This window comes from Bufo bufo, chromosome 4 (assembly GCF_905171765.1).
Source record: "Bufo bufo chromosome 4, aBufBuf1.1, whole genome shotgun sequence".
Classification (NCBI taxonomy): Eukaryota; Metazoa; Chordata; class Amphibia; order Anura; family Bufonidae; genus Bufo; species Bufo bufo.
In genome coordinates this window covers 423,376,772-423,520,950 of record NC_053392.1, presented here as the reverse complement: position 1 = coordinate 423,520,950, position 144,179 = coordinate 423,376,772, and the positions used below count along the sequence as shown (strand labels likewise).

General features: G+C 43.4%; 1 protein-coding gene across 2 annotated transcripts; it reads left to right on the top strand.

Annotated features, from left to right (window-relative positions):
* Positions 1 to 80,719: 80,719 nt before the first annotated feature.
* Positions 80,720 to 139,800, top strand: LOC120997216 (protein unc-93 homolog A-like). Of its 2 annotated transcripts, none has more exons than XM_040427216.1 (9): positions 80,720 to 80,809; positions 85,458 to 85,598; positions 90,194 to 90,375; positions 91,510 to 91,739; positions 110,624 to 110,752; positions 112,401 to 112,600; positions 127,272 to 127,407; positions 132,536 to 132,667; positions 139,439 to 139,800. In XM_040427216.1, the coding sequence occupies exons 2-9, from the start codon at positions 85,509 to 85,511 to the stop codon at positions 139,669 to 139,671; spliced, it is 1,332 nt and encodes a 443-aa protein (XP_040283150.1). In that variant the 5' UTR covers positions 80,720 to 80,809; positions 85,458 to 85,508; the 3' UTR covers positions 139,672 to 139,800. The 2 variants fall into 2 exon arrangements, with proteins under 2 accessions (XP_040283150.1, XP_040283149.1); XM_040427215.1 differs by having other exon boundaries at positions 80,727 to 80,813.
* The last annotated feature ends 4,379 nt before the right edge of the window (positions 139,801 to 144,179 follow it).

The following is a 144,179-nucleotide window of genomic DNA, read 5'->3' as shown; positions in this document are numbered from 1 at the left end:
TGCTATACCTAGTAAGCCGGTTAAAATAAATAAATAAATTGTCATTAACATTTTCTGGTGAAATTAACCAATTTTTGGGTATATAGTACTACTGCTATACCTAGTAGGCCGGTTAACAAAAAAATAATAATTGTCAGTTACATTTTCAGTTGAAATTCAACAATTTTTGGGTGTGAAGTACCACTGCTATACCTAGTAGACAGGTTAAACAATAAAACAATTTGTCTGTTACATTTTATGGTGAAATTTTCCAATTTTTGGGTGTGATGTACCACTGCTATACTTAGTAGGCCGTTTAAAAAAATATTAAAAATTGTCCAGTTACAATTTCTGGTGAAATTAACCAGTTTTTGGGTGTATTGTACTACTGCTATACCTAGTAGGCCGGTTAACAAAAATAAATAAATTTGTCAGTTACATTTCCTGGTGAAATTCAGCAACTTTTTGGTGTGATGTACCACTGCTAAACCTATTAGACCAGTAAAAAAAATAAAAAAATTGGCAGTTACATTTTCTGGTGAAATTCAGCAATTTTTTGGTGTGATGTACCACTGCTATACCTATTAGACCAGTAAAAAAAAAATAACATTTGTCAGTTACATTTTATGGTCAAATTCACCAATTTTTGGGTGTAATATACCTCTCCTCTACCTAGTTGACAGCTTAATAAATTTCAATAATTTTTATTTTACATTTTCAGGTGACAATAAACAATTGTTTTCTGTCATAGACCTCTGCTCTACCAAGTAGACAGGTTAATTAATTTCTGTAATTTTTCTGTTACATTCTTGGGTTGACATTATACAATTTTAGACGTGAATAAACCCCTGCTCTGCATAGGTGACAGGGAATAAAATTTCTGAAATGCTTCTTTAATTGATGCACGCCACCTCCTTTGATTTAATGCTTAAACTTAAACAAGTTGTACCACATTTAAGCTTCAATACTTTGTCCCACATTTCCGCTATACTCTTTTGGCCAACATTTGCACCTCAATAGCTCTTCCCACATTTCTTCTCGATCCCAATTTTTAAAAATAAATTTATCTCCCTTAAATTTGGTCTCTTTTTCTCATGCTCCCTCTCCGGCCAGGAACCCTGATTCCCCGCCATCCGTAACCACCATGGTAGGCGCATAAAAAAACATTGAAAGTTGATAGAGCAGATATCAAATTGGACCGTGATCATCACGGGGACATGCAACATGGTGGGGCAGTAAGTATGCACACGCCTACACGAACTAACTGACAGGGGTCAGACCCTGCAACTTCTGGGTCTCCAAATTGGGCACATGGCCTGAGCTTTCCCTTTACGCCTTGGAGGTGCTGGCCTGCCCTGCAGCCAGTGTATTGTCTGAACGTGTGTTTAGCACGACTGGAGGGTTATATTTCCCATCTTCTGGGGTTTCAAACAAAAAGCAGTGTAGGCTGCCTCCTCCTCCTCCACCGCCACTTCCACCTACACCGCCACATCCATTTTATGTTATTTAAAGTCATTTCCCTATCCACATTTGTTTGCAGAGCACTTGCCATGCTCTTAACCAAATTTTTACAACATTTGCAGCCCTCTAGCCCTTTCCATGGCATTTTTACAGCCATTTTAGTGCTCAAAAGTTCGGGGTCAAGTTCGGGTCCCGAACTCTAACTTTTTTCCGAAGTTCGGCCGAACCCGTCGAACTCGAACATCCAGGTGTCCGCTCAACTCTAGTCTTAAGGACCGTTTGTAAATAAATCAATCTCCTCACCTCACAATTTACCTTTCAGGAAGTTCTCCTAGTCTATTTGTCCTGTGTTTGCTAAAGTCTTGATTCCTGCCCTGCGGTGTAGGGTGGGTTGCCAGCAACAGGGGAAAGCCAAGTATTGAACCACCCCCAACCTGTGGACATGCACCTTTTTACAGATAATGTAGTACGTGTCACTTGCAGTCATATGTAACACCATAGATTACACAGTGATAACTCTCTGAGTACAGATAGTGTAGTATATGTCACCTGCAGTCCTATGTGACAACACAGATAACACAGTGATACAGATAGTGTAGTAGATTGGTGGTAAGCCCTAGAATTCAGAACACACAAAATGACCTGAGATCTGGGGCCGAGCTGCAGCAGTGTGGGCCAAAATCCCAATCCACCCCCCAACCCTACTGTGAAACAGATATTTGGATGGACATTACATACATCACTACAAAGTGCACTAGTGAGACCTCATTTGGAGTATTGGAGTATTTGGAGTATTGTGCGCAGTACTGGAGACCATATCTCCAGAAGGATATTGATACTTTGGAGAGAGTACAGAGAAGAGCTACTAAACTAGTACATGGATTGCAGGATAAAACTTACCAGGAAAGATTAAAGGACCTTAACATGTATAGCTTGGAAGAAAGACGAGACAGAGGGGATATGATAGAAACTTTTAAATACATAAAGGGAATCAACAAGGTAAAAGAGGAGAGAATATTTAAAAGAAGAAAACTGCTACAAGAGGACATAGTTTTAAATTAGAGGGGCAAAGGTTTAAAAGTAATATCAGGAAGTATTACTTTACTGAGAGAGTAGTGGATGCATGGAATAGCCTTCCTGCAGAAGTGGTAGCTGCAAATACAGTGAAGGAGTTTAAGCATGCATGGGATAGGCATAAGGCCATCCTTCATATAAGATAGGGCCAAGGGCTATTCATAGTATTCAGTATATTGGGCAGACTAGATGGGCCAAATGGTTCTTATCTGCCAACACATTCTATGTTTCTATGTTTCTAAAATAAACAGGAGAATACAGCAGCACATACCTGTCACTGTTACTGCCTGCCTTGCTCCTGTATCGATCTCTACCCTACCTGCAATTTCTTTTAGTGTCCAGTTCAATGTTACAAATATCTGTAGTTCCAGTACTAGAGACTGTTCTGACTGTCAGAAAAATAAAGGAATATTCTCCAGCATCCGTCAGTATTGGTCGTCTTTATTGTAGATCTGCATAACAGTACATGCTTCAATCTTCACCACCATCCACCACAGGTTAACATGTTTCAAACTTGGAAGTTCTGACTGTCTCTGCAAATGTGGTGAGGATTTTCTGCATATCAGCATTCCAGCCAAGATTCCTATAGTCAAGTTCTGCCAAAACCTACATAATCAGTATAATTGACTGTTCAGAATGTATCTGTGTTTTTAGTGTGTTTCTGTGCCAGGGTCTCTGATGCTTGCACCCTATTCCTGACCACAGTTGGTAGTGGTAGGGGTAGTGGTCTGGTTGTTCTCCTTCAGTGAATTCCAGATCTCTGTACAAGGGTTAAAGGGTGAATAACATGGGAGCACCAGAATAATGCTCTTAGGGTTTAATTCAAAGCCAAACCAGTGAGTTGGCACAGTGGGTCCACACTCACTGATCTGTGACAAAAATATTTTAGATGTGCAGTGTTAATATACAGTACTGTATGCCACTTACTGTATGTCTATGTGTGATATCTTCACATATTCACTAGAACTAATTAAATAAAAAATGTCTATGATTTAGGCCCTGTACCCACAGTGAGGTCACTGGAGGTTGTATAGGGGAAAGATGGCAGTACATTTTATCTTTTGTTCCTGATGTCATCCTCCCACTCCTCCCTTACACATACAGGATGTACCCAAAGCTGAGGGGGCTCCCCCCACCTTTTGATTGACAGGTCTGCACAGCTTGACAACCTCATGCCTGTGCCACTGCTCCAAGCAGCAGCACGAGTACTACCAGTTATTCGACTCTTTGATATAGCATCAAGTTTCAGCCTTTGTACTGTGTGGCAAGCGTTAACAGTCATGACATATTACGTATGTAAATACTAGCAAAGGATTCAAGGCCAAATGTATAGGATGTATAAATGTGCTGAAAGTGTCGGGTGAGCTGTCGGAAGCACCGAGTAATGTTGAGAAATTAACTTTACCAACTTCCCTGGGAGTGACATGTAAATGACTTGCATACTATTTTAATCTCAAAGTGATATCTGCATCTCATTAAGCCAGTCATCAAATGGTATACATTTAGTAATATCCACCTTCTAGTTCAAACCGTTTGTAGCCATTCCATGCAGTAGTTGTGTGTTCTAGCTACAAATCTGGCTAAACTGGATTACACACATACTCATGATGCCTGAAGAGTAAAACACAGTGACTTACACATGAAGTCATATTTTTTAGAGTGGTTTCTTTTTTTTTAAATCAGATAAATTTTTATTATTTAGTAAAAATAAACAATATCATTTTACAAAAATCTTGTGTCATATATTATGTTCAACACAGTGCATAAATACTCATTGTACAAAACAGGATAGTCAATAAACAGGAACCTTAACATAAAGATCCAACAACCAAACTCCCCTCCCCCCCCCCCCCACTGTGAGACCTTGTTGTAGATAAGCATAAACATGTGTAAGACCTATTTGTTTTAGTAACAGACCATGACATCACCTATGCACTATAAAGCTTCAGCACACTAGGCTTAAACAAACACAATCAGCCCAGTCTCTCCCCTCCCGGGCTAGCCCGAGAAGATCCTCAGACTAGATAGCCATGTACTACATACTCCAGATCTGTCAAACCAGGGGCCCCAAACGGTATCAAATTTTTACATGCTATTACGCTTCATGTATACTCCTCTTTCCAATCTTATGACTATATTCATTCTGGTAATGGATATGCTTGGTGGAAGCGGCTGTATCCATTTAGCAGCTAGGGTTTTGCGGGCCTGATATAAGATTCTGTTGATTCCGATTGTAACATTTGGTGGCAAGTTATCTGAATCTAACATACCAAGCAAGCAAAACCTAGGATCCAGTTTATTAGCGCTATAAATTTTGTTTAACCACCTCCCGACCGCCTAACGCACGGATGCGTCCAGAAGGTGGTTGATTCATTCCTCCTGGACGCATCCATGCGTCATCTCGCGAGACACGAGATTTCGGTCAGAGCCGGCCCGCGCATGCGCATCGCGGGCCGGCAAAAGTTAAAGAAAAATTTCATCACCAGCCTGCCAGCAACGATCATTGGCTGGCAGGCTGGCGATTTTCAAAAAAAACAATCACAAGCCATATAACAGATCATATTAGTAAATATGATCTGTTATATGGCTTGTCTGCTCCTCTGCTGGTCCTTTTCGTCGGTTGGATCCAGCAGAGGAGCAGACTGAACTGTGAGTAGCACCAACACTACACCTTAGCCCCAGATCACCCCCCTGCACCCCAATTAACCCTTTGATCACCCCTTTGATCGCCCCTGTCAATCACTAGTGAAAGGAAAAAAAGTGGTCAGTGTAAACTGTCACTTTTTTTTTTTCACTGGTATTGACTGTTAGGTTTTAGGGATAGTTTAGGCCCCTTGGTTAGGTAGTTTAGCGTGAGTTAGCGCCCAGCCCACCGCATCGCAGTCACTTATTCGCTGTTTAGCGTATCGCTAATCAGCATTTGTACTTTTATAGTATCTGTAAGTGATCAAAACTGATCACGGTCAGATCTATAATTGTATTAGTGTCACCTTAGCTCACCCTCCACCCAAAACGCAGTGTTTGCCCGATCAGGCCTGATCGGACGCCCACACGTGCGTTCACCCACGCCCGCCCCGCTGCAGTGACAAAAAATATATATTTTTTGATCACTGCACATTCACTTTACACGCGCTGCAGCGATAAAAAAATCAGTTTTGATATTTTTTATCAACCGCAGCGGCCTCCGGTACTTCGCTAGCCTCCCTTTTGTAAGACAGGCTTGCTTTTTTTCTTGGGTAGTCTCAGGGAATACCCCTAAATTTAGTAGTCCAAAATGTCAAACAGGGGGTATTCTTCTGAAGAGGCCTACAGGATTCTGACCCAGTCGGATGAGGAGTGGGAACCCTCATCTGACGAATCTAGCGGGTCAGAATATGAACCTGTAGAAAGCAGTGGCTCTCTGACCCAAAGTTCGGACGAGGAGGCTGAGGTCCCTGATAGCAGCAGGCGTACCCGGCCCCGTGTCGCTAGACCACAGGTTACGCAGGATCCGCTTCAAGAGCAGCAGAGTGGGTCTGTCGCTGCCGGATCACGTGGTGAGGCATACACTAGCAGCGCAGCCCTTCCTGGACCTAGTACCAGCACTGCCGTACAACATGGTGAAGTAGCGAGCACCAGAAGGGCAGTTGAAGCTGGTACGGTGGCACGTGCAGTAGTTACCCCGTCGCAGCCACCGCACAGACAGGCCCGTAGAGCCCCTAGAGTCCCTGAGGTGCTGGCAAACCCTGATTGGCAGTCACCAACTTCAGCCGCACCATTAGTTCCCCCTTTCACCGCCCAGTCTGGAGTTCGGGTTGAGACGGCTCATATCGGTTCGGCCCTGGGATTTTTTGAGCTGTTCTTGTCTGCGGAGCTCTTAGACTTAGTTGTGGCAGAAACAAATCGGTATGCCACACAATTTATAACCGCAAACCCGGGAAGCTTTTATGCCCAGCCTTTCCAGTGTAAACCAGTCCAAGTTTCCAAAATTACAATTTTTCTGGGCCTTCTCCTCAACATGGGTCTAACTAAAAAGCATGAATTGCGGTCATATTGGTCCACGAACCCAATTCATCACATGCCCATGTTCTCTGCTGCTATGTCCAGGACACGATTTGAGACCATCCTGCGTTTTCTGCATTTTAGCGACAACACCACCTCCCATCCCAGAGGCCACCCAGCTTTTGACCGGCTCCACAAAATTCAGCCCCTCATAGACCATTTCAACCAGAAATTTGCAGATTTGTATACCCCCGAGCAAAACATCTGCATAGACGAGTCCCTAATACATTTTACCGGGCACCTTGGCTTCAAACAATACATCCCAAGCAAGCGTGCCCGGTATGGGGTCAAATTGTATAAGCTCTGTGAAAGGGCCACAGGCTATACCCACAAATTTCGTGTCTATGAGGGAAAAGATCAGACCCTGGAGCCAGTCGGTTGCCCTGACTACCTGGGGAGCAGTGGGAAGACAGTCTGGGATTTGGTGTCACCCTTATTCGGCAAGGGGTACCATCTTTATGTGGACAATTTCTACACAAGTGTGGCCCTCTTTAGGCATTTGTTTCTAGAACGGATTTGCGCCTGTGGCACCGTGCGACCTAGTCGCCGGGGCTTCCCCCAACGGCTCGTTACCACCCGTCTTGCAAGGGGGGAGAGGGCTGCCTTGTGTAACGAAGAACTGCTCGCGGTGAAATGGAGAGACAAGCGTGACGTTTACATGCTCTCCTCCATTCACGCAGACACGACAATCCAAATTGAGCGAGCAACCCGTGTCATTGAAAAGCCCCTCTCAGTCCACGACTATAATGCGCTCATGGGAGGGGTGGATTTCAATGACCAGATGTTGTCTCCGTATTTAGTTTCCCGCAGAACCAGACGCTGGTATAAGAAGGTGTCTGTATATTTGATTCAATTGGCTCTGTATAATAGTTTTGTTCTCTACAGTAAGGCTGGGAGAACACGATCCTTCCTCAAATTCCAGGAAGAGATCATCGAGAACCTCCTGTATCCAGAAGGTTCCGTGGCCCCATCCACCAGTGTAGTTAGCCGTCTACACGATCGAAATTTCCCCAATGTCGTTGCTGGTACCTCAACCCAACCGTCACCCCGAAAAAGATGTCGTGTCTGTAGCAGGAGTGGAATAAGGCGTGACACCCGCTATTTCTGTCCTGACTGTCCTGACCACCCTGCCCTATGCTTAGGACAGTGTTTCCGGAAGTACCACACACAGGTACACCTAGCATAGGGATCACATCTCACCAGGACAGGCACACAGGGCTATTAGGGCCCATTCACTCACAGCTGCTGCAAACGTCTCCTTTCACATGGGACAAAGTGCATAACGTACTTCTCCACATCTTTGGGCGATTTGCGCTTTGCACATTGACCCATGGGGAAGGAGAGGTTTGTTCTATAAAGGTAAAAAAAAAAAAAACACCAGTAAGCAAAAAGGTTAATGTTCAGTTCAAAAAGTTAAAGTTTATATGTTCTCTTCCAAAGTTAATAAAATTATTGTGTTGCGGCCTGGTTTTTTCTTTTTTTTTTTTTTTTTACCTTCCAGGTGGACCAACCGATCGACTAGCTGCAGCACTGATGTGCATTCTGACAGAAGCATTGCGCTGCTGTCAGATTACACGCAAGTCGGTGTATGCGGCGCTGCAAGACGAGATTTCTCCTCTGCAGTAAAAGATACGTTTGCCGAGGCATATGAGCTGAGGAGGTGGCGGTGTTCCTATGCTTTGGCAAACACTTTGCATATAAAAAAAAATAAAAATCCCGGCAATGATTTATTCATCCACATCGATTGATGTGAATGGAGAAATCTGGTTTGCCAGGGCATACGAGCTAAGTGGGTATGGATGTTGGGTGGAGCTCCTATGTCCTGGCAGACGCCATTCCCCTCCTTTTTTTTTTTGGCAGAGATTTTTTCATCCACATTGATCGATGCGAATGAAGAAATCTGTGCCGTTCATTTTTTTCTTTCAGCCCAGAGGCTGAACGGAAAAAAAAAATCTCATTACCCGTATGCTCAATATAAGGAGAATAGCAGAAACTCCTAATGCTGGCCATACATGTAATGATTGCGGAGACCCTCAAATGCCAGGGCAGTACAAACACCCCACAAATAACACCATTTTGGAAAGAAGACACCCCAAGGTATTCGCTGAGTCAATACGGAGATACCACATGTGTGACACTTTTTTGCAGCCTAGGTGGGCAAAGGGGCCCACATTCCAAAAAGCACCTTTCGGATTTCACTGGCCATTTTTTACAGAATTTGATTTCAAACTCCTTACCACACATTTGGGCCCCTAGAATGCCAGGGCAGTATAACTACCCCACAAGTGACCCCATTTTGGAAAGAAGACACCCCAAGGTATTCCGTGAGGGGCATGGCGAGTTCCTAGAATTTTTTATTTTTTGTCACAAGTTAGTGGAAAATGATGATTATTTTTTTTTTCATACAAAGTCTTATATTCCACTAACTTGTGACAAAAAATAAAAACTTCCATGAACTCACTATGCCCATCAGCGAATACATTGGGGTGTCTTCTTTCCAAAATGGGGTCACTTGTGGGGTAGTTATACTGCCCTGGCATTCTAGGGGCCCAAATGTGTGGTAAGGAGTTTGAAATCAAATTCTGTAAAAAATGACCAGTGAAATCCGAAAGGTGCTCTTTGGAATATGGGTTCCTTTGCCCACCTAGGCTGCAAAAAAGTGTCACACATGTGGTATCTCCGTATTCAGGAGAAGTTGGGGAATGTGTTTTGGGGTGTCATTTTACATATACTCATGCTGGGTGAGAGAAATATCTTGGCAAAAGACAACTTTTCCCATTTTTTTATACAAAGTTGGCATTTGACCAAGATATTTATCTCACCCAGCATGGGTATATGTAAAATGACACCCCAAAACACATTCCCCAACTTCTCCTGAATACGGAGATACCACATGTGTGACACTTTTTTGCAGCCTAGGTGGGCAAATGGGCCCACATTCCAAAAAGCACCTTTCGGATTTCACCGGCCATTTATTACAGAATTTGATTTCAAACTCCTTACCACACATTTGGGCCCCTAGAATTCCAGGGCAGTATAACTAACCCACAAGTGACCCCATTTTGGAAAGAAGACACCCCAAGGTATTCCGTGAGGGGCATGACGAGTTCCTAGAAATTTATATTTTTTGTCACAAGTTAGTGGAAAATTATGATTTATTTTTTTTTTTTCTTACAAAGTCTCATATTCCACTAACTTGTGACAAAAAATAAAAACTTCCATGAACTCACTATGCCCATCAGCGAATACCTTGGGGTGTCTTCTTTCCAAAATGGGGTCACTTGTGGGGTAGTTATACTGCCCTGGCATTCTAGGGGCCCAAATGTGTGGTAAGGAGTTTGAAATCAAATTCTGTAAAAAATGACCAGTGGAATCCGAAAGGTGCTCTTTGGAATATGGGCCCATTTGCCCACCTAGGCTGCAAAAAAGTGTCACACATGTGGTATCTCCGTATTCAGGAGAAGTTGGGGAATGTGTTTTGGGGTGTCATTTTACATATACTCATGCTGGGTGAGAGAAATATCTTGTCAAAAGACAACTTTTCCCATTTTTTTTATACAAAGTTGGCATTTGACCAAGATATTTATCTCACCCAGCATGGGTATATGTAAAATGACACCCCAAAACACATTCCCCAACTTCTCCTGAATACGGAGATACCACATGTGTGACACTTTTTTGCAGCCTAGGTGGGCAAAGGGGCCCACATTCCAACGAGCACCTTTCGGATTTCACTGGCCATTTTTTACAGAATTTGATTTCAAACTCCTTACCACACATTTGGGCACCTAGAATGCCAGGGCAGTATAACTACCCCACAAGTAACCCCATTTTGGAAAGAAGACACCCCAATGTATTCGCTGATGGGCATAGTGAGTTCATGGAAGTTTTTATTTTTTGTCACAAGTTAGTGGAAAATGATGTTTTTTTTTTTCTTACAAAGTCTCATATTCCACTAACTTGTGACAAAAAATAAAAACTTCCATGAACTCACTATGCCCATCAGCGAATACCTTGGGGTGTCTTCTTTCCAAAATGGGGTCACTTGTGGGGTAGTTATACTGCCCTGGCATTCTAGGGGCCCAAATGTGTGGTAAGGAGTTTGAAATCAAATTCTGTAAAAAATGACCAGTGAAATCCGAAAGGTGCTCTTTGGAATATGGGCCCATTTGCCCACCTAGGCTGCAAAAAAGTGTCACACATGTGGCATCTCCGTATTTAGGAGAAGTTGGGGAATGTGTTTTGGGGTGTCATTTTACATATACTCATGCTGGGTGAGAGAAATATCTTGGCAAAAGACAACTTTTCCCATTTTTTTTATACAAAGTTGGCATTTGACCAAGATATTTATCTCACCCAGCATGGGTATATGTAAAATGACACCCCAAAACACATTCCCCAACTTCTCCTGAATACGGAGATACCACATGTGTGACACTTTTTTGCAGCCTAGGTGGGCAACGGGGCCCACATTCCAACGAGCACCTTTCGGATTTCACTGGCCATTTTTTACAGAATTTGATTTCAAACTCCTTACCACACATTTGGGCCCCTAGAATGCCAGGGCAGTATAACTACCCCACAAGTAACCCCATTTTGGAAAGAAGACACCCCAATGTATTCGCTGATGGGCATAGTGAGTTCATAGAACTTTTTATTTTTTGTCACAAGTTAGTGGAAAATGATGGGTTTTTTTTTCTTACAAAGTCTCATATTCCACTAACTTGTGACAAAAAATAAAAACTTCCATGAACTCACTATGCCCATCAGCGAATACCTTGGGGTGTCTTCTTTCCAAAATGGGGTCACTTGTGGGGTAGTTATACTGCCCTGGCATTCTAGGGGCCCAAATGTGTGGTAAGGAGTTTGAAATCAAATTCTGTAAAAAATGACCAGTGGAATCCGAAAGGTGCTCTTTGGAATATGGGCCCATTTGCCCACCTAGGCTGCAAAAAAGTGTCACACATGTGGCATCTCCGTATTTAGGAGAAGTTGGGGAATGTGTTTTGGGGTGTCATTTTACATATACTCATGCTGGGTGAGAGAAATATCTTGGCAAAAGACAACTTTTCCCATTTTTTTTATACAAAGTTGGCATTTGACCAAGATATTTATCTCACCCAGCATGGGTATATGTAAAATGACACCCCAAAACACATTCCCCAACTTCTCCTGAATACGGAGATACCACATGTGTGACACTTTTTTGCAGCCTAGGTGGGCAACGGGGCCCACATTCCAACGAGCACCTTTCGGATTTCACTGGCCATTTTTTACAGAATTTGATTTCAAACTCCTTACCACACATTTGGGCCCCTAGAATGCCAGGGCAGTATAACTACCCCACAAGTAACCCCATTTTGGAAAGAAGACACCCCAATGTATTCGCTGATGGGCATAGTGAGTTCATAGAACTTTTTATTTTTTGTCACAAGTTAGTGGAATATGAGACTTTGTAAGAAAAAAAAAAATCATCATTTTCCGCTAACTTGTGACAAAAAATAAAAAGTTCTATGAACTCACTATGCCCATCAGCGAATACCTTAGGGTGTCTCTTTCCGAAATGGGGTCATTTGTGGGGTGTTTGTACTGTCTGGCCATTGTAGAACCTCAGGAAACATGACAGGTGCTCAGAAAGTCCGAGCTGCTTCAAAAAGCGGAAATTCACATTTTTGTACCATAGTTTGTAAACGCTATAACTTTTACCCAAACCATATTTTTTTTTTACCCAAACATTTTTTTTTTATCAAAGACATGTATAACAATAAATTTAGAGCAAAATTTATATATGGATGTCGTTTTTTTTGTAAAATTTTACAACTGAAAGTGAAAAATGTCATTTTTTTGCAAAAAAATCGTTAAATTTCGATTAATAACAAAAAAAGTAAAAATGTCAGCAGCAATAAAACACCACCAAATGAAAGTTCTATTAGTGAGAAGAAAAGGAGGTAAAATTCATTTGGGTGGTAAGTTGCATGACCGAGCAATAAACGGTGAAAGTAGTGTAGGTCAGAAGTGTAAAAAGTGGCCTGGTCTTTGAGGGTGTTTAAGCTATAGGGGCTGAGGTGGTTAAGGAACCCCCTGATTAGGGGGTCTTGAGAAATTGGCCTACCAATACATGCCGACAAGGCAGAGACGTGAGCTCTGAGTGTAGATGGGCTTAGACCCTTGTCTAGACCATCTTGAAGAAACTGGATCGCAGAGAGAGGAAGATCTGAGGGAACTACCTCTCTCTCAGTACACCATAGAATGAAAATTTTGTATATCCTGGAGTATTTCTTGTTTGTGGACTCCGCCCGGGAGTGCGAGATTGTTCTCAAGACCTCCGCAGATAACCCTCTAGCATCTAGAAGGGACCTGTCAATCTCCAGGCTGTCAGACTGAGCCTCCTCAGATCTAGACAGGGACCTGTGTCCTGATACACTAGGTCCTGTATTAGGGGAAGTCTCTAATATGTGCCCTGACTCATCCGCATGAGCTGGGTGAACCAAGACCTCTTTGGCCAGAATGGTATGATGGCTATCACTGAGGTCTGGTCTTGCTTGATCTTCATCAATACCCTTGGTATCATGGAAATTGGAGGGAACACATAAGCCAGCCTGAACCTCCAAGTTATGGACAGAGCGTCTATCGCTACAGGGTTGTCCTCTTTGTAAAGGGAGCAGAACCTGTTCACTTTGGCGTTCAAACGAGTTGCCATCAGATCGATCTCTGGAGTACCCCAACGCTGGACAATCCTGGAAAAGATGTTCTCGTTCAATGACCATTCCCCTGGAACGGGAAGCCCCCAACTTATGCGATCTGCCACTACATTGAGGTCTCCTCTGATATGAACCATCATTAGGTGGGATAGGTTTGTCTCTACCCAAGCGAGAATTAGTCCCAACTCCCTCAGGATAGTCTGGGATCTCGTTCCTCCCTGTCTGTTTAGATAAGCCACTACTGTTGTGTTGTCTGTCCGGATTCTCACCGCCTGACTGCGAATGAGAGGAGCAAAATGATTGAGGGCTAGTCTGACTGCTCTCAACTCCCTCAAATTGGAAGAGAGAAGTCTCTCCTGAGGACTCCAGGTACCTTGTACTGGATAGTCCTCCAGATGGGCTCCCCAACCTAGAAGGGAGGCGTCTGTGGTCAACCTAATCCAACACGGTTGGATCAAGGACCTCCCATCTGTTAGGTTCCTCCACCACCTGAGTGAAGAACGGGCTTTTACAGACAGGGAGTGCATCCGATCCAAGTCCTTTGGCTTGCGACTCCATATGGTTAACACTTCCTCCTGAAGTGGGCGTAGATGCCATAGGGCCCATGGAACTGCCTCTGCAGATGCTGACATGTGGCCTAACATCCTCATGAGAACCCTGATAGACACCTGTCTGGGTGGAAGTAGAAACTCTGCTGCTTTTATTACTCTGTCTTTCCTCTGTGGTGAGAGGGACAGGATCATCTGTTGTGAGTCGATCACAAACCCTAGGAATGTTCTCCTGGTGGAAGGGATCAACTGTGACTTGTCCCAGTTTATAAGCCAACCTAGAGTCTGCAGAGTGTGGAGAGCTTTCTGGAGGTGAGTCTGCAAGACGACTGCGGAGGCAGCTTTTAGCAGCCAGTCGTCTAAATAGGGGATGACTTCTAACCCTAGAAGCCTTAAATGCGCTACAAAAGGAGCCGCCACCTTTGTAAAGGTGTGCGGGGCAGAGGAGATGCCGAAGAGCAACACAGCAAATTGTTAGTGCTTCACTACACCGCCTATGGTCACCGCAACTCTGAGGTATTTTTTGTGCGCTGGATGGATGGGAACATGAAGGTAAGCATCCTTCAGATCTATCGTCACCATCATATCTCCTGGGTGACGAAACGCTTCTTTCTGATTTAATAGCGTAGGTCGATGATCATACGCCAATCCCCTGATGGCTTTTGGACCAGAAATATGGGAGAATAGACTCCCCGACCTTGCTCGCGCGGAGGAAGTTCCTCCAGTGCCCCCTTTTGTACGTACTGTCGTACTGATTCCTCCAGGATTAACTGCCTGGTGGGAGTCAAAACCCTCGTCAGGATAAACCTCTCCTGAGGTAGGGAAATAAAGTCGATCTTGTACCCTGATGTTATGACTTCTAACACCCATGGGTCTGGAATTTTTTGATTCCAAAAAACTCGAAATAAACTTAAACGACCTCCAACTGGAGGAATTAACTGAGGGTTTGGGGCTGGAACAGCGGGTGGGGACGGAGGGCCGTCAGGCTGCTGAGAGTCATGGTTCAGCCCTGCGGTTTCCACGACCGCGGCCTCTACCTCTTTTATTTCCTTCAGGACGCCTCTGGGTCCTGTCTCCCCTCTGGAACCTTGCTGGTCTACCTCTTCCTCGACCCCGAAAGGACTGTTGAGGAAGGGACTTCCCTTTTTTATCAGCGAGGTCCTCCATTAAGCGATCCAGCTCAGAACCGAATAGTCTACCCGGCTCATAGGGAAGGGAGCAGAGGTTAAATTTCGACGTGTTGTCTGCTGCCCATGGCTTCAGCCACAAGGGGTGTCTACTGGCCGAGGAAAGTGCCATAGATTTAGCAGCTAACTTTAGCTGCTGCTGGGATGCATCAGCCAAAAAATCTATCCCTAACAAAAGGGTCTTGAACTGGTCCAGTATATCATCTCTGGCAACCCCAGAATCCAGCTCAGACTGAATTCTAAGAGTGCGGGCGTTGATGAAATTCGAGACATCACTGCTGGCGATAGCCGCAGAGGCAGCAGCCGCAGTGTAGTTGCGTCTAAGTGAACATTCAGCTCGTCTGTCTAGGGGGTCTTTTAAATTACTTCCATCATCAGAGGGAACAAGAGTTCTCCTAGAAAGCTTAGATATTGTCATATCTACTTTAGGAGGTGGAAACCAACTCTGGGAGTCTTCTTCCTGTAGGGGAAACATTAACTTAAATCTTTTGGTCAGGACCGGACCTTTTTCCGGGTGTTTCCATTCCAAGGCCATCATTTTTTTCAAAGAATCGTCCACTTTGAAGGCCCTTGGCCCCCTAGAGGTGGATTGTGGAGCTTCCCCATGCTCAACATCCTGGTCCCTTGACCTGATGGAGCGAAGTAACCTCTGAGTTTTTTCGGCCGGGAAGAAAAATGGCGCGTCCTCATCATCAGAGGAAGAATTCTCTTCTAAGGAGATGACTTCTTCTAACATGGGGACTGGCCCCGGAGAGGCCTCTCTAGGTCTCTTATTCGAAACCGCGCCTTTTATCTGCGCGACGGAGGTGTCCATGAATTCTTTCCTCCAGGAGAACATCTCCACCATAGTAGGTTCTGGATTCGCAGGTCTGGGTCGGCAACCTGGACAGCAGTGGAACTCATATCCATCAGGCAAGGGGGTGCTACAATTAGAACAAGCCAGATGTCTCTGCTTGTGCGTAGACTTCCCTAGAAATAGTAATAATAATACAGTTAATACAGGTGTATTTTACCTCATCTTAGGAAAAATTGACCTCCACCTTACCATGAGAGTGCATAGAGGGATCTGGATTTGTCGACATGCTGGAGACGACACAGAAGACACCACTCAAAGCACAGGTGAGTTGCATACAAAACTGAGGTTTAAATAGGGTGGTAGGCCATGCCCCCCCCCACCTGTTCCGCCCCCCCCCCCCGCCCCAGCCCTTGGAGGTACTGATAACCTAAGGGAACCTGCATGCACTACCCTGTACCGCTGAGGGAAAGAGCCCCAGTGGAGTCAGCCTTCTTGTTTTATTATTTTTTGGAGCGCACGATCGGCGTCCGAAACCGGAAGTGATCCATGACGCACTTCCGGTTATACGAGAATGGCAGAGAGAGGCAGTGAACGCACGCAGCACTAGCCTGCGGCGCTGACGAAAGCGCAGGGTAAGGCTATGAGCATCGGAGGGGGAAGGAAAAAAAGGGGGGGGGGAAGGGGAGAGAAAGGATCTCTAAAACGGACGCTCCTCATATCCCGGCCAGATCCATGGTCTGCAGCAGCAGGCAGCGGACCTGTAAAAACAAACACAAATGTAAAATACATTAACATACTCAACCCTGCCAGGGGAGAAAAACTCCTAAGGCCTATTGCACACGACCGTATGGCTTTTTCAGTGTTTTGTGATCCGTTTTTCACGGATCCGTTGTCCCGTTTTTTGTTTCCGTTGTGTTTCCGTTTCTGTTCCGTTTTTCCGTTCCGTTTTTCCGTATGGCATATACAGTATACAGTAATTACATAGATAAAATTGGGCTGGGCATAACATTTTCAATAGATGGTTCAGCAAAAAACGGAACGGAAACGGAAGACATACGGATGCATTTCCGTATGTGTTCCGTTTTTTTGCGGACCCATTGACTTGAATGGAGCCACGGACTGTGATTTGCGGGCAATAATAGGACATGTTCTATGTTAAAACGGAACGGAAAAACGGAAATACGGAAACGGAATGCATACGGAGTACATTCCTGTTTTTTTGCGGACCCATTGAAATGAATGGTTCCGTATACGGACCGTATACGGAACGCAAAAAACGTCCAGTAAACGGGAAAAAAAAACGTCCGTGTGCAATAGGCCTAAAGGAGTTTAGCCTGTCCATTTCCAGTCCACAGGACAGAAAAAAAGCAACCCCGTCCATGCAGGGGGCGGGTTATATAGGGGGGGGGGGCATCAATTAATTAATTAATGATACTTGGCAGAGATTTTTGTTCAATAAAAATTCTGCCTGTCCTGACCAGCTTCACAGGGGCAAATCCCCACTTGTGCTGCTGTTAGGACGAAAGGGAACCCTGTGTGCTCGTTCCACAGCAAACAGAGGAGACAGCTTTTCCTTTCCTATTTTTTCTGTTAGCCACTTTTCCACAAATGTAACAGCATCTGTTCCTTCGGTACGTTCTGGCACACCAATCATGCGCACATTATTTCACCGCAACCTGTTTTCCAGGTCGTCAGTTTTGGAGATAAGCATGGTGACATTGTGAATCACCCGCTGCATGTCCCTTTTAACTGGCGGCATTTGGTCTTCCAAATCACATACGCTCTTTGACTTGCCTCATGTCTTGCCTTAGTAGCCCTATATCCTCTTTCAGGCCACCCACATTGGTAGTAAGCATAGTGATTGCATTATTGCATTGTAACACCGCTGAAAAGACATCCTTGATAGTAGGCTCAAGCACAGAGGCGGCCATCCTGCCATTAAGATCACTGACCTCAGAGTCCTCTGAAATGTTGTCATCTTGCGATGGAGGCATTGGAGTATTCCTCTTAACAGCGGCAGCGTATGCGTTCAGGGCCGGCGCAGGATGAACAGATTCAGTCGTGTGAGCAAACTTTTCCAGTCGCGCTGCCACATCCAGCAGCTTCACTGACTGTCTGGCGCCATCTTGCCTTGCTGGGGTGGCTCTTTCACCGTCCTTTCCCTCCTTCTCTTTGGCCTTTTGACAGCGCATGGCGGAGCGGTACGGTAGCAGGACCCCTGGGGAAGCATCCGTGATGCGGGGAGCATACGGCAGGTGCCCGCATATTGCGGACTCGCTGTTTGCGGGCCGCAATACGGCCGGTCAACGGCCATGTGCATGAGGCCTAACACGTGCATTATATAAAATGCGGCGCTAAGCAGAAACAAGTATTACAAGTCCTCCGTTGTACATTTCCTTGTAAAAGCAACTAATTATTGATTAGTTAAAGGGTTTTTCTGGGTTCAGAGCTGAACCCGGACATACGTCCATTTTCACCCCGGTAGCCCGTCTGACTTGAGCATCTGAGCAGTTCATGCTCCGATGTTTTCCTTTGCCCTGCGCTAAATCCTGCAGGGCAAAGGCATTTTTTGGAGATCTGTTGACGTACCGGGCTCTCCATGGGGCTGCCAGGCAGCCCGGTGACGTCACGGGCACTGATGGGCGGGCTTTAGCGCTGCCCTCGCCAGCTAAACGGTATGTTCAGCTCTGAACCTGGACAACCCCTTTGAATGATTTCATACAGAGTTGCATAATTTTATAGATCCTCTCTTTGCTCAGCAAAATCTACAAAATGTGTTTTAATTATTTTAATGCATTTCATTTCCCTCATCCATTAAAGGGGTTGTCTCACTTCAGCAAATGGCCTTTATCAAGTAGAGAATGTTCCTACAAGGCACTTAGTAATGTATAGTGATTGTGCATATTGCAACCTTTGCTGGCTTGATTCATATCTGGTAGAGGAAGATGCCTTATAGCATTATAGCTTATTTCATAATAGTGGGGATTCTGGGAGTTGGACTCCTGTCGATCTGATATTGATGACCTATCTTGAGGGTAGGCCATCAATATACCAGCTCTGCACAACACCTTTAAAGGGAACCTGTCACTGGTATTTTGTGTATAGAGCTAAAGACATGGGTAGCTAGATGGCCGCTAGCACATTCGCAATACCCAGTCCCCATAGCTCTGTGTGCTTTTATTGTGTAAAAACACTATTTGATAGATATGCAAATTAACCTGAGATGAGTCCTGTCCCTGACTCAATCAGGGACAGAACTCTGTGTGCTTTTATTGTGTAAAAAAACTATTTGATAGATATGCAAATTAACCTGAGATGAGACCTGTCCCTGACTCATCTCAGGGACAGAACTCATCTCAGGTTAATTTGCATATGTATGGGCAGAACTGGGCCACTGGGCAGAACACATTCCCCTCAGTGCACCTGTTCTTAGGATTCTTAAGTATATGTAAAATGGAAAAATCAACAGACCTAATAGGTGGTCCAGGGTATATTAAAGAAAACAAACAGCTGAAAGCTATAAAAACCCTGTTTATGACCTATTTATATAAAACATAGCCTTTATTGATACTGATAAAACATATGAGAGAATTAGATGCCCCAAATAGTGTAAATTTAAATCACATATCCTCCACTTCAAATGACTGCGGCGCCTGAATATTATGTCTATAATATTCAGCTTGATAGCAGAAATTAGAAAATTAATTTGTAAGAATAATTTGGTCTCTTGAAGGAGCTTTCTTCACCTGTGACGGGATGCCTCCAAATCTGAGGAGGTTCCTCCCACCTCTTGATTGACAGGGCTGGACATCTTGACAATCTCACGCCATCGGTGCCGCACTGAGTAGTGGCGTGAGAGAGCAGAGGCTCTACTTGCATTTCTGGGGCAGCGACTGTTCACTCATGCACAATAGTTCCTCCAATAACAGAAGCAGAGCCTCTACATATGTGTGTTTGTCTGGCCCTGTCAATCAAATAGTGGGGGGAGCATCCTCAGCAGGTGCAGACACCTGCTTGACTGTGGTGATAGCGGTATCTAGATATCAAAATTATTTTTAGGAGTAGGCAACCACTCCCTTTATATTTCAGGATTGGGTTATAACTTTGTCCATGTTTCCCTTCCAAAGCCAGGTCAGGAGATTGTAGCCATAAAACCATTAAGATGGAACCACTTCAGAGAGACCAGAGGCCCCTATCATAAAGTGTGAAGATGTCATATACCAGTTTTATACAGACCAGAACCATTAGAGGGGTCGGGAAAGGAAGGGCCCTTTCCAGCCGAGGTCACACATGAAACCTCTATCTTGCAATTTACATCAAAGAAATACATGGCCTATTCCATATTTGGTCCACGTGCTTTCTCCTGAGAACTTATGCCATGTATATGCTCAATCCCAGCTCGGTAACAGGGAGTAATTAGATAACTCCAGCCATCCTGCCATTACCTCCTCCATGTTTGGTACACAAGTGTCTGGGACATTAGGACGGAGTGGATGGAGGTAATATGAAATTGCTAGGATGAAGACCTGAAAAGATATTTCAATATTTCAAGATTTTGAGGCAGACTTGGTTTACATCAAGTGGATGTAAAAACTGTAATGAAAGGTCATTATCATACTCACTGGCCTCCTCTTACATCACAGGTGGTGGTGGGGGGGTCATCTACAGACCCTTTTTAACACAGATATGGAGAAAAGCAAACTTTCATTTTTTTGGGAATCACTAGCTTGATGGACTGACCGATATTTCTGCTTCCCCAGGCAACCGGACTTAACCATCGCGTAACGTATTAAGTTCTGTTTTTATCCCTTTTATTTTACAAACTGTTATTTTGCACTGTATGTGAATGTCTGTATACACTGCGTGCAGAATTATTAGGCAAATGAGTATTTTGACCACATCATCCTCTTTATGCATGTTGTCTTACTCCAAGCTGTATAGGCTCGAAAGCCTACTACCAATTAAGCATATTAGGTGATGTGCATCTCTGTAATGAGAAGGGGTGTGGTCTAATGACATCAACACCCTATATCAGGTGTGCATAATTATTAGGTAACTTCCTTTCCTTTGGCAAAATGGGTCAAAAGAAGGACTTGACAGGCTCAGAAAAGTCAAAAATAGTAAGATATCTTGCAGAGGGATGCAGCACTCTTAAAATTGCAAAGCTTCTGAAGCGTGATCATCGAACAATCAAGCGTTTCATTCCAAATAGTCAACAGGGTCGCAAGAAGCATGTGGAAAAACAAAGGCGCAAAATAACTGCCCATGAACTGAGAAAAGTCAAGCGTGCAGCTGCCAAGATGCCACTTGCCACCAGTTTGGCCATATTTCAGAGCTGCAACATCACTGGAGTGCCCAAAAGCACAAGGTGTGCAATACTCAGAGACATGGCCAAGGTAAGAAAGGCTGAAAGACGACCACCACTGAACAAGACACACAAGCTGAAACGTCAAGACTGGGCCAAGAAATATCTCAAGACAGATTTTTCTAAGGTTTTATGGACTGATGAAATGAGAGTGAGTCTTGATGGGCCAGATGGATGGGCCCGTGGCTGGATTGGTAAAGGGCAGAGAGCTCCAGTCCGACTCAGACGCCAGCAAGGTGGAGGTGGAGTACTGGTTTGGGCTGGTATCATCAAAGATGAGCTTGTGGGGCCTTTTCGGGTTGAGGATGGAGTCAAGCTCAACTCCCAGTCCTACTGCCAGTTTCTGGAAGACACCTTCTTCAAGCAGTGGTACAGGAAGAAGTCTGCATCCTTCAAGAAAAACATGATTTTCATGCAGGACAATGCTCCATCACACGCGTCCAAGTACTCCACAGCGTGGCTGGCAAGAAAGGGTATAAAAGAAGAAAATCTAATGACATGGCCTCCTTGTTCACCTGATCTGAACCCCATTGAGAACCTGTGGTCCATCATCAAATGTGAGATTTACAAGGAGGGAAAACAGTACACCTCTCTGAACAGTGTCTGGGAGGCTGTGGTTGCTGCTGCACGCAATATTGATGGTGAACAGATCAAAACACTGACAGAATCCATGGATGGCAGGCTTTTGAGTGTCCTTGCAAAGAAAGGTGGCTATATTGGTCACTGATTTGTTTTTGTTTTGTTTTTGAATGTCAGAAATGTATATTTGTGAATGTTGAGATGTTATATTGGTTTCACTTGTAAAAATAAATAATTGAAATGGGTATATATTTGTTTTTTGTTAAGTTGCCTAATAATTATGCACAGTAATAGTCACCTGCACACACAGATATCCCCCTAAAATAGCTAAAACTAAAAACAAACCAAAAATATTCAGCTTTGATATTAATGAGTTTTTTGGGTTCATTGAGAACATGGTTGTTGTTCAATAATAAAATTAATCCTCAAAAATACAACTTGCCTAATAATTCTGCATTCCCTGTATATGTTGAGATTTTTATGACAACCCCATTGTCTGCCTTTTTTTATATTGAAACTTCACTTTAATACGAGCCTTCTTGTGTTCTAACAATTCCATGACCTTAGAAGAAGTGTTACCAATATTGATGTATTCACTTTAATGGGTCCGCAATCCGGCCGTTCCGCAAAAAGATAGGACATGTTCTATCTTTTTGCGGAACGGAAGTACGGGACAAAACCCCACGGAAGCACTCCGTAGTGCTTCCGTAGGGTTCCGTTCCGTGCTTCCGTTCCGCACCATTCCTCATCTCCGGATTTGCGGACCCATTCAAGTGAATGGGTCCGCATCCGGGATGCGGAATGCCCACGGAGCGGCACCCGTGTATTGCGGATCCGCAAATACGGTCCGCAATACGGCAACAGGAAGCACACGTTCGTGTGCAGGGGGCCTAAGTCTGTGATCCTGACAGAGACAAATTGATTTTTATGAATCGATTCACTCATCTCCGCCAGTTAGTATTCCACTCTGGGCTTTTATATAGCATCAAGCTCCAGCCTTTGTACTCTGTGGCAAGCGTTAGGCTACGTCTACAGATAGGGCACAACTACACTGCAACATTTGTAGCGCAACATTTTGTTGCACCAATGTCGCACAACAATTTTTATAATGGCAGTCTATGGTGTCGCACTGCAACATGCAACATGCTGCGACTGTGACACAACAGTCGCAGAAAAATCCATCTTGAATGGATTTTCTGCGACTGTTGCGTCGCAGTCACAGCATGTTGCATGTTGCAGTGCGACACCATAGACTGCCATTATAAAAATCGTTGCGTGACATTAGTGCAACAAAATGTTGCGCGACAAATGTCGTCGTGTAGACGTAGCCTTAACAGGCATGGCATGTTACGTATGTCATTAGCAATAAAAGGATTCAAGTCCAAATGTATAGGATGTACAGTATAAATGTGCTGAAAGTGTCGGGTGAGCTGTAGGAAGCACTGAGTAACCATGAGAAATTAACTTTACCAACTTCCCTGGGAGTGGCATTTAAATGACTTGCATAATATTTATATCTCAAAGTGATATCTGCATCTCATTAAGCCAGTCTTAATATGCTTTAGGCGTATCCACCCTTGCTATGCTTGAATCGTTACCAAACGGTTGCCAAATAAATGTAAAATCATAAGACTGCTAGTTCAAACCATATGGAGCAATTCCCTGTAGTAGTTGTCTGCTCTAGCTACAGTTCTGGCTAAACTGGATCACACACATGCTCATGATGCCTAAAACAAAGTGACTTACATATGAAGTAATATTTTTATAGTCATTTCTAACACATGCATTATATATTATGTGGTGCTAAGCAGAAACAAGTATTACAAGTCCTCTGATGTACATTTCCTTGTAAAAACAACTAATTATTGATTAGTTCATTGATTTCATAATAAGTTGTATAATTTTATACATCCTCTCTTCCGTCAGTAAAATCTACAAAATGAATTTTAATTATTTTAATGCATTTCATTTCCCTCATCTATTAAAGGAGTTGTCTCACTTCAGCAAATGGCATTTATCAAGTAGAGAACTTTGATACAAGGCACTTACTAATGTATTGTGATTGCCCATATTGCCTCCTTTGCTGGCTGGATTCATTTTACATCATATTATATTCTGCTCGTTTCCATGGTTATGACCACCCTGCAATCCAGTAGTGGTGGCCATGCTTACACTATAGGGAAAAAATCTGTCCTCTCTGCACTCACAAGTTCCCGGCCACTAGAGAGGCCAGTGCTTTTTTCTAGAGTGTGCAAGCACGGCCACAGCTGCTGGATTACATAAAATCTGCTGGATTATTAAAAAAATCTAAGATGTAAAAAAAATCCTAAAACTCTCTGATTGTAAATTGTAATATGATACAATAGTAGATAACTACTTTCGTGGGTTATTACTTAGGTAACAGTTATTTTATACTTAACATATAGAACTGATGTATATAATCAGGTGCCTATACACAGGGTCTAGCTGGCAAATTTTAGCCCGGGGGGCAAGCACACAGCACTGGCCCATGTGCAGCGGCCCATTCTTAACCTGTTTAACTCTGCCTACCTTATAATACTGGTATAGGTAAATGGGCTTAAAATCGTTAAAAGGCGGCAGCTGGCTGACTGGCTTGGGATCACACACAAATATGCAATCCCAGATATAGCACATAACTGAGTTCGTAGGAACAGCTTGATCATGAGAGGGAACTAATTTCCCAACTCCTGAGCTCAAGAGACTCCATTGACTACAATGTGGTCTTCTCAGGAAGCTGCTTCCTTTATTGAATAAAAAAGTCTTGCATTCAGGGTTTTTTGGTCAGGTCTTTTTGACAGAATCTGTGACTGTGGCCCCAAACACAGATGTGAATGGATAGTATTCGATCAAAGTATAGCATCAGATGCACATTTAACACACAAATACAGTGCGAGAACCAAGATCACTACATACATACGGCACCAGAACTAAGCCTATTAGTCAAACACATTACCAGAACCACGTTCACTACATAAAAACAGCAGCAGAACCAAGCCTATGAGACCGGTGTTGGTTTAACAAATCCACAGTACTTTACTAAAGCTGGTCAAAAGGTGACCCACTCAGGCACTATTCACATGAAATGCAGGCTTTATAGTTGATTCAAATAGTTCCCAAAAGTTGTTTATGGAGGCTGGCTTCTCTATCACAATCAAAAGTTGCTTGCTTGGGTTGTAGGGAATGGAATCTCCATGCAGAAGCTTCTCCTTGCTGCTCTGAGGTGTTAAATCTATAGCAATTAGCCATTAACTCCAGAATCTTCCTCCTATAGAGGAAGGGTAAAGCCAGCCCTGACTTGCCTCATGGGACCTCCAACTCCCTATCCAACCTTATGAGATTCGAAATACATGAAATACAATGATATTAACACTTTTAACACTTTACAGTGTATTTCAGGACACTGCACCTACATAAATACAGCACTAGAACCAAACCCATAATAAAAGTAAAATCATCAGACTGCTAGTTTGGAGCACCGTATGGAGCAATTCCCTGTAGTAGTTGTCTGCTCTAACTACAGTTCTGGCTAAACTGGATCACACACATGCTCATGATACCTAAAACAAAATGACTTACATATGAAGTAATATTTTTATAGTGATTTCTAACACATGCATTATATACACTGCTCAAAAAAATAAAGGGAACACTTAAACAACACAATGTAACTCCAAGTAAATCATACTTCTGTGAAATCAAACTGTCCACTTAGGAAGCAACACTGAGTGGCAATCAATTTCACATGCTGTTGTGCAAATGGGATAGACAACAGGTGGAAATTATAGGCAATTAGCAAGACACCCCCAATAAAGGAGTGGTTCTGCAGGTGGTCACCACAGACCACTTCTCAGTTCCTATGCTTCCTGGCTGATGTTTTGGTCACTTTTGAATGCTGGCGGTGCTTTCACTCTAGTGGTAGCATGAGACGGAGTCTACAACCCACACAAGTGGCTCAGGTAGTGCAGCTTATCCAGGATGGCACATCAATGCGAGCTGTGGCAAGAAGGTTTGCTGTGTCTGTCAGCGTAGTGTCCAGAGCATGGAGGCGCTACCAGGAGACAGGCCAGTACATCAGGAGACGTGGAGGAGGCCGTAGGAGGGCAACAACCCAGCAGCAGGACCGCTACCTCCGCCTTTGTGCAAGGAGGAACAGGAGGAGCACTGCCAGAGCCCTGCAAAATTACCTCCAGCAGGCCACAAATGTGAATTTGTCTGCTCAAACGGTCAGAAACAGACTCCATGAGGGTGATATGAGGGCCCGACGTCCACAGGTGGGGGTTGTGCTTACAGCCCAACACCGTGCAGGACGTTTGGCATTTGCCAGAGAACACCAAGATTGGCAAATTCGCCACTTGCGCCCTGTGCTCTTCACAGATGAAAGCAGGTTCACACTGAGCACATGTGACAGACGTGACAGAGTCTGGAGACGCCGTGGAGAATGTTCTGCTGCCTGCAACATCCTCCAGCATGACAGGCGGCAGCTGGCTGACTGGCTGACTGGCTTGGGATCACACACAAATATGCAATCCCAGATATAGCACATAACTGAGTTCGTAGGAACAGCTTGATCATGAGAGGGAACCAATTTCCCAACTCCTGAGCTCAAGAGACTCCATTGACTACAATGTGGTCTTCTCAGGAAGCTGCTTACTTATTGAATAAAAAAGTCTTGCATGCAGGGTTTCTTGGTCAGGTCTTTTTGACAGAATCTGTGACTGTGGCCCCAAACACAAATGTGAATGGATAGTACTCGATTAAAGTATAGCATCAGATGCACATTTAACACACAAATACAGTACGAAAAACCAAGATCACTACATACATACAGCACCAGAACTAAGTTTATTAGTCAAACACATTACCAGAACCACGTTCACTACATAAAAACAGCAGCAGAACAAATCCTATAAGCCAAATACAGCACCAGAACGAAGGGGGTCATTTATTAAGACCGACGTTTTAGACGCCGGTCTTAACCCCTTAAGGACATATTTCACCTTAAGGACCAGGCCATTTTTTGCAAATCTGACCAGTGTCACTTTATGTGTGAATAACTTTAAAACGCTTTTAATTATCCAGGCCATTCTGAGATAGTTTTTTCGTCACATATTGTACTTCATGTCAGTGGTAAAATGAAGTAAAAAAAAATATTTTTTTAAATAAAAAATACCTAAATTTACCAAAAATTTTTAAAAATTAGCAAATTTCCAAATTTCTATTTCTATATTTTTATAATAGATAGTAATACCTCCAAAAATAGTTATTATTTTACATTCCCCATATGTCTACTTCATGTTTGGATAATTTTGGGAATGACATTTTTTTTTTTTTGGGACGTTACAAGGCTTAGAAGTTTAGAAGCAAATCTTAAAATTTTTCAGAAAATTTCTAAAACCCACTTTTTCAGGACCAGTTCAGGTCTGAAGTCACTTTGTGAGGCTTACATAATAGAAACCACCCAAAAATGACCCCATTTTACAAACTACACCACTCAAGGTATTCAAAACAGATTTTACAAACTTTGTTTACCCTTTAGGTGTTCCACAAGAATTAATGGAAAATACAGATAACATTTAAAAAATGTCATTTAAATCCATTTTTTCCAGTTACAAAGCAAGGGTTAACAGCCAAACAAAACTCAATATTTATGGCCCTGATTCTGTAGTTTACAGAAACACCCCATATGTGGTAGTAAACTGCTGTACCGTCACACGTCATGGCGCAGAAGGAAAGGAATGCCATACGGTTTTTGGAAGGCAGATTTTGCTGGACTGGTTTTTTGACACCATGTACCATTTGAAGCCCCCCTGATGCACCCCTAGAGTAGAAACTCCAAAAAAGTGACCCCATTTTGGAAACTACGGGATAGGGTGACAGTTTTGTTGGTACTATTTTAGGGTACATATGATTTTTGGTTGCTCTATATTACACTTTTTATGAGGCAAGGTTACAAGAAATAGCTGTTTTGGATATTTGTATAGAGCAGGTTGTCACGGACGCAACAATGCCAAATATGACTACTTTTTTGATTATTTGTTTCAGTTTTACATAACAAAGCATTTAAAAAGAATAAGATTTTTTAGTGTCTCCACATTCTGAAAGCCATAGTTTTATTTATTTTTTGGGTGACTGTCTTGTGAGGGGGCTCATTTTTTTCAGGATGAGATGACTGGCTTTTTTTACACCTTTTTTTTTTACGGTGTTCACCTGAAGGGTTAGTTCATGTGATATTTTTATAGAGCAGGTTCTTACGGACGAGGCGATACCTAATATGTCAACTTTTTTATTTATGTAAGTTTTACACAATGATTTCATTTTTGAAACAAAAAAAATCATGTTTTAGTGTCTCCATAGTCTGAGAGCCATAGTTTTTTTCAGTTTTTGGGTGATTATCTTGGGTAGGGTATGATTTTTGCGGGATGAGATGACGGTTTGATTGGCACTATTTTGGGGTACGTATGACTTTATGATCGCTTGCTATTACATTTTTTGTGATGTAAGGTGACAAAAAATAGCTTTTTTTTTACACTTTATAATTATTTTTTTTACGGTGTTCACCTGAGAGGTTTGGTCATGCAATATTTTTATAGAGCAGGTTCTTACGGACGCGGCGATACCTAATATGTATACTTTTTTAAATTTACTTAAGTTTTACACAATTCCAGCATTTTTGAAACAAAAATAATTATGTTTTAGTGTCTCCATATTCTGAGCCATATTTTTCTTATTTTTTGGGCGTTTGGCTTAGGTAGGGGCTCTTTTTTTGCGGAATGAGGTGACGGTTAGATTGGTACTATTTTGGGGGGCATACGCCTCTTTGATCACTTGTTTTTTTTTACACCGTTTTTATTTTATTTATTTTATGGTATTTATCGGACAGGGTGGATCATGTGATATATTTATAGAGCCGGTCATTACTGACATGGCGATACCTAATATGTGTGTTTGTTTTTTTTGTTTTTTTTATTATAAAATAAGGGGAAAGAGGCGTTTTTTTTCTTTTTTACATTCATTTTATCACTTTATTAAAAACATTTTTTTAAACTTTTTTTTTTTAACTTTATTTCTGATGTTCACTTTTGGCGGTCTGATCCCCTCTGCCATGCATTACAATACATTTGTATTGTAATGCATTGCCTGTTCGTGTACTACAGTGAGTAGTACACAAACAGGTTGCCTAGGAGACCCAGCCTGAGGCTGGATCTCCTCGGCTCCCGTAGAAGGCAGGTCCCGATGCCGTGCAAGGCATTGGGCAGCCTCTGTGCGGCATCGGTCTGCCTTCTGAGACATCGAGTCCCCGCCACAGCAGCGGGTTAATCCGCTGCGATCGCCGACACGGGGGGGTCACATTACCCCCCTCGGCATTGACCCAAGGTGCCTGCTCAAAAATTTGAGCAGGCATCTTGTTCCGATCGCCGCCCCTTAAGTACCAGGACATCAGGGCGTACCTGTACGCCCTGTGTCCTGAAGAGGTTATAAACCCCTATAGCTGGCGGTGGATCTGTAGTGTCTTGGAGCAGGGGTACTTTGAAGTTTGGATATTTGTGGACATTTGCCTATTTCCCCTATGCAAATTCATCTACTCCTTACTTTATTTCACTAGAAAGGGTTAACTTGAATTGACTTATGCTGTTTAATACTGTGTAATTCAGGGGTGTACTGGGAACTTAAAGTGGCCCTTGAAAAAATACTAAAAAAGTGGCCCCATTTTGTAGTTGGGTCCAAATTGATGGAGGGCAGGGCCAGCAATACTGTATTGTTGCAGATTATACCACCCAACAGAACTAAATACCATGCTTCCTCACAAAATACTGCCAGCAGTTCAAAATACATCCCCAAAAACTTTCACTGGCCAGTTGTGAGGAGGGTCCAGGTGGCCACCTGGGCATTGGCCCACTGGGAAATATCCCTGTAAGGTCAAGGGCCAATCCGCCCCTGGTTTAACTGTATTTTGTGATATATATCCTGTTCATTTGCATTGTATTTGCAAGGCTCTGTGAAAATGGTTAATGAATACTGAGAGACTTTTGGGACTTTGAATAAGAAGCTGGTAATTTTCAATGGCAGCCATAGGGTTTAAAGAAAAACATTTTTGGAGGGAAAAAGCCAGACTTGTCTACCACCAAAACCAGACAGCCTGACCTTTTTAATGTCTGGTTTTAGCTATCTTGTTATGTATGGAAACTTGTTTTGTCTGGAAAAACTGCTGTGTCATTGCCACTAATTATGATTGAAGCTCCTATGTAAATATATGCCAGATGGGAGTGGTAACTTTGTAATTGTGCTAAGTTTCTCAACTCCACCCCGCCCACAAGAAGGTTCTAGCTAGAAATAGTATATAAGGATAGCTGTCAGAGCCCCTAGTGTTCTGCGGTTAGGGAACAGTGCTTGGAAGAGGAGACTCTGCTAAGGTACTGAGTGACCAGAAGAAAACGCTGAGACAGGGATACACTTCCACAGACCCTGGATCACTAGCCTTTGACCAGGGTACCAGCCTTCTGAATGGAGAGAGAGGGACAGCTAGCTCAGGCCTTTCCTCAGCATCAAACCCTCCCTCTGCCAAGGAAGAGACTGGAGAAGCCAGCCACCTGAATTCCTCCAGTACAGACACACACAGGTTAACTTCAGATCCTGACTCTCTGGACTTATTTCCCATTGAGGTGCACCACGCCTTACTACTCCTTCCAGAGGGCAGCAACATGGGGTGACACCTCAACGGTGTTCAGGGGACTCCAAGTAGCGTTGGGGCTACCCCAAACTCGACTACTGCAGATCTGCCGAAGTTATGATAAGGCATCTGCATATCTTTGGCGTATCCTGATCCAGTGTAAATGTAAGCCAGCTTCCTTGCTGACTTACATTTAGACCATTTTCTATGCCTAAAACAGGCATAGAAGATGATGAATGAGACGGGCCTGCTGGCCTGTTCCCTGCCCCGCCCACCCTAAGGGTCCATTCACACGTCCGTTGTTTCTTTCCTGATCTGTTCCATTTTTTGCGGAACAGATCTGGACCAGATCTGGACCCATTCATTTTCAATGGGTCCTGAAAAAAAATCAGACATTGAGCTGTCCGATTTTTTTCAGGACCCATTGAAAATGAATAGGTCCAGATCTGGTCCAGATCTGTTCCGCAAAAAACGGAACAGATCAGGAAAGAAACAACGGACGTGTGAATGGACCCTAATACCCACTTTTTTAGACCTGGTCTGAGTCGGGAAAAGTCGCAGATTGCGGCGCTAATGACCTTTGTGCCACAATCTGTGCCAGAAATACGCCTAATATATGTGTATTTCTGGATAGTAAATGACCACCCAAGTTCATTGCATGAATACAGCATAAGAACCTTTCTCAGAACATAAAAAAATCACCAGAACCATGTTCCCTATGCAGCCACCAGGCAGCAGAGGTGCATGTGAGTGTAAATGGCCAGATTGGTGCAGTAGTCGTGCTCACGGTTTCCTGAAGCTCCTTGGGCCGTTGTGCAGTGACAGGAGGGGCACACCAATTCTTCCCTTTGGGGCACACTCTGGTTCTACAGTTCTCCTGCTTGAGGTTGAGGTGCCCATGATGTTGCTGTTTTACGGTGCGAGGCAGCGTCCTGGTTGCCATGACGACAGGATCTTGTGGAGCAAATGTACTGTGGTATAATGATGAGACCGGTGTAACAAATCCACAGTACTTTACTGAAGCTGGTCAAAAGGTGACCCACTCAGGCACTATTCAATGAAATGCAGGCTTTACAGTTGATTCAAGTAGTTCCCAAAGGTTGTATATGGAGGCTAACTTCTCTATCACAATCAGACTGGTCAATCTCTTCCTGGCCTAAAGGGATGCACTTTCTTTATCATCAGATATATAAGGAATACAGTCTCTGAACATGGGTCCCTAGTGTTCTTTGGTTATGGTGGGCAGCTTGTAGCTTACAGTGTTTACACCACATGCAGAGGAGGCTGTAGCCAGATTAACACCTTCTTTGCCAAAGTCCGCAATTCTTTCTGTCAGCTAAACCTCCTATAGATCTTTCTCCTTCTGAGGGCTGGCACATAAATTGCTTGCTTGAGTTGTAGGGGAATGGAATCCCCATGCAGAAGCTTCTCCTTGCTGCTCTGAGGTGTTCACTTCATAGCAGTCAGCCATTAACTCCAGATTCTTCCTCCTAAAGAGTAAGGATGGAGCCAGCCCTGACTAGCTTAATGGGACCTCCCACTCCCTATCCAACCTTATGAGATTTGAAATACATGAAATACAATGATATTAACACTTTTAATGCTTTGCAGTGTATTTCAGGACAATGCACCTACATAAATACAGCACCAGAACCAAACCCATAAGTCTAATACAGCACGAAAACCAAGCACATTACATAAATACAGAACCAGAACCATTTTAATTGCATAAATACAGAACCATGTGCACTATATATATACATCACCAGATTTTAAATGTTCAATACAGATACCATTTGAGTAGTCAGATCAGCTGTCATAAAAACTTGCGCAGTGAGAAACAATAGCTTCCAGTATGGACTAAACAGTAGTAAAGGGATGCTGGGAGTTGTTGTTTCAGAAAATAACATACTACTACCCATCATCAGCTATAGATCATTCAGGTAACTTCAGCACTCATCATACACAGTCAGCGGCCGAATAAGCATATCCATTTCATGACTTAAACTACTTTCACACTAGTATTCATTCACATATACAGATATACAAAAAAAATATCAATGGGTCCCATACAGTATATCTACAAAGTAACTAAGTTCAAGAAATATTAAAGAAAGACCCTTAAAATCACAATTTTATTAGAATCATTTAAAAAAAGGACCTCACCTTGCAGGTAACAATGGATGGCTATCACGACCCTGATCAGTAGGTAAGTCCACAATTGAGAAAATACTAAAAATAAAGAATGAGAAAACAATGGCTATGGATAGTGTAGAAAAAATGGAGGTGGGGGGCTCTCTCCGGTGGGATGATTTTCCCTATAGAAATCCTATTATTCCCTTAGCCAGGGGACAACCCCTGATGGTGGAGCCTCTCAGTCCTCATACCTATCCTAATTCGCCCTAGTAGGCATTAGTCATTGAGGTTTTCCATTTTATCCCAAAGCGTTTTCCCCAACTTCGGTTCTTCAGGGGGTCCGTATGGGAAGGATAGAAGGGCCAAAGATTCAATACAGAACTGATAAATCCTGATGGACAACATAAAGAGACTGGCTATATTTATATAGAATAAGGGAACTCAAGATATATCGCATGTGGTTCCAGACGATCCGGAAAAAACAACTCCACCTAGGACACAAAGATTAAACTATGTCAGAAAAAAACACAACAAATGTGCTGTAGCAACAATTTGTAGTGCCAAAGACCATTACTCACATTTGTAGGTCCCCAATGTTTAGCCAAGTTTCTGAGGGTGCGTAATGTTGCAGAGACATAAGATATCAGAGGCTGGATTTAAATGGAGGGACATTGTGAGCCTTCCATCCGCCGGAATAAAGATTTCTGGCGGGTGGAACGCATCGCTCCATGACGCCACCTATTTCTGGGTCAGTGGAACGCAAGCGCTACTTCCAGATCTGTGGGAGGCAGCGTTGTGGGTCATTTGAACGCCAGACGCTGCTTCCGGATCTATAGGACGGAGCGCTGCTATCGGGTATGTGGAGAGAAAGTGCAGGTGCAGAGACTGCTGCTGGTACCTCACGAGATATACGGGAGTGTGATTAAGACCTGGAGGGGCCTGGGCATTGGAGCGCCTTGCCACTCCCAAGCCCAACCCATCAAACAGCTCCAGTTCACAATATGTCACAAGTGTCACCCATCTCCTTCACTACATCTTCATAATGAATGGACAAATACAAATAGTGGGTGCCTCCTCTATCATCTTCCCAGTACTCTTACCAGGTACTGTATACATGCCTGATACATAAAGTTATAAAGAAAATGGGGCATGATACCATACACTGACCCAGTTAGCATCACATAAATAAATAACTGTCCATAATGTCACAATGTCTCCCATATCTTATTAATACCAGAAAATATATTTTTGTCTAAAAACGGATAGCTATGTCTAGTGCCTCGATGTCTCTAGTATTACATTTATGGAAGATAAAATATTCCTCCTTTACGCACCCTTAATAACCAACTAACCTACTGAAGAGCAACCCTTGATACATATGGATCCCGAAAAGACAATAAATCTATGTGGCAGGATAAATGCCACTATAGTAATTTTGGATGCTTCTCGCATCACTGGCAAGTTCAGGACTAACGATTACTGAAGACTGAAGCAATTAGAGAGAAAAAGAAAAAGGAAAAAGGAGGAAATGATAAACATGAAAAAGTTCAAAATTAAATCTTCCATCTAAATGAAACAACTGAAGGTCAGTCTCTCATTTAGCCCAATCGGGGATTGTGATCTAAACCTATGAATCCATTCAGATTCCTTTTGATGAATTTTATTGTCCTAATCCGCTTTTCTTGGCGATAGGGAATTATTTCCAAGACTATGCTAAAAAGGGTACAGTGATGTTGCCCAGCGGCATCATCATCCTCATCAGCACCGCTTGGCAACATCACTGTACCTTTTTTAGCACAGAATCAAACTCCCTATCAGTTACGGGACAGGAACAAGGGAGGCGAGAACCGGGCACCAATGACAACCTACAGGTCATAAATCTCTCTTCACGCATACTAAATGAAATAGAGATCAATATATTGAAGAAGGGTCTCTCCTTTGTCCCAACTACTGAGTTTAATCTGTTCACATGGGTAAAAGACCTACATCTTGGAAAAAGTTCTTTAATAGCACAAATAGTGTTATTAAAAGTAAACTCTCAGATTTAGAATTATTCATGGAACTCTGGGAGGAGGGCTCTGGGAGGTTTCCAAAAATAAATACATTTTCAATAAAATTTAAAACTGTGCTAAATAAACCATTTTTTTGGCACATTACATCTCTAAAAGTGCAGCACCAAACGATCATAAAGGCGTTTGACCCCCAAAATAGTACCAATCTAAACGTCACCTTATTACGCAAAAAATGAGCCCCTACCTAAGACAATCGCACAAAAAATAAATAAATATGGCTCTCAGAATATGGAGACACTAAAACAATATTTTTTACCTATTCCCTAACTAACCTACACTATCTTCCACTAAATATCTGGATTATATATGAGGTACCAGAAGTATTATAAAACAGAAATTCAGCACAGCACAATTATCACACTCCTATCTCTCTCACACAACTGCTTGAAACAGCACAAAATGGCTGCTGGAAATTTTCTTATATAGTATGGGGTAGGCAACTTTCCTATTGGTTGCTAGGGATGTTGCTAAGCTATGACAGAGATAGTTCAGCCTTCTTATTGGCCCACCAGCTAGAAGCAGGGAGGGATCATGTGTACTGTGGGAAAAAAAAAAAACGAATATTCAAATTTCCGAATATATAGCGCTATATTCTAAATATTGTCGATATTCGTGATAAAAATTCGCTATTTGAATATTCGCGCTCAACACTAGTCCTGAATAAATACTGTCCCATTCTTCTAATGGACCCAGATCTGTCCAATGCTGTCTCCCCTTATCTAAGCATCACTTATTGTTAGGGGAGAAGCTTACGAGTTCGCCTAGTACATAGCCATTACGTGTCCCCAGTTGGGACTGGTACATGGCTTGATCATAGACCTTTAGGCATGTTTCCTTGCGGGGCATGTAAAGCATGTGAGTACATCACACCCGTAGCCAACCATGTAATTGAGAAACATTCAGGTGATCCATGGGACCTCAGAATCTCGGTCTTTCAAATAATTAACCCATCGCCAAGAAAATGGGATTCTGAAAAGAAAATTCTTCAGAAGAAATCTGAATGGATCATAGGTTTAGATCACAATCCCCGATTGGGCTAAATGAGAGACTGACCTTCAGTTGTTTCATTTAGATAGAAGATTTAATTTTAATTTTCTTTTTCTCTCTAATTGCTTCAGTCTTCAGTAATTATTAGTCCTGAACTTTCCAGTGGCATTTATCCTGCCACGTAGATTTATTGTCTTTTCGGGATCCATATGTATCCCCAGTAGGTTAGTTGGTTATTAAAGGGTCCGTAAAGGAGGAATATTTTATCTAGAAATAGCTATCCACTTTCAGACAAAAATATCTTTTCTGGTATTAATGAGATATGGGAGACATTGTGACATTATGGACAGCTATTTATTTATTTGATGCTAACTGGGTCAGTGTATGGTATCATGCCCCATTTTCTTTATAACTTTATGTTTTAGGCATGTATACAGTACCTACAGTTGTGTTCAAAATTATTCAACCCCCACTGAAATTGAGTGTTTTGGCCAGTTTGACATTGATTTTGATCATTTCAGTCATCTTGTTTACAATTAAATCAAAGAGGCACTTGTAAGTCAGACAAATATAACATAACATTTATAATGAAATAACCACAAATGTCTTTTCTGTGCTCACATCATTATCAGTTTTATTCAACCCCCAAGTGACATTGAATCTTAGTACTTAGTTCAACATCCTTTTCCAGTTATAACAGCTTTTAAACGTGAAGCATAGCTTGACACAAGTGTCTTGCAGCGATCTACGGGTATCTTCGCCCATTCTTCATGGGCAAAAGCCTCCAGTTCAGTCACATTCTTAGGCTTGCGCGCTGCAACTGCTTTCTTTAAGTCCCACCAGAGGTTCTCAATCGGATTTAAGTCTGGTGACTGCGATGGCCACTTCAAAATGTTCCAGCCTTTAATCTGCAACCATGCTCTAGTGGACTTGGAGGTATACTTGGGATCATTGTCCTGTTGTCCTGTTGAAAGGTCCAACGTCTCCCAAGCCTCAGGTTTGTGACAGACTGCATCACATTTTCATCCAATATCTCCTGGTACTGAAGAGAATTCATGGTACCTTGCACACGCTAAAGCTTCCCTGTACCTATTTGACCCCCCGCCATGCTTCACAGTAGGCAAGGTGTTCTTTTCTTCATAGGCCTTCCTCCTCCAAACATAGCATTGATCCATGGGCCCAAACAGTTCTAATTTTGTTTCATCAGTCCACAGAACACTATCCCAAAACTTTTGTGGTTTGTCCATATGACTTTTGGCATACTGCAGTCGACTCTTCTTATTCTTTGGAGACAGCAAGGGGGTGCGCCTGGGAGTTCTGGCATGGAGGCCTTTATTACGCAGTGTGCGCCTTATTGTCTGAGCTGAAACTTCAGTACCCACATCTGACAAATCTTTTTTCAGTTCCTCAGCAGTCACACGGGGACTTTTCTCCACTTTGCGCTTCAGGTAGCGCACAGCAGTCGAAGTCAGCATCTTCTTTCTGCCACGACCAGGTAGCGTTTCAACAGTGCCCTTTGCATTGAATTTGCGAATGATGCTTCCTATGGTGTCTCTTGGTATGTTTAACATCTTTGCAATCTTCTTATAGCCATTGCCCTTCCTGTGAAGAGAAATCACTTCTTCTCTTGTCTTCCTGGACCATTCTCTTGACTTCACCATGTTTGTAAACACACCAGTAAATGTCTAGAAGGAGCTGAGTATCACAGTCCTTTTAAGTCTGCCTAATTGGTGCTTATTATGCTTGATTGCTGCTCCTTGACATTCACAGGTGTTTTCAATACCTGATCGAAAACACTTGAATGAACCTCTGTTCTTAAGAGTGGTAGTCTTTAAGGGGTTGAATAATTGTGTCAATGAAGAAATCACAAAAAAAACATTTAATACTGTATTACAAAAACAATTGATGTCATTTTAGTTGCATTTGGTTCTTTAAAAAGTCCTTGTAAGATTTCATTCTGAACACAATTACAAATGTACACTAAATTCCCTAAAACCCTTTACAGCATTGGGGGTTGAATAATTTTGAACACAACTGTAGTAAGGGTACTGGGAGGATGATAGAGGAGGCACCCACTATTTGTATTTGTCCATTCATTATGGAAATGTAGTGAAGGAGATGGGTGACACTTGTGACATATTTTGAACTGGAGCTGTTTGATGGGTTGGGCTTGGGAGTGGCAAGGCGCTCCAATGCCCAGGCCCCTCCAGGTCTTAATCACACTCCCGTATATCTTGTGAGGTACCAGCAGTGCGCCTGCACTTTCTCTCCACATACCCGATATCAGCGCTCCATCCCATAAATCCGGAAGCAGCGTCTGCGTACCAATGACCCACAGCGCTGCCTCCCACAGATCTGGAAGTAGTTCCACGGACCCGGAAATAGTTGGCGTCATGGAGCGATGCGTTCCACCCACTGGAAATTTTCATTCCGGCGGGCGGAAGGCTCAGTTTTAAAATTTATTGAAAATGTATTTATTTTTGGAAACCTCCCAGAGCCCTCCTCCCAGAGTTCCATGAATAATTCGAAATCTGAGAGTTTACTTTTAATAACACTATTTGTGCTATTAAAGATCTTTTTCCAAGATGTAGGTCTTTTACCCATGTGAACAGATTAAACTCAGTAGTTGGGACAAAGGAGAGACCCTTCTTCAATATATTGATCTCTATTTCATTTAGTATGCGTGAAGAGAGATTTATGACCTGTAGGTTGTCATTGGTGCCCGGTTCTCGCCTCCCTTGTTCCTGTCCCGTAACTGATAGGGAGTTTGATTCTGTGCTAAAAAAGGTACAGTGATGTTGCCAAGCGGTGCTGATGAGGATGATGATGCCGCTGGGCAACATCACTGTACCCTTTTTAGCATAGTCTTGGAAATAATTCCCTATCGCCAAGAAAAGCGGATTAGGACAATAAAATTCATCAAAAGGAATCTGAATAGATTCATAGGTTTAGATCACAATCCCCGATTGGGCTAAATGAGAGACTGACCTTCAGTTGTTTCATTTAGATGGAAGATTTAATTTTGAACTTTTTCATGTTTATCATTTCCTCCTTTTTCCTTTTTCTTTTTCTCTCTAATTGCTTCAGTCTTCAGTAATCGTTAGTCCTGAACTTGCCAGTGATGCGAGAAGCATCCAAAATTACTATAGTGGCATTTATCCTGCCACATAGATTTATTGTCTTTTCGGGATCCATATGTATCAAGGGTTGCTCTTCAGTAGGTTAGTTGGTTATTAAGGGTGCGTAAAGGAGGAATATTTTATCTTCCATAAATGTAATACTAGAGACATCGAGGCACTAGACATAGCTATCCGTTTTTAGACAAAAATATATTTTCTGGTATTAATAAGATATGGGAGACATTGTGACATTATGGACAGTTATTTATTTATGTGATGCTAACTGAGTCAGTGTATGGTATCATGCCCCATTTTCTTTATAACTTTATGTATCAGGCATGTATACAGTACCTGGTAAGAGTACTGGGAGGATGATAGAGGAGGCACCCACTATTTGTATTTGTCCATTCATTATGAAGATGTAGTGAAGGAGATGGGTGACACTTGTGACATATTGTGAACTGGAGCTGTTTGATGGGTTGGGCTTGGGAGTGGCAAGGCGCTCCAATGCCCGGGCCCCTCCAGGTCTTAATCACACTCCCGTATATCTTGTGAGGTACCAGCAGTGCGCCTGCACTTTCTCTCCACATAACCGATATCAGCGCTCCGTCCCACAAATCCGGAAACAGAGTCTGCGTACCAATGACCCACAGCGCTGCCTCCCACAGATCTGGAAGTAGTGCTTGCGTTCCACGGACCCGGAAATAGTTGGCGTCATGGAGCGATGCGTTCCACCCACTGGAAATTTTCATTCCGGCAGGCGGAAGGCTCACGATGTCCTGTTATTTAAATCCAGCCTCGGCTATCTTATGTCTCTGCAACATCATGCACCCTCAGAGACTTGGCTAAACAGTGGGGACCTAAAAATGTGAGTAATGGTCTGTGGCACTACAAATTGTCGCTACAGCACATTTGTTGTGTTTTTTTCTGACATAGTTTAATCTTTGTGTCCTAGGTGGAGTTTTTTTTTCCAGATCACCTGTAATCACATGTGACATATCTTAAGCTCCCATATTGTATATTAATATAGCCAGTCTCTTTATGTTGTCTATCAGAATTTATCAGTTCTGTATTGAATCTTTGGCCCTTCTATCCTTCCCATACAGACCCCCTGAGGAACCTGGGTTGGAGGAAATGTGTTGGGTTAAAAGGGAAAACCTCAATGACTAGGGCCTACTAGGGCGAATTAGGATAGGTACGATGACTGAGAGGTTCCACCATCAGGGGTTGTCTCCGGGCTAAGGGAATATTAGGGTTTCTATAGGGAAAATAATCCCACGGCAGAGAACCCCCCCTACTTACCTACTGATCAGGGCCGTGATCCATCCATTGTGACCTGCAAGATCAGGTCTTTTTTTTTATGATTCTAATAAAATTTTGATTTTAAGGGTCTTTCTTTGATATTTCTTGAACTTTTACACTAGCGTTTCTATTTTCCGGTATTGAGATCCGTTATAGGGTCTCAATACCGGAAAAAAGGCTTCCGTTTTGTCCCTATCCATTGTCAATGGGGACAAAACTTAACTGAACAGAACGGAATGCTCCAAAATGCATTCTGTTCCATTTAGTTGCGTTCTCATACCGAAGAGCAAACCTGCGGTTTTCTTTCTGTCATGGGATCCTGGGCAAGACGAATCCGTTTAACTCTGACACTATCTTACACAATAGAAAACGGATCCGTCCTCCATTGACTTTCAATGGAGTTCATGACGGATGTGTCTTGGCTATGTTAAAGATAATACAACCGGATCTGTTCATAACGGATGCAGATGGTTGTATTATCACTAACGGAAGCGTTTTTGCTGAGCCCTGCCGAATCCAGCAAAAAACAGTAGTGTGAAAGTAGCCTTACAGGTGATGCCTCCTCCTGAGTTCTTATCCATCCGGTTTAGGCCACCATGATGACATCTCCCAGCCACAACTTCTGCAGATTTTGCCAATATCTCTTCAGCTTCTGGTTTTACCAAAACATCGACATCCTGTATTCTAAGACAACTCCTCTTAGTGCCACATACTGTGCCCTGACTTGCCCTGGTTATTTTCCTTCTGTTGTCATTCTGGTGTTCCTCGCCTCCTTGACATTATCAACCGCCGGAAAACCGCCATTTTGTTTGTGTCAGTGCAGCGATGGATACTATTTCTGCACTGGTCGGACAACTGCAGGCGCTGTCTTTGGAGGTATCTGACCTCCTCACGACCATCTTACAGATCCAGAGTAGTGATGGACAAACATCGGCCGGAACGATTTGCGAACGCGATCAAATGTTCGTGAACCGCAAGTTCGCGGCAGGCCCAATTCACTTTAATGGCAGGCCAACCTGAAAAAACGTCAAGTCATTATTGCAGCCACCAAATCGTCCCACAACATGGACAGTGACATACCAGAGGGGGATCAATGGCAAAAATTCCCACAAAAAATATGTATTTTGATCAGGGACCATTTTTATGCATCTTAAAGGAAAACTGTCAAAAATGTGGCCTGCTGGAGCCTAGAAAATTTTTATTTTAGGCCACGGGAGTACAGGCCCCAAAAATTAGGCATTCTCCTGACATGTGGCTAGAGGTATATTAAACGGTCATTGGATATCAATTTTACTGCAGGCCAGTACAAATAGATGTCAAATACACATGTTCAAAAGAACAAAAAATATTAAATTGGAATAAAAACATGGCTAACGAAATCCCCCCTCTTGAAAAAACCCCAAATGATAATAGTTGAAATTCGATAACACATGGTCATCGTCAACAGGTGTTGAATTCCTCAGAGGTCGCAAATATTAGGCATTCACAGGACAGAAAAGAACAAGTAATTATGTGGCTGGAGGTATATTAGAAGCTCATTCAATATCAATTTTAGTGCAGGCCAGTGTATTAAAGGCCCCAAACATTAGGCATTCACCGGACAGAAAAGAACAATTGATAATGTGGCTGGAGGTACATTAGGTGGTCACCGAATAACAATTTTACTGTTGGCCAGTTAGATTACAGGCCCCAAAAATTATGCATTCATCGTACATAAAAGATCAAGTGATTATGTGGCCAGAGGTTTATTAGACGGTCAATGGATATCAATTTTACTGCAGGCCAGTGGACTACAGGCCCCAAAAATTATTCATTCAACGTACAGAAAAGCACAATTGATAATGTGGCTGGAGGTACATTAGGCGGTCACCGTATAACAATTTTACTGTTGGCCAGTTAGATTGCAGGCCCCAAAAATTGTGGATTCAACGTACATAAATGATCAAGTGATTATGTGGCCGGAAGTATATTAGATGTTCAAAGGATATCAATTTTACTGCAGGCCAGTGGACTACAGGCCCCAAAAATTATTCATTCACCGTACAGAAAAGCACAATTGATAATGTGGCTAGATGTAAATTAGGGGGTCATCGTATAACAATTTTACTGTGTGGCAGTTAGATTACAGGCTCCAAAAATTATGCATTCACTGTACATAAATGATCAAGTGATTATGTGGCTGGAGGTATATTAGACGGCCATTCAATATCAATTTTACTGCAGGCCAGTGTAGTACAATCCCCAAACATTAGGCATTCACCGGACAGAAAAGAACAAGTAATTATGTGGCTGGAGGTATATTAGACGGTCATTAGATATCAATTTTACTGCAGGCCAGTACAAATAGACTGCTGCAAATTACAAATGCACTTTACGGAAAGTATATTCTAGGTATATCACACCCCTGCCTCAATCAGTTTTTTTGGCGAGCAGTGGGTATATCACACCAGTTAAAATTATTTGTTCAAATAGCATTTGTCCCTCTGTATAGCTGGGGTATCTCATCAGAACTGCACACAACTCCTGCAAATTACAAATGTACTATATAGAATTTATATTAAAGGTATATCACACCCCTGCCTCAATCAGTTTTTTTTGGGGGGGCAAATGTTATATCACACCAGTTCAAATTATTTTTTCCAATAGCGTTTGTCCCTCTGTATAGCTGGGGTATCTCAGCAGAACCTCACACAACTCCTGCAAATTACAAATGCACTATACCGAAAGTATATTCTAGGTATATCACACCCCTGCCTCAATCAGTCTTTTTGGCGGGGCAACTGGTATATCACACCAGTTGCAATTAGTTATTCCAATAGCGTTTATCCCTCTGTATAGCTGCAATATCGCAGTAGAGCCGCACACAACTGCTGCACAATACAATTGCACTATAATATACTTTCTATGTTAGAAAGTATATTATAAGTATATCACCCCCCCCAGTATGTCACACCTATCGATAGCACACCTATACCAGTCCTTAAAAGGGCTTTTGTGGCCCTATTAGCTAGCGTTTGGTGTCTCTATACACTCTAACAGTCTGTCCCTACTCCACACAGCAACCTCTCACTACACTGACAAAAGACTGAATGTAAAATGGCGGCCAGATCGTGTTTATTTATAGGGTAGGGGGTGTGTCCATGTGCTGAAACGTCTCAATTGGCTGTCCTGTCCCACCTAATGGATGTGTCATGGGTCAAAGTTTGACGCTATAAAATAACATATGGCGCATGCAAATATCGCCATATGTTCACATGTTCGGCAAATCGCGAACGAGCAAAGTTCGCTGCAAAACGACCGCCGAGCAAACCGCAAGGCAATCTCTAATCCAGAGACCACAGGTGGCTGGTTTCAGCAGCAGGAATCAGGCCTGTCCTTAACCTAAGGTCACTCTCCCGGATAGATTTAACGTGGAAAGTGACAACTTTATTTGGTTCAGGGAGTCGTGCAAATTATATTTTAGACTACAGTACATCCCAACTCTTCTGGGGACGAGAGTCAAAGAGTGGGTATAATCATTTTGTTACTTGAAGGTGACGCTCAATCTTGGGCTTTTTTGTTGCCGACTGGATCACAGTCCCTCCGGGCGGTAGATGAATTTTTCAGAGCTCTAGGTCTTATCCACGATGACCCAGATCGGATCTCCCTGGCCGAGACTAAGTTGCATGGCTTACGGCAGGGAGAGCGTTCTGTGGAGACCTATTGCTCTGAATTTAGGAGATGGGCTACGGATACGGAGTGGAATGATCCAGCTCTCCGTAGTCAATTCTGTCAAGGGTTATCTGAGAGCCTGAAGGATGTCAAGAATATCCTGAGTCATTGGAGGCGGCCATATATCTCCTGCTGTACGTATTGATAGACACCTGAGGGAGAGATCTAAGGTTCCTCACTCTCAGTACGTACTATCATATAAGGTGGCGGCCTCCAGGGCCGTCTTTAACAAGGGGCAAAAGGGGCAGCTGCCCCGGGCCCAAGGCAGCTCCCTTTTGAGCCCTGCTAGCCACTGCCCCGGGTGTCAGGCTGTCAGCTACACAGGGGGTGCTGCCATGCAATGCCTACCGGCACTCCAGGCAGTGTACTGTAAGAGCTGTGATTCTCTAGGACCTTAGATGACATCATCACCATGTGACCAGTAACCTAACAATATTACTGGTCACATGCTATGAGGTCATCAAGGTCCATTCTACCAGGAGTGTTGCTGTAGAAGTTTGCCTTAACTGTGGAGCTTTTTTTGTGAATATTACATCAGAAAAAGGTGTCAGGGGCTGTTATGCTAATATACTGTAAACTACTGTATAGTGGGGTGCTGTATAGTGTAGGGGCCTGTATACTGTGGGGGGCTGTATACTGTGGGGACCTGTATACTGTGGGGGCCTGTATACTGTGGGGGCTGTATACTGTGGGGGGCTGTATACTGTATACTGTGGGTGCTGTATATTGTGGAGTGATATACTGCTGTACTGTATACTGTGGGGGGCTGTATACTGTGGGGGGCTGTATACTGTGGGGGCTGTATACTGTGGGTGCTGCATATTGTGGAGTGCTATACTGCTGTACTGTATACTGTGGGGGGCTGTATACTGTATACTGTGGGTGCTGTATATTGTGGAGTGCTATACTGCTGTACTGTATAGTGTGGGGGGCTGTATAGTGTGGGGGGCTGTATCGTGTATAGTTTGGGGTGATGTATACAGTGAGGTGCTATACTGCTCTACTGTATACTGTAAGGTGTTGTATACTGTGGGGTGCTGTATACTGTGGGCTGCTATACTGCTCTACTATATACTGTGGGGTAGAGTTGAGCGAACACCTGGATGTTCGGGTTCAAGAAGTTCGGCCGAACTTCACGGAAATGTTCGGGTTCGGGATCCGAACCCGAACCGAACTTCGTCCCGAACCCGAACCCCATTGAAGTCAATGGGGACCCGAACTTTTGGGCACTAAAAAGGCTGTAAAACAGCCCAGGAAAGAGCTAGAGGGCTGCAAAAGGCAGCAACATGTAGGTAAATCCCATGCAAACAAATGTGGATAGGGAAATGAATTAAAATTAAAATAAAAAAAATAAAAATGACCCAATATCAATTGGACAGAGGTCCCATAGCAGAGAATCTGGCTTCACGTCAGCAGAGAATCAGTCTCTTCATGCCATAGCAAAGAATCTGGCTTCATGTCAGCACAGAATCAGTCTCTTCATGCCATAGCAGAGAATCTGGCTTCATGTCAGCACAGAATCAGTCTTCATGTCATAGCAGAGAATCAGGCTTCACGTCACCCACCACTGGAACAGGCCACTGTCACACATTTAGGCCCAGGCACCCAGGCAGAGGAGAGAGGTCCCGTAACAGAGAATCTGGCCTGATGTCAGCGCAGAATCAGTCTTCATGTCATAGCAGAGAATCAGGCTTCACGTCACCCACCACTGGAACAGGCCACTGTCACACATTTAGGCCCAGGCACCCAGGCAGAGCAGAGAGGTCCCGTAACAGAGAATCTGGCCTTATGTCAGCGCAGAATCAGTCTTCATGTCATAACAGAGAATCAGGCTTCACGTCACCCACCACTGGAACAGGCCACTGTCACACATTTAGGCCCAGGCACCCAGGCAGAGGAGAGAGGTCCCGTAACAGAGAATCTGGCCTGATGTCAGCGCAGAATCTGTCTTCATGTCATAGCAGAGAATCAGGCTTCACGTCACCCACCACTGGAACAGGCCACTGTCACACATTTAGGCCCAGGCACCCAGGCAGAGGAGAGAGGTCCCGTAACAGAGAATCTGGCCTTATGTCAGCGCAGAATCAGACTTCATGTCATAGCAGAGAATCAGGCTTCACGTCACCCACCACTGGAACAGGCCACTGTCACACATTTAGGCCCCGGCACCCAGACAGAGGAGAGAGGTCCTGTAACAGAAAATCTGGCCTTATGTCAGCACAGAATCTGTCTTCATGTCATAGCAGAGAATCAGGCATCACGTCACCCACCACTGGAACAGGCCACTGTCACACATTTAGGCCCCGGCACCCAGGCAGAGGAGAGAGGTCCCGTAACAGAGAATCTGGCCTTATGTCAGCGCAGAATCAGTCTTCATGTCATAGCAGAGAATCAGGCTTCACGTCACCCACCACTGGAACAGGCCACTGTCACACATTTAGGCCCCGGCACCCAGACAGAGGAGAGCGGTCCCGTAACAGAGAATCTGGCCTTATGTCAGCGCAGAATCTGTCTTCATGTCATAGCAGAGAATCAGGCTTCACGTCACCCACCACTGGAACAGGCCACTGTCACACATTTAGGCCCCGGCACCCAGACAGAGGAGAGAGGTCCTGTAACAGAGAATCTGGCCTTATGTCAGCACAGAATCTGTCTTCATGTCATAGCAGAGAATCAGGCATTACGTCACCCACCACTGGAACAGGCCACTGTCACACATTTAGGCCCAGGCACCCAGGCAGAGGAGAGAGGTCCCGTAACAGAGAATCTGGCCTTATGTCAGCGCAGAATCAGTCTTCATGTCATAGCAGAGAATCAGGCTTCACGTCACCCACCACTGGAACAGGCCACTGTCACACATTTAGGCCCCGGCACCCAGACAGAGGAGAGGTTCATTCAACTTTGGGTTGCCCCGCAATATAATGGTAAAATGAAATTAAAAATAGTATTGAATGAGGAAGTGCCCTGGAGTAGAATAATATATTGTTAAGGGGAGGTAGTTAATATCTAATCTGCACAAGGGATGGACAAGTCCTGTGGGATCCATGCCTGGTTCATTTTTATGAACGTCAGCTTATCCACATTGGCTGTAGACAGGCGGCTGCGTTTGTCTGTAATGATGCCCCCTGCCGTGCTGAATACACGTTCAGACAAAACGCTGGCCGCCGGGCAGGCCAGCACCTCCAAGGCATAAAAGGCTAGCTCTGGCCACGTGGACAATTTGGAGACCCAGAAGTTGAATGGGGCCGAACTATCAGTCAGTACGTGGAGGGGTGTGCACAGGTACTGTTCCACCATGTTAGTGAAATGTTGCCTCCTGCTAACACGTTCCGTATCAGGTGGTGGTGCAGTTAGCTGTGGCGTGGTGACAAAACTTTTCCACATCTCTGCCATGCTAACCCTGCCCTCAGAGGAGCTGGCCGTGACACAGCTGCGTTGGCGACCACTTGCTCCTCCTCTGCCTTCGCCTTGGGCTTCCACTGGTTCCCCTGTGACATTTGGGAATGCTCTCAGTAGCGCGTCTACCAATGTGCGCTTGTACTCGCGCATCTTCCTATCACGCTCCAGTGTAGGAAGTAAGGTGGGCACATTGTCTTTGTACCGGGGATCCAGCAGGGTGGCAACCCAGTAGTCCGCACACGTTAAAATGTGGGCAACTCTGCTGTCGTTGCGCAGGCACTGCAGCATGTAGTAGCTCATGTGTGCCAGGCTGCCCAGAGGTAAGGACAAGCTGTCCTCTGTGGGAGGCGTATCGTCATCGTCCTGTGTTTCCCCCCAGCCACGCACCAGTGATGGGCCCGAGCTGCTTTGGGTGCCACCCCGCTGTGAACATGCTTCATCCTCATCCTCCTCCACCTCCTCCTCATCCTCGTCCTCCTCGTCCTCCAGTAGTGGGCCCTGTCTGGCCACATTTGTACCTGGCCTCTGGTGTTGCAAAAAACCTCCCTCTGAGTCACTTCGAAGAGACTGGCCTGAAAGTGCTAAAAATGACCCCTCTTCATCCTCTTCCTCCTGGGCCACCTCCTCTTCCATCATCGCCCTAAGTGTTTTCTCAAGGAGACATAGAAGTGGTATTGTAACGCTGATAACGGCGTCATCGCCACTGGCCATGTTGGTGGAGTACTCGAAACAGCGCAACAGGGCACATAGGTCTCGCATGGAGGCCCAGTCATTGGTGGTGAAGTGTGTCTGATCCACAGTACGACTGACCCGTGCGTGCTGCAGCTGAAACTCCACTATGGCCTGCTGCTGCTCGCACAGTCTGTCCAGCATATGCAAGGTGGAGTTCCACCTGGTGGGTACGTCGCATATGAGGCGGTGAGCGGGAAGGCCGAAGTTACGCTGTAGCGCAGACAGGCGAGCAGCGGCAGGGTGTGAACGCCGGAAGCGCGAACAGACGGCTCGCATTTTATGCAGCAGCTCTGACATGTCGGGGTAGTTGCGAATGAACTTCTGCACCACCAAATTCAGCACATGCGCCAGGCAAGGGATGTGCGTCAAACCGGCTAGTCCCAGAGCTGCAACGAGATTTCGCCCATTATCGCACACCACCAGGCCGGGCTTGAGGCTCACCGGCAGCAACCACTCGTCGGTCTGTTGTTCTATACCCCGCCACAACTCCTGTGCGGTGTGGGGCCTGTCCCCCAAACATATGAGTTTCAGAATGGCCTGCTGACGTTTACCCCGTGCTGTGCTGAAGTTGGTGGTGAAGGTGTGTGGCTGACTGGATGAGCAGGTGGAAGAAGAGGAGGAGGAAGCTGAGTAGGAGGAGGAGGACACAGGAGGCAAAGAATGTTGCCCTGCGATCCTTGGCGGCGGAAGGACGTGCGCCAAACAGCTCTCCGCCTGGGGCCCAGCCGCCACTACATTTACCCAGTGTGCAGTTAGGGAGATATAGCGTCCCTGGCCGTGCTTACTGGTCCATGTATCTGTGGTTAGGTGGACCTTGCCACAGATGGCGTTGCGCAGTGCACACTTGATTTTATCAGACACTTGTTTGTGCAGGGAAGGCACGGCTCTCTTGGAGAAGTAGTGGCGGCTGGGACCAACATACTGTGGGACAGCAAGTGACATGAGCTGTTTGAAGCTGTGTGTGTCCACCAGCCTAAATGACAGCATTTCATAGGCCAGTAGTTTAGAAATGCTGGCATTCAGGGCCAGGGATCGAGGGTGGCTAGGTGGGAATTTACGCTTTCTCTCAAATGTTTGTGAGATGGAGAGCTGAACGCTGCCGTGTGACATGGTTGAGATGCTTAGTGACGCAGGTGGTGGTGTTGGTCGTACATCCCATGTTTGCTGGGCGGTAGGTGTCAACGTTCCTCCAGAGGCAGAGGCCGAGGCGGCGGCAGCAGCAGCAGAAGAGGCCGAGGCGGCGGCAGCAGCAGAAGAGGCCGAGGCGGCAGCAGCAGAAGAGGCAGCAGGGGGAGCCTGAGTGACTTCCTTGTTTTTAAGGTGTTTACTCCACTGCAGTTCATGCTTTGCATGCAGGTGCCTGGTCATGCAGGTTGTGCTAAGGTTCAGAACATTAATGCCTCGCTTCAGGCTCTGATGGCACAGCGTGCAAACCACTCGGGTCTTGTCGTCAGCACATTGTTTGAAGAAGTGCCATGCCAGGGAACTCCTTGAAGCTGCCTTTGGGGTGCTCGGTCCCAGATGGTGGTGGTCAGTAGCAGGCGGAGTCTCTTGGCGGCGGGTGTTCTGATTTTGCCCACTGCTCCCTCTTTTGCTACGCTGTTGGCTCGGTCTCACCACTGCCTCTTCCTCCGAACTCTGAAAGTCAGTGGCACGACCTTCATTCCATCTGGGGTCTAGGACCTCATCGTCCCCTGCATCGTCTTCCACCCAGTCTTGACCCCTGACCTCCTGTTCAGTCTGCACACTGCAGAAAGACGCAGCAGTTGGCACCTGTGTTTTGTCATCATCAGAGACGTGCTGAGGTGGTATTCCCATGTCCTCATCATCAGGAAACATAAGTGGTTGTGTGTTAGTGCATTCTATCTCTTCCACCCCTGGTGAAGGGCTAGGTGGATGCCCTTGGGAAACCCTGGCAGCAGAGTCTTCAAACAGCATAAGAGACTGCTGCATAACTTGAGGCTCAGACAGTTTCCCTGATATGCATGGGGGTGATGTGACAGACTGATGGGCTTGGTTTTCATGCGCCATCTGTGCGCTTTCTGCATAAGACTGGGTGGGAGATAATGTGAACGTGCTGGATGCACTGTCGGCCACCCAATTGACTAATGCCTGTACCTGCTCAGGCCTTACCATCCTTAGAACGGCATTGGGCCCCACCAAATATCCCTGTAAATTCTGGCGGCTACTGGGACCTGAGGTAGTTGGTACACTAGGACGTGTGGCTGTGGCAGAACGGCCACATCCTCTCCCAGCACCAGAGGGTCCACTAACACCACCACGACCACGTCCGCGTCCCTTATTAGATGTTTTCCTCATTGTTCCCGTTCACCACAATTTTGAGAATGGCAAATTTGGGGCCTCAAATACCAGAAACTAGTTATTTTGAGAATGGCAAATTTGGGAATAGTTTTTCAACCCAGAAAATAAAAAGTGCTTTTACGGTCACTACAAATAACTTGACCAGCTAAAACAGTACAGATTTGGTTGAATAGAGATGTGAGGCCTGTTTTTTTTTGCGCTGTGTGACAGGTATAGGTTTAATCACAGAATCAGACTTCTATCTGCACGCTAGCGTGTGTCTTAGGTTTTTCTGAATGACACTATCAGTACCTTCAATGTAAGATATCCTTTTTGGGATAGATTTCAAGTAGGCCTTAAATACCAGAAACTAGTTATTTTGAGAATGGCAAATTTGGGAATAGTTTTTCAATCCAGAAAATAAAAAGTGCTTTTACGGTCACTACAAATAACTTGACCAGCTAAAACAGTACAGATTTGGTTGAATAGAGATGTGAGGCCTGTTTTTTTTTGCGCTGTGTGACAGGTATAGGTTTAATCACAGAATCAGACTTCTATCTGCACGCTAGCGTGTGTCTTAGGTTTTTCTGAATGACACTATCAGTACCTTCAATGTAAGATATCCTTTTTGGGATAGATTTTAAGTAGGCCTCAAATACCAGAAACTAGTTATTTTGAGAATGGCAAATTTGGGAATAGTTTTTCAACCCAGAAAAAAAAGTGTGCTTTTACGGTCACTACAAATAACTTGACCAGCTAAAACAGTACAGATTTGGTTGAATAGAGATGTGAGGCCTGTTTTTTTTTGCGCTGTGTGACAGGTATAGGTTTAATCACAGAATCAGACTTCTATCTGCACGCTAGCGTGTGTCTTAGGTTTTTCTGAATGACACTATCAGTACCTTCAATGTAAGATATCCTTTTTGGGATAGATTTCAAGTAGGCCTCAAATACCAGAAACTAGTTATTTTGAGAATAGCAAATTTGGGAATAGTTTTTCAACCCAGAAAAAAAAGTGTGCTTTTACGGTCACTACAAATAACTTGACCAGCTAAAACAGTACAGATTTGGTTGAATAGAGATGTGAGGCCTGTTTTTTTTTGCGCTGTGTGACAGGTATAGGTTTAATCACAGAATCAGACTTCTATCTGCACGCTAGCGTGTGTCTTAGGTTTTTCTGAATGACACTATCAGTACCTTCAATGTAAGATATCCTTTTTGGGATAGATTTCAAGTAGGCCTCAAATACCAGAAACTAGTTATTTTGAGAATGGCAAATTTGGGAATAGTTTTTCAACCCAGAACAAAAAGTGTGCTTTTACGGTCACTACAAATAACTTGACCAGCTAAAACAGTACAGATTTGGTTGAATAGAGATGTGAGGCCTGTTTTTTTTTTGCGCTGTGTGACAGGTATAGGTTTAATCACAGAATCAGACTTCTATCTGCACGCTAGCGTGTGTCTTAGGTTTTTCTGAATGACACTATCAGTACCTTCAATGTAAGATATCCTTTTTGGGATAGATTTCAAGTAGGCCTCAAATACCAGAAACTAGTTATTTTGAGAATGGCAAATTTGGGAATAGTTTTTCAACCCAGAAAAAAAAGTGTGCTTTTACGGTCACTACAAATAACTTGACCAGCTAAAACAGTACAGATTTGGTTGAATAGAGATGTGAGGCCTGTTTTTTTTTGCGCTGTGTGACAGGTATAGGTTTAATCACAGAATCAGACTTCTATCTGCACGCTAGCGTGTGTCTTAGGTTTTTCTGAATGACACTATCAGCACCTTCAATCTAAGATATCCTTTTTGGGATAGATTTCAAGTAGGCCTCATATACCAGAAACTAGTTATTTTGAGAATGGCAAATTTGGGAATAGTTTTTCAACCCAGAACAAAAAGTGTGCTTTTACGGTCACTACAAATAACTTGACCAGCTAAAACAGTACAGATTTGGTTGAATAGAAATGTCTATTTTTTAGGCGCTAGGTGACAGGCTCAACTTGCCCCTGATGTAGTATATGGCCAAAAAATAACCACACTGTTGATGGTTAAATGCACTTGGGTGACACAGGCTTAGCCTGCACCAGATGTAGTATATGGCCAAAAAATAATCAGACTGTTGATGGTTAAATGCACTTCGGTGACACAGGCTCAGCCTGCAGCTGATGTAGTATATGGCCAAAAAATAACCAGACTGTTGATGGTTAAATGCACTTCGGTGACACAGGCTCAGCCTGCAGCTGATGTAGGATATAGCACAAAATAACCACACTATTGATGGTTAAATACACTTGGTGATAGCTTGTGCTGGCGCACCACAAGTCACAAAATGGCCGCCGATCACCCCAGAAAAAAAGTGATCTAAAAACGCTCTGGGCAGCCTCAAAAAAGTGAGCAAGTCAATATTAGCACTTCAATGATCCACAGCTGCAGATCGATCACAGAATGAAGTCTTTTGGAGGAGTTAATCTGCCTAATCTCGCCCTAACGTCGCAGCTGCAACCTCTCCCTATGCTTGAATCAGTAGAGTGACGTGCAGCGCTACGTGACCCAAGCTTATATAGAGGCTGGGTCACATGCTGCACTGGCCAATCACAGCCATGCCAATAGTAGGCAAGGCTGTGATGGCCTCTTGGGGCAAGTAGTATGACGCTTGTTGATTGGCTGCTTTGCAGCCTTTCAAAAAGCGCCAAGAAAGCGCCGAACACCGAACCCGAACCCGGACTTTTACGAAAAGTTCGGGTTCACTCATCCCTACTGTGGGGTACTGTATAGTGTGGGGTGCTATACTGCATACTGTGTGGTGCTGTACACTATAGGGTGCTATACATGTGGGTTGCTGTATACTATAGGGTGCTATACTGCATACTGTGGGGTGCTGGGGTGCACTGTAACACTAGGGTGAGCCGAGCCCTGGTCTCCTTCCTGCAGAGCGATGCCCACTTCCAGCCTGAGCCCAGCTGCCCAGAGCACTGATCCTGAGCTGCTGGAGTCTTCAGAACTGGAAGTATTTACAGTCATTCACTGTACTCTACCAGATGTGTGGATTTTATGTGTGTGTTGTGGTGGAGGGCGTGATTGCCTGCTAAGGTGTGGGAAGGCAGGATCCAGGGGGCCCAAGTAAATTTTTGCCCAGGGTCCAATCAATATTAAAGACGGCCCTGGCGGCCTCCTCCGACACTTTGGGTAGAGAGACACTTGAGTTTATGTCTAGTGACGAACCAATGCACCTGAGTGGATCTACCCCCGGACTTGGTGATAAGAACTTTAGGCTTAAGAAAAGATTCAGCTTTTTCTGTGGAAAAAGGGGACATTTTGTTAACGTACAGTACAGGCCAAAAGTTTGGACACACCTTCTCATTCAAAGAGTTTTCTTTATTTTCATGACTATGAAGGCATCAAAACTATGAATTAACACATGTGGAATTATATACATAACAAACAAGTGTGAAACAACTGAAAATATGTCATATTCTAGGTTCTTCAAAGTAGCCACCTTTTTCTTTGATTACTGCTTTGCACACTCTTGGCATTCTCTTGATGAGCTTCGAGAGGTAGTCCCCTGAAATGGTCTTCCAACAGTCTTGAAGGAGTTCCCAGAGATGCTTAGCACTTGTTGGCCCTTTTGCCTTCACTCTGCGGTCCAGCTCACCCCAAACCATCTCGATTGGGTTCAGGTCCGGTGACTGTGGAGGCCAGGTCACCTGGCGCAGCACCCCATCACTCTCCTTCATGGTCAAATAGCCCTTACTTTCAAAATTTTCCCAATTTTTCGGCTGACTGACTGACCTTCATTTCTTAAAGTAATGATGGCCACTCGTTTTTCTTTACTTAGCTGCTTTTTTCTTGCCATAATACAAATTCTAATAGTCTATTCAGTAGGACTATCAGCTGTGTATCCACCTGACTTCTCCTCAACGCCACTGATGGTCCCAACCCCATTTATAAGGCAAGAAATCCCACTTATTAAACCTGACAGGGCACACCTGTGAAGTGAAAACCATTTCAGGGGACTACCTCTTGAAGCTCATCAAGAGAATTCCAAGAGTGTGCAAAGCAGTAATCAAAGCAAAAGGTGGCTACTTTGAAGAACCTAGAATATGACATATTTTAAGTTGTTTCACACTTGTTTGTTATGTATATAATTCCACATGTGTTAATTCATAGTTTTGATGCCTTCAGTGTGAATCTACAATTTTCATAGTCATGAAAATAAAGAAAAATCTTTGAATGAGAAGGTGTGTCCAAACTTTTGGTCTGTACTGTATGTCATTTCGTTCAGCGTCAAGGTGAAAAAGAAAAAAAAAAAGTTTAATCCTCATCTGGTGTGGTGTGGGTGGGGAATCTGAGAATTTACTTTTGTCATTTGCCGGTAGTACCTGATTTCTCCTGTCTGCCAAGGTGGCGCTAGATTCCAAAACTTTGGGAATTGAAGTGTTTATTGACGGTGGAGAAGGGATTAACCTAGTTGATGGTCAATTCGTCCATATGCATGGACAAGTGCATAGACAAATATATTTCAGTATTTGCAATTGATTTCGCTCCACTCACACAGAAATGTTTGTCACAAATGGTGCAGGACATCCGTTTAAAAGTGGGTGATTTTCATCAAGAATCCATTTTGTGTTTTGTGCTGGAGGGTCTGCCTGCTTCCTTGGTGCTAGGTTTACCATGGTTAAGCAAACATAATCCTACCATTGATTGGTAAGCGAGACAGATTCTGGATTGGAGTGATTATTGCATAGACAACTGTCTTAGCACATCGCTTTCTGTTGCAACCACTAAAATTATACCTTTTTTTTTTTTTCTGATGTATTCTTTGAAAGTGGAAACCAGGAGTTTCGTCCACATCGTGAGTACGAGTGCCCTGTCAACCTTGTTCCCGGAGCTAGGTTGCCCAAGTCTCGTTTGTATAATCTTTCTGAACCCAAAAGAACAGCCATACGACAATATATCACCGATAGTTTGGCATCCAAATCCCCAGTGGATGCAGTGTTCTTCTTTGTTAAGAAAAAGGACGGAACTCTTAGGCCATGTTTGGACTTCCGTGAGCTTAATCGCATTTCTGTCCGTGATCACCTTTCTTTGATCACAGATTTGTTCAATCAGATTGTCGGTGCCAAGGTGTTCTCTAAGTTGGATTTGAGGGAGGCATATAGTCTGGTAAGGATCAAGGGGAGGATGAATGGAAGACGGCCTTTAATACCCCTGAAGGTCATTTTGAGTATATGGTCATGCCTTTTGGGTTAACCAATGCTCCTGAAGTTTTTCAACATTTCATCTATGACATTTCATCATCTGCTGGGCAGGTTTGTGATGGTGTATCTGGATGATATTCTAATTTATTCTCCTGACATGGTGTAATGACCGGCGTCACGCACAGGGAGGAAAAAGGGAAAGCCCTGCCCAAGGGAGAGGGAAAGGTGGTGACCCCTGACTCACCTTGCGGCTGGCACCTGACTGCCCTGACGTCCCTAGACGGGTTCCTCACCCGTGCGGCGATCACGTGCCTAAACCCTGGCTTTCCCTAAAATGAGCCCTAGATAGTGAACGGGCCGGTGGGATCGCTAGTCCGCACCACTGTCACTAAGAGGGAAACACCAGGGAGAGGACAGACAAAACAAACAAACACATGCACCCAGGTGGGCGACCAAAGCAGACCATAAAGGTGTAACAGGGATCCGGAGGGTAGCGTTCTGGACCAACTACCAGAGAACGCAGCAAACACAGCTCCAGAGGGTCAGAATAGATGTCCTGCCTCTATAAAGCTCTATATCTGGCAACCAGAGAAGTGTGAGAGGGGAATATAAGGAGGTTTGGGAGGGCTGGACAAGGAACAGCTGAGGAAAAGGAGCTACGGATCCCTGAGTGAGCCAAAAGGGTTTGCAAAGCAAACCCAGAAAGCTACCATAAGGAAACAGCCCTATCTTACATAGAGCGTGCAGCCAACCGCTGCGACTTCCTGACCCCGGGTATAACGGAGTTAGGCGTGGTTCTTGACACCCTCGTGACACATGGAGACGCATCAGGATCCCGTGAGACAAGTGTTACAGATCCTAAGAGAGAATAAACTGTATGCTAAGATGGAGTGTGTATTTGCAGTTCCGGAAGTGCAATTCCTGGGTTACTTACGCTCATCTTCAGGTTTTCGTATGGATCATGAAAAGGTCCATGTTGTGTTGGACTGGGATCGACCCGAAATTATGAAAGCGTTTATGCGATTTTTGGGGTTCACCAACTACTACAGTAAATTTATTTTGAACTTCTCGACTGTTGTTAAACCTTTAATGGAAATGACTAGGAAAGGTTCAGATATCTCAGTCTGGTCTGATGTGGCATTACAAGCCTTTTTATTTATAGTGGAAGTTGACCCATCCTAGTTAGGGGTAGGAGCAGTCTTGTCGAAGGGTCCTTCACCTAGTAAATGGCGCCCATGTGCTTCCTTCTCTAAGAAGCTCTAAACTGCTGAAAACATTTATGACGTAGGTAATAGAGTTGCTGGCCATTCAGTTGGCTTTTGAGGAATGGCGTCATTAGTTGGAAGGAGCGATTCATCCTATTACGGTAATTACCGATCAGGATTAGATGGTCATTTTTTTTTTACCAGATTTAATTTCTCATTACTTCTACCCTATTTAGTCTTACCCCACCCTTCTGACTGTGTGGTAAGATAGTTTCATTTTAGTTTTGGAAGAGCTGGTGTGTGGTGTCCTCTCTGGAGTTCCTGCTCGTCCATCTCACTACAGAAGTTAAGTTTGTTTGTGTTTTATTTTCCCTTCTTTGTTGGTTGTTACTGGGCCACTAGGGAGAAACTTGTTTCTTCATCTGGGAAGGAACAAGTTGTCTCAGCCCTGCCAATATCCATAGGGATCTTTAGGGTCTCCAGGGTACCAGGTTATGGGGTATGGGCATTCCTACCTTCAAGGGGTGCCCAGAAGGTTAGGAGTAGGGATCTCTAGGAGGTAACCTTTTCCTTTCCCTAGCATTGTGGCCTTGTGGCTTTCCCTTTCCCTCCTGGTTGTCAGTGTGGTGCTTCCTCCTATACCTCATACATGACAATCGCCCTGGGGTTAAGAATGTCAAGGCGGATGCTTTGTCACGTAGCTTTCCTGGAAAGGTGATTCAGAAGTTCCTTGTCTGATATTGGCTGAAAGGGTGGTAATATCCACCCTTTATCACAACCTTGAGGCAGAGGTGTTGGAGGCCCAGGGATATGCACTGGATTCCTGTCCTTTAGGGAAATTGTTTGTTCCTTCTGAATTACGACACAAGGTGTTCGAGGAACATCTGTTACAGGTAATGGGGAGTGGAAAACACCAGATAACACACTGAAGGAAATTGACTGGAGTCTAGGCCTCAAAGCTAAGGGAGAGGGATGGTGACCTCCTAGGAATCCCTAGACCTCTCCCTGACTCCTGCCAATATAAGTAGACCCTGAAGGTGGAAATATTCATACATCGGAACCTTATCCCTGGAGACCCTGGAAAGCCCTGGGAGTGGTGGCAGGGAATGAGAATACTGGTTCCTTCCCAGATGAAGGAACCAGCGTCTCCCTGAGGCCTAGACAACAACAAACACAAGCGAACATCAAAATGCAAAACAAAATACACTTAGCTTAAAGAAGAATGGAGGAGCAGGAGATCTAAAGGAACAACACACCAGCTCAACCAACTCCATCAGAAATATCAACCGCATGGTAAGCAGTGTGAGTCAGAACTAAATAGAGCCTCAGTAAGGACCACAAGCTGCACCTGACAAGAGGTGTGATCATTACCAAACAGCAACACTGCAAGGAGAAAACAGAGAGACTGTCAGATACCCTCACGTGCCTCCAGTCTATTAGATCTTCTCACCTCTGTCATGGGAGGGACCGTGACAACATCACTGCACAGTTCTTACAGGACACCCTGGGAGCAGATCCACAGTCGATCTAATTTCTCGTAGATTCTGGTGGCCGGGGTTGCGTAAATGTGTTGAGGGCTATGTGTCAGCGCTACTTGTGCACGTGCTAAGGTGACACATACTTGGCCTTCAGGATCTCTACTTCCGTTGTCCATCCCGTCCCGACCTTAGACTCATTTATCCATGGACTTTATCACAGATTTGCCAAATTCATCAGGAAAAACTGTGATTCTGGTGGTTGTTGATCGCTTCAGCAAGATGTCGCACTTTATAGCATTATCAGGTCTACCTATGGGTACTTTCACACTAGCGTTTTTCTTTTCCGGCATTGAGTTCCGTCACAGGGGCTCAATACTGGAAAAAAACTGATCAGTTTTATCCTAATGCATTCTGAATGGAGAGCATTCCTTTCAGTATGCATCAGTATGCATCAGTTCAGTCCCTCTTACGTTTTTTGGCTGGAGAAAATACCGCTGCATGCTGCAGTTTTCTCTCCAGCCAAAAATCCTGAACATTTGCCGGAATGCAGGATCCGGCATTAATTTCCATTGAAATGCATTAATGTTGATCCAAACATGCGTAAATCCTTTAAATCTGTGAAAAAAATAAATACCAGGTCCGTTTTTCCAGATGAGACTGGAGAGACGGATCCGGTATTTCAATGCATTTGTCAGACGGATCCGCATCAGGATCCGTCTGACAAATGTTATCGTTTGCGCCTGGATTGCCGGATCTGGCAGGCAGTTCCGGCAATGGAACTGTCTGCCGGAATCCTCTGCCGCAAGTATGAAAGTACCCTTATGCTAAAACTCTTGCACAAGTGTTTGTTGATAACATCGTGAAGCTACATGGTATTACCTCTGATGTGGTGTCTGATAGGGGGACTCAGTTTGTTTCCAGATTCTGGAAGGAGTTCTGTACTCGCCTAGCGGTACAATTGTCCTTCTCTTCGGCCTTTCATCCTCAGTCGAATGGACAGACTGAATTAACCAGAATCTGGAGACTTATTTGAGATGTTTTATCTCAGAGAATCAGGAGGAGTGGTCTTCATTTTTGTCTTTGGCCGAGTTTGCCATAAATAACCGTAGGCAGGAATCCACTGATAAGTCCCCGTTTTTTGGGGCATATGGGTTCCATCCACAGTTTGGCACATTTTCTGGTGCTGAGACTACTTATATATATAAAGAGGAAAGATTTTCCTCTTCTTTGTATTCTATTTGGAGGAAAATTCTAAATAATTTTACAAAAATGGGCAACAAGTATAAACGTATGGCTGACAAGAGACGTATCAGTGGTCCGGACCTGAGAGTGGGTGTCTGTGTGTGGCTGTCCACAAGAAACATTAAGTTGAAAGTACCTTCTTGGAAGTTGGGTCCAAGGTTTATTGGTCCATATAAGATGTCTGTCATTATTAACCCGGTAGCCTTTCGTCTTGAACTTCCGTAGGCTTTAAAAATGAATAATGTTCTCCACAAATCATTATTGTCAAACCTGCTGAACTGTCCTCCTTGCCTCCCACTCCTGTCATGGTGAATGGTAATCTTGAAAGAGGACACTATCTATTTATCCTCTGTACCATTATGTGACAATAGATATACCTAGTCAACACAGGGAAATTGGCCTTTTTAGCATACAGTGTTTTTATTCTTCCAGAGTTTCCTTTTTATACTTTAAGGGGAATATAATTATTGTTAGGCCTGGGCTTTCTGCCATACCTCCTGCTGTCTTACCTGTCATATCCCCAGCTTCTCCTGCCTCGCTGCCGCTGCTATCCCCATCAGATGGGGCAGGCACATGCCTGCAAGACACATCCTCCAGCTATGCTGCCTCTGTGCTCCATCCCATGCTCTCATCAGGGGGCACACAACCGCCACTTCCCGAGTAACACCTGACGGGTTAGTGGGTGCCATCCCTTGGTTGACACAGAGAATCCACATTATCTCTGGTTTGACCAGCCGGTTCCACCCACTGGTCCTAACAATTATATTGTGTTCACTATTACCTAGTGTTTCAGGAACAGTAATATTCTCAACAAGCTTTGCCTCATTAAAAATTACTAGATCCAGCAGAGCATAGCCCCTAGTGGGATCTTCAACAAACTGGCCCATAAAGTGGTCCTGTAGCCAAATGAGGAATTTTCTCCCCTTTGCAGTTTAGTCAGAACTATGACCCCATTCAATATCTGGGAAGTTAAATTCTCCTATTATGACCATTGTACCAGCCTATGCAACTTGCTCCATTTGGTTATACAGCTGTTTTTGTGTACAATTATGCATAGTCACCTCCTTAATTCCTCACTTAAACCCAGCCCCACTAAATCACCGCTGCCCACTCCTATATCTCACTCTCTATCTGCTCTTTCTACGCTGTTATTGGTATGACCCCCTCTCCCCCCTAGATCCTAGTTTAAAAGCTCCTACAGCCATTTAACCATTTTCCCCCAGCACAGCTGCACGTTCCACCTTAAGGTGCAGCCCGTGCCTACTGTAGAGCCTGTACCCAACAGAGAAGTCAGCCCAGTTCTCCATGAACCAAAACCCTTTCATCCTGCACCAGCTTCTGAGCCACTTATTTAGCTCCCTAAGCTCCTCTTGTCTCTCTAGTGACGCATGTGGCTCTGGTAGTATTTTTGAAAACTTAAGCTTAAACTGAACTTAAACTGAACTTAAGCTTCTCTCCTAACATAGTAACATAGTTTGTAAAGCTGAAAAAAGACATATGTCCATCCAGTTCAGTCTGTTATCCTGAAAGATCCAGAGGAAGGCAAAAAAAAACCTGTGAGGTAGAAGCCAATTTTCCTAACTTTAGGGGGGAAAAGTTACTTCCCGACTCCAATCAGGCAATCAGAATAACTCCCTGGATCAATGACCCCTCTCTAGTAGCTATAGCTTGCAAAATTGTAAAATTATTATACTCCAGAAATACACTATCACCACCTCCTCAGGTGAAGAGTTCCATAGTCTCACTTCTCTTACCATAAGGAATCCTCTTCTATGTTTGTGGACAAACCTTCTTTCCTCCAGACGCAGAGGATGTCCCCTTGTCACAGTCCTGGGGATAAATAGATGATAGGAGAGATCTCTGTACTGACCCCTGATATATTTATATATAGTTATTAGTAGAGTTGAGCGAACACCTGGATGTTCGGGTTCGAGAAGTTCGGCCGAACTTCCCGGAAATGTTCGGGTTCGGGATCCGAACCCGACCCGAACTTCGTCCCGAACCCCATTGAAGTCAATGGGGACCCGAACTTTTCGGCACTAAAAAGGCTGTAAAACAGCCCAGGAAAGAGCTAGAGGGCTGCAAAAGGCAGCAACATGTAGGTAAATCCCCTGCAAACAAATGTGGATAGGGAAATGAATTAAAATAAAAATAAAATATATAAAAATAAACCAATATCAATTGGAGAGAGGTCCCATAGCAGAGAATCTGGCTTCACGTCAGCAGAGAATCAGTCTTCATGCCATAGCAGAGAATCTGGCTTCACGTCACCCACCACTGTAACAGTCCATTGTCATATATTTAGGCCCCGGCACCCAGGCAGAGGAGAGAGGTCCCGTAACAGAGAATCTGGCTTCATGTCAGCAGAGAATCAGTCTGCATGTCATAGCAGAGAATCAGGCTTTACGTCACCAAACACTGGAACAGTCCATTGTCAGATATTTAGGCCCAGGCACCCAGGCAGAGGAGAGAGGTCCCGTAACAGAGAATCTGGCTTCATGTCAGCAGAGAATCAGTCTGCATGTCATAGCAGAGAATCAGGCTTCACGTCACCCACCACTGGAACAGGCCACTGTCACATATTTAGGCCCAGGCACCCAGACAGAGGAGAGAGGTCCCATAACAGAGAATCTGGCTTCATGTCAGCACAGAATCAGTCTTCATGTCATAGCAGAGAATCAGGCTTCACGTCACCCACCACTGGAACAGACCACTGTCACATATTTAGGCCCAGGCACCCAGGCAGAGGTCCCATAACAGAGATTCAGGATTCATGTCAGCAGAGAATCAGTCTTCATGTCATAGCAGAGAATCAGGCTTCACGTCACCCACCACTGGAACAGGCCACTGTCACATATTTAGGCCCAGGCACCCAGGCAGAGGAGAGAGGTCCCATAACAGAGATTCAGGCTTCATGTCAGCAGAGAATCAGTCTTCATGTCATAGCAGAGAATCAGGCTTCACGTCACCCACCACTGGAACAGGCCACTGTCACACATTTAGGCCCCGGCACCCAGACAGAGGAGAGGTTCATTCAACTTTGGGTTGCCCCGCAATATAATGGTAAAATGAAAATAAAAATAGGATTGAATGAGGAAGTGCCCTGGAGTACAATAATATATTGTTAAGGGGAGGTAGTTAATGTCTAATCTGCACAAGGGATGGACAGGTCCTGTGGGATCCATGCCTGGTTCATTTTTATGAACGTCAGCTTGTCCACATTGGCTGTAGACAGGCGGCTGCGTTTGTCTGTAATGACGCCCCCTGCCGGGGGCAAAACGCTGGCAGCCGGGCAGGCCAGCACCTCCAAGGCATAAAAGGCTAGCTCTGGCCACGTGGACAATTTGGAGACCCAGAAGTTGAATGGGGCCGAACCATCAGTCAGTACGTGGAGGGGTGTGCACAGGTACTGTTCCACCATGTTAGTGAAATGTTGCCTCCTGCTAACACGTTCCGTATCAGGTGGTGGTGCAGTTAGCTGTGGCGTGGTGACAAAACTTTTCCACATCTCTGCCATGCTAACCCTGCCCTCAGAGGAGCTGGCCGTGACACAGCTGCGTTGGCGACCTCTTGCTCCTCCTCTGCCTTCGCCTTGGGCTTCCACTGGTTCCCCTGTGACATTTGGGAATGCTCTCAGTAGCGCGTCTACCAATGTGCGCTTGTACTCGCGCATCTTCCTATCACGCTCCAGTGTAGGAAGTAAGGTGGGCACATTGTCTTTGTACCGGGGATCCAGCAGGGTGGCAACCCAGTAGTCCGCACACGTTAAAATGTGGGCAACTCTGCTGTCGTTGCGCAGGCACTGCAGCATGTAGTCGCTCATGTGTGCCAGGCTGCCCAGAGGTAAGGACAAGCTGTCCTCTGTGGGAGGCGTATCGTCATCATCCTGTGTTTCCCCCCAGCCACGCACCAGTGATGGGCCCGAGCTGCTTTGGGTGCCACCCCGCTGTGAACATGCTTCATCCTCATCCTCCTCCACCTCCTCCTCATCCTCGTCCTCCAGTAGTGGGCCCTGTCTGGCCACATTTGTACCTGGCCTCTGGTGTTGCAAAAAACCTCCCTCTGAGTCACTTCGAAGAGACTGGCCTGAAAGTGCTAAAAATGACCCCTCTTCCTCCTCTTCCTCCTGGGCCACCTCCTCTTCCATCGTCGCCCTAAGTGTTTTCTCAAGGAGACATAGAAGTGGTATTGTAACGCTGATAACGGCGTCATCGCCACTGGCCATGTTGGTGGAGTACTCGAAACAGCGCAACAGGGCACACAGGTCTCGCATGGAGGCCCAGTCATTGGTAGTGAAGTGGTGCTGTTCCGCAGTGCGACTGACCCGTGCGTGAAACTCCACTATGGCCTGCTGCTGCTCGCACAGTCTGTCCAGCATGTGCAAGGTGGAGTTCCACCTGGTGGGCACATCGCATATGAGGCGGTGAGCGGGAAGGCCGAAGTTACGCTGTAGCGCAGACAGGCGTGCAGCAGCAGGGTGTGAACGCCGGAAGTGCGAACAGACGGCCCGCACTTTATGCAGCAGCTCTGACATGTTGGGGTAGTTGCGAATGAACTTCTGCACCACCAAATTCAGCACATGCGCCAGGCAAGGGATGTGCGTCAAACCGGCTAGTCCCAGAGCTGCAACGAGATTTCGCCCATTATCGCACACCACCAGGCCGGGCTTGAGGCTCACCGGCAGCAACCACTCGTCGGTCTGTTGTTCTATACCCCGCCACAACTCCTGTGCGGTGTGGGGCCTGTCCCCCAAACATATGAGTTTCAGAACGGCCTGCTGACGTTTACCCCGGGCTGTGCTGAAGTTGGTGGTGAAGGTGTGTGGCTGACTGGATGAGCAGGTGGAAGAAGAGGAGGAGGAAGCTGAGTAGGAGGAGGAGGACACAGGAGGCAAAGAATGTTGCCCTGCGATCCTTGGCGGCGGAAGGACGTGCGCCAAACAGCTCTCCGCCTGGGGCCCAGCCGCCACTACATTTACCCAGTGTGCAGTTAGGGAGATATAGCGTCCCTGGCCGTGCTTACTGGTCCACGTATCTGTGGTTAGGTGGACCTTGCCACAGATGGCGTTGCGCAGTGCACACTTGATTTTATCGGACACTTGGTTGTGCAGGGAAGGCACGGCTCTCTTGGAGAAGTAGTGCCGGCTGGGAACAACATACTGTGGGACAGCAAGCGACATGAGCTGTTTGAAGCTGTCTGTGTCCACCAGCCTAAATGACAGCATTTCATAGGCCAGTAGTTTAGAAATGCTGGCATTCAGGGCCAGGGTTCGAGAGTGGCTAGGTGGGAATTTACGCTTTCTCTCAAATGTTTGTGAGATGGAGAGCTGAACGCTGCCGTGTGACATGGTTGAGATGCTTGGTGACGCAGGTGGTGGTGTTGGTGGTACATCCCATGTTTGCTGGGCGGCAGGTGCCAACGTTCCTCCAGAGGCGGAGGAAGAGGCCGAGGCGGCGGCAGCAGCAGAAGAGGCCGAGGCGGCAGCAGCAGAAGAGGTAGCAGGGGGAGCCTGAGTGACTTCTTTGTTTTTAAGGTGTTTACTCCACTGCAGTTCATGCTTTGCATGCAGGTGCCTGGTCATGCAGGTTGTGCTAAGGTTCAGAACATTAATGCCTCGCTTTAGGCTCTGATGGCACAGCGTGCAAACCACTCGGGTCTTGTCGTCAGCACATTGTTTGAAGAAGTGCCATGCCAGGGAACTCCTTGATGCTGCCTTTGGGGTGCTCGGTCCCAGATGGCGGCGGTCAGTAGCAGGCGGAGTCTCTTGGCGGCGGGTGTTCTGATTTTGCCCACTGCTCCCTCTTTGTCTTTTGCTACGCTGTTGGCTCGGTCTCACCACTGCCTCTTCCTCCGAACTGTGAAAGTCAGTGGCACGACCTTTATTCCATGTGGGGTCTAAGACCTCATCGTCCCCTGCATCGTCTTCCACCCAGTCTTGACCCCTGACCTCCTGTTCAGTCTGCACACTGCAGAAAGACGCAGCAGTTGGCACCTGTGTTTCGTCATCATCAGAGACGTGCTGAGGTGGTATTCCCATGTCCTCATCATCAGGAAACATAAGTGGTTGTGCGTTAGTGCATTCTATCTCTTCCACCCCTGGGGAAGGGCTAGGTGGATGCCCTTGGGAAACCCTGGCAGCAGAGTCTTCAAACAGCATAAGAGACTGCTGCATAACTTGATGCTCAGACAGTTTCCCTGATATGCATGGGGGTGATGTGACAGACTGATGGGCTTGGTTTTCATGCGCCATCTGTGCGCTTTCTGCATAAGACTGGGTGGGAGATAATGTGAACGTGCTGGATGCACTGTCGGCCACCCAATTGACTAATGCCTGTACCTGCTCAGGCCTTACCATCCTTAGAACGGCATTGGGCCCCACCAAATATCCCTGTAAATTCTGGCGGCTACTGGGACCTGAGGTAGTTGGTACACTAGGACGTGTGGCTGTGGCAGAACGGCCACGTCCTCTCCCAGCACCAGAGGGTCCACTAACACCACCACGACCATGTCCACGTCCGCGTCCCTTACTAGTTGTTTTCCTCATTGTTACCGTTCACAACAATAAGAAAAATATTATTCGGGCCAATGTATTGAATTAAAATTCAGGCCTTTTTTTACAGACACCTAACACTGTCTGGCTATCTATTTAGGTACCGTATTACACTAATACAGGCACACAAGTAATGACAGATTTGGTTGAATATAAATGTGAGGCCTATTTTTTACGCGCTGTGTGACAGATATACCTTTAATCACAGAATTAGACTTGTATCTGCACTGTAGCGTGTGTGTTAAGTTTTTCAGAATGACACTATCAGCACCTTGAATCTAAGATATCCTTTTTGGGATAGATTTAAAGTAGGCCTGATATAGCAGAAACTACTAATTTTGAGAATGGCAAATTTGGGAATAGTTTTTCAACCCAGAACAAAAACTATGCTTTTATGGTCATTACAAATAATTTGACCAGCTAAAACAGTACAGATTTGGTTGAATATAAATGTGAGGCCTATTTTTTACGCGCTGTGTGACAGATATACCTTTAATCACAAAATTAGACTTGTATCTGCACTGTAGCGTGTGTGTTAAGTTTTTCAGAATGACACTATCAGCACCTTCAATCTAAGATATCCTTTTTGGGATAGATTTAAAGTAGGCCTGATATAGCAGAAACTACTAATTTTGAGAATGGCAAATTTGGGAATAGTTTTTCAACCCAGAACAAAAACTGTGCTTTTACGGTCACTTAATATAACTTGACCAGCTAAAACTGTACTGATTTGGAGGAATAGAAATGTCAGGCCTATTTTTTAGGCGCTGGGTGACAGGCTCAACTTGCCCCTGATGTAGTATATGGCCAAAAAATAACCACACTATTGATGGTTAAATGCACTTGATGAAAGCTTGACCCTGATGTAGGATATAGCAAAAAATAACCACACTATTGATGGTTAAATGCACTTGGGTGACACAGGCTCAGCCTGCACCTGATGTAGTATATGGCCAAAAAATAACCACACTATTGATGGTTAAATGCACTTGATGAAAGCTTGACCCTGATGTAGGATATTGCAAAAAATAACCACACTATTGATGGTTAAATGCACTTGGGTGACACAGGCTCAGCCTGCACCTGATGTAGTATATGGCCAAAAAATAACCACACTATTGATGGTTAAATGCACTTGGGTGACACAGGCTCAGCCTGCACCTGATGTAGGATATAGCAAAAAATAACCACACTATTGATGGTTAAATGCACTTGGTGGAAAGTGAGCAATTCAATATCAGCACTTCAATGATCCACAGCTGGAGATCGATCACTGCATTAGGTCTTTTGGAGGAGTTAATCTGCCTAATCTCGCCCTAACGTCGCAGCAGCAACCTCTCCCTACGCTTGTATCAGCAGAGTGACGTGCAGCGCTACGTGACCCAAGCTTATATAGAGGCTGGGTCACATGCTGCACTGGCCAATCACAGCCATGCCAATAGTAGGCAAGGCTGTGATGGCCTCTTGGGGCAAGTAGTATGACGCTTGTTGATTGGCTGCTTTGCAGCCTTTCAAAAAGCGCCAAGAAAGCGCCGAACACCGAACCCGAACCCGGACTTTTACGAAAATGTTCGGGTCCGTGTCATGGACACCCCAAAATTCGGTACGAACCCGAACTATACAGTTTGGGTTGGCTCATCCCTAGTTATTAGATCTCCACTCAGTCAACTTTTTTCTAAAGGGAATAACCTTAATTTTAATAATCTTTCAGGGTACTGTAGTCCACCCATTCCAGTTATTACTTTAGTTGCCCTCCTCAAAACCCTCTCCAGCTCTGCTATGTAAGATCTAGAAACAGCCACTGATTCTTGAATGCTGTTTCTGAGACTGTCATTCTGTTTTCTGACACAAGAGGCTGCTGTTTCCCCACACAGCGAATTTACTGCCAGATCTAGATATGTAAAACAGATGATGACTCATGCTGTGTGTGTGTGCCAGGGAGAGAGGAGATGGTGACATGAGGAGACATGTTTGTGCAGAGGCTGATGACAGGATCCAGTGCCATCCTCAGGTCTGTGGGACTTGGAGCGGTCAAAGTCACTGTCAGAAGTGACTGATGCCTGTCAGCAATGCAGATGTTGTCAAGGAAGAAAGGATCGGTTCCCGTAAGGTCAGTGGGACCGTGGAATGTGGTTACAGACCCCGTGAGGCCTCATGGTGGATGGAAGGACCTGCGAGTTGGTGTAAGTCCCCATCAGATAAGGACCAGGCCAGGGCCAGCGATCCAGAAGGCTTCCCAGAGAGAGAGAGAGAGAAGACTGGGTCCCGAAAGGCTGGATGAGCCGTGGAACAGTTGGAGTTACCAGGAGAGGTGGAGTTGCTCAGCTTGGAGAAGACGTGGGGTGAATCTACCGCTCCGGACACCCGACGTGCTGGGACTCGAACGGCTCCACTGTGATCCACCAAACTTGACAAAGGGGTCATGCACCCCGAAACGCGTTGTCCTGAATAAACCAATTTGTTATCTACCATTGGTTGTGGATTTGCGCCTGTTACTCTGTCCGTCTTTCTTGGACTTTCTTGGTCCACCAAACCCACAGTTCGTATACTCACCTATTCGGCGGTTCGGCACTGACCGAAGGGTGTTTGGACAAAGTCGGCGGCACCAACCAACCCTCAAGATTACTCAGCTCTCATTGTAGTTGCACCCAATTGGTGCAACTCTAACAGGTGAGCATATTACCTCCCGTCTGAAAGGGGGAATAATCCATTACATATTCACCCTATGAGCGCCTTCTCTTTCCCTTTTGTCTACAACAGCTTGGAGAAGAAGAAGTCCGCCATTTTGTGAGCTGCATGAGAGAACCGTGTGGATCCGGTTTCTGTTCGCAGGAATGAGTATCGGCGTCAGAAAGCTAGGGATGATGATGAGCCCCCAAGGCGGCGGAGACGCCGCCAGGCAGAGCAAGGGGACCGCCATGATAGGGACCCTGTGGCCCACCCTAATACGAGCAGCTCTGGGGCTTGTACTACTTTTCCGGCCCACCAGTTAAATCGACCGGAGCCCTCTGCCGGTGAACTTGTCTGGTGTACCCCAGAACGATTTGAGCCCATGATTCCTGATTTTGTAGGCCAACCAGGAATCCAGATTTCCACAGTGGGCTTCACTGAATATTACTTTTTTAGTCATTTTTTCAGTGACCAACTGGTAAATCTAATAGTGGAGCAGACGAACCTGTACGCCCAACAGTTCCTTGCTCAACACCCGGACTTTTTGGCTAGGCCCGGTGGCTGGACGCTGGTCAGTGCAGCCGAGATGAGGATATTTTGGGGCCTCATGCTGCATATGGGCCTAGTCAAGAAACCTAGTGTCAGGCATTACTGGAGTGGGGACATCCTCTACCAGACATCACTTTACAGTACGGCCATGACACGCTCCCGGTTTGAGGCCATCCGGAAATGCCTGCATTATGCAGATAATGCAGCATGTCCCCCCCCCGAGGTGATCCTGCCCTTGACCGCCTGTACAAAATCAGGCCGGTCATCGATCACTTTGGGGCCAAATTTGTGCAGGCCTATGTACCTGGAAGGGAAGTCGCGGTTGATGAGTCTCTCATTGCGTTCAAGGGGAGACTCATTTTCCGCCAGTATGTTCCCTCTAAGCGGGCGAGGTATGGCGTGAAGCTGTACAAACTTTTTGAGAGTACCTCAGGGTATATTTACAAGTTTCGTGTGTACGAGGGGCGAGATTCCCATATTCAACCCCCAGAATGTCCCCCCACTCTGGGTGTTAGCGGGAAACTTGTGTGGGACTTATGCATCCACTGCTAGATAAGGGTTACCACCTGTACGTGGATAACTTTTATACTAGTATCCCTTTGTTCCGGTCCTTTGCCGCCAAATCCACATCTGCTTGTGGGACCGTGCGGAAAAATCAACGCGGCCTCCCTGCCCACACCCTCCAGGTACCTATCCCCAGGGGTGAGACCCGTGCCCTTACCACTGGAAACCTGTTGCTGGTCAGATATAAGGACAAGAGGGATGTCCTGGTACTGTCCACAATTCATGGTAACGGCATCACCCCTGTCCCTGTGCGAGGTACCGCGGCAACGGTCCTCAAGCCTGATTGTATTGTCGACTACAATCGGAATATGGGAGGAGTTGATCTCTCTGATCAAGTCCTCAAGCCATATAACGCCATGTGCAAAACCTGGGCATGGTACAAAAAAGTTGCGGTCTACTTGGTGCAGGTTGCCTTGTACAACTCTTTTGTGCTGTCCCGGAGCGCTGGCAACACAAGGACATTCCTTCAGTTCTATGAGGCAGTCCTCAAGGCCCTGATCTTTTCAGACCGGGAAAGAGCAGGCCGGAGTACCTCAGGAACTGGAGGCGCCCGGATCGTCCCTGGCCAACACTTTCTAGGTGTGGTCCCCCATACTGGAAAGAAGGGACAGACCCAAAGAAGGTGCAGAGTGTGTCACAGGAGGGGGATAGGGAAGGACACCACTACTCAATGTGACACGTGCCCCGATCATCCGGGCCTCTGCATTATTGGTTGCTTCAGGGAGTACCACACTTCCATGGAGTACTAAATTTATATCCCAATTTAGCCACTGACAGTCGGACGAAAAACTGGTTCTCAGACTTGAGACACTAAAACTAAACATTTTTTTTTTCAAAAATATTATTTAGTAAAACTAAAATAAATAAAAAAAAGTAGACTTATTAGGTATCGCCGCGTTTTTTTTTGTCACCTAACATCACAAAAATTGTAATAGCAAGCGATCAAAAAGTCATATGCCGCCCAAAATAGTGCCAATAAAACCGTCCTCTCATCCTGCAAAAAATGAGCCCCTACATAAGATAATCGGCTAAAAACAAAAAAAAATTACTCAGACTATGGAGATACTAAATTGTTTTTTTTTTTCTTTATAAAAAGATAATATAGTGTAAAACATAAATAAAAAAATAAAAAGCAGACATATTAGGTATCACCGTGTCCGTAAGAATATGCTCTATAAAAATACCCCCCCAACCCCTCAGATGAACACGGTAAAAAAAAAAAAAACTGTGCAAAAAAAGGTATTTTTTTGTCACCCTACATCACAAAATTTGTAATAGCAAGCGATGAAAAATTCTTATGCCCCCCAAAATAGCACCAATAAAACCTTCTTCTCATCCCACAAAAAATGAGCCCCTACAAGATAATCGGCTACAAACAAAAAAAAAAGACTCTTAGACTATGGAGAAACTAAAATGTTTTTTTTTTCTTTATAAAAAGATAATATAGTGTAAAACATAAATAAAAAAATAAAAAGCAGACATATTAGGTATCGCCGCGTCCGTAAGAATCTGCTCTATAAAAATACCCCCCCAACCCATCAGATGAACACAGTAAAAAATAAAAACAGTGGCAAAAAAGCAGTTTTTTTTTTTTCAATAACAAAGCAAGGGTTAACAGCCAAACAAAACTTAATATTTATTACCCTCATACTGCAGTTTACAGAAACACCCCATATGTGGTCGTAAACTGCTGTATGACCAAACGGCAGGGCGCAGAAGCAAAGGAATGCCATATGGTTTCCTGGAGGCAGATTTTGATGGCCTTTTTTTTGGCACCATGTCCCATTTGAAGCCCCCCTGATGCACCCCTAGAGTAAAAACTCCATAAAAACTCCATCTAAGAAACTACACCCCTCAAGGTAATCAAAACTGATTTTACAAACGTCGTTAACCCTTTAGGTGTTCCACAAGAGTTATTGGCAAATGGAGATAACATTTCTGAATTTCTATTTCTGGTAACCTTGCCTCACAAAAATGTAATATAGATAAACCAAAAATCATATGTACCCTAAAAATAATCCCAACAAAACTGCCACCTTATCCCGTAGTTTCCAAAATAGGGTCACTTTTATGGAGTTTCTACTCTAGGGGTGCATCAGGGGGGCTTCAAATGGGACATGGTGTAAATAAACCAGTCCAGCAAAATCTGCCTTCCAAAAACCATATGGCGCACCTTTCCCTCTACGCCCTACTGTGTGCCCGTACAGTAGTTTACGGCCACATATGGGGTGTTTCTGCAAACTACAGATTCGGGGCAATAAATACAGCATTTTGTTTGGCTGTTAACCCTTGCTTTGTTACTGGAAAAAATTGATTAAAATGGAAAATTTGCCCAAAAATTTAAATTCTCAAATTTCATCCCCATTTGCCAATAACTTTTGTGCAACACCTAAGGCTGCGTTCACACGGGCGAGATTTCCACGCGGGTGCAATGCGGTAGGTGAACGTATTGCACCCGCACTGAATCCCGACCCATTCATTTCAACTGGGACTGTTCAGATGAGCGGTGATTTTCACGCATCACTTGTGCGTTGCGTGAAAATCGCAGCATGCTCTATATTCTGCGTTTTTCACGCAACGCAGGTCCCATAGAAGTGAATGGGGTTGCGTGAAAATCGCAAGCATCCGCAAGCAAGTGCGGATGCGGAGCGAGTTTCACGAACGGTTGCTAGGAGACGATCGGGATGGAGACCCGATCATTATTATTTTCCCTTATAACATGGTTATAAGGGAAAATAATAGCATTCTGAATATTTCCCCTTATAACATAGTTATAAGGGAAAATAATAGCATTCTGAATACAGAATGCATAGTAAACTAGCGCTGGAGGGGTTAAAAAATTTTTTTTTTAAATTTAACTCACCTTAGTCCACTTGATCGCGTAGCCCGGCATCTCCTTCTGTCTCCTTTGTTGAACAGGACCTGTGGTGAGCATTAATTACAGGTAAAGGACCTTAGGTGACGTCACTCCGGTCATCACATGATCCATCACATGATCTTTTACCATGGTGATGGATCATGTGATGACCGAAGTGACGTCACCAAAGGTCCTTTACCTGTAATTAATGCTCACCACAGGTCCTGTTCAGCAAAGGAGACAGAAGGAGATGCCGGGCTACGCGATCAAGTGGACTAAGGTGAGTTAAATTTTTTTTAAAAAAAATTTAACCCCTCCAGCGCTAGTTTACTATGCATTCTGTATTCAGAATGCTATTATTTTCCCTTATAACTATGTTATAAGGGGAAATAATACAATCTACAGAACACCGATCCCAAGCCCGAATTTCTGTGAAGAAGTTCGGGTTTGGGTACCAAACATGAGCGATTTTTCTCACGCGAGTGCAAAACGCATTACAATGTTTTGCACTCGCGCGGAAAAATCGCGGGTGTTCCCGCAACGCACCCGCACATTTTCCCGCAACGCCCGTGTGAACCCAGCCTAAAGGGTTAACAAAGTTTGTAAAATCAGTTTTGAATACCTTGAGGGGTGTCGTTTCTTAGATGGGGTCACTTTTATGGAGTTTCTACTCTAGGGGTGCATCAGGGGGGCTTCAAATGGGACATGGTGTAAATAAACCAGTCCAGCAAAATCTGCCTTCCAAAAACCATATGGTGCACCTTTGCCTCTACGCCCTACTGTGTGCCCGTACAGTAGTTTACGGCCACATATGGGGTGTTTCTACAAACTACAGAATTGGGGCAATAAATATAGCTTTTTGTTTGGCTGTTAAGCCTTGCTTTGTTACTGGAAAAAATGGATTAAAATGGAAAATTTGCCAAAAAATTGAAATTCTCTAAATTCATCCCCATTTGCCAATAACTCTTGTGCAACAGCTAAAGGGTTAACAAAGTTTGTAAAATCAGTTTTGAATACCTTAAGGGGTGTAGTTTCTTAGATGGGGTTACTTTTATGGAGTTTCTACTCTAGGGGTGCATTACTGGGGCTTCAAATGGGACATGGTGTAAATAGACCAGTCCAGCAAAATCTGCCTTCCAAAAACCATATGGCGCACCTTTCCCTCTACGCCCTACTGCATGCCCATACAGTAGTTTACGGCCACATATGGGGTGTTTCTGCAAACTACAGAATCGGGGAAATAAATATTGAGTTTTGTTTGGCTGTTAACCCTTGCTTTGTTATCGGAAAAAAATGGATTAAAATGGAAAATTTGCCAAAAAAGAAAAATTCTGAAATTTCCCAAAATGATACAATCATGAAGTAGACATTTGCGAAATGTAAAGTAATAACTATTTTTGGAGGTATTACTATGTATTATAGAAGTAGAGAAATTGAAACTTGGAAATTTGCAATTTTTTTACAAATTTTGGGTAAATTTGGTATTTTTTTATAAATAAAAATGAATTTCTTTTACTTCATTTTACCAGTGTCATGAAGTACAATATGTGATGAAAAAACAATCTCAGAATGGCCTGGATAAGTCAAAGCGTTTTAAAGTTATTACCACTTAAAGTGACACTGGTCAGATTTGCAAAAAATCGCCTGGTCCTTAAGGTGAAATAAGGCTGTGTCCTAAAGGGGTTAAAGACCTTCCATCTCCCCTGACTTTGTCATTGGTACCAATGTGTACCATGACTGCTGGTTCTTCTCCAGCCCCATTTAGCAATCTGTCTATCTGATCTGCAATATGCAGAACCTGAGCACACAGAAGACAACACAATGTTCAGAATTTACTGTTTTGGCGACAGATGACCCTGTGTGTATGCCTAATAATAGAGTCTATTACCACCAGCTTCTGCTTGACCTTTGCTGCACTCCTCTTCCCATCCTTTTTGCAGCAATCATCCTCCTGATTGCTAGGAGCAATGCCCTTTTGCAGTGTTGCTGGCCCTGGGTTTGCGTCCATAATATTAGCCAAGCAGACATATTTGCTAGAGTGCTCCAGCTCACGACTAGCCTTCCTGGCACCTTTCCCTCACCCCCTCTCGTAAAACATTAACCCAACTATTGACACCATAGGCCTTACCTTGCCCTCCTCCATCCACCCCCATTTCACTGATCCCAGCCAGTGCCTGCACAGTGAGGTTTAAGCTTCTGCATGGTGCAAGCTGTGCATTTCGAATCTGTGCTTCTAAATATGCAACATACTTGTAATTTCGGGCACTTCACCGTAACTTTTCAGCACTCAGCAACACTTGCTGCATTCACCAACCTCACTTGAGGATTATTTGGCTTGAGGGTCAAAAAGCTCTTCTCTTATTCCTGCTAGAAGTGTATGGATAAAGGCAAGAATGGGTGTTACCAGTTAGGGTGTGTCCTTGCACAGTCTGCCACTGGCAGCACTGGTCAGACAATGCTAGACTGTGCAAGGATACACCCCCATTGTTAACTCCCATCTGTACCTTTATCTATAAACTTTTAGCAAGAATAGATGAATGGCAAAATATAGATTTATGAGAAGAAATGTTCCAGAATTTTCATTTTACATGGAATGCAATTATTTACTAAAACAGACTTGTCAGGAGAGGTGACAGATCCTCTTTAATTCAAGTTTTCAAGATAAACATGTCTGTCAATATATAGTAAAACGATACTGAAATCTTAGTTTTCACTTTGCTAATTGTGCTTCACAATAGACTGACACTTATAGTTTTGTAGCAATCATTTTTCAACAATTATGTCGTTATCTTCACAGGTAGGATTTCAATGAAATGTAACACCTTTATTATAGAGATAGATAACATAGGTACACTTCACTGACAGGTCCCTGCCCCACCATTCACTGTCACTAGACCTGAATTCTATGAGAAAGTAGATTGACACAGATGATCACAAAGCAATGGCATCATTATGATTGCCTGTGGAGGGAGAATACCAGGCCGTAAGAGTAAGGACTGTTTTGAGGGGCCTTTTTCATGGATCCGTTGTTCCGTTTTTTGTTTCCGTTGTGTTTTATTTAATTACATAGAAAAATTGGGCTGGACATAAAATTTTCAATAGATGGTTCCGCAAAAACGGAAAGGATTCGGAAGACATACGGATGCATTTCCGTATGTATTCCATTTTTTTTGAGGGCCCATTAACTTGAATGGAGCCACAGAACATGATTTGCGGGCAATAATAGAACATGTTCTATCTTTCAGCGGAACGGAAAAACGGAAATACGGAAACGGAATGCATACAGGGGGCATTCTGTTTTTTTTGTGGAACCATTGAAATGAATGGTTCCGTATATGGACCATATGCGGAACGCAAAAAACAGCCTGTATATGGAACGCAAAAGACATTCGTGTGAACGAGCCCTAAGGCACACGATAGAGTGGAAATGGACTGGATTATTTTCTGTTTACTTAACTACTTGGGGACCATACAGGGGAACCATACAGGGGAACTATGGGAGCATTATTATTACTGGGAGCATAATAAGAATCATTATCATTGGTGGTGGCATTATAGGAAGACATTATTATTACTAGAGGTACAATAGGGGGCATTATTTTTGGGGAAGGCACTATAGGGAGAATTATTTTTGCTAGGTGGGCATTATTTTTTGATATATTTGCTATAGGGATAATTATTCTTACTGGAGCACAATGGAGAGCTTTTTTTGTACTTGGAGGTACTAAATTGTGCATAATTATTTACTGGTGGCACAATAGGGGTATTATAATAGGTGGAAGTACTATAGGGTCATTATTATTACTGTGGCGACAATAGGAAGCTTTATAATAGGAAAAGGCATTATTGTCACATTATAACTATTATTGGGGCACTATAGGGCATAATTATTACTAGGACACAATATGGACATTATTATTACTAGAGACACAGTAGGAGGACATTATTATTGGTGGAGGCATTATTGGGTCATTTTTATTGCTTGAGGAACAATAAGAGCATTATTATTGCTGAGAGCACTAAAGGCATTGTTATTATTGAGGGCACAGTAGGGACATTATTATTGGTTGAGGCACTATAGTAACATAGTACATAAGGCCGAAAAAAGACATTTGTCCATCCAGTTCGGCCTGTTATCCTGCAAGTTGATCCAGAGGAAGGCAAAAAAAAACTGTGAGGTAGAAGCCAATTTTCCTCACTTTAGGGGAATAAAAAATTCCTTCCCGACTCCAATCAGGCAATCAGAATATCTCCCTGGATCAACGACCCCTCTCTAGTAGCTATATCCTGTAATATTATTACACTCCAGAAATACATCCAGGCCCCTCTTGAATTCCTTTATTGTACTCACCATCACCACCTCCTCAGGCAGAGAGTTCCATAGTCTCACTGCTCTTACCGTAAAGAATCCTCTTCTATGTTTGTGTACAAACCTTCTTTCCTCCAGACGCAGAGGATGTCCCCTCGTCACAGTTACAGTCCTGGGGATAAATAGATGATGGGAGAGATCTCTGTACTGACCCCTGATATATTTATACACTGCGTGCAGAATTATTAGGCAAATTAGTATTTTGACCACATCATCCTCTTTATGCATGTTGTCTTACTCCAAGCTGTATAGGCTCGAAAGCCTACTACCAATTAAGCATATTAGGTGATGTGCATCTCTGTAATGAGAAGGGGTGTGGTCTAATGACATCAACACCCTATATCAGGTGTGTATAATTATTAGGCAACTTCCTTTCCTTTGGCAAAATGGGTCAAAAGAAGGACTTGACAGGCTCAGAAAAGTCAAAAATAGTGAGATATCTTGCAGAGGGATGCAGCACTCTTAAAATAGCAAAGCTTCTGAAGCGTGATCATCGAACAATCAAGCGTTTCATTCAAAATAGTCAACAGGGTCGCAAGAAGCGTGTGGAAAAACCAAGGCGCAAAATAACTGCCCATGAACTGAGAAAAGTCAAGCGTGCAGCTGCCAAGATGCCACTTGCCACCAGTTTGGCCATATTTCAGAGCTGCAACATCACTGGAGTGCCCAAAAGCACAAGGTGTGCAATACTCAGAGACATGGCCAAGGTAAGAAAGGCTGAAAGACGACCACCACTGAACAAGACACACAAGCTGAAACGTCAAGACTGGGCCAAGAAATATCTCAAGACTGATTTTTCTAAGGTTTTATGGACTGATGAAATGAGAGTGAGTCTTGATGGGCCAGATGGATGGGCCCGTGGCTGGATTGGTAAAGGGCAGAGAGCTCCAGTCCGACTCAGACGCCAGCAAGGTGGAGGTGGAGTACTGGTTTGGGCTGGTGTTATCAAAAATGAGCTTGTGGGGCCTTTTCGGGTTGAGGATGGAGTCAAGCTCAACTCCCAGTCCTACTGCCAGTTTCTGGAAGACACCTTCTTCAAGCAGTGGTACAGGAAGAAGTCTGCATCCTTCAAGAAAAACATGATTTTCATGCAGGACAATGCTCCATCACACGCGTCCAAGTACTCCACAGCGTGGCTGGCAAGAAAGGGTATAAAAGAAGAAAATCTAATGACATGGCCTCCTTGTTCACCTGATCTGAACCCCATTGAGAACCTGTGGTCCATCATCAAATGTGAGATTTACAAGGAGGGAAAACAGTACACCTCTCTGAACAGTGTCTGGGAGGCTGTGGTTGCTGCTGCACGCAATGTTGATGGTGAACAGATCAAAACACTGACAGAATCCATGGATGGCAGGCTTTTGAGTGTCCTTGCAAAGAAAGGTGGCTATATTGGTCACTGATTTGTTTTTGTTTTGTTTTTGAATGTCAGAAATGTATATTTGTGAATGTTGAGATGTTATATTGGTTTCACTGGTAAAAATAAATAATTGAAATGGGTATATATTAGTTTTTTGTTAAGTTGCCTAATAATTATGCACAGTAATAGTCACCTGCACACACAGATATCCCCCTAAAATAGCTAAAACTAAAAACAAACTAAAAACTACTTCCAAAAATATTCAGCTTTGATATATATGAGTTTTTTGGGTTCATTGAGAACATGGTTGTTGTTCAATAATAAAATTAATCCTCAAAAATACAACTTGCCTAATAATTCTGCACTCCCTGTACATAGTAATTAGATCTCCCCTCAGTCGTCTTTTTTCTAACGTGAATAACCCTAATTTTGATAATCTTTCAGGGTACTGTAGTTGCCCCATTCCAGTTATTACTTTAGTTGCCCTCCTCTGGACCCTCTCCAGCTCTGCTATGTCTGCGTTGTTCACTGGAGCCCAGAACTGTACACAGTACTCCATGTGTGGTCTGACTAATGATTTGTAAAGTAGTAGGAATATGTTCTCATCATGGGCATCTATGCCCCTTTTGATGCAACCCATTATCTTATTGGCCTTGCCAGCAGCTGCCTGACACTGTTTTTTGCAGCTTAGTTTGCTGTTTATTAAAATTCCTAGATCCTTTTCCATGTCAGTGTTACCGAGTGTTTTACCATTTAGTATGTACGGGTGACTTGCATTATTCCTTCCCATGTGCATAACTTTACATTTGTCAGTGTTAAACCTCATCTGCCACTTATCTGCCCAAGCCTCTAATCTATCCAGATCCCTCTGTAGCAGTATACTGTCCGCTTCAGTGTTAATTACTTTACACAGTTTGGTGTCATCTGCGAAAATTTATATTTTACTATGCAAGCCTTCTACAAGATCATTAATAAATATATTGAAGAGAATAGGGCCCAATACTGACCCCTGAGGTACTCCACTAGTGACAGTGACCCAATCTGAGTATGTACCGTTAATAACCACCCTCTGTTTTCTATCATTGAGCCAGTTACTTACCCACTTACAGACATTTTCTCCCAGTCCGAGCATTCTCATTTTATATACTAACCTTTTATGTGGTACAGTGTCAAATGCTTTGGAGAAGTCCAGATACACGACATCCATTGATTCGCCGCTGTCAAGTCTAGAACTTACCTCCTCATAGAAACTGATTAAATTAGTTTGACATGACCGATCCCTCACGAAGCCATGCTGATATGGCGTTATTTGCTTATTACCATTAATAATGGTGCCCTTATTATTATACTATTATTATTGTATTATTATTCATGCACAAAAGGGGGGATTATTCTATTATTAGTACTGGGAGCACAATTGGAGGCATTATCATTACTGGAGGCACAATAGGGGCATTATTATTGCTGGAGGCACTATATAAGACACTATTTTTAATGAGGGCACAATAGAACAGCTTTATTATTGGTGGGGAAGGGAATTCTTGCTGGGTCACAATGGGAGCATAATTATTGCTTGGTTACTTATTGATGGAAGTAGTATATGGGGCATTATTATTATTATTTATCTTTGTGGAGGCACTATAGGGACATTATTTTTTACTGGGGACACAATAGGGGGGAATTATTATTGGTGAAGGAACTATAGAGGCCATTGTTAATACTGGGGGAACAATAAGACAGTTTTATTATTGGTGGAGACAGAATAGTGGGCATTATAATTACTGGGGCAATTATTACTAGGGCTCAATAAAGAGCATTATTATTCTGCTGGGCATTATTGGAGTCTCAATAAGTGGCATTCATATTGCCGAAGGCACTATAGGGGGCATTATTATTACTGGGGGCACAATAAGACAGCTTTATTATTGGTGGACACATAATAGTGGGCATTATTATTACTGGGGCAATTGTTACTGGGGCTCAATAGGGAGCATTATTATTTTGCTGGGATAGTATTTTGTGCTGCACTGTGGTATTTTGCTCTGCTGGGGCAGTATTTTGTGCTGTGGTATTTGGTTATGCTGGGCAGTATTTTCTGCTGCATTGTGGTATTTGTTTCTTTTGGAACAGTTATTTGTGCCACACTGTGGTATTTGCTTTTACTAAGACAGAAAATACTACACTATGGTTTTACTAGCCCTACCTTATTGTATTGGAACTGCCTACAATATGGAGCCACCTTTACTTTTTTTTTCAGGGCCATTTCAGGCTTCCATTCCGCCCACGATGCCAGTGTTTATGCATGATTACAGGTGTGCTAACATGTTGAAATAGTGTTTTCCATACATAAATAAATGCTAAGCAGCTATCTAAGAATGTATTGACTAAAACAAGGAAAAGATTAACCTAGAGGAAATTACTATAATTTGTCAGGATGTGCGTCACTGTGCTTTTACTATAAAAGCTGGCTTCATCATTCATACCTGAACTTGTGTCTGAGATAGCTATACATATTATTTGACAACTGCTGACCATTATTTAGAGTGTAATACACGGACCAAGAATCCAGTCAGGAATTATCTTGTGTGAGTAAGTGCCTCTTTCCTTTCTTTTCTATTTGTGGTATATTTAACATACATAATATTAAGTTTAATGTATTATTATAGAATTTAATGATTGTTTTCTATTTTATTTTAATTACTAATTAGATTTATTCAATTTTAATAGTATATTTACTTGTGTATTATGTTTTTATGAGACCAAATGACTTTGCAATTTCTTTTTTTTTTGACTTCACTTCTCCAGTTTGTAGCAGTCTGTGGTCTGCTAATAGTATCCAGATACCAGACTAAAATAATATCAGATTCTTCCTATCAGGAACATCTTAAAAAATAAAACAGTTGCTACTTGAAAAGGTTGTCCTACCAGAACTACCACTTTTCATATGTCCCTTTATTAGTTAGAGAGAAGCATTAAAGAATATTTTCCCTAGATATCAGTAATTAGTGTTGCTGTACTTGTAATGTGTTGGACTAATATTGAATATAATGAAAAACTGAAAGAGTAAAAAATTTTCAATTGTTCTGTATTAATCAATATTTGCTCAGTAGCGCATAATTGGTAGTTCAGTTTGCAATCATACCTAGTTCCTCAGGTGGCCCAGAGGCCAGACTACCATATAGGAGAACAGCATCATAATAAAGTGGCAAGAGCAGTTCTGTGATTCAAGGTAATTGTACAGTACTATGATACCTGTAAAGCTATGTCACTATTGAAAAGTGATTTACCATTAGGAGACAAGCTCACCAGAACTCCAGCTCTTTGGACATTGACCAGGACATATACCATTGACAGTGTAATCTAGTGGCAAGATCTTAGAGTGGCCTGGGTAGGTCATATTGCAGTTCGTACTCATTAGACTAAGTGATTTTTCATTAGGACAGTGATATATAGGTGGTAGCACTCGGACTTGAGCACTTTTGCGGTGACAGTCTTAGAAAGATCATTAGTGCGGATACTACAATTTAAATGTTATAGAAGAGAGGCAGCAATGAATGCAACAGAATAGTTATCATTAATAAGTGGGTCTGCTTTGACATAATATTTCTATTGTTAAGGTTGATATATACGTACAACTATATTGCATTTTCTTAATATTTTTTTTTGCAGTTGACACTTGTGAGATGTTATTATGTTGTTTAACGACCCACCATTCTCTCTGACTCGATAGCCTTGTGTACATTATAACAAACAACTCAAGGCCCCTTTACATTGCTTAACTGAGCAGGCGATTGATGGAAAGGAAGCAAAGTCGTCAGTGAAGAAGACCACTACATTTATATGCAGGGATCTCCTCCACAGTATGTAGAGGAGTGATCACTAAAAGTCCCTTTAAATGGGACGACAGAGCAGCAGATTGTCAGAAAGGAAATGTTCCTTCCCGACAATCGCCTGCTCGTCAGCGGAGGAGGACAGCTATATTTATATGCAGCAATCTCCTCCAAAGTATAGGGAGGAGTGATCGCTAATGCCATCACTCTTCCACATACTGACTGATTGTTTGCCAGCAGCAGATCGTGTTTACACAGCATGATCTGCTGCCAGTAAACAATAATTTTTGTGTGCACAAATGATCGAATTACCCGATGAATGAGTGTTTTTACTCATTCATTGGGTAATTGGCAGCACATTTAGACTGACAGATATCGTTAACGAATATTATCTTTGAGATTCTCAGCCCGTGAAAAGGGCCCTTATTGCCATTTCTCTTCCCCATACAGAATCATTGTTTTTGGGCAGCAGAGTGCTGTTTAGATAGTATGGTCTGCTGCCAGCAAATGATTTAGGTGACCGCATGAGCATTTCATCAGGCAATTGGCGGCACCTTTACACGAGCAGATTATCGATAATGGGCTGAATGCTTGTTAGCGATAATTTGCCCGATGTTCAGGCAGTATAAAGGGGCCTTTCCTTTTTATTGACCCACTGCTTATCTTCTATTTACCTTCTCTATTTACTAGACTGATCTGAAATCTAAAAATAATCCTCAGTACTTATGGACAATGTAGACAACCAATGGTCATGGTGGTATTCATCACCATAATAATAGGAACTGCATGCCATTTAGAAGGTGCCATGCAATAGGATTCTTCAATCCAATAAATAGTGAATACATTTTGATTACACTTCTTTTAATGTAAAGTGTTAATTACTTTACACAGTTTAGTGTCATCTGCGAAAATTGATATTTTACTATGCACTATGCAAGCCTTCTACAAGATCATTAATAAATATATTGAAGAGAATAGGGCCCAATACTGACCCCTGAGCTACTCCACTAGTGAAAGTGACCCAATCTGAGTGTGTACCGTTAATATAACCACCCTCTGTTTTCTATCATTGAGCCAGTTACTTACCCACATACAGACGTTTTCTCCCAGTCCGAGCAGTCTCATTTTATATACTAACCTTTTATGTGGTACAGTGTCAAATGCTTTGGAGCAGTCCAGATATACGACATCCATTGATTCGCCGCTGTCAAGTCTAGAACTTACTTCCTCATAGAAACTGATGAAATTAGTTTGGCATGACCGATCCCTCGTGAAGCCATGCTGATATGGCGTTATTTGCTTATTTCTGTTGAGATGCTCTAACATAGCATCTCTCAGAAAACCTTCAAACAGTTTACCCACAACAGATGTTAAACTTACCAGCCTATAGTTTCCAGGCTCTGTTTTTGGACCCTTTTTGAATATTGGCACCACATTTGCTATGCGCCAATCCTGTGGGACATTCCCTGTCAGTATAGAGTCTACAAATATCAGAAATAAGGGTCTGGCAATGACATTACTTAATTCCCTTAGGATACGGGGGTGTATACCATCCGGTCCTGGCGATTTGTCTATTTTAATCTTTTTAAGTCGCTGTTGTACTTCTTCCTGGGTCAGACAGGACACTTTTAATGGGGAATTTATTTTTACATTCAGCATTTCATCTGACAGTTTATTTTCCTCAGTGAATACATTGGAGAAAAAAAAATATTTAACAGCTTTGCTTTACACTTTAAAAAATATTATTTGAGTTGCCAGATGGTACTCCGGTGGTGACATCTTGTGTACAGGCTTCTACCTGCCTTAGGGAGTGGCCCGGCTCTGTACACGAAACGTCAGAGCCTTGTGTGCCTTGCCCCCCCCTTTCTCTCCTCTGACTTCCGCGGTTCCTGTGAGGGATCGCGCATGCGCAATCCTTACCAGTGCTGGCAGCTGTGCAGAAAAATTCAACAGTGTGCCCGCTCCCTCCCTATGATCCTATCTAAGCTATATGACAGCTATATGTATCTAAGCTATATGACAGCTATATGTATCTAAGCTATATGATAACTATATGTATCTAAGCTATATGACAGCTATATGCATCTAAGCTATATGACAACTATATGTATCTTAGCTATATGACAGCTATATGTATCTAAGCTATATGACGGATATATGTATCCTGATTTTTTCCCCCCATAACTCGGATAACCCCTTTTAAACCTGTCTTTATCAGGCAATTCACTCTACCTAACTACATATATCTTCCTAATCCCTAATATTGTACCTGCAAGACCCTTAAAGGGGTTTTCTCACTTCAGCAAGTGACATTTATCATGTAGAGGAAGTTAATACAAGGCACTTACTAATGTATTGTTATTGTTCATATTGCTTCCTTTGCTGGCTGGATTCATTTTTTCATTACATTATACAGTACTCGTTTCCATTGTTAGGAGTTGGACCACCCTTCAATCCATTAGTGCTGGTCATGCTTGCTCACACATGCTATCTCTGTGGTGATCAGGACCGTGGAAGCGTACATAGGCTTGTGCTTTTTCCTATAGTGTGCAAGCACGGCCACTGCTGTGTGAATTTGCAGGGTGGTCGTAACCATGGAAACAAGCAGTGTATAATGTGATGGAAAAATGAATCCAGCCAGCAAAGGAAGCAATATGGATGATAACAACACATTAGTAAGAGTTTGTTTTAACTTCTACATAATACTGTAAATGCTATTTGCTGAAATTACACAATGTTGATACTCCAAGAAGCAGTGGCGTACATAGAGAAGTAAGGGCACCACAGCAAGGATCAAGGACCATTGGGCCACATTTCAACTGCCTTATTTGCTAAAAGTTGTTCCTTTAGAGGGTAGAGTCCTGACCAAGTTTTCACCTCCAGTAGAAGAGGAGATGATCCCAACTAAGACTGGGCCCCCTCTTGCCCTGGCAAGCAGTTGCATGGTCTGCCGCTATGGTAATTATGCCCCTGCCAAAAAGGGTGAGAGCAGGCAATAATTGTTCCTGACTGCTGCCTGCCTGTTAGCTGCAGCCATATATGATGTCATTTGTCGCTAACAATAATTTTATGTGCCACATAAAAGATGCTAAACCTGATGAACAATCAATCGGCAGCACATTTACAAGGAGCATTTATTAGAAACAAGCATTCATATAAATGCTTATGCCCAATAATTGATAATTGTGTAAAAGATCTTAACACCTAGGAATAATTTCTACAGAATATTGAAATGAGAAATGAACATCATTTTATTATATATGATCAAGGGAATACTTTAGCAGATTTTTTTTATATCTGTACAGTCTTATGGGCACATGTCACTGAAATTCAGAAAATGATCATATAATACATGGTTGAATTTATATGCAAAATTTTATTATAACTTAATTTTTAATTTCAGCACTTACAAGACTGACAATACATCATAACCCGAAAAAATAAAGGCTACAGAATGCAATGTTCAAAACTCAAAAACATTCTTGTTTTGTCATTTGGAATCCTGCTTCTATATACTGCTTATACGGGGCTTCAGACTCTGCAGGTACAGTAACAGCTTGTGTGAAAAATTATTAGAAGTAAATATGGATAAGACAATTAGTGTTTAGCGCAAATATTCGAATCGCGAATTTTAATCGTGAATATCGCCACTTCGAGAATTTGCGAATATTTAGAATATAGCTCTATATATTCATATTCACAAATATTCTAATCGCACTTAGCAACATCCCTAGCAACCAATAGGAAAGTTGTCTATAGGAGTAGTGTTGATAGCGAATTTTCGTATCGTGAATTTTATCGTGAATTTTCTCATTGCCGATTTTTGCAATCAAAAAAATTATGACTGGAGATCACGAATTCTCGAATTCGCAAATATATGACGAATATTCACCCAAATATTTGCGAAATATCACGAAATTCTAATATTGCCCCTGCCGTTCATCACTGAAGACAATATAACATCAAAGTCTACCTTTTTAAAAAGTTGAGAAAGATTGTTGTGTTAATCTTGTACTAATCATGTCCTCACTGACCATGCATCGCAGTTCCACTTAAAAACAGCAGGCATCAAAGGATTTACCATCACGTACTCATTGATGGGGATATAACCGCTCTGACTCTGATCACTAGAATGAAGGGGTCTCGGTTAGAGTTAAGCAAACTTCTGTTTTCAAGTTCGGCGTACAAGGTTTGGGTTCGGGATATCTAGGAATTTTGTTATGGATTCCGCTACCACAGACCATAACTTATGGTCCGTGGTAGTGGAATCCATAACGGAATTCTTAGATAACCCGAACCTTGTACGCCGAACTTGAAAACAGAAGTACGCTCATCCTTACAGCACACTTACATCTTCTGATTATTTTGTGCATATCCCTAACTGAGCTGGTGGAACAGCATCTCCTCATCCACTTGAGTTGTAACCCCCCCATCCCCACTGTACACTGAAATGTAGCACTGTACAAAGATTAGGGATTATTGGTGCTCCCAGTAGCCAGACTCTTTCTGATGAGTAAGTTGTTACATATCTTGGCAGTGCCCTGCACTGCTGCAACTCAAGCAAATGAGAAGTGGGTTTAACAGGTGAACAGTGCAAAAACGAAGTCACCACTGCTCTGTTCCAGCACTGAGGCCCCTGTTCTCGCTCCTTCCGATCCTGAAGTGTGACATTCCATTTGCAATGACATCCACTTTCACTGGCCTCAGCAGTGATGTATCCTCAAGCTGTATGTGACCACTGATACACAGCAGTCATGTGTCACCTGGGGACACGCCCATACTGAGGCCAGTGAATGATTACAATGGTGCTTGTGACTACCTACAGTACAGGATCTCACTTCCAAAAGAAGAGGGCACTGGGTTCCTAGTTCTGAAAAGGAATAGGGGTGTATAGGCAAGTTCCTTTTTTTCTTTCATTAATAAACTTTCAAGCCACATCTAAAATTCCTTTGAGTCAGACAACCATTTTAATTTGACTGAAAACATAATTAAAGCTTGTTCTGACTTACATGTATATGGTTATAAGAAGCTTGCTCATGCTTTTACTATACAAATATTACCGCATTACTAATTTCATTCATATAGGTGTGGAAGACATATGGTTACCAATCAGAAATAATTATTTCCTAATAATCTTCTTTTTGATACGAAATGATGCATGCAATCCTCAGCATTCATAGCACCTATGCATCATTTATGACAATTGCTACATACCTACTATGAATCTTTATTTACATATATAGCATCATCAATATAAATGGATCTTCATGACCTCATGTATGGGATGCAGCAATCTGTGCATTTAAATGTAATATTTTGTCATTTAGAAAGCATTACATGAAGGTAGAAATAATCTGTGTCACAGAGGTGTGTTTGGCTCTTCCCTTCTAAGGCCCCTTTCACACGGGCGAGATTTCCGCGCGGGTGCAATGCGGGACGTGAACGCATAGCACCCGCACTGAATCCTGACCAATTCATTTCATTGAGTCTGTGTACATGAGCGTTTTTTTTCACGCATCAGTTCTCCGTTGCGTGAAAAACGCAGCATGTTCTATATTCTGCGTTTTTCACGCAGCCCTGGCCCCATAGAAGTGAATGGGGCTTCAGTGAAAAACGCATTGCATCCGCAAGCAAGTGCGGGTGCGATGCGTTTTTCACTGATGGTTGCTAAGAGATGTTGTTTGTAAACCTTCAGTTTTTTATCACGCACGTGAAAAACGCATCAAAACGCATTGCACCCGCGCGGAAAAAACTGAACAACTGAATATAATCGCAGACAAAACTGACTGAACTTACTTGCAAAGTGGTGCGAGTTTCACTGAACGCATCCGGCCCCAATCCGCAACGCCCGTGTGAAAGGGGCCTAATTCTCAACCATTTTCTTCCAAGCGAAATAATGGATGACAAACTATTGTACAAGCTATAATTATTATGTAGATTTACTGTAAAGCAGTGAAACCATTTTACTAGCTAAATAACCGACCACATACCAGCAGTGAAATAGTGTTCCTATATCCATTACTAACCTTTGTGTTCTCATAGCATTTTAACTTTGTGAGCAATATTAATACATAAAGAACTATAACTTAAGTAACTCTCAGCATATTTAAAAATGTATTGAAACATGAAATTTTACTTAAAACAACTGTATTTAGAGTTTATGCTGCCCTAGGCACATTTAGTGCTCACACCTGCTATGTTCAATATGGCTAAAGCTGCCTATTGACTTGAGGGTATACAAAAGATACATATGATTTTGGCCATGCAGTAAAAAAATGCTTTTGAAAACGCCCCTTTATTTACCATAATTGCTGTGGTTCTGTGATGTGGTTATTGGCCATTCAGTTTATGCAAGTGAAATACATTTATGTTGCATTTTTAATCTGGCAAAAATGCATGCCAATTAACCACCTCACAAAACCATAGCAGAGCTGGTAAAACTGAATGTGGTTTAAAATGCTTTTTTTTTTTTTATTCAATTTTTACTGTGTGGTTAAAAACATCTCAAAATTTAAAACTAATTCACAAGTCTGAAGGCATTTCCATCAATGGGTCTCCCTCAAAATTCATTTCCTCAAGTGAAAAACAGACAAGATGTGGACATCATATGTGAGGCTTTGTTCACACATCAGTGTTTTGTCAGTGATTTCCATCAGTGATTTGTGAGTTTAAACCACAGAACAGGTGCAGATCTTTCCTTTATACCTTATCTCTGTATAGGCCTCACTTGTGGTTTTGGCTCACAAATCACTGATGAAAATCACTGACCAAACACTGAACTGTGAACAGGGACTGATATTTGCAAAGCAGACAATTTTTTCTGTTTTTAAAACTGTATAAAAAATGTATGCTATATTTTAAAGTTGTAAAGCCGTTTAATGTTTTTTTTTTGTATTTTAGTAACTTTTTTAATATACCGGTACTTTTTTTTGTACATGCATTTTTGTGTGTGCTTTTAGGCCCCTTTCACACGAGCGAGTATTCCGCGCGGATGCGATGCGGGAGGTGAACGCATTGCACCCGCACTGAATACCGACCCATTTATTTCTATGGGGCTGTGCACACGAGCGGTGATTTTCACGCATCACTTTTGCGTTGCGTGAAAATCGCAGCATGCTCCTCTTTGTGCGTTTTTCACGTAACGCAGGCCCCATAGAAATGAATGGGGTTGCGTGAAAATCGCAAGCATCCGCAAGCAAGTGCGGATGCGGTGCGATTTTCACGCACGGTTGCTAGGAGACGATCGGGATGGAGACCCGAACCTTATTATTTTCCCTTATAACATGGTTATAAGGGAAAATAATAGCATTCTGAATACAGAATGCTAAGTAAAACAGGGCTGGAGGGGTTAAAAAAAAAATAAAAATCATTTAACTCACCTTAATCCACTTGCTCGCGATGCCCGGCATCTCCGTCTGACTCTTTTACTGTATAGGACCTGTGGAGAGCATTAACTATAGTTTAAGGACCTGGGATGACGTCACTCCGGTCATCACATGGTACGTCACATGATCTTTTACCATGGTGATTCACCATGGTAAAAGATCATGTGACGTACCATGTGATGACCGGAGTGATGTCATCGAAGGTCCTTTAGCCAGGTCCTAAAGAAAAGAATACAGAAGCAGATGCCGGCTGCGCTATCAAGTGGATTAAGGTGAGTTAAATTATTTTTTATTTTTTTTAACCCCTCCAGTGCTATTTTACTTTTCATTCTGTATTCAGAATGCTATTATTTTCCCTTATAACCATGTTATAAGGGAAAATAATACAATCTACAGAACACCGATCCCAAGCCCGAACTTCTGTGAAGAAGTTCGGGTTTGGGTACCAAACACGCACGATTTTTCTCACGCGAGTGCAAAACGCATTACAATGTATTGCACTCGCGCGGAAAAATCGCGGGTGTTCCCGCAACGCACCCGCGCATTTTTCAGCAACGCCCGTGTGAAAGAGGCCTTAAAGGCATAATAAAAAAACCCTGTAGAAGTATATGGAACATGATGTTCCTACACTAGAATGTGCACTGTATATCTAAACTTTCCTGAAAATGTATATAAATCTAGCTTATAAAAAACTAGAAAAAGAAATGACATAATAATGCACTTCTACATGTATTTATTTTATATTTTATTACAGAGCAGTCTAAATAGGCTAGAAGGACTTGGTGTTGCATCACTCAGTGTAATGTATGTGTCCACCAGCCTCTCTTCACTACTGTTACCTGCCCTTTTGATAAAGAAAATTGGATGCAAATGGACAATTGTAGCATCAATGTTTTGCTTCATCTCCTACACTCTTTGCAACTTCTACTCAAGCTGGTAAATAATTATATACATTTATGTACAGCTTTTACCATCTTTTTGCAAAATGCTCTACTAATTTTTTAATGATAGAAAAAAAAAACACTGTCTAATTTCGCTTTTGCTATTAGAACTTCATGTAGGAAAAGTTTTGAACTCAGCATTTTTGGAGGACAATAATAAGGCCTCTTTCAGACGGGCGTTGCGGGAAAATGTGCGGGTGCTTTGCGGGAACACGCGCGATCTTTCCGCGCGAGTGCAAAACATTGTAATGCGCTTTGCACTCGCGTGAGAAAAATCGCGCATGTTTGGTACCCAAACCTGAACTTCTTCACAGAAGTTCGGGCTTGGGTTAGGTGTTGTGTAGATGTTATTATTTTCCCTTATAACATGGTTATAAGGAAAAATAATAGCATTCTGAATACAGAATGCTTAGTAGGTGATCAATTGAGGGTTAAAAAAAAAAAAAAAATTAACTCACCTTCTCCTCTTGTTCGCGTAGTTCCCGGTCTCTTCTTTACTTCTTTAATGATGAGCTGTGGGCTAAAGGACCTTTGGTGACGTCAGATCACATGCTCCAATCACATGGTACATCACCGTGGTTATGGACCATGTGATTGGAGAATGTGATCTGACGTCACCACAGGTCCTATCCGATAGTTCATCTTTTAAGAAGTAAAGAAGAGACCGGGAACTACGCGAACAAGAGGAGAAGGTGAGTTAATTTTTTTATTTTTTTTTAACCCTCAATTCTGTATTCAGAATGCTATTATTTTCCCTTATAACCATGTTATAAGGGAAAATAATACAGTGAATAGACTGTCTCCTAGCAACCATGCGTGAAAATCGCACCGCATCCGCACTTGCTTGCGGGTGCTTGCGATTTTCACGCAACCCCATTCACTTCTATGGGGCCTGCGTGATAAACGCACAATATAGAGCATGCTGCGATTTTCACGCAACGCATAAGTGATGCGTGAAAATCACCGCTCATCTGAACAGCCCCATAGAAATGAATGGGTTGGTATTCAGTGCGGGTGCAATGCGTTCACCTCACGCATCGCATCCGCGCGGAATACTCGCCCGTGTGAAAGAGGCCTAACTGTAATGACTGTATACACTTGATTTAAACACTTATATCTTCCTTTTTAGGCCTACACTTATAATTTCCTCTATACTGGTTGGACTAGGAGGTGGACCTCTGTGGGCTAGCAAGAGCACATATATAACAATAACTGGAACAAAATATGCAGAATCTTGTGGCAAATTGGCAAAAGATGTTGTGAACCAGTATTTTGGGATATTCTTTCTAATTTGCCAAAGTTCCCGTGTTTGGGGAAATCTTATTTCTTCTTTGGTATTTTATCTAACACCAAATGCAGGTAAAATATAGATATTACCACAGCGTTAATATATTGTAGCAGGCAACTAACACAAAGGTGGGATCAACATATTTCTCTTTGTGAAATCATTGCTTTATACATCTTGATATTTACATTACCTTGCTTTTATATGAATTATTTTCTATGTAACTTACTAAATGTAAACTAAGATTTTTATATTTTAGGCACACAGGCACTTTATTATGCATGCTTATTACATTCCATGCAATATGGATGTTGCTGAATTCATTATTGCATCAAAAATACATTCTTGCATGTTTGTATACACATCAATCAGTGACCACTTTATCAGGAAGACGTTTCTAGTATTCGGTTGAACTGATCTCAGCGCAGCCTGATGTGGAATGGGTTCAAAGAAGGACTTGAAATATTCCTTCAGGGAAATGTGTCACCAAAAACGTTATTTGCCAGTTAAAACCAGATAGCAACACATCTCCTTTTTTTGAATCTGTTTATATTTTCTGATTGCAGATTTATTTCTTCTATTTCCTGAACATGATTATGGGGCCACAATCTTACCTGACTTGTTTTTAACAGTATTTAGAAGGCATTTAAAGAATTGCTTTACTGCAGCCACATGAGCCATAGACACAATGGTCAGGAGGGGACCTCATTGACTTCTATGGGAGGGTTTTCTAGGCTCTTTGACCTGTGCAGAGGTCATTGTACAAGGAAAGAATAGATAAGTTTTGACAATCACCTATTATGGCTTATCTATATATAGAGGTCATATCATTACAGGCAGGATTACATAGTAACATAGAGGGTCATTTATCAAACTGGTTTAAAGTAGAACTGGCTTAGTTGCCCATAGCAACCAATGATATTCCTGCTTTCATTTCCCAAAGGAGCTGTTCAAAATTAAAGGTGGAATATGATTGGTTGCTATAGGCAACTAAGACCGTTTAACTTTACACCAGTTTGATAAATGACCCCCATGGTTTGTAAGGCTGAAAAAATACATCTGTCCATCTAGTTCAGCCTCTGCAAGTTGATCCAGAGGATGGCAAAAAAAAAAAAAGTAGATGTAGAAGCCAATTTTCCTCATTTTAGGGGGAAAAATCCTTCCCAACTCCAATCAGGCATTCAGAATAAGTCCCTGGATCATCGACCTCTCCAGAAATCTAGTAACTATAGCCTGTAATATTATTACACTCCAGAAATACATCCAGGCCCCTCTTGAACTCTTTTAGTGAACTCACCATCACCACCTCCTCAGGCAGAGAGTTCCATAGTCTCACTGCTTTTACCATAAAGAATCCTCTTCTATATTTGTGTACAAACCTTCTTTCCTCCAGACGCAGAGGATGTCCCCCCGTCACAGTCACAGTCCTGGGAATAAATAGATGATGGGAGAGATCTCTGTACTGACCCCTGATATATTTATACATAGTTATTAGATCCCCCCCCTCAGTCGTCTTTTTTCTAAACTAAATAACTCTAATTTTGATAATCTTTCAGGGTACTGTAGTCCAGCCATTCCAGTTATTACTTTAGTTGCCCTCTTCTGAACCCTTTCCAGCTCTGCTATATCTGCCTTGTTCACAGGAGCCCAGAACTGTACACAGTACTAATATGTGGTCTGACTGATTTGTAAAGTGGTAGTACTATGTACTCATCACGTACATCTATGCCCCTTTTGATGCAACTCATTATCTTATTGGCCTTGGCAGCAGCTGCCTGACACTGGTTTCTACAGCTTAGTTTGCTGTCCACTAAAATTCCTAGGTTCTTTTCCATGTCAGTGTTACCCAGTGTTACACCATATACGATGTACAGATGACTTGCATTATTCCTTCCCATTTGCATAACCTTTATTCATACATTTGTCAGTGTTAAACCTCATCTGCCACTTCTCTGCCCAAGCCTCCAATCTATCCAGATCCCTCTGTAGCAGTTTACTGTCCTCTTCAGTGTTAATTACTTTACACAGTTTAGTGTCATCTGCTGAAATTTTTATTTTTTGGTGCCAGCCTTCTACAAGATCATTAATAAATATATTGAAGATAATAGGGCCCAATACTGACCCCTGTGGTACTCCACTAGTGACAGTGACCCAGTATCAGTATGTACCGTTAATAACCACCCTCTGTTCGGGTGATGACATAGATAACGTAGGACGTCGCGCTCACCCCTCCTCCCGTGGTTCGGCTTCCCCGCTGTCTTTGAGCGTCTCTGCGTCCTCTTCCCCTCTCCCTAGAACCGGGGACTTGTGATGTACTCCCGGTCCGTGCTTTAGTTGTGCCCCTGCTTCTGCCTCTGCCTCCAAGCGTGTCTCCTCCTCTCCCTCTTAACCTGAACACCTCCTCACCTCACCTTACCCTCAACTCACCCAGATTGTGGACTTCTTACCTCTTACCTGGGCTCCGCTTCGCTCCGTGCGTCTGCCTCGGCTCTCTCCTCCCTGCCTCCTTGGCCAGCGGTGTTCGGCGCGACTCGGTCCGTGGTCCCTCTGGGTTTGCCTGCCGGCGACTTCCGGTTCCCCTGTGCCCGCTGGTTGCGGCGTTCCTCCCCTCCTGGTGGATCTTCTCTGCGCCTTGTGTCTTGGGCTGCCCGCGGTGTCCGTCGGTGCCTGGTCGGCTGCTCCTCCTGATGGTCTTCTCCGGCGTTGTCCTGTGCCTCCTGCTCCTCTCTGGGCTGCCTGTGGTGCTGTCCTCAGAGCTTGGTCGGCTGTTCCTCCTGGCGATCCACTTCAGCTGTGTCGCTGTGCCTCCGGCTCCTCTCCTGTCACCCGGTTGTCCTTCCAATGCCTAATGTCTCCATGATAGTCCGGTCTTCGCGTGGAAATTCGTGAGACGGTTCCTTTTTCGTTTTATCTTTGGTTCTTCTATTCTCTTACTAATCAACTAACAAAGTAACAAAGTAACCAAAGCTAATTGAAGGATACTAATGTACACTGAACCTACATCCCACATGAAGCGTTACTGAGGGAGGACAAGGAGATAAAGATAAAGAAAACAGAGAAAAAAAAAAAAAAGGGGAAGAAAAGAGAAGAAAGAGAGAAAGAGAGAAAAAGACATATCCAAAAAAAAAAAGAAGGAGGAGAGAGGGGGGGGGGGAGGGAAGAAGGAAAAGAAAAAGAAGAAAAAAAAGGGGGGGAGGAGAGAAAAAAATAAAAAAAGAAGAACCGGCCACTAAATCCTTTGAAGCAACAAAAATAGACCAATTCCTAAGGTCCCCAAGGGTTAATACCAGAGGTGGTCAAAAGGATATTAGTTCTAAAAGAATTGACAATACTGAGGTGACGGAAGCAGAATCACAAAAAGTTTCTGGGTACCCTCAAGGGGAAGGGGGAATAGAGGGAGAAGATATGTTTAACGTCGACTCTACCTCACTAAAAGAAATACTATTGGCAGTAAAATGGAATGGGGATTTAATACAAGGCATTGCAACCCTACTTGGGTCAATTCAAGCCGATGTGGGACTGATTAGAGACGATTTGTCAAAGATCCGAGATAGAGTTAACAATGTGGAGAGTTCTATGGCTATAATGCAGAATGAATCCCAAAAAATAAATACCGAGGTGTCCACCCTGAAGATAGATCTTAATTTTCTTAAAAGAAAGGTGGTGGGCCTCGAAGACAGATCACGAAGATATAATGGGAGAATTTTGGGGGTTCCAGAGGGTGTGGAAGATAAGCACCCTACCCAATTTATACAGACGATGATCCTGGAGAATTTTGAAGTTTTTTTTTTTTACCTATGTTTATGGTAGAAAGAGCCCATCAGGTCCCAGGTGGGAAACCAATCCCTGGGAGACAACCACGAACATTCCTTGTTAAGATGCTGGTTTCAAGGGACAGAGATATGGTACTAAGAAGGGCGAGGGAATGTTCCCCCGTTCTATATGATGGGAACAGATTGGCCTTCTTTCCTGATTTTTCAAAGGATATCCAGGAAAAGAGACGCTCGTTTATGACTGTTAAAAAGAGGCTAAGAGAAAGGGATATTAAATACTCACTTATTTTCCCAGCAAAACTTCGGATTATTTTCAAAGATACAACTTTTTTTTTTGACACTCCGGATAAAGCCGTGGATTGGCTTGAACGAAACAATATGTGATCTAACTGTTGTAGGGTTGGTTGGGAATAACAATTGTTAGAGGGTGTTTATATTTTCCACTTTCTTTGTTTTCCTAGCGGGGAGGTGCCGAGCAGGGGGGGATGGTCATAGGTGAGAGATCTGCTGCAATATGTGGTGGATTACTTGTATGGGGGGGTTGGGATTTGGCTGGGATGCGTGTTTTTTTTTTTTTTTTTACTAATTATTGCTTATAATGTCCATCAGAATTCTTACCTGGAATGTTAGGGGTTTGGGGGACAGAAGAAAGAGACAAGCGTTTTTTGATATGATGCGTATACATCTTCCAGCAATTGTATGCTTTTTTTTTTTTTATAGATTTTATTTTGTTTTCTTCATGATACAAAACAGCACAGATTATACTAGAAAAAACTGCCAAAACAAGGTAGACAGTATACAACCGTAGTCAACTATCCTACAACCTATAACAAAATCCTACCAAGATTATAAATAGAACTGTAAATTCGCAGTTACTACATACAATAATACTATATCCACCCACCCCTTCCCACCCTATTGGCTGTCGTCACTTCAACTCTGTCCGAATAGTCATACGTGCTGCTCTCCGTTTCCTTTCCATATCCTCATAAACTTTGATTTGTTGAAGGTATAGACTCCATTCATTTAACGAAGGTGGGGAGACAGAGCCCCAATATCTAACTAAAATAACTTTTGCCACCATCAAACCCCTCATCCAGATCTGTCTAACCCGGGTCGGAACTTCCATAGCATAATCTCCCAGCAACACTGTCACCATCCCAGGGCTATACCTCGAAGAGGCCTCCTTTTGTAGGTCTAGAAAGACTTGTTCCCAATACCTTTTTATTTTACTATATTCCCAAAGTAAATGCCTGAAATCTGCGTTTACATATCCATATTTCGGGCAGCAGCAGTCTAGGCCTTTATTTTGAGAAAATTTCGCTTGGATTTTTGGCGTATAGTACAACCGATGGAGGATCTTAAATTGGATTAATCTATGGGCATTAGAGAGTAAAGCCTTTCTTACATTCCTATATATACTAGACCATTGTAATGGTGGGCAATGCAGCTCTTGCTCCCATTTACTTGAGCTTTTATATAGAATTACAGTTGCTAGTGCTGTTCGAAGTTTGCTATATAAACTAGCTAGCTTAACCCCTTCTGTCTGGGCATAACAGAAATCAAAAAATACATTCTCCCATGGACAAATATACCCTTTATTCCTAGCAACCTCATACGCGTGTTTTAAACGTGAATACATAAACACATCTAATAATGTACTATCAGTGAAATTATAATCAGAAAAGGATTTAAAGTGTCCGCATACAAAAAGATGACACACATTAACCACACCCCTACGTAACCAGTAAACAAAATCTGTGATTTTAAAGAATTCCGTCAAATTCCTGTTCTCCCACAAAGGGGAGAAAGCAAAAGGGGAGGAGACTTTCAAAATCCTCTTAAGCCCATCCCAAACCATTTGTAGGGTACAAGAAATCATTAGGGTCTTCCTCACCCCCAAATAACCAGACTGCAAACATGTAAAAATATTCTCTATTGGTTTTTCCAAGACCTGCGACAAATATCGTGCTAATAAACTATCTGTAAAACTACAGCAACGTTGAACCTGTGCACATAAATAATAACCCTGAAAGAAAGGGAATGATAGCCCACCATCTGATTCCGACAACCATAGATATCTTTGCTTTATCCTGACCCTCTTCCTTCCCAATATTAGATCGTTAATAAGAGTCTCCTATTTGTAAAAAAAGATATCGTCGATCCAAACTGTGGAAGCACACATCGGGTACATCACAATAGGCAAAATAATCATCTTAACCAGCGCTATTTTATCCGTCTGTGTCAGTATCAGTTTCTGCCAAACACATATTTTAGACTTTACTTTGTTCAAGACCGGGGCTAAATTAAGCTCATAAAATCTCTTTATAGGGACACCAATCTTAATCCCCAAGTAATCCAGGGTTTCATTCGGAGCAAGGACCCTTACTCCACTCTCCTCATCTACAGCCTTGCGGTTAAGCGGGAGGAGCGATGACTTGGACCAATTGATCAGATAGCCCGAAAGTTTACCAAAGTCCTCTATTACTGCCATCACATAAGGGAGGGCTTTCCATCCCCGATCCAAGAACAGAATAACAGCAATTGTATGCTTGATAGAAACACATCTTACTGGGGAGACTTCCGGGATGGTCACCAGGGGATGGGCGGCGCACACGTATCACTCGACCTTCTCTAGTCATTCTAGGGGAGTGACAGTTTTCATTCATAGAACGATTGAATTTTTTTGCGAGGCATCCTCTGTTGACCACCAGGGAAGATTTGTCTTCTTATACTGTAAGTTGGCGGGGAAGATGTGCATTTTGGCCTTTGTTTATATTCCACCTTCATTCTCTTTCTCAGTGCTTAATTCTCTATTAACATTTATTGATAAATGGCCGGAATGCCCCACATTGATTATTGGGGACTTTAATTGTGTTATTAACCCGGCAGTAGATAGGGTTTCTATGGGTGTCGAGGGAGACGCCTCTGTTCACGGGTCTTCCCTGGCACGCTTCTGTTCTGAGGCTGGGTTTGAGATGTTTGGGGAGGTCTGGGTCAGGGGAGAAGAGTCTTCTCATGTATTAGTAAATTAGGTAGATCTATGTCCAGAATAGACCATGCTCTGATCAATAAAAAATATGTACGATATGTAACACGAATGATGTACGAGACTAGGTCACTCTCGGACCATCTACCGCTACTCCTTGCAATAAACAAATAGGGAGGCCTCCATTTAGATTAAATCCTTACTGGCTATCACTAATAAAGAAACATGAAATAATACAAAAGGAAATAAACCAATTTTGGGTAACTAATTATGGGTCAACAAAAATCCAAATGGTATGGGATACTTTTAAGGCCTATATGAGGGGAATTAACATTGCAAACCTGAGAAAAGTGTACGGGGAAAATTAGAAAAATTTAAAAGAACAAGCTTCCTCAGCCACACAATTTTTCTATATAAATAGGACAGAGGAAAATAGGGAAAATATGCAGAAGACTGCACAAGCATACTCTGACTTCTTGCTGGAGAAGGCACAACAGAGTTTATTCTTTAAAGGGCAAAAATACTTTACTGAATCGGGGCGATCGGAGAAACTCCTATCTAGGGTGATCTCGAGTCAGGAATCCAAAAAGAATATAGATAATATACGATTGGCTAATGGGAGGATGGTTAGGGGACAAGACTCCATAGAGAAGGTCTTCCTTGATTACTTTTCAGACCTTTATAGAGCCGATTGCAGGATCACGAATGAAATTATGGACTTTTATCTTGATGGTATTGTCTTTCCTACTATTACTCCGGCTCAAAGGAAGGTACTTGAGGCCGATCTCTCTATTCAGGAGCTTGAAGGCGCAATTAAGCTATGCTCGGGCAACTCCACCCCCGGTTCAGACGGACTTCCATATGAATTTTATGGTAAATATAAAGAGGATGTTTTTCCTAGATTGTTGGAGGTCCTTGCTGAATCGGTGGAAGAGGGGAACCTGCCGGGTTCAATGATGGAAGCTGTAATAATATTGATTCCAAAAAAAGGTAAGGACCCCACAGATTTGGGATCCTATAGACCGATCTCACTGTTGAACGCGGATGTAAAGCTCCTGGCGAGAATCTTGGCCACAAGACTTTCTGGGGTTATCTCCTCCATTGTCCATCCGGACCAGAACGGTTTCATTCAAAACAAAGGTACACAACATAATCTTCATCGGCTTTTTGCCAATATACAGGCTCCTGGGGGGTCTGCTCGCTCCATCCTGTCTTTAGATGCCTCTAAGGCCTTTGACAGGGTGGAGTGGCGGTTCCTATGGAGGGTTTTGGCGAGGATGGGCTTTGGGGAGAGATTTATAAATATGATCAAAACACTTTATAGATCCCCTACGGCCAAGTTGAGTCTCAACGGGAGCCTTACTGCCAGTATTGATCTAAATAGAGGTACTCGCCAGGGCTGCCCATTATCTCCACTCCTATTAGATATTTATATTGAGCCCCTGGCCTTGGCTATTAGGCAGGATGTTCAAATTAAAGGATTTGGAACATTAGGAGTGGAAGATCGCATTTCTCTATATGCGGATGATGTCCTTTTTTTCGCAGATAATACAGAGATAACTGTCCCAAGAATTATCCGTATGGTCAAACTATTTGGTGAGGTATCAGGCCTGGATATAAATTGGTCAAAGACCATTCTGATGCCAATAGACCCAGTGTCCCAAAAGGAGTCCTTGATAACCCAGTTAGATGTTGTTGATACTTTTCAATACTTGGGTATGATGATATCTCCCAAGGTTGAAAATTCTGTACATCTTAACCTGACCTCATTGATAACAAAAACTAGGGCAAAAATAGGGATTTGGTTGAGACTTCCTTTATCCAAAGCTGACCGAGTTTCACTGGTTAAAATGGTAATTCTACCCCAATTCCTCTATGTCCTTAGGAATATACCTATTTGGATAGAGGATAAATATTTCAAACTTATGGAAAGAATAATTAATGATTTGATCTGGGGAAGAAAACGAGTGAGACTCAAACTAGAATATTTATATAAGCCGCTGGAGCATGGGGGTTTAAATCTCCCATGCTTTAAAGGCTACTTGCTGCTCAGCTACGGATGTGCAATGAATGGCCAAATAGTACACTTCTAAGTAGCCTAGAAAGAAGCTCTGCGCATAATAATATATTTACGCTTCTGGAATCTGGGCTACTGATTAACAGGGACCTGAGTCATAAAGGGACTACAAAATTACTATCGAAAATGTGGGCTGTTACTAGAGGATGGTTGGGGGTAAAAGGATCACTTATATTCACGCCTCTCTGGCACAATATCCACTTACAGACTTTAGATGGTATAGCAAGGGATCAATTCTGGCAAAAGAATGGGATTCTATATATGGCACAGGTTGTTAAGAACAGAGAAATTAAGTCGTTTGTGGAATTATCACATAGTGTAGAGAATCTATCTTGGTTTAGGTATTTTCAGCTTCGCTCTGCACTTTTTAGTTTGGAGGATAAATCACTGTTAGAAATAGATAATTCTTCTCCGTTAAATGAGAGGTTCGGGAAGATACCATTAAGAAAGAAGATTTCAAATATATATAAATTATTAATTAAGTCACGATTTTCTGAGACACAATCACCAGGGCAAAGGGCCTGGGAGAGGGACTGCCCAAATATACAAATGGTAAGGTGGGGGAGTATTTTCACTAATCCAGATGTACTTTCTCATAACTTTAATCACGTTCTAATACAGTTTAATATTTATCACAGATTATATGTCACCCCCATGTGGTTAAACAAGTGTGGAATAAGAGATACCTCCAAGTGTCCTCGATGTGATACTGTCGGTGCGGATTATCTGCATATGATCTGGGCATGCCCAGAACTCGGAGCATACAGGAGTGGTATTATTAAATTTCCTCACCCACAAATAAAAAATTCGGATCCCTCTTGAGCCACAATTGTTTCTACTGAACGATCTTTCGACATTAAGTGTCCATAAACCCCAAAAGATCTTACTAGGTAGAACACTACTATTGGCCAGGCTCCTGATTAGTCGGAGCTGGTTCGCACGTCATGCCCCAAAGGTAAACAATTGGATAAACCTGGTTAATAAGGTTAAAAACTACGAACGGATTCTCTATAAGCAGAGGGGTGGATTAGAGAAATGGGTTAAGATATGGGACGGCTGGTAGTTCTGATAGGACTGTACGTGGAATATATTTATTTATTTACTTATTTATATATAATTTAATTTTTATTTTTTTCCCCCTCTTCTCTCTTCCCTTCTCCCTATTACGGGGAAGGGGGGGGGGGGGGCGGGGGTGGACGCATCGCAGGGTGGGGTGGGGGGTAATGGGGTTAAGGGGAAAAATGCTGAAAATTTATAATAAGGTTCATATCACTCAGCCAGTTACTTACCCACATACAGACATTTTCTCCCAGTCCGAGCATTCTAATTTTATATACTAACCTTTTATGTGGTACAGTGTCAAATGCTTTGGAGAATTCCAGATATATGACATCCATTGATTCGCCGCTGTCAAGTGTAGAACTTACTTCCTCATAGAAACTGATTAAATTAATTTGACATGACCAGTCCCTCATGAAGCCATGCTGATATGGCGTTATTTGCTTATTTTCATTGAGGTACTCCAAGATAGCATCTCTTAGAAAACCTTCAAATGGTTTACCCATGACAGATGTTAAACTTACCGGCCTATAGTTTCCGGGCTCAGTTTTTGACCCTTTTGAATACTGGAACCACATTTGTTTTGGTCATGACTCCCTTTTATCGCGGGTGATGCTAGGGAGGCTCGTCACCGCTGCGACCTGCTATTGGATGCTCCCCCCATTGCCGGATGTTTTGATCCACGTGACAGGGAGATGCAGTGGCGGCTGTGCATGGATTTGGAGCGAACCGGGTGCCAAGGAGGGGGGTAAGTATAATTTGGCTCTCAGACCATCACTTTTACATAGACAAACACATTTGAAGACAAACTTAAAATTGTCCCCTGTTGATAAATCATGATCTTGAATCTTGGACAGGGAGACTGCAGGGACGGTGCAGGCTGTGTAATCAAAAGCTGAAAGGATCCATAGGAGACAGCTAATTTTTCATCAATCCCTGCACAGAGCTATCTAATTGAACAGTGTCCACCTTGTTTAATAGAAATTAAAAAAATGGGCAACACTCCATGAAGTAAAAAAAATACAAAAACCTTTATTTACCCAAGCAGGACATGCGACGTTTCGGCTCTATGCTGGAGCCTTTCTCACTGCTTGAGAAAGGACCAGCATAGAGCCGAAACGTCACATGTCCTGCTTGGGTAAATAAAGGTTTTTGTATTTTTTTACTTCATGGAGTGCTGCCCATTTTTTTGATTTCTATCTATCGGATTTGCCTGTATCCATATTGGGCCAGCTGCACCCTCTTGTTTGCATCAGAGACGGTGCTGCCACTTTTTTTCTTTTCTCTATACACACCTTGTTTAATAGATATGTAATTCTATTACGCCTTGATTCTCAAATTGGAGTGAATAAGTAGTGTTTTACTGTTATTGGGAAGTCCACCTTGTTTAATAGATATGCAATTCTGTTACGCCTTGATTCTCAAATTGGAGTGAGACAGCGGCAGGGTGGCAGTGTGCAGCTCAGCCAGAAAGGTGCAAGTGTGGCTGTGAGTCAACAGAATGACAGCAGTGTGAGATCTGGAGCCAAACGTGTCCTGGGTAGACCGTCTGCTACTCAGGAGGTAACTAACGGTGCAGGGGTTCCTAGAGGCAGAAGCAGGCAGTCAGCATCGAGAATTCACGAAGATTTAGAATATAGTGCTATATATTCATATTCACAAATATTGAAGTTTTTTTTTCCATCAGTAACCTCCCTTCTTGCTTGTGGGCCATTGAGAAGGTTGCAATGTCTTTGTCTGAGCCTAGCAACATCCCCAGCAACCAATAGGCAAGTTGCCTACCCCTTTACTATATAAGAACCTCCCCAGCAGCCATTTTCTGTAGTTTTATGGAGTTCTGAGAGAGACAGCAGTGTCATTGCTGTGCTCTGTGCTTTCCACACTACATTAGATAGATAGTTAGATAGCTTATATATATAATTCAGATAGTTAGTGGGAGATAGTCAGTCAGTGTAGGTTAGATCGTGATATAGTGTAGCTGATAGGTTCCAGTGCAAGGTGTTAGGTAGTGTGATAGGTTCTGCTGTCCATACATACATGCTACAGACATAGAGCTGTGATGTCACAAGTTCACAACAATACTTAGTGCACCAATCAGTAATATGTAGTCAGACCTGCTAAAATGTGAAGTTACACGTATTGCGCATCATTAATTGCCGATTTGCGCTATCGCGAATATATTGGAGCACTCTTATCTGCATATAAAGCTATTGTAATGTTCTGCCGTGCCAACCATTTTCTCCAGTCTCAGGAAACTTCTAGAAGCTTGAAAAATTTTGCAACAGTGACCCACGTCTGTATTGCGTGCGCGATACGCGCATATTACATTGCCGATTTTTGCAATCAATAAAATAATCGCGAATTTGAAAATATATGACAAATATTCTCCGAAATATTCGCGAAATATTGCGAATTCGAATTTTGCCCCTGCCGCTCATCACTAATCCTTACCAGTGTGGGAATTTTTGATAAAGTCGCCAGAGGCCGTCAGAGTGGCCGTATGTAGGATCTGTGGGCAGAAGGTGAAGTGCGGCCAGGGAGCCAATGTTGGCACCACGGCCCTGAGTCAACAAATAGAGCGTCACCATAAAATGGCCTGGAAAAACCATGGCGCTAATGTAGTGGTACAGCCTGATTAAGCAACCACTGCATCTCCCAGTGGCCCAGACCCATTCTCTAGCAGTCAAGGTTCAACCACTTCAGCAGAAGGGAGCTGTGTTTCCTTCCCATTGTCTACTGGTCCTGATGCTCCTCCTCCTCGTTACGCATTTTGCCAGCAATCGATCACCAAGGCAAATGTGAAAAGACAACAGTAGATGTGCTCTCATTCAACGGCGCAGAAGCTGAATGTGCTCCTGACCAAGTTGCTATATTACAGTCCTTGCCTTTCCCTGTGGTTGACTCTGCCCATTACAAAGAACTGATGGCTTGTGCCTAGCCAAAGTGGAGAGTCCCAAGTTTTCATTACTTCTCTAAGAAAGCTGTACCAGCCCTGAACACATATGTTGAGTAGAAGGTGGGCCAGTCCTTGAGCCTGTCAGTGTCTGATATAGTTCATGGCAGCACTGACGTGTGGAGCTGTAACTATTGTCAAGGACAATATATGTCCCTTATGGCAAACAAGGTAAATGTGGTTCCTGCCAGGTGGTGGCAATGCTGACTCTGTGTTTTCATGCTGTAATTGCGGTGTCAATGTCCTCCTCTGCCTCCTCACCCTCCACCTAGTCCACAGACTCCACTGCAGGCACAGTTCTGAGTGGTCCTCCAGCATACCACCTATGCAATGCATGGCTGTGCTGTGTCACATTGTTCTGCACCTGACCAGCCTGGGCAAAAGGAGTCGCACCGGGGAGGAATTGCTTTGCGCCATCAACCAAGAAATCAAATACTGGCTTTCTCCTTACCAACTGAAGATCGGACAGTAGGAAAAACATTCTATTGGTGCTGCGTCAAGAAGGGATGACCCAAGCGTCCTGCATGGCACTCGTCTTTAATCTGGTTGTAACCCAGTTCCTGAAGTCTTCTGCCCAATTGCAAGACATCTTGAAAATGACCAGGAAGCTGTGCAGGCACTTCAGTCACTCTTACCATGCAAAACACACCCTCATTGAGCTGCAAAGGCAGAATAGTGTTCCCCAACATGGCCTTATATGCGATGTTTCTACATGTTGGAATTCCACCCTCCACATGTTGGACTGACTATATGAGCAGAGGAAGGCTGTGAATGATTTCTAGATCGTAGTCAGTAGCAGCTCATGCATGACACCCGCCGTTTGCTCAGGCCCTTTGTGGAGGCCACTTTATTTATCAGTCACCAGGTCTACAGGATGAATGATGTCATTCCACTTCTTCACATCCTGGAGCAGGTGCTGATAAATCTAGATGTCCAGGGGACAGGAGACAAGGCACCTACATCTCATGGCCACCTTTCCTGTGGGGACTGAACTGGTGGAGGAGGAGGAGGAGGATATTAACGCCCAGGAAATGTATACAAAAATAGGTGGTTTACCTGCACAAGCGAAAGGAGAGGAGCAGCAGGAGCTGGAGGGCAATAAGGAACACGAGGCTGATGACCGTGACAGACAGTAGCAGTGGAGATACAGCCATTCCAATCCCTATGAGTCCCTTGCACAAATGGAGGGATGCAATCTGAGTTTCTTGAATAGTGACAGCCACATGGGATGACTACTAGCTCTCCACATTGTTAGACCCTCACTACTGGGCCCAAATGGGGGCCTTTTTACACCTGCTGAGAGGGATGATAAACTCAACTACTATAGAAACATCCTATGAAGTCAGTTGGTGGCTGCCTACATGTACCATCACCCATCCTCACGAAGCTCTGATTGGGAGGACCCTCTGTTCTCACGCTTTCATGCCATGGCTACTGGCGGGGGTTAGAGGGCAGAAGCAGCACCAGCTCCATCAGCAGTAACTTTAGTCTCCAGTCTCTGATGAGCACGTTTCTTCAGCCGCCTACTGAAGAAACCAAACAGCAGCAGGACATGCGCAGAACCTCAACCAGCAGGTGGTGGAATACTTGGACTACACCCCAGATCCAAGATCCCCTGGACTACTGGGCATCCAAACTTGAATTGTGGTCGCAACTAGCCGAGTTTTCCCTGGACAAGCTTTTTCTGTCCGGCCAGTAGTGTGTCATCAGAGAGGGTGTTTAGTGAGGCGGGGGGCATAGTTGTGTCTTTCAGCACATAAAATGGTGAGAGATTAACCTTTAGAAAGATGAATCAGATGGGATCAGCCAGGATTTCCACACACGGTACCTGATGCATCAAATTAGATAATTCAAACTGTAATGTTCTTACTGCAGTATGCTGCCACAACAGAACATTGTGAAAAATGTCCCATTATTTCTGGCCACGTGATTCAGCCACTTTTCTGATGCTGCCACCTGCCTGATGTGACTCACCTGCTGCCTCTGCTGCCATCTTCTCCTACTGCCATCACCTTGTGCTGTTACTGTACCACCAGTGTTGTTGCCCCCCACCTCCCTACTTTGTGACTGGGCCACTATGTTGGCTCCTCATGCTGTTGCCACCCTCACCACCCTTTCACTGTGCCACTGTGTTGACTCCTCATGCTGTTGTCACCCTCCCCACTATGTGAATGGGCTACTGTGTTGACTCCTCATGCTGTTGCCACACTCACCACTCTGTGACTGGTCCACTGTGTTGACTCTTCATGCTGTTGCCACTCTCCCCACTATGTGAATGGGCTACTGTGTTGACTCCTCATGCTGTTGCCACACTCACCACACTATGACTAGGCCACTATGTTGACTCCTCATGCTGTTGCCACCATCACCAGTCTGCCCTGGGGATACTGATTGGCCTTGTTGTCATCACAGTTTATTTTATTATTATTTATTTTGCCATTCTCCTGATCCATCAGATGGAAAAACCCAATATATCCTGTCCAAAAAACAGACCAAATACTGGCCATGTGATAGAGGCCATTAACGCCCTGCATGCAGGAATTATTTTCCATCTGAGTAAAACCAATGTCAGATGCAAATGGACAAAACTCATGTAAATTGAGCATTAGGCCTCACTCAGTCAATATTTTGCATCATGATTTGATCATGATTTGGTAACCAAAAGCAGAAGTTGGTCCAAAACACAGAAGACATGCAAATATTTCCTTCACGTGTCATTACTGTTTTTTCCCACTCCTGTTTTTGCCTTACCAATACTAATCAATTACTGACCAAATACTGACCATGTGAAGGCGGATGACAGGATACTTTTTCTTTTTGGGTTGTTCTTCTGGCAGATCAGAAGAAGGGAAAACACAGCACAAACTTACTGCTGACACCCTTCCCACTCTGTCATGGCACCACTATTTGTGTCAGTAGGTAACAGAACAGGTTACTAGCAATTTATGTACAAACAGCAGACAGCAGTGTAAAATGAGACCACTTTTTCACTCTATAGTAGAATCTTGGGCCACTGCACAGTTAAGTACATTATACCTGACGCTAACATTGACCTGTAACTCTGAATTTACACTTCAGTTATTTGGTCAGTTAATTACAGCAGTTACTGTATGGTGTTGTGGCAGACCTAGGGTTAGTCACATGAGGAGCGAACCACGTGTTCAAGGTAAATGACGTTGACGGAAGAAAATGACAGAAGTCAGCACACGGGTTAAAACTCTGCCAGGATCCCAAATTGAGAGTGTCCTAGGCCCTTTATTTATACCCATTTGGAGGGTGTAACCTCATAAAGTATTGACATGATTGGTTTGCAAATATTCCAATAAAAAACTTCTAATTGGTCAGAACTGAATCCATCTATTGATTGGTTAGTATTCTATGAGCTTTCTATTTTCTACTAATGGGTTAATCGCTGAGACAGTTTTGTATTTTTTTAGCAAAAAATGCATACTGGCTACTTAGCACGTATTCAGCTTAACTTATCTTAACACACACTCGCTAACTTATCTTCATCTTCTTATGGCGCACACAGAAATTTAAACACAAAAGTCTCTCTGTAAAATGGAAAGCTGGGTACTTTTTTAACAATGGTGAGTCAAAATCAGGAGCCAATCCTACTCGCAGATATCGTATCATGAAAAGATCTGCACCTGTTCTTTGCTTTGGACCCTTAACTGACCAAGTGAAGTGGGAACTGAGCCTAATGGTGATGCACTCATGCATATACTGTATGTGACCTGCCTGTCAAACACAAAATAAATGTGTAATTACAACAACAAAAAATTATATATATATATATTTTTTTTTCTTCTAGTAATTACACATTTATTTTGTGCCATACATTTTTTACAATTACAAAAAAATATATAAAATATATAAATCTAATTTAACCTCTATTTCTGAAAATGTTTGTGATGGGATTTGAACTCACAGCTTCTGCATCATAGCCCATAACTTTAACTACTACACTATATAGCTGCATAGCCAGTCACTTAAAAAAAAAAAAAAAAAAATTAGACTTCTACTGTGATGGACTTCTACTGAGACCTATACAGTAGAAGTCTCATATTATTATTATTATTATTATTTTTTTTTTTAAAGTAACAGGCTATGCAGCTATTATAGCTGGGTGGTAAATGCCTTGCCTCTAATGCAGAAGGTTGTGAGTTTGAATCCCAGCAGAAACTTTTCTGAAATACAGGCTAAATTAGATTTAAATACATATATAAATAAATATATGACTCCATATATGGACATGGCTATATATGGAGTCAGAGCGCGGACTCACACTGAGGGATTCCCTCACTTGACAGAGATCTTCTGCATAGGAATAGAGGTTAAATTAGATTTAAATACACTGACTCGAGCACACGCGGTGTTCGGCCGAGCATGCTTGCTCAACACTATTAAGTATTAACAAATAAGCTTTCCAGGCTCCTGATATTGATGATTTATTCTCAGGATTGGTGTTGAAGGTCCAAAACACAGCACCCCCAATGATTAGCTGTCTGCTAGAACTAGCTCTTGAATAGAGCAGGAAGCAGACATCTCTGTTATACGTGTACTGGACATTAAAGTGAATGGGTGATAAGTTGCAGTAATTTGGCAAGGCTTTTACACTTTGAATGTGAAGTGGAGAGGGAGCAGCGAGAGTGTAGGATGGGAGTGGTAGTGACTAAGGCTGTTACAGTCAATCACAATGGCTTTCCTCACACCTTTTCTCCCTAGGGCCATACAGTAAAAGGAGGGCATACTTTTTGTTCCCTTAAGGCACACCCTGGTGTTGGGGCTCCTGCTTGATAGTAGTCGGGGTGTGTAGAGTGCAATGGATGGCGTATGGTGCAGGAGTCAGTAACCAGGTCATATGTAACAGATTAAATGTCTCAACTGAAGTGTAAAATTGGAGTTGCAGTACATCTAATGATAGCAAAACGCTGTTCAAAATGTACACACTACAATTCTTCTCATTAACAATGTATGGATTTAGGTAAGGATGGGAGTTATGTTTCTCTTCCCTCTCTATCTGTCTCAAGTCTCTTCCTACAGAATCATTGGCAGGCAATGGTGGCTGCAATGTCCACTGAGGTTTTTAGAGATACAACTGGCCAAGTGTGAAGGGCGATTTAACAGTGTCCCTCACTGCAGTAAAGTCTTAACAGATTTTGGTAGCAGGTTATCTTACTGACTCCAATCCTCAGCCATGCAGACTCTAGGTTCTCTAGTTCTCTCCTTTGTCTTACTCCTTCTTTAGATCATGCAGGGATTGGTGAGTCTCTGTAGCTTTTTGGACCTAAGAAGAGGGAGCACAAGTCGCAGCTTCCTCTCTTTTCCAAACTCTCATTATCACAGACAAGAGCTAGGGAGTAGCCAATCCACACTTAACCTCCTACAAGGGTTTAGTGTGGGTTACTAACCATGGCTGTGCCGTCCATACATGGTTACACTGACTTAGCATGACATAACACTACATTACATAGCATAAAGAAATTAATAATTTGCAGATACCTCCTTGCTCTGGGGTACTGAAAATGGAGCTGTGCTTTCTGTTCCATTCAAAGTGCTAGTTTCAGTGCCCGAGGCTGCAGGGAACAACTGATCAGTGGGGATCTGAGATGTCGGACCACCCCTGATTGATGGATATTGATGACCAATCCTGAGGATAGGTCATCAATATTGGGAGCCTGGAAAACCCCTTTAACTATTTTGTGAGGTATGACTTTCTTAAAAAGCAGAGAAATGCAAATTTTGAAAATTAAAAATTCTAAAATCGTTTTGGTAAATATAGATTTTTTTTTATACATAATTAGTTGTTCAAAATATGCCTCTAACATAAAGTACAATATGTCATGAGAACATATCAGAATCACTTGAATAAATAAATACCTGGCTTCTCTAACCATCAGCTGTTATTGCTGGAGATGCTGTATCAAGGCATGTAGATGTAGTTTAATGTAATGCATTGATACATGGGTTCTAGCAGACAGTTCTGGCACAAAGAAGTGGGGAACCCTTCAATAATGTTAATATACCCTAACATGACATATTCACTAAGGTTGCTACCATTAAACAAGCCCTCTGGATGTTATTTGACGTTATTTTATTTTTAGGTCTGTATGCACCAAATCAAACTATATGTGGAGCAGGGGACTGTCCAGTTGAGTTGACTCACAGTGGAAATAGTACATCTGGTCGGCCATCAAACACAGTGATATATATTCTTCTTGGATCTTATACTGGTATGTAGGTATATGTTGCTCTGATGAAATTTTTTAATTTCTCTCTTCCCATTCCCATCAAACTAACCCTAGGTTTTTAAACTCTTAAGTCATAACCACTGTTGCCCTTCCATTTATTACAAAAGCATCAGTTTTATTAGTCTGCCTTATCTTCATGATGTATAATATCAGGTAGAATCTCTTGCTCTAACATCTTTTATCAGTCATTCATTTGTAAACTTGCTGATGAAGTGGCTTTTGTGCTCCAAAATCTTCCAAATATTGAGGCAGATTTATTAATGCGTCACACTTTTCATTGTCTAAGAATACGAATCATAGTCTTAAAGGGGTTGTCTGGGTTCAAATCCGATGCTCTCCTTTGCCCTACGCTGAATCGTGCAGGGCAAAGGCTTTTTTTTGGAGATCTGTTGATGTACATACCGGGCTCTCCATGGGAAAACCTAGGTGAAGGCTTCCACCTAGCAGTGAGCCTGGTGATGTCACCGGCACTTATGGGCGGGCTTTAGCGCTGCCCTAGTCTGTAAAATGGCTATGGCAACGCTAAAGTCCGCCCATCAGTCCCACTGACGTCACCGGCAACACTGCTAGGTGGAAGCCTCTGACTAGCAGTGTGAAAATATAAGCAAAAAAGCCATGAAATGCTCTGATGCTCATGTCAGAGTGGTCAGAGGGGAGAAAATGGGGATATGTATGAGTTCAGAGCTTAAAGGGGTTGTCTCATCATGGACAATGGGGGCATACGCCCCCATTGTCTTATAGGTGCGGGTCCTACCTCTGGGACCCGCACCTATATCGAGAACGGAGCCCCGCAAGGTGGTGGCTGGAGGAATCCGGTCCGGCCACCACCAAGCCGGCTCCCCATAGCCGTGAATGGGAGCGTACCACACATGCGTAGCCTCTGCTTCTATTCATTTCTATGGGGCGAACGGAAATAGCCGAGCCAGCGCTCGGCTATTTTCACCGGCCCCATAGAAAATGAATGGAGGGCGGCTCCACCCAGCGGTGGGACCTGCACCTTTAAGACAATGGGGGCATATCCTAGCGATATGCCCCCATTGTCCATGATGAGACAACCCCTTTAACCCCTTTAATATTGGACAAATTTACTGTTCTGGTTCATGGACTTTTGTAAATTTTAAGTATCGTAAATCCTGTGCCAGATTTACACAATAATTCAGTTCCTGCTCCAAATATTTGTCCATGAGCCACTAAGCCATGCCCTTTTATCATGAATCCACAATCCCTTTTTGGACAAGGCATAAAATGCATAGAAAAAAAGAGTGTAAAACTGTTTGTAAATGGGATGCAAAGTGTGCACGCAAGTTTTTGGGTGTAAAGTGCACCAAAAAATGGCACATTTTCCATAGTAAATTTGCCACATTGTTTTTATAGTTAGCCAATAAAGGTATCCCTCCTTTAATACTTCTATCCTTTTAACACAAAACTATTTAACATTAGAGTAATTTGACATAAAAGTTAAAGGTTGTATGAGCACAATATTCAAGGCATTGTTTATGTGAGGCTGTTTAGTGATAAATGATAGCAGTTTAACCAAACAGAGTTTCTAGTTAGTGTCAGCCTATGTGAGTTTGCAATGTATATGAAATCTGTCTTCTGTTCACAAAATGTCTGTTTGTTCCACTTTAAGGGTGTGGCGTGTTAGCTGTATTATTAATAATCATATTTTTGGATCAAATACAAGAAGACAGAGTTGCAAAAGAAGTAAACTGTTGTTCTACGCTGCTTTCAGCATTTAAGCATCTCCGTGATAAACGTCAGTGTTTTCTTATCCCACTCACTATGTTTAGTGGTTTCGAACAAGGCTTTATTGCCAGCGACTTCACTAAGGTATACATTTAATATATGTTTTCAAATGTGTCTACAGTTTTACTTAAAGGGGTTATCTCCTGGATAGGTCATCAATATCAGATTGTGGGGGTTCGACATCCGATCAGCTGTTAGAAAAGGCTGGGCACTCTTCCTTGGCTATGTGACGTCACCATTCATCAGTCACATATGCTAGTTACAGCTCAGCCCCATTGGATAGGTCATTATTATAATTTCCTGGATAACCCCTTTTAGTCAAATATGTCAGATTAATTGCATGGTATGATCTTGTCAAATGGTACTTTTTACATGCAAATGTTTCTGTTTTCATTTTGAATGCTGTTCTACACCATAGACTATAATGAGGTCTGTTAGTTTCCACTCAGAGGAAGATTTTGGAGCAGAGACAAAAGTAGTGCATGCAGGACTTTTGTCTCCTCTTCAAAAATCTTCATCTGAAACTAAACCTAACGGACCCCATTATAGTCTAGGGCAGTGGTCCTCAACTCCAGTCCTCAGGGCCCACCTGCTGGTCATGCTTTCAGGATTTCCTTAGTATTGGGCAGCTGATATAATTAGTGTCCATCCATCAGGATTTACCACAGGTATTCATTCTGTGAGATACTCCTAAATCCTGACCGGCAAGTGGGCCCTGAGGACTGTTGTTGAGGAACCCTAGTCTAGGGGATCCTTAGGTTCCGTTAGGCTCAGTTATGTGCCAAATCTGTCCTTTCCGTTCTCCTGGTCCTATAACGGAGCAGGAGAACGGAAATGCTGAACGGTGAGGCGAACGAAGCCTTACCGCTTCTTTCAGGTCCTTTCTTCTTTTAAATAGCTCTCAGTGACTGCTATGCAGTGAATAGATGAAGCAGCTATGTAGCTTCCTTTATTGTACCCAGTGATCAAATGATCTCCCGGTGTATCAGGTAGAGTAGAACTGCTGGGTCTTAACAGACTCTAATCACTTTTACATGTGTGCAAGGGGACTGTTTTCCTTTGTAACAGTGGGAAAGTTTAAAATACAGAAAAAAGTGTGCCACCCAGAGGTCCTTTAATGACTTCTTGAGGGACATGCTTTGTACCAAATGTATCATTAAAAATAAGTAAAATAAATATATAAAATACAAATATAAGTAAAAAATTTCAAATGCTCACTCCAACCGAAATCGTCACCATAGTCGCTCCATACACAAGAAACTATGCATATTAAATATCAATACAACCAGCACAAAATACAAAATCCATTTAAATTATTTATTTTAGTGTCAATGTGCATATTTAAAGGATAAGTAACTATAGTTCAAAAACTGTATTTGGACTGTTTTCTGTAATTTCATCTAAAAAGGAAAAGAAATTCTCTGAAAATATATAAAATCCATAGGTGTCACATTAAAACATTGCAAGAATGTTTTTGGTAGGTGAATGAATAAAAAAAAGTTAGGACAGTTAAGCAACCATGTGGACTATATCATGAAAAAGTTTCTGGACTTTAGGGCCTTTTCAGAACTGGTCATTAAAGAGTTAATAAATAATTTGCCTGAGACTAAAATTAAGGGTGAATAAATTGATTCTACGAGTTATGAATTCATCCCCAATTTCCCACAAAAGTCAGAGTCTAACAAGGCCTATTTTATTTGTGATTCATTTGATTCATTTCAGGGAGAGAGCCTAGTATGCTACTCTGGGTTTCTGGCAATATATATGTGTTGTCTGAGGGGGGGGTCTCTTTCTCGTTATGAACGCCTAGAATGCATAGTACGTGTGCAGAGTATTGTAGGCCAGGCAATGTCACTCTAGCTTTCTGGGAAACATATGAAAATTAGTTTTCCTAAGCCTATCTGATGCCAGCGAATTTTCATTTTTTTTCCCATAAATCCAGAGAAATGATGACTGGCTTATCATACACATCATGCATACACTGTGACCTCCATAAGAAGAAATAGAAGAAAGAAAGAAGAAAGAGCTGGATTTCTGGTATGAGACAGTTTTCATTTTCTTTTAGAAATGAGGCAAGCATGCATGTCTATTTTCCAGAGAGGCATTATGTGGAGATGCAAGCAAGGCAATAGATAAAAATCTTTTTATAAAAAGCACTGATTGAACAATTTGAGGCTACCACCAAGGGAAAATGTTATTATGAAAAATCACAAATTTAAAAGTTTGAGGCTAACAGTGAAAACTGGTGGTAAAAACATAGAGCAAAATTGATTTTGATGAAGCATAAAGGCATATATATATAAATAAACATTCCAGAGATGAGCAAATCAGTTATATCAATTTGTAACGCCTCCTGGGTTTTAGGCATATTTCAGGCGCAGATCTGTGACTTTTCCCAGCTCACATCAGGTCTACAATTTTGGGCGTGGCGTGTGTGGGGAAGGGGATGGGCTGGCTCATTTATCATTTTCTACGCCTGTTTTAGGAAGCAGTCTTACATTTAGAAGTCGTGCTGGATGCGCAGAAGTTATGCAGAGGCCAGCGCCTCTTCAAAACTTCACAAATCCACCGCCAGCACATAGCCTTTATTAAGACCGGTGTTTAAAAAGCCCAGTTTAATAAATGTGCCTCTTGGATTTTAACTAGGGATGAGAAAACTTCAAATTTGTTTCAGGTATGATTTACATAGTACATAACATAGTACATAAGGCCGAAAAAAGACATTTGTCCATCCAGTTCGGCCTGTCATCCTGCAAGTTGATCCAGAGGAAGACCAAAAAAAAACTGTGAGGTAGAAGCCAATTCTCCCCACTTTAGGGGAATAAAAAATTCCTTCCCGACTCCAATTAGGCAATCAGAATAACTCCCTGGATCAACGACCCCTCTCTAGTAGCTATAGCCTGTAATATTATTACGCTCCAGAAATACATCCAGGGCCCTCTTGAATTCCTTTATTGTACTCACTATCACCACCTCCTCAGGCAGAGAGTTCCATAGTCTCACTGCTCTTACCATAAAGAATCCTCATCTATGTGTGTACCTTCTTTCCTCCAGACGCAGAGGATGTCCCCTCGTCACAGTCACAATCCTGGGGATAAATAGATGATTTATCAAACTTTTTGAAAGTTGATAAATTCTGGACTATTCAAATATGCTCCAATTAGCCTAAAATTGGTACATAACACCTCTTAGTCTCCTATCTTTTCTAAAAAGCCTCACAAAATAAATATGAGTCTAGAAGACCCACCTAGTATTCAACTGAAAGTGAGGCATACAATCTAATTATCTTTCCAAAACAAGTAGAATATCCTAGCTCCCCTTCCAGAAAGACAAAAGAACCAGGATTTCTCAAGAGAACATTGTCATGCTTAGCTGACTGACCTTAGGGAGTACTGTTTATGGTGCTGTTTTCATTAGGGAGACCAAAAATATCCATGATGAGTAATGTATGCCAGACAATACTGCTCTTGCTTTCTGGGAAAAATAGGTGCAAATTTGCTTATCTTAATTCTAGTGGCATAAGACAAGATGTCCCCTCTTTTCTATTTTATCATGAAAGCTCATTTAATTTTGTCTTGAGATATTCTGGTTTCCTTGTCCTTCTGGAGGTTATTTTGCTGTGATTTTAGTTTCAGATGAACCAGAGAGACACCTATGGTTCAACTAAAAGGAAGACAAGAGTACCAGAATATCCACCAAGGCTTGTTTTTTCATTGAGACATGCAAGCTAGCTATATGTGAGATAAATTACATCCACCTAATGCAGTAGGACGTAAGGGACCACAGAGTTCCCCCTGCCCCAAATGATATTCATCCTAAAATACATTGGGTTTCTTTTCTTAGATTTTTATTTCCCCAGTCACCTGTTCTCTTCAACTACTTCCAGGGCAAATAAACTAAAGCTATTGGGAGTGTTGTTATGATGGTCTTTCACATGCCTAGCAACCAATTTGTCTCACTCCTTGTATACCCAATATGTTCCAGGATATGTGTATGAAAATTTTGGTGGTAGCCTCAAACTGCTCAATCAGTGCTTTTCATAATAATATTTTTTTACATTATTATTGTGCTTGTATCCCCACATAATGCTTGTTTGGAAAAGAGAATGTAGGCTAATCTCTTTTCCAAAAGAAATGCAAAAGGAAGCAAAACTGACTGATACTAGGAATCCAGCTCTTTCTGGGTGACAACCCAGAGTTGAGCAAAGAAATGTTGCTTGACTGCGTGAGAGGCCTTGGACGGGTACTGTTTCTACATATGGAGGGCGTTAAGTAGGCAAGAGGTGTATTGCAAGCTAGTCAATGTTCCTCTGGGTTTCTGGGAATCTTTCCCAGAAACCCAGAGGGATGCACACATACTATACTAAGTAGGCGCTCTCCATAATGAGAAAGAGTACCCCCCCCCCAAAAAAAAATGCATATATATTGTCGAGAAACTCTAAGTAGAAAACTAGGCCCCCCCTTCGGTTTGGGTAGAATCGATAAAAAATTTGGTAAACCTGAAATGAACCATATCTTACATCTCAACGTACTTAGGTTCGAGAATATATTAGAATTGCACAATAGTGTTGATCGCAAATATTCTAATCGCAAATTTTTATTGCGAATATTAGCACATCGAGAGTTCGTGAAAATGTAGAATATAGTGCTATATGTTCGTAATCGCGAATATTCTCGATTTTTTTTCATCAGTAATCTCCATTCTTGCTTGTGGACCAATGAGAAGGCTGCATTATCTTTGTCAGAGCATAGCAACATCCGTAGCAACCAATAGTAAAGATGCCTTCCCCTTTACTACACTGCTCAAAAAAATAAAGGGAACACAAAAATAACACATCCTAGATCTGAATTAATTAAATATTCTTCTGAAATACTTTGTTCTTTACATAGTTGAATGTGCTGACAACAAAATCACACAAAAATAAAAAAAATGGAAATCAAATTTTTTAACCCATGGAGGTCTGGATTTGGAGTCACACTCAAAATTAAAGTGGAAAAACACACTACAAGCTGATCCAACTTTGATGTAATGTCCTTAAAACAAGTCAAAATGAGGCTCAGTAGTGTGTGTGGCCTCCACGTGCCTGTATGACCTCCCTACAACGCCTGTGCATGCTCCTGATGAGGTGGCGGACGGTCTCCTGAGGGATCTCCTCCCAGACCTGGACTAAAGCATCTGCCAACTCCTGGACAGTCTGTGGTGCAACGTGACGTTGGTGGATAGAGCGAGACATGATGTCCCAGATGTGCTCAATTGGATTCAGGTCTAGGGAACGGGCGGGCCAGTCCATAGCATCAATGCCTTTGTCTTGCAGGAACTGCTGACACACTCCAGCCACATGAGGTCTAGCATTGTCTTGCATTAGGAGGAACCCAGGGCCAACCGCACCAGCATATGGTCTCACAAGGGGTCTGAGGATCTCATCTCGGTACCTAATGGCAGTCAGGCTACCTCTGGCGAGCACATGGAGGGCTGTGCGGCCCTCCAAAGAAATACCACCCCACACCATTACTGACCCAATGCCAAACCGGTCATGCTGGAGGATGTTGCAGGCAGCAGAACGTTCTCCACGGCATCTCCAGACTCTGTCACGTCTGTCACATGTGCTCAGTGTGAACCTGCTTTCATCTGTGAAGAGCACAGCGCGCCAGTGGCGAATTTGCCAATCTTGGTGCTCCTCCTGTTCCTCCTTGCACAAAGGCGGAGGTAGCAGTCCTGCTGCTGGGTTGTTGCCCTCCTACGGCCTCCTCCACGTCTCCTGATGTACTGGCCTGTCTCCTGGTAGCGCCTCCATGCTCTGGACACTACGCTGACAGACACAGCAAACCTTCTTGCCACAGCTCGCATTGATGTGCCATCCTGGATAAGCTGCACTACCTGAGCCACTTGTGTGGGATGTAGACTCCGTCTCATGCTACCACTAGAGTGAAAGCACCGCCAGCATTCAAAAGTGACCAAAACATCAGCCAGGAAGCATAGGAACTGAGAAGTGGTCTGTGATCACCACCTGCAGAACCACTCCTTTATTGGGGGTGTCTTGCTAATTGCCTATAATTTCCACCTGTTGTCTATCCCATTTGCATAACAGCATGTGAAATTGATTGTCACTCAGTGTTGCTTCCTAAGTGGACAGTTTGATTTTACAGAAGTGTGATTGACTTAGAGTTACATTGTGTTGTTTAAGTGTTCCCTTTATTTTTTTGAGCAGTGTATATAAGAAACTCCCCAGCAGCCATTTTCTGCTGTTTTGTTTGCAGTTTTGAGAGAGAGAACAGTGACATTGCTGTGCTCTGTTTTGTCATCTGGATCCTATTCCTTATCCAATTAAATTAGATAGTTAGTTAGCTCATATATATAATATAGATAGTTATTGGGAGATAGTCAGTGTAGGTTAGATATTGATTTAGTGTAGCTGATAGGTTCCAGTGCAGGGTGTTAGGTAGTGTGATAGGAATTACTTTTACTCTGCTGTCCATGCATACATGCTACAGACATAGTGCTGTGATGTCATGACAATACTTTGGTGCACCAATCAGTAATACAGTGCCTTGCAAAATTATTCAACCCCCCCTTGACTTTTTTCGTGTTTTGTTACATTACAGCCTTAAGTTCAATGTTTTGTTAATCTGAATTTTATGTGATGGATCAGAACACAATAGTCTAAGTTGGTGAAGTTAAATGAGAAAACTATATAAATAAAACTATTGTTTAGAAATAGAAAACAGAAAATTGGCATGTGCGTAGGCATGTGTTAGGAAGCCCATAAAAAGCTCTGGTGCAACCAATTACCTTCAGAAGTTACATAATTAGTAAAATGATGTCCACCTATGTGCAATCTAAGTGTCACATGATCTGTCATTACATATACACACCTTTTTTTGAAAGGCCCCAGAGGCTGTAACACCTAAGCAAGAGGCATCACTAACCAAACACTGCCATGAAGACCAAGGAACTCTCCAAACAAGTAAGGGACAATGTTGTTGAGAAGTACAAGTCAGGGTTAGGTTATTAAAATATATCCAAATCTTTGATGATCCCCAGGAGCACCATAAAATCTAGCATAACCAAATGGAAAGAACATAGCACAACAGCAAACCTGCCAAGAGACAGCTGCCTCCCAAAACTCACGGACCGGACAAGGAGGGCATTAATCAGAGAGGCAGCACAGAGGCCTAAGGTAACCCTGGAGGAGTTCCACAGCAGAGACTCTAGTATCTGTACATAGGACGACAATAAGCCGTATTCTCCATAGAGTTGGGCTTTATGGCAGAGTGGCCAAAAGAAAGCCATTATTTTCAGCAAAAAAACAAAAAGGCCCGTTGTGAGTTTGCGAAAAGGCATGTGGGAGACTCCCAAAATGTATGGAGGAAGGTGCTCGGGTCTGATGAGACTAAAATTAAACTTTTCGGCCATCAATGAAAACGCTATGTCTGGAGCAAACCCGACACATCACCCAAAGAACACCATCCCCACAGTAAATCATGGTGGTGGCAGAATCATGCTGTGGGGATGGTTTTCAGCAGCTGGGACTGGGAAACTGGTCAGAGTTGAGGGAAAGATGGATGGTGCTAAATACAGGGATATTATTGAGCAAAACCTATACCACTCTGAGTGATTTGAGGCTAGGACGGAGGTTCACCTTCCAGCAGGACAATGACCCCAAACACACTGCCAAAGCAACACTTGAGTGGTTTAAGGGGAAACATGTAAATGTGTTGGAATGGCCTAGGCTACTTTCACACTAGCGTTCGGGGCTCCGCTTGTGAGCTCCGTTTGAAGGCTCTCACAAGCGGCCCCGAACGGATCCGTCCAGTCCTAATGCATTCTGAGTGGAGGCGGATCCGCTCAGAATGCATCAGTCTGGCACCGTTTGTCCTCCGCTCAGCAGGCGGACACCTGAACGCTGCTTGCAGCGTTCGGGTGTCCGCCTGGCCGTGCGGAGGCAAACGGATCCGTCCAGACTTACAATGTAAGTCAATGGGGACGGATCCGTTTGAAGTTGACACAATATGGCTCAATTTTCAAACGGATCCGTCCCCCATAGACTTTCAATGTAAAGTCAAAACGGATCCGTTTGCATTATCATGAAAAAAAAATAAAAAAAATAATATATTATTTTTTTTTGTTTTTGTTCATGGTAATGCAAACGGATCAGTTCGGAACGGATCTAAGCGTTTGCATTATAGGAGCGGATCCGTCTGTGCAGATACCAGACGGACCCGCTCTGAACGCAAGTGTGAAAGTAGCCCTAGTCAAAGCCCAGATATCAATACAATAGAAAATCTGTGGTCAGATTTAAAGATTGCTGTTCACAAGAGCAAACTATCCAACATGAAGGAGCTGGAGCCAGTGGCATGCCTAGGTGGGAGCGGGGGGTGCGGTTTGCCTTGGGAGCCGGCCCTCAGGGGGTGCCAGAAGCAATAAGCGCTTCCATCAATACAGATACTGCGGCGGGGCACAGGAGCGCATAGTTCCCTGCCCCGCCGCCGATCACCGCCATAGGTTTCAGGCCTAGTAGGCCTGAGGCCTATGCGGTAGTGAAATCCCGGGCGCAGGCGTGCGTGATGGCGTCATTGCACACGCCTGTGCCGGGATGCAGCAGCACAGTGAAGTGTGCGCGCCTTCCTCTGCGAGCAAGCGCCTGGACATAGGTGAGTATTTAGCTTTTAGTTTTTTATTTTATTTTATGTGCCAACTTTGGGGGACACGGGGAGGACTCAGGGGGGACACAGGAGGACATGTGGGGGGAAAATATTATGGTGGGATACTGTGTGGGGGCAAATTATTATGGGAGGGATTACTATGTGGGGGCAATAATTACAGTTGCAAGAAAAAGTATGTGAACCCTTTGGAATGATATGGATTTCTGCACAAATTGGTCATAAAATGTGATCTGATCTTCATCTAAGTCACAATAATAGACAATCACAGTCTGCTTAAACTAATAACACACAAAGAATTATGTTACTGTCACGGGTTCCGAAGGTGCACTCGGTCCCCCATTGCCCGCAGAACTGTTGCTTAGCTTTTGGAATGAGGTTCTGTGTTTGACCTCATTCCCAGGGCGGCTTTACTAGCTGGGTGGCTCCTTGCTCCTAAGTCTGCCTTGAGCGCCGAGCTGATCACTCGGTGCTCGACTGGTTGGTCTGTCGGTCATGTGACGCTGGCCACGTCACATGACCCTCACTCCCCACTATAAATACAGGCAGCCTGCTGGCTACAGGTTGCCTGTTAATTTCTAGGTTCCTGGCATTTTGTTGGACTGCTGAATACTTACCTGATCCTGTTCCTTGACCATCCTTTTGCCTGATCCTCCTGTACTGCGCATCCGTCCTGGTATTGTGACCTCGGCTCCCACCTGACTACTCTCTTAGGACTCCTCTTGTACTTCTCTGCTCTCCTGGTATTTATGACTCCGGCTTCTCCTGACAATTCTCTGCTTGCTCCATTTGTACTTTGCAGCTTTCCTGGTATTGACTCGGTCCGTTCACGTCCTGTTGTTTGTCTGTCTGTCATCCCTGCACTTACTCCAAGTTAGGGATTGCCGTCTAGTTGTCCCCTGTCATTAGGACTCGCGAGGCAAGTAGGCAGGGCCAGGGGTAAGGGTGGAGCGCAGTGGTCACTTCCCTCCCCCCTGTGTGTGTGTGTACGCGACCGTTACAGTTACCATGTTTTTATTGAACACACCATGTAAACATTCACAGTGCAGGTGGAAAAAGTATGTGAACCCTTGGATTTAATAACTGGTTAAACCTCCTTTGGCAGCAATAACTTCAACCAAACGTTTCCTGTAGTTGCAGATCAGAGGTGCACAACGGTCAGGAGTAATTCTTGACCATTCCTCTTTACAGAACTGTTTCAGTTCAGCAATATTCTTGGGATGTCTGGTGTGAATCGCTTTCTTGAGGTCATGCCACAGCATCTCAATCGGGTTGAGGTCAGGACTCTGACTGGGCCACTCCAGACGGCGTATTTTCTTCTGGTTAAGCCATTCTGTTGTTGATTTACTTCTATGCTTTGAGCCGTTGTCCTGTTGCAACACCCATCTTCTGTTGAGCTTCAGCTGGTGGACAGATGGCCTTAAGTTCTCCTGCAAAATGTCTTGATAAACTTGGGAATTCATTTTTCCTTTGATAGCAATCCATCCAGGCCCTGATGCAGCAAAGCAGCCCCAAACCATCATGCCCCCACCACCATACTTCACAGTTGGGATGAGGTTTTGATGTTGGTGTGCTGTGCCTCTTTTTGTGTGGTGTGTTTCTTCCAGACAACTCAACCTTGGTTTCATCTGTCCAAAGAATATTTTACCAGTACTGCTGTGGAACATCCAGGTGCTCTTGTGCAAACTGTACACGTGCAGCAGTGGCTTCCTCTGTGGTATCCTCCCATGAAATCCATTCTTGTTTAGTGTTTTACGTATCGTAGATTCGCTAACAGGGATGTTAGCATATGCTAGAGACTTTTGTAAGTCTTTAGCTGACACTCTAGGATTCTTCTTCACCTCATTGAGCAGTCTGCGCTGTGCTCTTGCAGTCATCTTTACAGGACAGCCACTCCTAGGGAGAGTAGCAGCAGTGTTGTACTTTCTCCATTTATAGACAATTTGTCCTACCGTGGACTGATGAACAGCAAGGCTTTTGGGGATACTTTTATAACCCTTTCCAGCTTTATGCAAGTCAACAATTCTTAATCATTCACATCAGGCAATGCTTCTTGTGAAAAGAAAACCCAGAACTGGTGTGTGTTTTTTATAGGGCAGGGCAGCTGTAACCAACACCTCCAATCTCATCTCATTGATTGTATTCCAGTTGGCTGACACCTCACTCCAATTAGCTCTTGGAGATGTCATTAGTCTAGGGGTTCACAGTGTGGGGGAAATTACTGCATGGAGGACAGTGTGGGGGAAACTACTGTGTGGGGGCAGTGTGGGGGAAACTACAGTGTGGGGGAAACTACTGTGTGGAGGCAGTGTGGGGGAAACTACTGTGTGGGGAAAATTACTGTGGGGGGCAGTGTGGGGGACACTACTGTGTGGGGGCAGTGTGGGGGGAATCACTGCATGGGGGAAAGGACTGTGTTGGGGCAGTGCGGGGGAAACTACTGTGTGGGGGCAGTGTGGGGAACACTGCAGTGTGGGGGAAATTACTGTGTTGAGGCAGTGTGGGGGACACTACTATGTGGCGGCAGTGTGGGGGAAATTACTGTGTGGGGAAATTACTGTATGGGGGAAGTTCCTGTATGGGGGCAGTGTGGGGGAAATTACTGTGGGGGCAGTGTGGGAGAAACTACTGTATGAGGCAGTGTGGGGGAAACTACTGTGTGGGGACAGTGTGGGGGAAACTACTGTGTGGAGGCAGTGTGGGGGAAACTACTGTGTGGGGGGCAGTGTGGGAAAAACTACTGTGTGGGGCCAGTGTGGGGGAAACTACAGGAAGTACTGTGTGGGGACAGTGTGGGGGAAACTACTGTGTGGAGGCAGTGTGGGGGAAATTACTGTGTGGGGGCAGTGTGGGGGAAATTACTGTGTGGGGGCAGTGTGGGGGAAATTACTGTGTGGGGGCAGTGTGGGGGAATCACTGTATGGGGGAAAGGACTGTGTTGGGGCAGTGCGGGGGAAACTACTGTGTGGGGGCAGTGTGGGGAACACTGCAGTGTGGGGGAAATTACTGTGTTGAGGCAGTGTGGGGGACACTACTATGTGGCAGCAGTGTGGGGGAAATTACTGTATGGGGAAATTACTGTGTAGGGGCAGAATGGGGAAAATTACTGTGTGGGGGAAACTACTGTGTGGGGGAAGTGTGGGGGAAACTACTGTGTGGGGGGAATTACTGTGTGGGGAAATTACTGTATGGGGGAAGTTCCTGTATGGGGGCAGTGTGGGGGAAATTACTGTGGGGGCAGTGTGGGAGAAACTACTGTATGGGGCAGTGTGGGGGAAACTACTGTGTGGGAGCAGTGTGGGGGAAATTACTGAGTGGGGACAGTGTGGGGGAAACTACTGTATGGGACAGTGTGGGGGAAACTACTGTGTGGGGGCAGTGTGGGGGAAACTACTGTGTGGGGGGCAGTGTGGGAAAAACTACTGTGTGGGGGAAACTACAGAAACTACTGTGTGGGGACAGTGTGGGGGAAACTACTGTGTGGGGACAGTGTGGGGGAAACTACTGTGTGGGGGCAGTGTGGGGGAAACTACTGTGTAGGGGCAGTGTGGGGGAAATTACTGTGGGGGGCAGTGTGGGGGACACTACTGTGTGGGGGGAATCACTGTATGGGGGAAAGGACTGTGTTGGGGCAGTGTGGGGGAAACTACTGTGTGGGGCTCAGTGTGGGGAACACTGCAGTGTGGGGGAAATTACTGTGTTGAGGCAGTGTGGGGGACACTACTATGTGGCGGCAGTGTGGGGGAAATTACTGTATGGGGAAATTACTGTGTGGGGGCAGTGTGGGGGAAACTACTGTGTGGGGGCAACTACTGTGTGGGGGGAATTACTGTGTGGGAAAATTACTGTATGGGGAAGTTCCTGTATGGGGGCAGTGTGGGGGAAATTACTGTGGGGGCAGTGTGGGGGAAACTACTGTATGGGGGCAGTGTGGGGGAAATTATTGTGTGGGGCAAATTACTATATGGGGCAGTGTGGGGGAAACTACTGTATGGGGGCAGTGTGGGGGAAATTACTATGTGGGGCAAATTACTATATGGGGCAGTGTGAGGGAAATTACTATGTGGGGGCAAAATACTACGGGGGATTACTCTGTGGGTGCAGTGTGGGGGAAATTACTATATGGGGCAGTATGGCTGTAGTCATGATCAGCAGTATTATTCATGTAGTACTGTACGGTACTGATCCTAATAGCGCTTGCCGAAGGTAATAGATTACCTTTAAGGAGTTAAATGACAGCACAAATGCAGATGTCAAATAAATCAGACTTTAATTTACTTGTTATTGGGGAGGCACTGTAGGGGCAATTCTATTATGTTGGGACACTATACAGGGATTATTATTATTATTACTCATTGTGGGGGAAATTACTGTATGAAGGCAGTGTGGGCGAAATTACTATATGGGGCAGTGTGGGGGAAATTACTGTATGGGGGCAGTGTGGGGGAAATTACTATATGGGGCAGTGTGTGGGAAATTACTGTATGGGGGCAGTGTGTGGGAAATTACTGTATGGGGGCAGTGTGTGGGAAATTACTGTATGGGGGCAGTGTGTGGGAAATTACTGTATGGGGCAGTGTGAGGGAAATTACTATATGGGGGCAGTGTGGGGGAAATTACTTTATGGGAGCAGTGTGCTGGCGTTTCTATTAGGGGACATTATTTTTAGAGACACTATACAGGCATTATTACCTGGAGCACAATATAAGGTGTTATTATTACTGGGGGCACTCTAGGGGACATTATAACTGCTGTGGACACTATAGGGACATTTGGGATAATTTATCAAACTGGTGAAAAGTAGAACTGGCTTAATTGCCCACAGCAGCCAATCAGAATTCACCTTTAATATTTGACAGCTCTTTTGGAAATCCAGTTCTACTTTACACCAGTTTGATAAATGACTCCAATTATGTCTACTGGGGTCACTAATTTTTCAGCACTATAGTACCTCTGTAGAGATGAGATGCGGCTGAAAGAATTTGTCATGGTGGTCTAACAGAGGAGAAGAGGAAAGAGAAGGTCTACATGACAGGAGATGTCCCTGGATGTAAGAGGTATGTGGTCAAGTATTGGGGTGGGGGGGTGCCAGAGAAAGGACCCTGGCTGGAGCAGTTTTGCAAGGAGGAATGGGCAAAAATCCCAGTGGCAAGATGTGGCAAGCTCATAGAGATTTATCCAAAGCGACTTGGAGCTGTGATTGCCGCAAAAGGTGGCTCTACAAAGCATTGACTTTAGGGGGTGAATAGTTATGCCCATTGACTTTTTCAGTTATTTGTCCTATTTGTTGTTTGCTTCACAATAAAATAAAATAAAAAAACATCTTCAAAGTTGTGGGCATGTTCTGTAAATTAAATGATGCAAATCCTCAAACAATCCATGTTAATTCCAGGTTGTGAGGCACCAAAACACAGAAAAAGTCAAGGGGGGTGAATACTTTTGCAAGGCACTGTATCTACTAAGACCTGATAAAATGTAAAGTTGCATGTATTGCGCATCATTAGTGCCAATTTGCGCAATCGCGAAAATAATGACGAGTTCACGAATTCTACAATTCGCGAATTTATTGCGAATACTATGCAAAAAATTTGCAAAAACTAATAATGCCTATGCCACTCATCACTATTGCACAATTAAGATCTGTTTTGCCTTACTAAAATTAAACCAATGCAGAAATGAGGTGCAGGTCATGATCCTCAGAATATTCATAGAATGGCAATAGTGGGGTAGATGTGCCAGTGTCATGAACAAGAAAAGGGTTCTCACTAAGAAACTAATCCAAATGCTATAGTGCAGTGTAAAAACCATAAATGTAGTCAAGAGAAAACCAGAAGTCAAAACCAGGAGTTGGACAACAGGTACCAAGCAGATGAACCTAAAGACCAGATAGGAGAGTGTGAGGAACAAGGCTGAGGTGAAGATCAGGATTAAATTCAGTATATAGCAGTAACATTTAATATTTATTTGAGCTTTTTTTTTAATTATGAATAGGAGGGTTGCTTTATTATTGGTGATAATATTATATTTTGTTATTGTGAAGTAAAGTATATAGTGCTATTAAAATAATGACTCTTTTGTTTTGTTTTTATCTCTAGTCTTATGTAACCTGCATCTTGGGATTAAAATATGTGGGTTTCGTAATTATATGTTTTGGTGTTACAAATTCAATATGTGCAGCTATATTTGGCAAACTTGTTCAGTATACTGGGAGAATTCCTTTGTTTTTACTTGGTAAGTAAAATAAAGTCTGATTGTATGATGCCTCCTGTAATTGTATTCAAATTCCCAGCAGTTAACCACAACAATGGTAATACAGTATATGCATTTGTGCTGTTATTTAACTCCTTAAAGTAATCTATTACCTTTGGCAAGAGCTATTAGGTACAATACAGTACAGTACTACATGAATAATACTGCTGGTCATGACTACAGCCATGAACTGTAGTCCTGCAGTCTTCTCTATTATGTGTGTGCACTCAGGAGTTCTCTCAATGTCTCAATGTATTCCAGTACCAGTTTGTGGGCACACAGCTGGGCAACGGGGGTGAGTATCAGGATACAGGATTAAAGGAGTCTCCTGCAGCAGCACTATTCATGTATTATTGTACATAGGTCTTGACAGAGGTAACAATTTCCATTAAGGACCCAGCAAACGTTTTATTTTTATCCTCCTACCATACCTTTGAGCCATAACTATTTTACTTTTCTGTTCACATAGTAGGAACAGGCTTGTTTTTTGCAGGACAAGTTGTATTTGAAATGGTACCAATTAATTTACCATATCATCTATTGTAAAACAGGAAAAAAATATTTCTGGGATGCACTTCAAAATAAAATTTTTAATTCTGTCATTGTTTTTGGGGTTTTGCTTTTACGGCATTTACTGTACACTAAAAATCACATGCGAACCTTATCCTGTTGGTAAGAACAATTATAGAGTTAACAAATTTATTCTATTTTTTCGCCCTATAAGCAGGGCCGGTGCAACCATATAGGCGAACTAGGCGTTCGCCCAGGGCGCCGGCCTGCTGGGGGCGCCCTGGTGGGCTCCCCTGACTGGGGCTGCAGCCCTGGGCGAGCGGCTCTTGAGCCGCCCCCGGCGCCGTTACAGGGGGGCCAGGAGGTGGAGGGCCTTCTTAAATATGGCATAGCAGGCATCTGCTTACCCTGATGGCAGGTGCCTGCTCTGCCAGTAAATTACCGGAGGATAGGAGGCGGGCAGCATGGGAGGTGGTTCTAGCAGCTCCCTACTCCTCCCTCGTGCGCCCTCTGTGATGCCGGAATATGACGTCATTCCGGCCCTGGCATACTAAACGGCGCGCTGGAGGACTGTGGAGCTGCACCACACTAGACACCAGGGAGGTGAGTGTTTAAGTGTTTGACTGAGTGAGTGTCTGCCTGTGTATTTATGTCAGTGAGTGAGTGTATGTATGTCTGTCTTTCTGTCAGTAAATGTATGTGTGTCTGTCATTGAGTGTCTGTGTGTGTATGTCAGTGAGTAAGTGTATGTCAGTGAGTGTGGATGTCTGTCGGTCAGTAAGTGTCTGTGTGTTTGTCAGTGAGTATATGTGTGTGTTTGTCTGCCAGTGAGTTTCTGTGTGTGTGTGTGTGTGTGTGTGTGTGTGTGTTTCAGTGGGTAGGTGTATGTCTGTCAGTGAGTGTCTGTCAGTGAGTGAGTGTATGTGTGTCTGTCAGTGAGTGTATGTGTGTCTGTCAGTGAGTGTATGTCAGTGAGTTTCTGTGTACGTCATTCAGTGAGTGTCTGAGTGCGTGTCTGTCTGTCAGTATGTGTGTGTGTCTGTCAGTGAGTGACATGAGGGGGCGGCAAAATGGATCTTTGCCTAGGGTGGCAAAAATCCTTGCACCGGCCCTGTCTATAAGATACACCTGCCCATGAGACAGATCTAGGTTTCAGAGTAGGACAAAAAGAAAAAATATTTTATCATTAGACCTCAGATCAGACCACCAATCAGACCCCCAATATTAATCAGACCTCAGCTCACAGCCCCAATCAGACACCCAATATTAATAAGACCCCAATAAGACCTCAGATCAGAGCTACAATCAGACCTCAGCTCAGAGCCCAATGTGAATGACCCCCAATTAGACCTTAGATAAGAGCCCCAATATAAATAAGACCTCCCTTTCAGAGCTAAGATCAGACCCCCATGCCTCAGAACAACCCCCATGCCTCAAATCAGACCCCCATGCCTTTAAATCAGACCCCCATGCCTCAAATCAGACCCCCATGACTCATATCAGAACCCCATACCATAGAGAAAAAACTAAAAAAATCAACTTACCTTTCCTGCTCCAGACGCCGCCACTCCTAGGGATCAGCTCTCTTCTTCTTCCTGCCACATGCTGTGACCCAATGCGCACAGCATGAGGTCACAGAGCATCCTCACTCTGTGCGTAGTCATAGCACAGCCAACAGCAGAGGAGCATAAAATGGTGAGTACAGAGCCCAGGGAGCGCTGCATTCACCGCTTCCCGGTCCTCCTTCCTGGGTCCTCATTAGTATTCGCCCCATAAGACTCAGTGGGGAAAAAGTGTGTCTTATGGAGTGAAGAAAACTGTATATAGTTTTAGTTTTATTACTTTTTAGAAAATAAAAACCTTTGAAATTTTTTTTATTTGCATTGTCATATTCTGACCCCGATACAGTTTTATTATTTCCATCTACAGGACTATGTGAAGGGCTTGTTTTTTACAGGACGAGCTGCAGTTTTTATTGGTACCATTTTGGTACATGCCACTTTTTAAAGGGTTTATCCATTGTGTAAAACATGCTCCTCATATAGATTAGCTGGGAAGTGGGGTAAGTATAATCTATATTTGGTGCCCAAAAATTGTGGGGAATGTTTTACATGTTGGATTGCGCCTTCAAACATTGCCTATGTAAAATTGGGAAGGGGTGACTTGAATTTAAATATTTGTATGATTTGTTATATTTTTAAAAACGTTAACATTTTTTTTATTGTAACTTTTAATCCAATTATACTATTGCAGTCTATGAGTTTTTGACAAACTGCCTATTAAGCCAGAGGCTGGGCTTAAGAGGCAATTCACTATGGCCGGCTTGTGAGGCCCCTGCCTGCCATACTAACCTATTGGAGCCCTGTGATTTTGCTTCAGGGGCAGCCCCCTTACTCTGTCTAAACCCTCAGATGCCACTGTCACTATTGACTAGAGCATCTGAGGGGTTAAATGATGGGTCATTGCAACTGGGTATCAGCTGTATTACACAGCTGGTACCTGCTGCATGTGGGAAGGGCTAAACTTGCACCTCAGACATTCAGGCACATCTGAGGTTATGAAGCAGTTATAGAGTTTTAGCGATTAACGACTTGATCACTTTTAGCAATTTAAAACTGACGACAGGCAAGCATTTTCAAGCAAAGATTATCATGTACAAATTTATTTGTAAACGATTGTTTACTTAATTATTCGAGGATCATTCACTGTATTTAGACAGCAATGATTAACATGGCTGTACCTTTACATTACCACAAGTTTCTGGTGCTGACAGTTGTCAAAAACAGCTGATGGGTGGGAGTGCTGGGTGTCATCCCCCGACTGATTTCATGTTAATGACTTATCCTGCTCATCAATATCGAGAGACTGGAAACCACCTCAAAAATGGATGTATTTCAACAGACCTAAAAAAACAGATATATAAAACAAATATAATATATAATGAATGAATACACACTGAGCAAAAATATAAATGCAACACTTTTGGTTTTGCTCCCATTTTGCATGAGCTGAATTCAAAGATCTGAAACATTTTCTACATACACAAAAGACCCATTACTCTCAAATATTCTTTACAAATCTGTCTAAGGCCGCATGCACACGGCCGTTGTGCGGCCGTTCCGTGCATTGGGGACCATAATTGCGGTCCCCAATGCACGGGCAACATCCGTGCAGCAGGCCGGACCCATTCAACTTGAATGGATCTGTGGTCTGTCCTCACTGCAAAAAAATGACATGTCATATTTATTTGCGGTCCGGAACAACGGAAAGAAACATCACGGAAGCACTCCGTAATGCTTCCAGTGTTCCGTTCCGTGATTCTGTTCCACATCTCTGGAATTGCAGACCCATTCAAGTGAATGGGTCCACATCTGTGATGCGTGGTGCACACGGCCGGCGGCCGTGGATTGCCAACCCGCTGTTTGTGGGCCGCATGAGGCCTAAATCTGTTTTAGTGAGCACTTCTCCTTTGCCGAGATAATCCATCTCACCTCACAGGTGTGGCATATCAAGGTGCTGATTAGACAGCATGAAAACCGTGACTCATCCGTCAACAGAACGCCTCTCCAATGTGCCAGATGCCATTGAATGTGAGCATTTGCCCACTCAAGTCGGTTACGACGATGAACTGCAGTCAGGTCCAGACCCCGGTGAGGACGACGAGCATGCAGATGAGCTTCCCTGAGACAGTTTCTAACAGTTTGTGCAGACATTCTTTGGTTATGCAAACCAATTCTTGCTGCAGCTGTCCGGGTGGCTGGCCTCAGACAATCTTGAAGGTGAACATGCTGGATGTGGAGGTCCTGGGCTGGTGTGGTTACACGTGGTCTGCGGTTGTGAGGCTGGTTGGATGTACTGCCAAATTCTCTGAAACGCCTTTGGAGACGGATTATGGTAGAGAAATGAACATTCATTGCACGGGCAACAGCTCTTGTAGACATTTCTGCAGTCAGCATGCCAATTGCACGCTCCCTCAAATGTTGCGACATCTGTGGCATTGTGCTGTGTGATCAAACTGCACATTTCAGAGTGGTCTTTTATTGTGGGAAGTGCTGTCTAATCAGCAAATTGATATGCCACACCTGAGGCATATCAAGATGAGGTGGGATGGATTATCTCGGCAAAGGAGAAGTGCTCACTAACACAGATTTAGACACATTTGTGAAGAATATTTGAGAGTAATGGGTCTTTTGTGTATGTAGAAAATGTTTCAGATCTTTGAGTTCAGCTCATGCAAAATGGGAGCAAAACCAAAAGTGTTGCATTTATATTTTTGCTCAGTGTAATTATAATAATATAACCATATATAAAATATAACTACTGGTATATAAAGAGAAAGGTACTTTCAATACAGATGGATTGTGCTTCTTCCTTATTAACAGTGTAAGCAGGGTCTGTCAAATTTAGTATTAGAAAGTATATAATAAACAAATGGGAACACTATAAGCAGCTATTCAACAATGAGTGCTTTCAGATATCGTCTAAGTAGAATTTGAAAATGCTCCATGTATCAGATTCCTAAATATCTAAGCCCAAATGCCACATTGTACTTTAATGTGTTCAGTGTATAACCAATTTTTTTTGTTATTATTATTAATAGGAGCAGCTATTAATATTGGATGTATCATTGGCTTCTTGATCTGGAAACCAGCAACTGACGACTTTGCAGTGTTTTTTGTAATGTCTGGGCTATGGGGCATTGCAGATGCAGTGTGGCAGACACTATTAAGCTGTAAGTATAAATAGCTTGTAATTAGCAAAAAAAAAAATATATAGAATTATAGGTTTTAGATAAGGCTTTTGCTATTCTTTCTGTACACTAACTTTTTCAACAGAATGACATACAGTAATTTGCCAACTTACCCTCGGATGGCACTTATCACATTATCCAATTTTTACTATACATTTTGTTGCATAATATAACAATTTGCCTACAGCCACATTGTATTTTTTTTATTTTTAATAATGTTAAAGCTCCAAGAATACATACTCAGTGATTAAATGGAACTTTAATTTGGCAAGTCCTAGTGGTAATCTCAATTACCCCTTCCCAAAATTTCTGTATTCCGAGACATTCCCACTGGAGATGCAGTTCATCCACCTCTGGCAACCTACATTTAGATAACTGTATAGTGAGGCGCCAAGAACAGGTAACTGGTTACAGGAAGGGTATGTGTAAAGGGATGGAGCAGGTGTATATAGGCTCAGGTGGCGGATAAGCCAGCGGTCAAGTATAAAATATACACATAAAACATCACACATGTTAAAAAGGGAAGGTGGTATTACTAATTGAGTCAAGGGACTTACTTCACCGGGGAGGAGGGTGAACAGGATAAACTCAAGAAACCTGTCCTCCTAACCTCCCCCACTGAGGTCGCCTGTAAGATGGATGCACACCCTGTCCTCGTGATGGAGATGAACTGGAGGACTTCCAAATCAAGGATGCTTTTTTTATTCTTATAATGAAGTAAAAGCTCAGCGCGTTTCGGGGATTACAGATAGGTCCCCTTCATCAGGAGCATATAGACAAGCATAACGTTATACTTGAAGGGAATCTGTCAGCTCAGAAATCCCGCAACAAGAGCAAGTGGTGTATAGTGTCAATAACGTTGTGTCCAATTACGTCATTTTTATCTTCATACTCACTTGCATTCTGACACTGTACTCCTAAAAAACGGCAGTTAAATGCACAGAGAGGACTCCCGAGCTCATGCAAATAAAGGAGAGGACTTAAGGTGAAGTCTTCCCAATGCTTTTTACTGCAGATTTGTGGAAGCACAGCATCGGAATGCAAGTGAGCATGAAGATAAAAATGTCATAATCTGACTCAGTGTCAGGGGGAGGTTTTGGAGTGGACAGATTCCCTTTAAATGTGTTTTCCACGCTCCTGATATTGATGATCTATCTTGAAGGGAAACTGAGCTTTAGTAATCTCGTTTGTAGTTTCCTCTGAATATAACAGCCAAGATAATGACAATAAGTCCCATGCATAGTGTCCCCTCTAAATAAGTGTAATCATAGTGCCCCATGCAACTACATCTCAAATCCCGTTAGCATGCCCCCTAAAAAAGTGCCATAATAGTGCCCTTGGTAAATATGACCCAGGAATCATAGCCATGCCCATTGTAAATAAGTGCTCCTTTTAAATATCTCACATCCTACTGCCTATAACTAAATTCTACAAACTGCTGTGCAGTGATAGAACATTAAAATAATACTTTCTGTTCTGCCAACAAGACCTGCAAACCAGGTCTTATCGGGCTCCTGTGAAAGTATTCATGTGGCACAAGACCATCATTGTGCTTCCTGCATCACTAACATTGTGCTGGATACTAGCTGGACTGTTTCTGTCACACTTATGAGGGCGCAAAACATGACCAGAGGTTAGATGACGTCCCATCTACCCTGGAACGCGTTGTCAAATAAAAAGCCTCTTTATCATCTAACCTCTGGCCGTGTTTTGCGCCCTCATACTATCAGCCATAAGTGTGACATAAAATGGTCAGCTAGTATCCAGAGCAATTTATCCACTCCACTGAAAGCCTGGCTCCGGACTCTGGGTCTTATATGCCCAGGACTGCACAACTCAAACAGGTGAGTAGAATACATACCCCTCTAAGGGTTTCCGCATCTGTACATACTTACTCTATGAGCGCCTTTCTCTCCCTCACTACACATTGCTGCATCACTAAAAGGCAGCGAATGGCAGGGAGGACCAAGTAGGGCACTTCTACACTGGCCCGCACATATATGCATTCAATGGAAAACAGCCAGGATTTGTGCTGACATCCTGCCTCTCCCCAGTTCTGTGAAGCAGTTATTTTAACAACTAGTTTGGGATACCTGGGGAGAACCAGCCAGACTGCACTCCTGCGGAGGCAGATAACTCTGGATATACAATTGATGATAACTAAGTTGTGATATAATAGACTCTGCCCAGGTCACAGAGTATACAAACAATGTTCTCCCATAGAAGTCAATGAGCCATCTCAGTCGCCAGTTTCCTAAGGCCCATGTGGCTGCTATAAAGTTTATCTTTGAACTGCTATGGCCATTCCAAGAATAAATAGAATTTAAAAAAATATACAATTAGAAAAAAATAGAAGAAAAAAGTTTAAATAGAAAAATAAATGTAGGTGTTACATTTTCTTACAGAGCAAGATAGTGAAGAGGAGGCTGCACACGTGTGCGCTGCTCTCCATTCATTTCAGTGTGAATTACAGAAACAGCTTTGGTATTTTACTTGGTATCAACAATGTATTATAATGACACTAAACAATGGCACTGGAATCAAATACAGTGGTCCCTTAAGTTACAATATTAATTGGTTTTGGGATGACCATTGCATGTTAAAACCATAGTAACTTGAGTCTATAACTATGGAAAGCTAGTAATCGGACCCAAGGGCCCAAAATGTCCTCCAAGAGAAGAGACAATGAAAATAAGACAGATAAAGCAAGTCGTTACATATGAAATTCAGGAATAGATGCTGAAAGCTGTAAGTCTCTTTCTATGATGAGGATAGAAACTTTTTCAATGTTCCCTGAAGTACACACCATACCAGAAAAATAAAATGGAACTGCCTCCATCTGACCTTCAAAAGGAGCGGCTCATTCTGGCACAGACAGACAGCAGTACAGGATATGTAGTACTACGCTGTGCTGTAAAAAGGAGCTACTACAGACCAAATACAGGTGTTTTATCAGAGAAATGGCAAGATTGATTGGTTGGACCTGATACTGAGGCATTGCATGTTTGGTATGATTCAAACTTACGATGGTCCAGGAAAGGCCATTGTATGTTGAAAATATTGCATCCGAAGGCATCCGTATCTTGACGTCCCATTGTATTTGCATTGCCTTATTTCTTCCGAGAGGTACACTATTTTAAAAGGACATTCTTTTAGCTTCAAACGAAATTTTTAACATTCGACAAAATCCTTTTAACAGTATGCGTATCAAAACCTATGAGCAGTCACAGGGGGCATTAATCATTTTTTCCATGCCACAATAGGCGTAACAAAGTTGCAAATTAAGGCGCATGGCATCTGTGTACCAGATACTGTGGTGTGCGTATTAATGTCCTCTTAATGCTCCTACATAGTAATTTTTGCCCCTTTGTGCCAGCACACAGTAGTAATATCCACATTGTGCCCCCTCCACAGTAGCTATGGACAGATATGTACCCCATCCCAGTAGTCATGCCAGATATCTGCCCCCTCACAGTAGTTATGCCCAGATATGTGCCCCTCACAGTAGTTATGCCCAGATACGTGCCCACCACAGTAGTTATGCTAGATTATGTGTCCTTCACAGTAGTTATGCCAGATTATGGGCCCCCTAACAGTAGTTATGGCCAGATATGTGCCCCCCTCACAGTAGTTATGCCAGATTATGTGCCCCCTAACAGTAGTTATGGCCAGATATGTGCCCCTCACAGTAGTTATGGCCAGATATATGCCCCCTCACAGTAGTTATGCCAGATTATGTGCCCCCTAACAGTAGTTATGGCCATATATGTGCCCCTCACAGTAGTTATGCCAGATTATGGGCCCCCTAACAGTAGTTATGGCCAGATATGTGCCCCCCTCACAGTAGTTATGCCAGATTATGTGCCCCCTAACAGTAGTTATGGCCAGATATGTGCCCCCTCACAGTAGTTATGGCAGATATGTGCCCCCTCACAGTAGTTATGGCAGATATGTGCCCCCTCACAGTAGTTATGGCCAGATATGTGCCCCCTCACAGTAGTTATGGCCAGATATGTGCCCCCTCACAGTAGTTATGGCCAGATATGTGCCCCCTCACAGTAGTTATGGCCAGATATGTGCCCCCTCACAGTAGTTATGGCCAGATATGTGCCCCCTCACAGTAGTTATGGCCAGATATGTGCCCCCTCACAGTAGTTATGCCAGATTATGTGCCCCCTCACAGTAGTTATGCCAGATTATGTGCCCCCTAACAGTAGTTATGTCAGATTATGTGCCCCCTAACAGTAGTTATGTCCAGATATGTTCCTCCTTTACAGTAGCTATGCCCAGATATTGTCCCCCCTTCACAGTAGTTATGGCCAGATATGTGCCCCTCAGATTAACTATGGCCAGATATGTGCCTCTCACAGTAGTTATTGCCAGACATATGCCTCCTCACACAGACCTATTGAAACGAACGGGTCCGGATTCAGTCTGGATGATATGCATTTACACTGGCGCTGGATGCGCTGAAGTTATGGAGAGGCCGGCGCCTCTTCATAACATCAGCAGAACCACTTCCAGTTTAGGGGTTATTAAGACCAGTGTCTAAAACACTGGTCTTAATAAATGACCCCCTGAGTGTCTGGGCAACACTTTTAACCCATTTATACGACAAGGACCATATGTATTTTATGATCTGCAAATTACGGATGACGCCCATGTGCCATCTGCATTTTTTTGCAGACCTATGAACTAGCCTGCATGTTGCGGACCAGTATAGGACATGTCACATTTTCTACCCTTTGCGGAACAGACATACGGATGCGGAAAGCAAATGACTTCCATGTGCTTTCTGCATCTGTATGTCCGTTCTGCACAAGATGGTAAATGTGACATGTCCTATATTTCTCTACAAAATGCAGACTGCAGACCCATTTAAGTTAATGGGTTTGCAAAAATATACAGATCGATCGCATATGGACGGCATACATATCTTGCAGATCCGCGGACCGCAAAATACATTGTTAATGTAGCCTCACCGTATGTGGGTAAGGGACAGTCACAGGAGGGCCAGAGGGGGACAGGTGGGATGGGTGGGGTAAAAAAAAATAACAACATACCAAGTCAAGTTCAGTGTCTGGTAGAGACAGTGGTCACTGGGGCAGCCTCCGGTCCTCACTTACTTCCTCCTAAGTTGCTGCAGGCCTCACACATTAAGCACCAGAAGCGATAGGAGAGGACCGCATGTGGGCGGGGATACCACCAGGGGGCGGAGCTAATGACATTGCCAGATGGGAGGCGGAGCTACACACAGTGAAGTGGCTTAGCCCAGGCCGTAGAGATGGGAAGTTCGGATCTTTTTCATGAATCGGTTCATTTGAATCAGTTCACTCAAAAGAACCGATTCATGAATCGGATCTTCGGTTCACTTCCTGAGCCGGCAGAAGCAAGTGAACCGAAGATCAAAGAGCATGCTTAGCTCATCGAATCTTCGGTTCACTTGCTGAGTCGGCTCTCAAGTGAACCGAAGGTCTGGAGGGACTCGCTCCTGTCAAACACAGCTCTGCTGCAGTGAATGCAGTGGAGCAGACTGTGATGTAATTACAATGTATAGTTATTGCAGGGACTCAGAGAATCGTCTGAGAGTTTATTAGTTAAAAGAATCATGTCACCGAGTCCCTACCAGACTTCCTGCTCCGCTACATGCTACACTACTGCATGCACCGTGTACACACACAGCTCTGCTTCATAGTGTATATATATTGTCAGCTCCTGGGCTCAGTGTCACATACAGTGTATAGATTGTCAGCTCCTGGGCTCAGTGTCACATACACGATGTATAGATTGTCAGCTCTTGGGCTCAGTGTCACATACAGGATGATTGTCAGCTCTTGGGCTCAGTGTCACATACAGGATGATTGTCAGCTCTTGGGCTCAGTGTCACAGCCAGGGCCCTGTACACACAGATGTTTCCCTCCTGCCTCCATATTGATTCCGCCATGTTGCTCTCAGGGGCCTCCGCTCTGCTACATGCTATACTAATGCCCCCCCCCCCTTCTGCCTCTTAACAAATAAGGCACATATCACGCCAGTGCAGGGAGATCAAGACTGGCGGATGGATATATCTCCCTCACTTTGTTCGCACAATTTAATCAATATACTTATCGCTAGCTGTTCGCAAATAAAGATGAAGGAAATTAAAAACTTGCCTATCCTCTGATTTCCTGCTACTGAACTATATATCCTTTTAACATAGTAATATAGTTTATAAGGCAGAAAAAAAGACATTTGTCCATCCAGTTCGGCCTGTTATCCTGCAAGTTGATCCAGAGAAAGAAAAAAATTCCTTCCCAACTCCAATCAGGCAATCAGAATAACTCCCTGGACCCATCTCTAGTAGCTATAGCCTGTAATATTATTACACTCCAGAAATACATCCAGGCCCCTCTTGAATTCTTTCATATCAAAACCTAAGAGCAGGCACTGTGTTCACATAATTGAACATCATCTACAACAGTGGTCCCTCAAGTTACAATATTAATTGTTTCTATGTTGAAACCATTATAACTTGAGTCCAACTCCATGGAAAACTATCACTGTGTATGCATTGCTAGCTGTTCACAGAGAGATGAAGGAAACAAAACATTTGACTACTAAACCATATAGTATTTAATTCCACATTGTTTCATGTAGTGGGAATATTAGTAAATAATGGAAATTTGCTGGTAAATGTCGTTGAACAGACAAATGTGCTCATCTCTGGCTTTATTGATTCTCATGTTTTTTTTAATTATTGCTCTTATCTTTCAGCCTTATATGGTGTATTGTTTGAAAAGAATATGGAAGCAGCCTTTGCCAATTTCTCCCTTTGGGAATCCATTGGATTTTCTATTGCATTTGGATATAGCTCATTTTTATGTGTGTATGTTAAACTCTACATATTAATGTGTGTTGTTGTGGTGGGAATTTTGCTATATGGAGCTGTGGAATATCTAGAACACAGAAATACATCTAGAACAAGTGAAGCAGGACCCAAAGATTAACATCACGTGTAGCGTAGACTTTGGAGTCACACAGAAAATTAATATTGCTCTTCCTTGGGTCTGTTGTTTTTCAATGCACAATATACTGTATCCTTTGGCCAAAATTTCAGAACCTTGAGGTGACTCGAAATATGCTGTGAATTTTAGACATCATTTATAAAACAAAATTTTTGTTTACTTGTATACAGTTTTTTCCATATAGATGAGCTAACTGAGAACTGTGAATTTAATCTTGTGCAAAATGAGTCCATGTAGATTGTAAGCCCTCACGTGCAGGGCCCTCTCTCTTTCTGTACCAGTTTGTAACTCGTCTTGTTCATTGTCTGTATTATGTAAGTATACCCCTTTTCATATGTGCAGCACTATGGAATGAATGGAGCTTTAATAATAAATAATAATAATGATAATGAGTCATGTGACAGTTCTTTTCATAGAACTGAATTTAACATTACACGTCTGCTATTAGTACTGGAAGCTTAACCGAGCCTCTAGGTCATGCTGTGTTATATAAATGCGGCAACCATTTCAGGTTATGGGAATATTTACTAATATCCATTGCACTATTAATAGTAGTGCTATATGTAACGCGTCAGAGGTGCATTACCACCTTTGCGCCTCACTACTATCTCCTATGGTTAACTTAATGTCATCATATGTATTAATTTCCTGTTCTTGCAAAATGTGTATTCATATTTACTGTTATGTAACTGTTCAAGTGTAATATGACTGGTTCACCAGCAGATGGCGGCATACATGGTAGAGCTATTTTATATAGAATGGAACCCTTCTTTCCATTCTAGTGCTCTCTCTGAGAGGGAGGAGTTTAGCTAGTTAGAGAAGAAAAAGTTCAGCTTACCCCCTTCTAGGGGAAAGTTCAGCTTACCCCCTTCTAGGGGAAAGTTCAGCTTACCCCCTTCTAGAGGATGGTTCAGCTTACCCCCTGCTAGGGGAAGGTTGTGTCCAAGCCAGCCAGAGTACCTTCAGCTCTGCCGGACAGGGAGGCCGAAACTTGGAGCCTCTGAAGCCAGGAATAAAGTTCCATGACAAAGCTAGAGACAGACGAGCCTACCAAGTAAAGTGCAGCCTAAAGAAGAAGCTGATTTCCTTAGCCAGCCTGTCAGTACAGCAGAGCCAGAGAGCAACATATGTAGTAGAGCCAAGTGTGTTTGCCTGCTAGAATTTATGCCAAAGCCTGCTGGTAACCAAGACAAAGTTGGAAGATTGTTTCTTATGAATGTTTACCAAAGTAAAGCTGCTGTTCAATGTTATGCAAAGTCTGGACTCCATTTATTTCATCATCCCCTAATTCAAATACCCCTTTTTCTGCTTCAGACGACAACCCCTGGGGTTCCAGGGTATCCAGGTAGGAGCACCGTGACACGTGCATCAAACATTAAGAGACATTATAGGCTACCCTACACCACTCTGGCATTCTTACACCTGGGTACCATCTACTATATCACTAAAAGGGGCCCTGTGCCCTTGTTGCTTGACTGCAACTGGCGTCACAACTATAAATATATCCATCACCTAAAAGGGACCCCCGGTTCATGTTGCAGCCTGTCGCATATATAAAGCAAAAACGTATCTCCATATGTCACACCCTATAGTAAAGTCAGTAAATCAGCAGTTGCTATGAACATCACTTCTTTAATTTTGTGCTGGTTTTCATAAATAAAGCTTACACCAGGATCACACAGAGCTGATTGATGTTGTTTTGTTGTTTTATGTTTTAGCCAAAACCAGTAATGGATCGTAAATTAGGAAAAGTATAAAGGAAATACTCTATCCTCCCTATTTTTGCATTCACTCCTTGTTTGGCAATAAACCTGACCTTAATAGGTTTGTAAACAGATATGGTGTCACGGGGCGCCAAAGGCGCACTCAATCTCCCATCAGCCGCAGACCTGCTGCTTAGCTTCGGGAGCGAGGATCTGTGTTTGGCCTCGTTCCCAGGGCGTCTTTGCTAGCTGGGAGGCTCCCTGCTCCTAGGTCTGCCTTGAGCGCTGAGCACTGATCACTCGGTGCTCGACTTGTCTGTCTGTCGGTCATGTGACGCTGGCCACGTCACATGACCCTCAGATCCCACTATAAATACAGGCAGCCTGCTGGCCACAGGTTGCCTTTTATCTCTAGGTTCCTGGCTATTTGTTTGACTACTGAATACTCACCAGATCCTGTTCCCTGACGATCCTTTGCCTGCTCCTCCTGTACTACGCATCCCTCCTGGTATTGTGACCTCGGCTCCCACCTGACTACTCTTTGCGTACTCCTCTGGTACTTCTCTACTCTCCTGGTATTTGACCCCGGCTTCTCCTGACCACTCTTTGCTTAACCCTTTGTACTGCGTAGCTCTCTTGGTTCTGACCCGGTCTGTTCACGTTCCGTATCCCTGCACATATCCTAAGTAAGGGACTGTCGTCCAGTTGTCCCCTGTCATCAGGACTCGTGAGGCAAGTAGGCAGGGCCAGGGGTGAGGGTGGAGCGCAGTGGTCACTATCCTTCCCCCTGTGTGTGTGTGGACGTGACCGTTACATATGGGAAGAAAAAAATAATCCCAAGTAATCAAATGGTCAGGCAGGGCGCCAAAGGGTGGAACTTCTTAGACAGTGATAATTGAATAGATGCTATTTAGAATGGAAGATAGATAAAAGGAACTAATTAAGAGAGGCTGCCGTATGTGGTTCTTTGTGTGCCTGGGTACCAGGCACAACCAAAGACTGAAAATGTAAAAGGAGAAAATGATAACCACAATAGACCTGGAGGCACCAGTCTGAATACTGGGAATAGTTAAGAATAAGGAATAGATTGGAGGAGCGGGATATATATGCCCACTAATTGCCTTGTACGGTAATCCAGAACACCATGGTTCACACGAGGATGTCAAAAGATAAAATATATTAAAATAAATTTTAAATAAATGAACTGATATACCTTAACAGATACGGTATTCAGAATCGCTAGATTGAAACAATCAAATTAGAACCATTAGATAGTGAATTTCACTCACTTCACAGGGAGGATTTCCTATTGGGATGAAGCTCAAGACACCCAAAGGAATCCTCTCTATCCTGGATCGCCAGTAGAATCTTAGGATGAAGCAGTAGTCCGAACCCCGGATACTTCTTTCAATTTCCTTTATTGGTGTAAAAGTAGGATTTAAAGCCCAACGCGTTTCGGGGAGAATAAATGTCCCCTTCATCTGGAGAAAGTCTATACAAAACTGTATCACTAAGAGTCTTTATAATCATCTAAAAAAGCACCAAATAAAGGTCATCTGATGTCACTTCCTGTGACAGGGGGTGATGATGACCTCACAAGGGCTCGACCAAATCATGTATACATAGAACAACAATCAAACATACATTCAAGGTATTGTCATTAACATTGGTAGGTCAGTGGGCCCTTAAAAAAATAATCTACATGCTATGAAAAGAGATATTATGCGCCTCGGTACCGGACCATACTTACGGTCCGTGGAACGCATTGCTTGATGTGAGCGGAGGTGTATGCGCATGCACCAGAAGGTAGTCATTCCAAACACAGCGCATGGAGAAAGTACCGGCCTGTTGGAATGCTCGGCCTCAGTGCGCATGCGCCGTATCCTCCGCTATTTGAAAACTGATTGGCAAACTTTAAAGAAGTCAAGTGATAGAGGGGAGCCGTGAAATCAAAGAAAAATCATTGATTCCCCAATGTATCACATGAAAAAATGATTAAATAGGCAAATGAGTGTGTATATATATATATATACAGTACAGACCAAAAGTTTGGACACACCTTCTCATTCAAAGAGTTTTCTTTATTTTCATGACTATGAAGGCATCAAAACTATGAATTAACACATGTGGAATTATATACATAACAAACAAGTGTGAAACAACTGAAAATATGTCATATTCTAGGTTCTTCAAAGTAGCCACCTTTTGCTTTGATTACTGCTTTGCACACTCTTGGCATTCTCTTGATGAGCTTCAAGAGGTAGTCCCCTGAAATGGTCTTCCAACAGTCTTTAAGGAGTTCCCAGAGATGCTTAGCACTTGTTGGCCCTTTTGCCTTCACTTTGCGGTCCAGCTCACCCCAAACCATCTCGATTGGGTTCAGGTCCGGTGACTGTGGAGGCCAGGTCATCTGGCGCAGCACCCCATCACTCTCCTTCATGGTCAAATAGCCCTTACTTTCAAAGTTTTCCCAATTTTTCGGCTGACTGACTGACCTTCATTTCTTAAAGTAATGATGGCCACTCGTTTTTCTTTACTTAGCTGCTTTTTTCTTGCCCTAATACAAATTCTAACAGTCTATTCAGTAGGACTATCAGCTGTGTATCCACCTGACTTCTCCTCAACGCAACTGATGGTCCCAACCCTATTTATAAGGCAAGAAATCCCACTTATTAAACCTGACAGGGCACACCTGTGAAGTGAAAACCATTTCAGGGGACTACCTCTTGAAGCTCATCAAGAGAATACCAAGAGTGTGCAAAGCAGTAATCAAAGCAATAGGTGGAT

Excerpts from the sequence above, each read along its gene's own strand:
- LOC120997216 (XM_040427216.1), top strand. The coding sequence starts at position 85,509 with ATGCAATGTTCAAAACTCAAAAACATTCTTGTTTTGTCATTTGGAATC. Across the intron at positions 91,740-110,623 it reads TTATCTAACACCAAATGCAG|GTCTGTATGCACCAAATCAA; the intron begins GTAAAATATAGA and ends TTTTATTTTTAG. Across the intron at positions 127,408-132,535 it reads AATTCCTTTGTTTTTACTTG|GAGCAGCTATTAATATTGGA; the intron begins GTAAGTAAAATA and ends TATTATTAATAG.